Source organism: Elephas maximus, chromosome 3 (assembly GCF_024166365.1).
Source record: "Elephas maximus indicus isolate mEleMax1 chromosome 3, mEleMax1 primary haplotype, whole genome shotgun sequence".
Taxonomy (NCBI): domain Eukaryota; kingdom Metazoa; phylum Chordata; class Mammalia; order Proboscidea; family Elephantidae; genus Elephas; species Elephas maximus.
The window spans coordinates 11532164-11662017 of record NC_064821.1 but is presented as its reverse complement, the minus strand read 5'-3'; the positions used below and the strand labels follow the sequence as shown (position 1 = coordinate 11662017).

At 41.0% G+C, this 129854-nt stretch overlaps 1 protein-coding gene across 4 annotated transcripts; it reads right to left on the bottom strand.

Moving 5' to 3' along the window:
* Nucleotides 1-33649: 33649 nt before the first annotated feature.
* Nucleotides 33650-79134, bottom strand: LOC126072033 (zinc finger protein OZF-like). 4 transcript variants are annotated; one of them, XM_049876644.1, is made up of 5 exons: nucleotides 79087-79134; nucleotides 68982-69218; nucleotides 40758-40881; nucleotides 39389-39515; nucleotides 33650-39024 (listed from the first exon to the last, which is right to left on the bottom strand). In XM_049876644.1, the coding sequence occupies exons 2-5, from the start codon at nucleotides 68982-68984 to the stop codon at nucleotides 37482-37484; spliced, it is 1797 nt and encodes a 598-aa protein (XP_049732601.1). In that variant the 5' UTR covers nucleotides 68985-69218; nucleotides 79087-79134; the 3' UTR covers nucleotides 33650-37481. The 4 variants fall into 4 exon arrangements, with proteins under 4 accessions (XP_049732601.1, XP_049732600.1, XP_049732602.1 ...); XM_049876643.1 differs by having other exon boundaries at nucleotides 78682-79112; XM_049876645.1 differs by lacking the exon at nucleotides 79087-79134 and adding an exon at nucleotides 79047-79086.
* Nucleotides 79135-129854: the final 50720 nt, after the last annotated feature.

Below are 129854 nucleotides of genomic sequence, written 5' to 3'. Positions count from 1 at the left end.
TTGCCATCAGGGCCCCTGTTCAGACAGTAACCCAGTACTGTCGAGTCGATGCGTTGAGATAGTAGAATACGTTAAAAAAAAAAAAAAAACATTTCTTTAATCATTTCTCCAATCTCACACAGCCTCATAGAACAATATACAATAAAACTTGTGAAAGCTGGAATCTGTGTAAGGCAGAAACCTGTCAGAGAAGGAAAACTGAAAATATTTTCCACTAACAGTGATAGGAAAGTGGTAAGCTGCACCCCGTCTGAGGGGAAAACTTGAGAGAACTGGAAAAACAAAGCAATTCGTTGAGTTCTCACTCTTAAGCTTTCATCATAGCAGTATTTATGAGTTTTCGATTTTTCATGCATGTTTCATCTTCCTAATTTCTTCTAAAAATGGCACAAATATGCACATTTCTCTACAATTTGCTTACTCCCTCCCTTTGCCCAGAGACAAACACAATGACCATTTTCATGTGTATCCTTTCAGATAGGGTGTGTGTGTGTGTGCGTGCATATGTATATGTGTATGTACATAGGTTGTGTATACTGTAATTATTCATTTAACATACCAAGTCGCTATTTTAAGTACTGTGGGTAGGAACTGAACAACACAAACATCCTGCCCTCAGAGGACTTGCATTTTAGTTGTGGGGTAGGGAGGGGGAGTAAATAGATAATGACTGTGATAAACGAAATACACGGTGTGTTAGATGTTGATAGGTGCCCTGGTAGCACAGTGGTTAAGCCCTAGGCTGCTAACCAAAAGATCTGTAGTTCAAACGTACCAGCCATTCTTCGGGAGAAAAAATGTGACAGTCTGCTTCCATAAAGATTACAGCCTAGGAAACCCTGTGGGGCAGCTCTACTCTGTCCTATAGGGTCACTATCAGTCAGAATCAACTTGATGGTGAGGAGCTTGGTCTGGTATGTTAAATATTGATAAGTACAAGGAAAAAAATTAGGCACGCTAAGGGGCATCAGGGCTATAGTTCTGGTTGGTCTTCCCCTTGGCTGCTTCCTCTGTTCCTTGAGAAACCCAAAGCCTCTTAATTCTGGTTTCTTATAGCCAGTGAGGCCTTGTCACTGCCCTGGTCTACCGTTCTGTTGCCTGACAGCCAGCCAGCCACAGTGGTCATCCAGATTCTGGGGGGCCCATTCTGAGGTGGGGCTGTGGCAGCCCAGGGCATGGGGAGGTCTAGGGAGTCTCCAACAGCTGCAGGTGTGAGTGATGGCTTATCTTCAGACTGGGCAGCTGTTGGCTGTCTTAGACGCCATCAGAAGTTCAGGTGTGCCAGGAATGGAGGTCCAGATAGGGGTACAACTGCTGATTGGAACTGCATTGACTTTTAGACTCAATTTAGGGAGAATTGGTGTCCTTTTCAAGTTAATTCTTCCCATCTGTCTTAGTTATCTAGTGCTGCTATAACAGGAATACCACAAGTGGATGGCTTTAAAAACAGAAATTTGTTCTCTCACAGTTTAGGAGGCTACAAGTCCAAATTCAGGGCGCCAGCTCTAGGGAAGGCTTTCTCTCCCTGTCGGCTCTAGGGGAAGGTCTTTGTCTCCTTTCAACATATGTGGGTCAGCATTCCTTGGAGATCACCAAATGTCTCGGCATCAATCTTCTCCTGGGTCTAGGAGGTTCTCAGTGCAGGGACCGTGGGTCCAGAGGACATGCTCCACTCCTGGCTCTTCTTTCTTGGTGGTAGGAGGCTCCCTGATGTCTGCTTGCTTGTTTAGTCTCTTTTGTGTCAAAAGAGATAGACTCAAGATACAACCCAATCCTGTAGATTGTATCCTGCCTCATTAATATAACTGCCTTTAGTCCTGCCTCATTAACATCATAGAAGTTAGGATTTACATCAGATCACAAAATGGTGCATAATTACAAAATACTGAGAATCATGCCTAACCAGGTTGACACGTATTTTTGGGGGTACAATTTGATCCATAATACCATGTATTTTAGTTACCTAGTGCTACCAAAAACAGCAACAACAAAAAAACAAATCCATTGCTGTGGAGTCCAACTCATAGTGTCCCTATAGGACAGAGTAGAACTACCCATAGGGTTTCCAAGGAGCAACTGGTGGATTTGAACTGCCGACCTTTTGGTTAGCAGCTGAACACAACCACTGTGCCACCAGGGCCCCTACCTAGTGCTAGGGGTAATGAAAATACCACACATGGGAGCTTTAAAGAACAAAAATTTATTTTCTCACAGTTTTGGTGGCCAAAAGTCCAAATCAGGGCATTGGCTCTAGGGGAGGATCCCTCCTTGTTGGTAGCCGGTTCCTCGATGTCTCTCCCCACTCTGAGTGTGTGTGTATGTCTGTTTTCCTTTTCTATAAGACACCTTTCAGAAGGGATCAGGTTTAGGACTCACCCTAGTCCAGTATGACCTCATTAAGAAAACCCCAACTGCCAAACAAGGTCACGTGCACGGGTGAAAAGGGATTAGGATTTCAAGGTATGTTTTGGAGGGACACAATTTAAGCCATAATACCATCCTTGAAAGTGGCATAGCCCCTCACTGGTTCACTGCTTTCTTTAAGCCATTAGAATTTTAATTCTTATGAAGTATTATGCATTTTTGTTGTCTTTATTCCCAGGCATTGTATATACTTAGCTTTCTTTTTGGTTTTCCTTTTAAAAAATATATATATATTTTGGTAAGATTCAAATTTACAGAAAAGCTGCAAGAATAATACACCTTTGTGACTCAAATTCACCAAAAGTTAACATTCTGTCCTACTTGCTTTATCATTCATTCCACAGGTACATTTTTATTTTATTTTTTTGAACCATTTGAAGATAAGTTACAGACATGTCCACTGACCCCCAGATACTTCAGGGTGTATTTTCTAACGAGTGGAATATTTTCTTACAGAACCACCAAATCCATTGCTGTCAGGTTGATTCCAACTCGTAGCAACTTTATAGGACAGAGGAGAACTGTCCCATAGGGTTTCCAAAGCTGTAATCTTTACAGAAGCAGTCTGCCACGTCTTTTTCCTGTGGAGCGGTTGGTGGGTTCCAACCACTGACCTTTCGGTTAGCAGCCGAGCGCTTAACCACTGGACCAGTAGGGCTTCTTAATACAGAACCACTGTAGTGATAAAACCATGAATATTAACACTGCACGATGCTATTATCTAATAATCCATATTCAAGTTTTGCCAATTGTCTTAATAATGTCTTCTATAGCTTTGTTTTTTTTTTCAAATTCAAGGGACCAGCGAGGGACCATGCTTTGGAATTAGTTGTCCTATCTCTTTAAAAATTCCTTAGCCTTTCCTTGTTGGTCATGAACTTGACATTTTTCAAAAGTGAGTGCCAGTTATTTTGCAGACAGTCCCTCAAATTGAATTTGTCTGATATTTCCTCAGGATTAGATTCAGGTTCTGCCTTTTTTTTTTTTTTTTTTCTTTTTTACAGGAATACCATAGAAGTCATATGCGTTCTTTTCAGTGCATCATATCAAGAGGCAGGTGCTGTTGGTTTGTCCCATTTCTCAGTGATGTTAACTGTGACCACTTGGTTAAGGTATTATCTGGCAGTTTTGTTCACTGTAAGGAACCCTGGTGGCACAGTGGAGAAGCGCTTGGCTGCTAACAGAGAAGTTGGTTCAAACCCACTGACTGCTGCACGGGTCAGTAAAGGTTACAGTCTTGGAAACCCTGTGGGGCAGTTCTACTCTGTCAGAATCGACTTGACGACAGTAGGTTTGGTTTTTTTGGTTTTGGTCCACTGTAGAGGTACAGTTTTCTTCACAATTAATATGTAATTTGTAGAGAGATACTTTGAAACGATGTAGTTATCCTGTTCTTAGCAAATTGTCACCCACTCTTTTAGCACCAACCGATGCTTCTTGCCTTGATCAGTTATTACCCTGATGGTTGCAAAACGGTTATTTTGAAAGTGGCGGCGTCAGACCTCATTTAACTTGAGGAGGAGGAGGAGGAGAGTCATCAAGATCCGCCTCAGCTCAAGGCTGACTTCTGTGAGGCGGGGGTCAGACATACCTCCGCCCTCCACCCTTTGCCCATTCTGATACCAGCTGCCCCTCCCACAGCACTCTCTACTTCGCCGCCGGGTTGGACACTTTCTTGCAATGGCCACATAGAACTTATAGGCAATACTCACAATTATGGGGTTTATTAGGGAAGTAACAGGTTGAAGGTCAGGATTAGGATCAACTTGGAGTAACAGGAACAACTCAGCATACAGTTCTACGATCCGGACGGCTTCTTCTCGGCCGTGCCCGCAGATAGGCCTCTGCTGCTGGGCCCTGCTTGGGCCTGGCCTGTGTCCTGCTTGGCCAAGTGTTACAGCTCCTTAGCAACCCATAAGTGCCCGGAGGCACCCCACTCCACCCGGAAGCCTTCTGCCCGAAGGCGCTCGACTCTTTCATTCTGTGGGTTAGTGAACCCACTGCAGCCATCTGCCAGTCCCAAGCTGCTTCTGCTCCGTGCTGCTGCTGCCTCCCGTGTTACAGCTCTGTGTCTTAGTCATCCAGTGCTGCTGTAACAGAAATACCACAAGTGGGTGGCTTTAACAAAGAGAAATTTTTTTTTCTCACAGTCCAGTAGGCTAGAAATCTGAACTCAGGGCGTTAGTTCCAGGGGAAGGCTCTCTCTCTCTGTTGGCTCTGGAGGAAGGTCCTTGTGATACATCAGTCTTCCGTTGGCCTGGGAGCGTCTCAGTGCAGGAACCTCAGGTCCAAAGGACACGCTCTGCTCCTGGCACTGCTTTCTTCGTGGCATGAGGTCCTCACCTCTCTGCTTGCTTCCATTCCATTTTTATCTTTTGAGAGGTAAAAGGTGATGCACCTGCCACACCCCAGGGAAATTCCCTTTACATTGGATCAGGGAGGTGACCCGAGTAAGGGTGGTATTACAATCCCACCCTGATCCTCTCAACATAAAATTATAATCACAAAATGGAGGCCAACCACATGATCCTGGAAATCATGGCCTAACCAAATTGATACACACATTTTGGGGGGGACATAATTCAATCCATGACACTCTGTGTCCTGGGTCTAGGAGGTTCTCAGCTTAGGCACACTGGGTCCAAAGGATGTACTCTGCTCCTGGCTCCTCTTCTTGTTGGTAGTGAGGTCCCCCCTTGCTCTTTGGAGTTGTCTCTTTTTAAGCCAGTGGGATGGCAAAACTGACCAATCCCCTTGGTGGGCCACAGGTACCTTATTTGCATATCTCAGCCAATCCTGGCAAGAGTTTTACACACCTTATTTGCATAGTCCCACAGGAGTTTCAAGGCCATGGCCAGAAAGGCCACACAGAAAGAGAAACCCATTACCCTGTATAACTCCATCATTATTTCTGTACATAATAGTTTGCATTCTACTGTAAGGAAGAGTTTACCACCCGCCTCCATTTATTTTTTGCTATTTATTTATTTCAGTGTGGGCTCATGGAATCTTATTTTGTTCAGAGTTAAAATCCATTACTATCATTTATTATGGTATTCGAGCTGTCCCAAATTTGGCTGGGAGCCTTGTCTACCCTCTCCTGTGCCCTTTTGGCATGTCTCCATTTATTTTTTATAAGCATTTTTCAACTTTCTGGCACAATAAAATGTTCCAGATGCATCCTGTACTTTCCTTGTCTCAGCCCTGGAACAACCATTTCTTGCAGGAGCTGTAAATACTTTCATAATGGTGGATATAAATCAAGTCTGGTTTTAGGTACATTTTTTTATTACTACTGGGTGTCATTTCTTCTAGGCTTTTTCTCCTGACAGAGTAGGAAATATATCTGTGTTTTTGTAAGTTACCAGAGAGCTGAATCTGACTCATGGCGACCCCACGTGCGTCAGAGCAGAACTGTGCTCACAGGGTTTTCAGTAGCAGATTTTTCGGAGGTAGATTGGCAGATGGGCGGGAGGGAGAAAGGGAGACTCATTGCTTAGGGGAAACTGAGCTTCTGTTAAGGGTGATGGGAAAATTTGGAAGTGGCTAAAATGTGATGGCTGCACAACACGATGAACACAATGTCACTAATTGCACATGCGAAAATTGTTGAAATGGCAACTCTTTTGTTACATATATATTTACCATAAAATTTTTTTGCATGTTTAGATTTATACATAACTCTTTCTTGTTTTTGTATCAGGCAAATCTACTGCAAGAGACCTCTTTAAAGTGTTAAAAAGCAAAGATGTCACCTTGAGGACTAAGGTACACCTGATAGTGTTTTATATTGTCTCATATGCATGTGAAAACTGGACAATGAATAAGGAAGACCAAAGAAGAATTGACACCTTTGAATTATGGTGTTGGAGAAGAATATTGGACATACCACGGACTGCCAGAAAAACAAATCTGTCTTGGAAGAAGTACAGCCAGAGTCCTCATTAGAAGCAAGGATGGCGAGACTTTGTCTCACATACTTTGGACATGTTATCAGGAGGGCCCAGTTCCTGGAGAAAGACATCATGCTTGGTAAAGTAGAGGGTCAGCAAAAAAGAGGAAGACCCTCAATGAGATGGATTGACACAGTGGCTGCAATAATGGGCCCAAACGTAGCCACGGTAGTGAGGATGGGGCAGACCAGGCAATGTTTCGTTCTCTTGTACATAGTGTTGCTATGAGTTGGAAGCGACTCGACGGCACCTAACGACACTTCTTGTTTGTTGTTGCTCTGGTAAATAGTTTTTTGTTTTTAATTAAAAATTCCAATTTTTCATTGCTGGTATATAGGAAAGCAATTGACTTTTGTATATTTACCTTTTATCCTGCGACTGTTTTACTCACTTTCAATTTCACTGATTTCTGCTCTGATTTTTATAATTCCTCTTCCCATTTGCTTAAAGTTTAATTACTCTTCTTTCATTAGTTTTCTAAGGTGGAAACTTAGATTGAATCGAGATCTTTCTTTATTTCTAGTAGAGCATTTAATGGTATAAATTTCCCTCTAACACTGCTTTTGCTGTATCCCATAAATTTTGATAAATTCTATTTACATTTAGGTCAAAATAGTTTTAAATTTCCCTTGAGACTTTTCCTTTGACCCATGTGTTATTTAGTAGTGTGTTGTTTACTCTTGTAATATATTGAGGTTTTCCAGCTATCTTTCAGTTATAGATTTAACTTGGTTATAGATACTCCATTGCGAAAGGACACCAGACTTTGTTTGATTTCTTTTAAATTTATTCTGGTGTGATTCGTGGCACTGATTTGGGTCTGTGTTGGTAAATGTTCCGTGTGAGCTAGAGAAGAACTTGGACTCTTCCTTTGTTGGATGAAGTAGTCTGTAAATGTCAATTTGATCCAGTTGATTGATACTGCTATTCAGTTCAATTCTTTCTGTACTGATTTTTATCACTGCTCGGTCTGTAAGTTACTGAGAGAGATGCTGAAGTCTCCAACTATAAGAGTGGATTCGTCTATTCCCCCTTCAATTCTATCAGTTTTTTGCCTCACGTGTTTTGATGCACTGTTGTTAGAGGCTTATGCGTTAAGGAGCATTATGTCTGCTTGGAGAATCGACCCTTCTATTATTATTCACTTCTTTATCCCCGATAACTTTCCTTATTCTATAGTCAGCTTTGTCTGAGATTAATATAGCTACTCCAGCTTTCTTTTGATTAGTGTTAGCATGGTATATATTTCTCCACCCCGTCACTTCTAATCTATCTGTGTCTTTGAGGTTTCTTTTAGACAACATGTAGTTGGGTCTTTTTTCCCCCCTAATCTGTAGTCTCTGTCTTTTAATTGGCGTATTAGACCATTCACAGTAGGTATGGAGCCGTATGGAAGAGATTTTGATATATGATGCTATAATGACAATAAACCTTGAAAACATTGTGCTAAGTGATGTAAAACCCAAAACAAAAAACCAAACCCATTGATGTTGAGCTGATTCTGACTCATGGCAACCCTATAGAACAGAGTTGAACTGCCCGCACAGGGTTTCCAAGGCTGTAAATCTTTGCAGGAGCGGATTGCCACATCTTCCTCCCGCAGAGCAGTGGGTGGGTTTGAACTGCTGACCTTTCGTTAGCAGCCAAATGCTTTAGCCACTATGGCACCAGGGCTCCTTAATGAGATGAAACAGACCAAAAGATTAAATATTACATGAATGCGTTCATATGAAATATGCAGAATAAGTACATCTGTAGGAATAGAATGTGGATTGGTGGTTGTCAAGGGCTGGGAAAGGGAGAAATGGAGAGTAACGGCTTAATGGGTGTCTCGGTTATCCGTTGTTGTTAGATGCTGCTGAGTGGGTTCCGACTCATAGCGACCCTATGTACCACAGAATGAAACATTGCCTGGTCCTGCACCATCCTCACAATCGTTGTTATGCTTGAGCCCATTGTTATAGCCACTGTGTCAATCCATCTTGTTGAGGGTCTTCCTCTTTTCCGCTGACCCTGTACTTTACCAAGCATGATGTCCTTCTTCAGGGACTGATCCCTCCTGACCACATGTCCAAAGTATGTAAGACATAGTCTCACTGTCCTTGCTTCTAAGGAGCATTCTGGTTGTACTTCTTCTAAGGCACTTCAGTTTCTTCATCTTTGGCCTTAGTGGTTGGTGCGCAAATTTGAATAATAGCTGTAGTAACTGGTCTTCCTTGTGGGTATATGGATATTATCACTGAAAGCGTTGTACTTAAGGATAAATCTTGAAATGTTCTTTTTGACATTGAATGCAACACCATTCTTGTTCAAGCTGTCATTTCCAGCATAGTACACTATATGATTGTCCGATTCAAAATGGCCAATACCAGTCCATTTCAGCTCACTAATGCCTAGGATATTGATGTTTATGTGTTCCATTTCATTTTTGAATATTCCCAATTTTCCTAGATTCATATTTCGTACATTCCAGGTTCCAATTATTAATGGATATTTGCAGCTGTTTCTTCTCATTTTGAGTCGTGCCACATCAGCAAGTGAAGGTCTGGAAAGCTTTACTCCATACATGTCATTAAGATCAACTCTACTTTGAGGAGGCAGCTCTTCCCCAGTCATTTTTTGAGTGCCTTCCAACCTGGGGGGCTCACCTTCCGGCACTATATCAGACAATGTTCTGCTGCTATTCATAAGGTTTTCACTGGCTAATGCTTTTCAGAAGTAGACTGCTGGGTCCTTCTCTTAGTCTGGAAGCTCAGCCAAAACCTGTCCTCCAGGGTGACCCTGCTGATATCTGAATACCGGTGGCTTAGCTTCCAGCATCACAGCAACACAGTATGACAAACTGACAGAAACATGGGGGGTTGGTTATCTAGTGCTGCTATAACAGAAATGCTGCAAGTAGAAGCCTTCAACAAAGAGAAGTTTATTTCCTCACAGTAAAGCAGGCTAAAAGTCCAAATTCAGGATGTCAGCTCCAGGGGAAGGTTTTCTCTTTGTCGGCCTTCTCATCAATCTTCCCCCTGACTAGGAGATTCTCCACTGGGGACCCTGGGTCTGAAGGATGTGCTCTGCTGCTAGCACTTCTCTCTTGGTGGTATGAGGTCCCCACTCTCTGCTTGCTTCCCTTTTATCTCTTGTAAGATAAAAGGTGGTACAGGCCACACCCCAGGGAAACTCCCTTTACATTGGCTCAGGGATGTGACTTTAGTAAGGGTGTTACAATCCCACTCTAATCCTCTTTACCATGAAATAACAATCACAAAATGGAGGACAACCACACAATACTGGAAAATATGGCCTAACCAAGGTGACTACATATTTTAGGAGGACACAATTCAATCCATTACAGTGGGAAAGGGACAATTATTTTGGACTGAAGAAAATGTTGCAGAACTAAACAGGAGTGGTGATTGCAGAACATGGCAGATGTACTAGATGCCACTGATTGGTACCCTTTGTAATGGTTAATTTTTTGTCATGTAAATTTCACTTCAGTAAAAAAAATTCTCATGGTATTTGGGCACAAAATAAAAGCAACAAAACAAAAACACCTTAGACAATAAAAATAATTGTTAACCCCCACCCTCTTGTTACCAATTGCCAATCTGACACAAAGTGTCCTTGTCTTTTCCAGAGTAAGAATGCACGCGAAAGACAAACTTTATCTTCAGCAAGCTTTGTTTTGCTTGAGTCAAGCAAAAGGAGTCAGGGGGGGATCTAAGCCTCTACAAAAGACTGACTTGAAAAGGGAAGCAAAGTTAGGGCTTATATGGGTTCGGAGGAGACAACAGAGTAATGAATAGTGGGCTTCTTTCAAGGGGCAGGTACTTCTCAGAATAGTGGTGTATGTTAATTAGGTTGCTCACACATCTGGAATCTAAGATGGAACCTGCTGATATTCAAGATGGAGTCCTCTCAGCAGCTCTTGGCATCACTTATGGGATATAGCGCAAGCGCACTTGATCTTCGGCACTACATCACCATCTTCAGAGAGCTAAGGAAGGTCAAACAGCAGTCACACTCTGCTCCTCTGCGCATACAGAGCCTGCAAAGGAGGAGGGGACTAGAAAGACACTGAGAAGGAGATAGTAATTCACAGGCTGCCCCAATCCTATCTCATGTTGACAGGGTGGGTTCCTGTTTACCCAACTTTTAGATGATAATCTTTTAAACGCTCTTTTGTTCAGCCCACACACTTAACCCTATCTGTCTGTCTCACTCTAAAAAAAAAAAAAAAAAGCAGCAGCAAGAAAGTGATGGAAGAGATCATTGAAGCCAGAAACAGTTCCATGTATACATGAAAAACTTAGTATGTGTTAAAGACAGCATTGTAAAACAGTTGTACAATGATGATTTAATAAGAGGTTTACGGACAATAGACTATACTTTTGTAAAAAAATTAGGATGCCTAATTACCTCTTGCAAGTAGGAAAAAAACCCAAATATACAGCTAAAATTGAAATAAATTATTCTAAAGGAGTCAGAAGGAAACAGAAAAGAAAGCATGTGTAACAGGTATTTTATCCAAGTATGAATGTTTATAGTGTATTTAAGTAAAAGAAAATGTAGAAATTAATTTCGGGACAGGCATGTTTGTAGAAATTATTTTCAGGACTAGCATGGAAGCTGGACTATATGAAGAAGAACAGGGCATCAGGATTGGAGGAAGACTCATTAACAACCTGCGTTACGCAGATGAAACAACCTTACTTGCTGAAAGCGAAGAGGACTTGAAGCACTTACTAATGAAGATCAAAGACCACAGCCTTCAGTATGGATTACACCTCAACATAAACAAAAATCCTCACAACTGGACCAATGAGCAACATCATGATAAATGGAGAAAAGATTGAAGTTGTCAAGGATTTCATTTTACTTGGATCCACAATCAACAGCCATGGAAGCAGCAGCCAAGAAATCAAAAGACGCATTGCCTTGGGCAAATCTGCTGCAAAGGACCTCTTCAAAGTGTTGAAGAGCTAAGATGTCACCCTGAAGACTAAGGTGCGCGTGACCCAAGCCATGGTATTTTCAATCACGTCATACGCACGTGAAAGCTGGACAATGAATAAGGAAGATCGAAGAAGAGTTGACACCTTTGAATTGTGGTGTTGGCGAAGAATATTGAATATACTACGGACTGCCAAAAGAACGAACAAATCTGTCTTGGAAGAAGTGCGGCCAGAATGCTCCTTAGGAGCAAGGATGGCGAGACTGTGTCTTACATACTTTGGACATGTTGTCAGGAGGGATCAGTCCCTGGAGAAGGACATCATGCTTGGGAGAGTACACGGTCAGCGGAAAAGAGGAAGACCGTCAACGAGGTGGATGGACACAGTGGCTGCAGCAATGAGCTCAAGCATAACAATGATTGTGAAGATGGTGCAGGACCGGGCAGTGTTTCGTTCTGTTGTGCATAGGGTCGCTATGAGTCGGAACAGACTCGACAGCACCTAACAACAACAACAGCATGTTAATCTGAGACAGCATTCTTTTTTTTTTAGTTTTTTTTTTATCTTAAAACCCTTCACCGAAGTTATGACTTGTCTATTTAGTGTTCTTCCATCCCCACTCCTCCCCTCCCTGGTAACCATCAAAGATGTTTCTTTTTATGTGTGAACCTTTTCATGAGTTTTTACAGTAATGGTCTCATACTACATTTGCCGTTTTGTAATGGACTTATTTCACTCAGCATAATGCCCTCCAGATTCGTCCATGTTGTGAGATGCTTCCCAGACTCATCATTGTCCTTTATCTTTGTGTAATATTCTATTGTGTGTAGGTACCATAGTTTGTTTATCCATTCATCTGTTGATGGGTACCTAGGTTGTTTCCATCTTTCTGCTATTGTGAACAATGCTTCAATGGACATGGGTGTTCGTATGTCTATTCGTGTGACAACTCTTATTTCTCTAGGAGTGGAATTGCTGGATCATACGGTGTTTCTATTTGTAGCTTTCTAAGGAAGCGCTTATCATTTTCCAAAACGATTGTACCATTTTGCATTCTCACCAGAAGTGCATAAGAGTTGCAATCTCCCTGCAGCCTCTCGAACATTAGTTATTTTCTGTTTTTTTGATTCGTGCCAGTAATACTGGGCTGAGATGGCATCTCATTGTGGTTTTGATTTGCATTTCTGTAATGGCTACTGATCATGAGCATTTCCTTGTGTGTCTTTTAGCTGCTTGAATGTCTTCTTTGGTGAAGTGTCTGTTCATTTCCTTTGCCCACGTTTTTTTTTTTAATTAACTTTTATTGAGCTTCAAGTGAACGTTTACAAATCAAGTCAGTCTGTCACATATAAGTTTACATACATCTTACTCCGTACTCCCACTTGCTCTCCCCCTAATGAGTCAGCCCTTCCAGTCTCTCCTTTCGTGACAATTTTGCCAGCTTCCAACTCTCTCTATCCTCCCATCCCCGCCTCCAGACAGGAGATGCCAACACAATCTCGAGTGTCCACCTGATATAATTAGCTCACTCTTCATCAGCATCTCTCTCCCACCCACTGCCCAGTCCCTTTCATGTCTGATGAGTTGTCTTCGGGGATGGTTCCTGTCCTGTGCCAACAGAAGGTCTGGGGACCATGGCCGCCGGGATTCCTCTAGTCTCAGTCAGACCATTAAGTCTGGTCTTTTTATGAGAATTTGGGGTCTGCATCCCACTGATCTCCTGCTCCCTCAGGGGTTCTCTGTTGTGCTCCCTGTCAGGGCAGTCATCGATTGTGGCCGGGCACCAACTAGTTCTTCTGGTCTCAGGATGATGTAGGTCTCTGGTTCATGTGGCCCTTTCTGTCTCTTGGGCTCTTAGTTGTCATGTGACCTTGGTGTTCTTCATTCTCCTTTGCTCCAGGTGGGTTGAGACCAATTGATGCATCTTAGATGGCCGCTTGTTAGCATTTAAGACCCCAGACGCCACATTTCAAAGTGGGATGCAGAATGTTTTCAAAATAGAATTATTTTGCCAATTGACTTAGAAGTCCCCTTAAACCATGGTCCCCAAACCCCTGCCCTTGCTCTGCTGACCTTTGAAGCATTCATTTTATCCCGGAAACTTATTTGCTTTTGGTCCAGTCCAATTGAGCTGACCTTCCATGTATTGAGTGTTGTCCTTCCCTTCACCTAAAGCAGTTCTTATCTACTAATTAATCAATAAAAAACCCTCTCCCTCCCTCCCTCCCTCCCTCCCTGCCTCGTAACCACAAAAGTATGTGTTCTTCTCAGTTTATACTATTTCTCAAGATCTTATAATAGTGGTCTTATACAATATTTGTCCTTTTGCCTCTGACTAATTTCGCTCAGCATGCCTTCCAGGTTCCTCCATGTTATGAAATGTTTCAGAGATTCGTCACTGTTCTTTATCGATGCGTAGTATTCCATTGTGTGAATATACCACAATTTATTTACCCATTCATCCGTTGATGGACACCTTGGTTGCTTCCAGCTTTTTGCTATTGTAAACAGAGCTGCAATAAACATGGGTGTGCATATATCTGTTTGTGTGATGTCCTTTGCCCACTTTTTAATTGGATTATTTGTCTTTTTGTTGCAGAGGTGTTGGATTTTCCTGTAGATTTTAGAGATTAGACCTTTGTTAAGTTTATAATAGCCAATTTTTTTTCCCCAGTCTGTAGGTTCTCTTTTTACTGGTTTGGTGAAGTCTTTTGATGAGCGTTAAGTGTTTAATTTTTAGAAGATCCCAGTTATCTAGCTTATCTTCTGGGATTTGTGTGTTGTTAGTTATGGTTTGTATCTTGTTAATGCCATGTATTAGGGCCTCCAGCATTGATCCTATTTATTCTTCTATGATCTTTAGAGTTTTTGCCTTTAGGTCTTTGATCTATTTTGAATTAGTTTTTGTGTATGGTGTGAGGTATGGGTCTTTTTCATTTTTTGCAGGCGGACATCTAGTTTGCCAGCACCATTTGTTAAAAAGACTGTCTTTTTCCCATTTGATGGACTTTGGGGCCTTGTCGAAGATCAGGTGACCATAGGTGGATAGATTTACATATAGGTTTCAATTCTGTTCCATTGGTCAATGTATCTGTCATTGTAACAGTACCAGGCTGTTTTGACTACCATAGTTGTATAGTAGGTTCTGAGGTCAGGTAGCGCGAGTCCTCTTACTTTATTCTTCTCCTTCACACCTCAACATAAAGAAAACAAAAATCCTCACAACTGGACCAATAAGGAAGGTCATGATAAACGGAGAAAAGATTGAAGTTGTCAAGGATTTCATTTTACTTGGGTCCAAAATCAACCCCACAGAAGCAGCAGTCAAAAAATCAAAAGACACATTGCGTTGGGCAAATCTGCTGGAAGAGATCTCTTTAAAGTGTTGAAAAGCAAAGATGTCACCCTGAGGGCTAAGAAATGCCTAACCAAAGCCATGGTGTTTTCAGTCACTTCATATGCATGCAAAAGCTGAACAATGCATGAGGAATACTGAAGAATTGATGCCTTTGAATTGTGGTGTTGGAGAAGAATATTAAATATACCATGGACTGCCAAGAGATTGAACAAACCTGTCTTGGAAGAAGTACAACCAGAATGCTCCTTAGAAGCAAGAATGGCGAGACTATGTTTCACATACTTTGGACATGTTGTCAGGAGGGACCAGTCCCTGGAGAAGGACATCATGCTTGTTAAAGTGGAAGGTCAGTGAAAAAGAGGAAGACCCTCAATGAGATGGATTGACACAGTAGCTGCAACTATGGGTGTAAGGATAGCAACAATTGTGAGGATGGCTCAGGCCCAGGCAGTGTTTCATTCTGTTGTGCATAGGGTTGCTATAAGTCAGAGCCCACTCGATGGCACCTAACAATAAACAACAACAACATTAATGTTTTCAGTGTCTTCAAGTTAATAAAAGAAAATACAGAAGGCAGCATCAGTACTAGCATATTAACGTTAATCTGAGACAACACTCTTATTTGAGCCATGATGTCTGGGTGAGGGTAGCTGTACACAAGGACTCTTAAAAAAAAAATAAAGGAGAGAGAAATTGTTGATAAATAAAAGCAGTCTCAGTTATTTTATAAAATCTAAATACAATGTCTAAAATCTTCATAAAGACTTTTAAGAGAAATCCTTAGAAGTCCCATTTCCCCTGGAATATATTTTATCCCTTAGTCCTTTCAAAGTAGTTTTTTTTTTTTTTTAACTAATTTTTATTGTGCTTTAAGTGAAAGTTTACAGATCAGGTCAGTCTCTCATACAAAAATTTACATACACTTTGCTATATACTCCTAATTGCTCTCCCTCCAATGAGACAGCACAGTTCTTCCCTCCACTTTCTCTCCTCATGTCCATTTGGGTAGCCTCTGGCCCCCCTGTCCTCTCATCCCCCCTCCAGACAGGAGATGTCTCATGTGTCCACTTGATCCAAGAAGCTTGTTTTTCACCAGTATCATTTTCCATTCTCTATTTTTTTTTTTTATTCTAGTCCAATCCCTGTCTGAAGAGTTAGCTTTGGGAATGGTTCCTGTCCTGGGCTAATAGAAGGTCTGGGTTCCATGGCCTCTGGGGTCCCTCTAGTCTCAGTCTGACCATTAAGTCTGGCCTTTTTATGAGAATTTGGGGTCTGCATCCCACTGCTCTCCTGCTCCCTCCGGGGTTCTGTGTTGAGTTCCCTGTCAGCGCAGTCATTGGTTGTGGCTGGGCAACATCCAGTTCTTCTAGTTTCGGGCTGATGTAGTCTCTGGTTTATGTAGTACTTTCTGTCTCTTAGGCTCATAATTACCTTGTGTCTTTGGTATTCTTCATTCTTCCTTGCTCCAGGTGGGTTGAGACCAATTGATGTATCTTAGATGGCTGCTTGCTAGCATTTAAGACCCCAGATGCCACTCTCCAAAATGGGATGAAGAATGTTTTCTTAATAGATTTTACTATGCCAATTGACTTAGATGTCCCCTGAAACCATGGTCCTCAAACCCCCACCCCTGCTGTGCTGGACTTTTCATTCTGCTCTTGCATAACCTTCCTGGTCTTCCTGGTATTGCCAGAGACAGAATACAAAGATTAATTTACAGAACTCTTCAAGAGTTCAGGAAGGAGATCAGGCAAAATGCAGAACAAGCCAAGGAACACACAGATAAAGCAGTGGAGGAAATTGTGTTCCAATTCTTCCATATCCTTGCCAATATTTGTTGTTTTCCATTTTTTGAAATCTTAGCCATCCTAGCAGGAGTAAAGTGGTATCTCATTGTGGTTTTGGTTTGTGTCTCTTTAATAACTAACAACACTGACCACTTTTTCATGTGCTTGTTAGTCACTTGAATATCCTCTTTGGCAAAATATCCGTTTGAATCATTTGCCCATTTTTGATTGGGTTATTTATCTTTTACTGTTAAATTGTAGAAGTTTTACATATATATTTTTTGGATACTAGACTCTTATCGATATGGTTCCTGAAAATTTTCTCCCAATCTGTAGGTTGTCTATGTGTCTTTATTGTACCAATACTAGGCCATTTTGATTACTGTATCCATATTTTAAGTACATTTTTGAATCACAAAGTGTGAGTCATCCTATTTTGTTCTTCAAAATTGCTCTAAGTATTTGAGGCTTCTTGCCATTTCATTAAAAAAAAAAAGGTTTTTTTTTTTTTCCATTTCTGTAAAGTAGGCTGTTGGAATTCTGATCTGATTTCATTGAATCTGTAGATTGCTTTGGAAACCCTTTTGGCATAGTGGTTAAGAGCTACAGCTGCTATCCAAAATTTCAGCCATTTGAATCCACCAAGCATTCCTTGGAAACGCTATGGGGCAGTTCTACTCTGTCCTATAGGGTCGTTGTGAGTCGGAATCTACTTGATGGCAGTGGGTTTGGCTTCAGTAGTATTTACATCTTAACAATATTTAATCTTCCAGTCCATGAACATGTAATCTTTCCATTTATTAATCTTTAGTCTCTTTCATCAGTGTTTTATAATTTTCCTAGTATAAGTCTTTCACATCCCTGGTTAAATTTATTCCTAGGTATTTTTTTATTTCCTTTTTTCAGATGTTTTAGTAAATGGAGTTGTTTTCTTAATTTTATTTTCACATTGTTCATTGATGTTATATACAAACCCAAATGGTTTTTGTATATTGACCTTGTACACTGCAACTTGCTGAATTCCTCTATTAGCTCTAGAAGCTTTCTTGTGGATTCTTTGAGATTTTCTGTATGTAGGATTATGTCATCTGAGAACAGGGATATATTTACTTCTTCCTTCATGATTTGGATCCCTTTTACTTCTTTTGCTTTGGCTAGGATGTCCACTACAATGTGGAAAACCAATCGTGAGAGCATATATACTTGTCTTGTTTTTGATCTTAAGGGGAAATCTCTGGTTTTTGTCCACTGAATATGTTTGCTGTGGGTTTTTTCATAAATGCCCTTAATCATATCAATGAATTCCCCTTCTATTTCTAGCTTGTTCAGCACTTTTATAAATTAGTGGCATCATATTATTGGCCATGTATTAAGAGGAGTGTATGAGACACCATCATGGAACCACCACCAGCTGTGAGACTAATGGCATGATGAAATAGCCAAGGGCGGGGAGGGGGAGGGTCAAGGTAGTGGGTAAAAAGCTTAAAGCTATCACTGAATGGGGACCAAGGTTCTTTAATCTGTTTTTACATAGTACATTCACCTGCAGCCTTGTTTCGAATAATACTGACTCTTGAATATTGAAGGTGAGTTGTCTGGTAAAAATTTCATCATTTTGATGGTTGTTTTCCCATGAATTTGTTTCATTAGTTTGTCTACTATATTTCTTGTATCGTGGACATTGAGTATAGAGCAGTTCTTTCTAATATAAAAGTAAAGCAAGCCACAGATGTAATTAAAAAAAAAATTAGTAGCCATATGTGATGGATTGAGTTGTGTTACTCAAAAATATCTCTCAACTTAGCTGGGCCATGAGTCCATTGTTGTGTGATTGTCCACCATTTTGTCTTCTGGTGTGATTTTCGTGTGTGTTGTAAATCCTATCTCTATGATATTGATGAGATGGATTTTCAGCCATTATGTTGATGAGACCTACAAGGTTACATTCTATCTGAAGCCAATCTGTTTTGATATATAAAAGAAAGAAGTGAGCAGAGAGACATGGGGAACTCATACCACCTGAAATGAGCCAGAAGACCCTGTCCTTTGGACCCAGAGTCCCTGTGCTGAGAAGCTCCTAGACCAGGGGAAGATTGATGATAAGGACCTTCCTCCAAAGATGACAGAGAAAGCCTTCCTCTGGAACTGACACCCTGAATTTGGGCTTCTAGCCTACTAGATTGTGAGAGAATAAACTTCTGTTTCTTAAAGCCATCCACATGTGATATTTCTGTTATATAGCAGCACTAGATAACCAGGACACTATATTAGAAAATTAAAAGTGCAAAATGTGAAATTATTTTTAATGATATACCTTATTTAATAGAATATATGAGGTTTTTTTGTTTTTGTTTTTTGTTTTTTTTTTATGAGGTTACTGCAAACACCATGACTTGGGTTAGGCACAACTTAGTCTTCAAGGTGATATGAAATCTAAACAGTGATCAACAATTTCCAGTGAAAATTTTTCATCCAAATCAATATATAAATTTAATAAAATTAACAACTAAATTCATGTATATAAATTATTTATGAAATGTTTTACATCTCTTTCCTTTTGTACCAAATCTTCCAGAATCCAAAATTAGCAGATCTCAATGTGGATGAAAAATTTTCACTGGAAATTGTTGATCACTATTTAGATTTCATATCACCTTGAAGACTAAGTTGTGCCTAACCCAAGCTATGGTGTTTGGAGTAACCTCATATGCATGTGAAAGCTGGATGACGAATAAGGAAGACTAAAGAGTTGACACCTTTGAATTGTGGTGTTGGAGAGGAATACTGAATATACTATGCACTCCCAAAAGAATGAACAAATGTATCTTGGAAGAAGTACAACCAGAATGCTCCTTAGAAGCGAGGATGGCAAGGCTATATCTCACATACTTTGGACACATTGTCAGGAGGGATCAGTCTCTGGAGAAGGACATCATGCTTGGTAGAGGGTCCGTGAAAAAGAGGAAGACCCTCAATGAGATGGACTGACACAGTGGCTCAACAATGGGCTTAAGTATAACAATGATTGTGAGGATGGCACGGGACCAGGCAGTGTTTTGTTCTGTTGTACGTGGAGCCATTATGAGTTGGAACTGACTCGATGGCATCTAACAACAATTTAGATTTCATAATATTTCCTGTTGAAAAAGTCAGTTTACAAACTGAGGTTATGCCATACATACGTTTCCAATAATTGAATCATTTATTGTTAAACTAAAATTAATGAAAATTACAAAAAATTAAGAATCCAGTTGCACTAGCTATATTTCATGTTCTCAATAGCTGCACTGGGCTATTAGTTACCAAGTTAGGTTGTGCAAGTCTAGAGAATTGAAATTTTATATGTGATATTTACTTCATATTGTATCCCAGTAGGGTGCACACACTGCAGGTTGTAAAACTATCACTGATGCTAGGCATCTGGTCAAATTGGTGGCTGCTGACCACTTTTTCTGTAAAGTCACATTCTTCTTTGTAGCCATCTGTAGATAATACTTTGGCATGTTTCCCAACAGCCTTTCATGCAATTAACATCCTTTGTTGATCTTGGCCTGAGTCATTTTTTACACTGGAGTGGTTACCAAATGGTGGCTTTTTCGCTCATTCTTTCTTCATTCTTTAACTGGCAGTCTTCTAAAAACAAGAGCTTTGCTTCCCGCTGCCCTCTATACTTTTTTTTTTTTTCCTTCTCTTTGGAGTATCACAGTGTATTCTTGGAATTTTTTTTTTTCTTTCACTATAATTAATGGTTGTCATTTATTTTGATGCTTAAATTCTCCCAAATTTGGCCAAAGGTAGCCCTTTTAAGTTGCTTACTGTGTCTCTCTGACACAACCCTACTAGTCTTTGAATACAAAAGAAATCCCCAGATCACTTTGTTCCAGACCTAGAATTAACCATTTCTCAAAAACTTCCTGGTTCCTTTTATAAACCAAGGTCTGTGTGATACATGAGCTCAGTGCTACTGGAGCATAATTTAGTCTAGTTCTTTCAATGAACATCTAGAATGTACGCATATCTTACATACTTTGGACACATTGTCAGGAGGGATCAGTCTCTGGACATACTCCTGACACAAATTTAATGTTTTTTTCTCATGTTGAAGAAAATTGTGCTGGGCAATGTTAAACAGGCAAGATAGATGTTATTCAGATTACTGCTAGAGAGAGAGAGAGAGCTTAGCATAAGTCTGAGTTAAAATCCATACAGTGTGGTGAGAAGGGTTTTTTTATGAGTTGTAGGGGACGTGGGGCATTGGACATTTACTAACAGGAAGTTACAAAGCAAAAATAGGGCAGGAGTGTGTATTAGGCAAGGATTCTAATGGTTCTCAAAATGTTTGCTCAGGGCTCACTTCTCAGGTCAAAGAAACATTCATGGAGTAAGTGGGCAAATCTTTTCACTTTCTGTTATTTTATATTTGTATCTCTTATCTCTTTTAATAAAAACCTCGGTTTCTAGAAACATTAATGTATTATTTGCTTACCCTATGGAGTGTAGTAATTTCAAGATCATAATACTATTACCGTTAGGATTGAATTGTGTCCCCCAGAAATATATGTATCAACTTGGCAAGGCAGTGATTCCCAGTATTATGTGATTGTCCACCATTTTGTCATCTGGTGTGACTTTCCTGTGTGTTGTAAATACTATCTGTATGATACTGATGAGGCGGGATTAGGGGCAGCTTTGTTAATGAGGCAGGACTCATGCTACAAGATTAGATCTTGTCTTGAACCAATCTCTTTTGAGATATAAAAGAGAGAAGAAAGCAGAGAAATATGGGGACCTCATACCACCAAGGAACAGGAACCAGAAGAGTGTGTCCTTTGGACCTGGGGTCCCTGCACAGAGAAGCTCCTAGGCTGGGTAAGATTGATGACAAGAACCTTCTTCCAGAGCCAACAGAGAGAGAAAGCCTTCCCCTGGAGCTGACACCCTGAATTTGGACTTTTAGCCTACTAGGCTGTGAGAATAAATTTCCCATTGTTAAAGCCATCCACCTGTGGTATTTCTGTTATAGCAGCACTAGATGATTAAGGACAATTACCAATTGAATACTTAGTAAAGTACTACATTTTCTTGTCTTTTTTCAGTTATTATCAGTTATACATTTATATTAAGGAAGTAATCGTAACAGTACTGAGCTCAACAACTTGCTTGAACTCAAACTCTCTTCTCTTCATGGTTATGTGATCAGTTTGATACTGTTATTTGCTTTTGAGTGGGCCCTAACTCATAGCGACCCTACGTACAACAGAATGAAACACTGGTCCTGTGCCATCCTCACAATCGCTGTTATCTTGAGCCCATTGTTGCAGCCACTCTGTCAATCCATCTTGCTGAGGGGCTTTTACACTTCACCAAGCACGATGTCTTCCAGGGACTGATTTCTCCTGATAACATGTCCAAAGTACACGAGATGTAGTCTTGCCACCCTTGCTTCTAAGGAACATTCTGGTTGTACTTCTTCCAAGACAGATTTTGGCAGTCCATGCTATATTCAATGTTCTTCACCAAAACAATTCAAAGGTGACCTTAGGTATAATAAAATGAAATGTTTCCTGGTCCTGTGCCATCTTCATGATTGTTGTATGTTTGAGTAATGCCTTCCAACCTAGGGAGACTCATCTTCCAGCACTGTATCAGACAATGTTTCTGATCCATAAGGTTTTCATTAGCTGAATTTTTGAAGTAGATTGCCTGGTCTTTTTCTTTGTCTTAGTCTAGAAGTTCCAATGAAATCTGTCCACTAGCGGTGACCCTGCTGACATTTGAAATTCTGGTGATAGAGCCTCCAGCATCATTTGTGTTGTTGTTGCTGTTAGGTTCCATCAGTCACTTCCAACTCATAACAACCCTATGTACAACAACCAGAAGGAAACATTCCCTGATCCTGTGTCATCCTCACAATTGTTGTTATGCCTCAGACCATCATTGCAGCCACTGTGTCAATCCATCTCTTGAGGGTCTTCCTCTTTTTCACTGACCCTATATTTTTTTAATATTCTACCAGGCATGATGGACTGGTCCCTCCTGATAACATGTCCAAGGTATGTGAGCATTCTGGCTGCATTTCTTCCAAGACTGACTTGTTCGTTCTTCTGGCAGTCCATTGTATGTTCATTATTCAAATGAATCCGTTTTTATTTAGTCTTTCTTATTCATTGTCCAACTTTCACATGCATGAGGTGATGGAAAATATCATGGCTTGGGTCAGGAGCACTTTAGTCCTTAAAGTGATATCTTTGCTTTCCAACACTTTAAAGAGGTCTTTTTTAGCAGATGTGCCCAATGCAATACTGTCTGATTTCTTGACTGCTGCTTCCATGTGTGTTGATTGTGGATCCAAGTAAAATGAAATCCTTGACAACTTCAGTGTTTTCTCCGTTTATCATGATGTTGCTCGTTGGTTCAGTTGTGAGGATTTTTGTTTTCTTTAGGTTGAGGTGTAATCCATACTGAAGGCTGTAGTCTTTGATTTTCATCTGTAAGTATATCAAGTCTTCTTTGCTTTCAGCAAGCAAAGTTGTGTCATCTACATATCACATTGCTGAGTCTACCTCTAATCCTGAAGGCATGTTCTTCTTCATATAGCCCAGGTTTTTGGATTATTTGCTCAGCATACAGATTTAGTTAAGTATGGTGAAAGGATACAACCCTGACACACAACTTTCTGGGTTTTAAACCACGAAGTATCCCCTTGTTCTGTTTGAACAACTGCATCTTGGTCTTCGTCCAGGTTCTGCATGAGCACGATTAAGTGTTCTGGAATTCCCATTCTTCGCAATGTTATCCATAGTTTGTTATGATCTACACAGTCGAATGCTGTTGCACAATCAATAAAACACAGGCAAACATCTGTCATGGATTGAATTGTGCCCCCCAAAATATCTGCCAACTTGGCTAGATCAAGATTCCCAGTATTGTATGACTGTCTACCATTTTGTCATCTGATGTAATTTCCCTATGTGTTGTAAATCCTATCATTATGCTGTAATGAGATGAATAAGTGGCAGTGATATTGATGAGATCTACAAGATTAGTGCCTTAAGCCAATCTCTTTTGAGGTATAAAAGAGGCAAGCAGAGAGACATGGGGACCTCACACCACCAAGAAAGCAGCGCTGGGAGCAAAGCACCTCCTTTGGATCTGAGGTTCCTGCACTGAGGACCAAGTGAAGACTGATGAAAAGGACCTTCCTCCAGAGCTGACAGAGACAGAAAGCCTTCCTTTGCAGCCGGCTCCCTGAATTCAGACTTTTAGCCTACTGGACTGTGAGAAGGTGAACTTCTTTTTGTTGAGGTCATCCACTTGTGGTATTTCTGTTATAGCAGCACTAGATGACTAAGACAATATCTTCTTGGTGTTCTCTGCTTTCAGCCAAGATCCATCTGACCTCAGCAATGATATCCCTGGTTCCATGTCCTCTTCTGAATCCAGCTTGAGTTTCTGGAAATTCCCTGTCATTGTACCACTGCAACGATTTTTGGATTATCTTCAGCAAAATTTTACTTGCATGTGATATTAATGGTACTGTTTGATAATTTCCACATTCTGTTGGATCACATTTCTTTCCAATGGGCACAAATATGGATCTTCTCCAGTTGGTTGGCCAGGTAGTTGTCTTCCAAATTTCTGGACATAGATGAGTGAACACTTCCAGTGCTGCATCCATTTGTTGAAACATCTCAATTGGTATTCTGTCAATTCCCAGAGCCTTGTTTTTCACCAATGCCTTCAGTGCAGCTTGCAATTTTTCCTTCAACACCGTCGGTTCTTGATCATATGCTACCTTCTCGAATGACTGAATGTTGACCAATTCTTTTTAGTACAGTGACTCTGTGTATTCCAACATCATAAAAAACATGAAAGTCACCACAGTACAATAAGCTGGCCAACAGTTGGTGGTAGTTTTATATGCTATTACACTTATTTCTGTTTACATTTAAATTTGCTTCAATTTTTAGTTAACACTATAAAAAAATTAAAAACTATATAAAAAGGTGTATTCAGTAGTATATTCAAGGACTACAGCCTTCCGTATGGATTGCACCTCAACATAAAGAAAACAAAAATCCTCACAACTGGACCAATGAGCAACATCATGATAAATGGAGAAAAGATTGAAGTTGTCAAGGATTTCATCTTACTTGGATCCATAATCAACACACATGGAAGCAGCAGTCAAGAAATCAAAAGACGCATTGCATTGGGTAAATCTGCTGCAAAAGACCTCTTTGAAGTGTTGAAGAGCAAAGATGTCACCTTGAAGACTAAGGTGTGCCTGACCCAAGCCATGGTATTTTCAGTCGCATCATATGCATGCGAAAGCTGGACAATGAATAAAGAAGAGCAAAGAAGGATTGATGCCTTTCAATTGTGGTGTTGGTGAAGAATATTGAATATACCACGGACTGCCAAAAGAACGAACAAATCTGTCTTAGATGAACTACAACCAGAATGCTCCCTAGAAGGATGGTGAGACTGCATCTCACATACTTTGGACAAGTTGTCAGGAGGGCTCAATCCCTGGAGAAGGACATCGTGCTTGGGAAAGTACAGGGTCAGCGGAAAAGACGAAGACCGTCAACGAGGTGGATTGACACAGTGGCTGCAACAGTGAGCTCAAGCATATCAACGATTGTAAGGATGCTTCAGGACTGGGCAGTGTTTTTTTCTGTTGTGCATAGGGTCGCTATGAGTTGGAACCTAAGAACAACACGTTCAGTAGTCTGACTTCCTTTTTTATCACCTGTGCTCTGTTAATATCATTACCAGTTGCTAACCATTTCCATTTTAATACTGTCTTGTGTAACCCTGGTGGCATAGTGGTTAAGTGCTGGGGCTACTAACTGAAAGGTTGGCAGTTCGAATCCACCAGGCACTCCTTGGAAACTATGGGGCAGCTCTACTCTGTCCTTTAGAGACACGATGAGTCAGAATCAACTGGATGGCAACAGGTTTGGTTCTTGGGCTCTGATGTAACGTTTCAGTGTTTCTTGGAAATACCCCTGCCCCCAGAATAAGGAAATACATAAATATATGCTATTATCGTGTTATTTTCACATGAATATACTTTTTTTCACCACTTAATGATATATCCTAGAAATCAACCTGTATCTGTTCATAGTGATCTTCCTTATTCTTTTCTTCTGGCTACAGAGCCCTTCGTTAGTGGACATATGACAGTGTGTTCAACCAGTCTCCTCTGGATAGAAATTATGTTGTTACACCAGGAGAGAAATCTACTTTGACAAAATCATGTTTTGTTATCTCATTGCAATGAGGGAGACTGAATAACAGAGGAAAAACGAGTATGTCAATGAAAACAAAAGGTAGGGGTATTGGATTCTAAGGAAGTGTGGAGCTTACATGAAATTTTAACAAAGCAGTGTTTTGATATCAATGTTTTGTACTGTGTAACTGGGGTGACATCAGGTCTGGACTGCAAATGATCCTAGGTCCTGTTTCCTTGGAAACAATGATATTAAGCTAGATGTAGAATGTTTTGTATAAAAAACCAAACCCGTTGCGGTGGAGTTGATTCTGACTCATAGCGACCCTACAGGGCAGAGTAGAACTGCCTCATATGGTTTCCAAGGATTCCGTGCATTCGAACCTCTGACTTTTTGGTTAGCAGCCGTAACTCTTAACCACTATGCCACCAGGGTTTCCAAATGTTGTGTATAGAAACCCTTTATTTGAAGCTCAGCACCTGGGTTGTAAACCGAGGCTATGTCAAAAGTAGGATATTTCATTCTTCCTGTTCATTCTTCATTCCAAACAGCAAATTCCTCAAAGTCTCTGATTAGAGAACATTTCTCAGTAAGAAAATAGTAACTCAAAGAAGTGGTCATTAGAACTACTTTGTGCCTTTGGGAGAAATAACAGCTTCATGGTGGTAACTGTGTGACTGTCTTTTTCAGTGTTCATTATTTGTTTCAGGAATGGCTGGGCAGATTTTTACTTTTTCAGTGCAAGCCAAATTTTACTTTTTTTTGTTTTTTACTGTCTTTGTCTATTATAAGTTTGTAGTGAAAACCTTTACCATATGTGGTTTTATATTTTTAAATGTTTTTGTTTACATTAATTTGCATGCAAGAAAATAACACTGCTTTTGTATTTGGTTTGATGTTTTTTTGTTGTTTTTATGTGTACCATGTTTCCATCCAGTCTTCCCCACTGTAGACTATTTTACTCTTTGTAATTACTAAGTTTCTCATATGGAGATACTTATAAGACTGTGCAAATACTGTTTTTCATTGTACTTTTGCCTAATTTTAGTATCCATTGTTAATTATTACCTGTAATAATTACTACCGCAGTGTTTACCTAATGGTGATTTTCTGTTGCAATCAATCTTTCTGTATTTATTATTTAGAATCCTACTATAAGGAATAGCTTTCTCTTAGTCTCCCCCACCTTTATTTATTAAATTGTTCATAGTATAGGCTATATGCTTACTAAAAATGTCCCAGATTTGGTTATAAGAATCTCCATTACGTAGGTTCCTGTATTTCTTGACATGTCCTTATCATTTTTTCAACATTAATTTCTGGTAGTGTTTTAGGCTTATCAGGGTGGGCCCTTGATATCAGACTGACCTCTGGGAGGGGGGGGATGGGAGAGTGAAGAATTAGTTCAACCACATAGGCAGTCATTCAATCATGCCTATGTAATAAATGCTGTAGACATTAAAACTCAGGTGAGCTTCCCTGGCTAGCAATATGGCATATGTATGGTCACCATCAATTCAAAGAGGGTAATGCTGACCAAGGACAAAGGAAGCTGGTCATTTGAAACCCTCCCAGACTTTGTCCTATGGTTTGTTCTCTTCCTTCAGTTAATTTTGACCTTTATCCTTCCTCTCTAAGAAATCATAACCATCTCAGGGAACATCTAACTCAATTGGCATAACATAGCTTATAAAGAAAATGTTCTCTGTTCTACTTTGGCGAGTAGCATCTGGGGTCTTAAAAGCCTGTGAGTGGCCATCTAGGATACTCCATGGGTCTCACCCCTTCGGGAGCAAGGAAGAATGAAGAAAACTAAACATGCAAGGGAAAGATTAGTCCAAAGGACTAATGGATCACATCTACCATGGTCTTCACCAGACTGAGCCCAGTAAAACCATGGTGCCTGGCTACCATCACTGACTGCTGTAACAGGGATAACAATAGATGGTCCCAGACAGAGCTGGAGAAAAATGTAGAACAAAATTCTAACTCAAAAAGAAAGACCAGACTTGCTGGCCTGACTGAGACTGGGGAAACTCTGAGAGTATGGCCCCCAAACACACTTTCAGCTCAGTAATAAAGTTACTCCTGAGGTTCACCCTCCAGCCAGAGTGGACAGGCCCATAAAACAAAACAAGACTAAAGGGGCACACCAGCCCTGGGGCAAGGACTAGAAGGCAGGAGGGGACATGGAAGCTGGTAATAGGGAACCCAAGGTGAGGAGAGTGTTGACATGTCGTGGGGTTGTTAATCAATGTCATAAAACAATATGTGTACTGTTTAATGAGAAACTAGTTTCTTCCGTAAACCTTCACCTAAAGTAAAAGAAACCATAACCGTATCTTTCAGTGAGTTCTGTGAGTCTTTCTAGCAAATTACGAAAACTGTGAGTGATTTCCACAACCCCCAAACTTGCGGTTGGTGTCAGAAGTGAGGGCACTCTTCAGGACTATGCCGTCTTTATAGCTGGACTCTGTATCTTTTCAGTTGGTGTCAGAATTCTTGAGAAGATTGGCAGTGGGGAGAACTGTGGTGTTAAACCTCACAGCTTGGCTAACTCTGGGTAAAATGAAATTTACAAAATTGTAAGCAGGCTTTTCTTTATTTAATCCTACAGCCCATATATGTATATATATACACACACATAAATATATATACACACACATAAATATATATACACACACATAAATATATGTACACACATATATATATACATATACACACACACATTAAATAAGTTGGCGGGGAACAGACTTTTGGATAGGAGTTGCACACAAAGGGAACATGGTTCATTTTACCTTTCTGAGCTTCTGAAAAATCTCAGAATTTAGCCAAGAATCAGGTCCAAGATGACATTTAGTCATCCTTTTTTGCATGGTGTATGAGAAAGAATACTAGACGTTGTATCCCCAGATCTGATTTCAATTTCCAACTTTACCCTTTATTATTGATTTTGGAAATAATGTGTAATTTAAGTTTTCTCATAGGTACCATACTGGGATACTGTTAAGTAAGAAAATGTATGTTACAGACACTTCATACTTACTCAGTAGTTAATACATTTGTTTTCTATATTTTTATTCTTTTCAGGATGAGCACAAATGCTAAGTAAGCCACTTTTAGTCATGACTGATGGGGCTGGACATGACCAGAAAGTAATAGATTACGAAGAACTTTGAAAACTATGAAGTACGATACAAATGTATGGCATTAGTTATTTTGAAACATGTTCATAAATGTTTTCTGTCTCCAAAAGACTTCGAAGCGTTTTACACAAGCAATGCTTTTGGTTGTTTCAGATGTCTATGGTTTATTGACATCAGTCATGGAGCCGCAGGGCACATATTTTGAGATATTTGTCACTTGTGTGACTCAGAGAACAAGCCACAGCCAATTACAAGTTTTTCTGACACTCTCCATGTAGACCTGACACATATTCCCTCAACTGTGTATGTACCCAAAAAGCAATAAATCATCTGGTGGTGCAAAAATCTCAATGCTATTTTTACAGCAAACATTAAGCAGGTACTTACCATGAGCCAAGTATCAATGCCTTGGAGCCGGACCACTAGAAATGCACCCATAGTTGAACAAAGTGGGTTTATAATTCTTTAAAGGGAATGCACAAGAAGGGGAACAGTGGAGTGTCTTACTATGAAGGTGTTAGAAAAGAACCTATTCTAGGATTTTGGGTTGTGTTAGGTGATTGTGTGAAAGGTTTCAGCTGCTAATCAGTTCGAATCCACCAGCCTCTCCTTGGAAACCCTATGGGGCAGTTCTAGTCTGTCCTATATGGACATCATGAGTCAGAATCTACTCAACAGCAATGGGTTATGGAAGTTTTGTTTTGGATTGGATGTTATCAGGAAGTGGGGGTATCACAATAAACCCTGTCTACGGAGAGGCCAGACTAGACTGTAAAGGCTAAGGTTGTAATTGGCAAAGAGGCTGCAGTCAGTCACATTAATCAGAAGAGGGAGCATTTATTATGCCGTGTCTTGGATAATATTCATACTTTGTGTTCAGACATGATTGCGAGTCACCTAATTTTTGTCTTGATCCACTGGAGTCACAGAGTGGACTTGTCTGATGTTGACATCCTGTGAAATTGTTTATGTTCAAGAGATGAATGTAGCTGTGAGAATCTAGTTGCCAGGCCAGTTTGCAGCAACACCAAGACCTAGCTGACAGTCCCAGGAGGTACATGTGGATGCAATCTAAGTCCTTCAGCAACAGTTTGTTTATAAAATTAATTCATTTACTCCTTCAAACACAATTTTATTGTCTACTACATACCAGGTGTACCAGGCATGGAGATAAAAAGATACCTGAGATCCAGTTGTGCCCCTGAAGAGACCAGGGGCGGTGGTGGAGACAGGAGCCAATTCAATGTGATAAGTTCTTTAACAGAGATGTGAGAAAAGTATCACAGGATGGTCTAACTACCTAAGAAAAATATGGGATGTTTTACAGAGAAAATGGCATCAGAGTTGGTTCTTGAAGGGTGAGATTGCCATGAGGATTGGACTGCTGGAGGGGCATCCTAAGTGAAAGGAAGAGAGTGACAAGGTCAGGGAGTGCTGACAGTAGTGCGGTCTGGGTAGGATTGCAGATGTAGTAAATTAAACATGAATGCTTTGTTAAATTTAAATTTCTGATAAACAACAAATAGTTATTAGTATAAGCCTATCCCATTGTCATAGAAAACTTAGATACTGGTTTAGAGTAAAACCAAGAGGTTTATTACGGATTTAAAGATTGATTTGAATTGGGAACTATGCTGACTATCAAAATAAAACCATGGAATTTGAGGTACAGTAATTACACATTTTATAGGGCTCAGACAAAGAACAGGGCTTACAGTATTTTGATTAGTTAGTCTTTGGTTGAGGTCACAAGAATGGGTTAGGAGATGGGAAATGGGCTTCTATTGGATAATTGGGTACGGAGGCTTACAGTGATTGATTTCAGAGACTAATTATAGAGGTTTTCTATCATAGTTAACCATCCTTCAGGAGGGGTCATAAAAACATCACTGGTTGATGTTAAACAGCTCTAACCAGATGTCTCAGGGTTTTTGATAACTATTTGGTACCAGTACTTCATTTCCCAGAAACAGCTTGTTAAAACAAAACTCTTAAGTTGTCTGGGAAACTAGATAAAGCTAGCTCCAGGGCCCTTTCAAAACAATTCATTACATCCTTGTCATAAAGAAATATTTCTTAGGCCCACTTTACACAAAAAGACACCTGTGTCAAGATTCCCTTCCTTAGAGTGTATTTCTTTTATATCCTGCCATGACTGCAGAGTGAAATTCCCTCAGTTCCCATGGCTACTAGCAATTAAGGAGCTGAACTGCAGGAACCTGTGAAAAGTCTGGGTTGACCCTACTGAGAGTAGCTAGGCAAATAAAGAGTCCCAGGCAGGATGTAAAAAGACCAGTTTAATTCAGCAAAAACTGAGTTTAACTCAATCATTTAGTCTGGTCAAAAAGGCATCATGAACTTCTTTACAATTCCCTCCTTTTAATCAGGGACTTCACTAAGCATCCTCTGATCAATTCGAGCAAATTCTTTTGCATGGATTTAGTTTTAATTGCCATTAGTTATGCTGTTCCTGATGGCTGCCTGAACCAGCAAGCATTTAAATCTTACCTTCCTATAGGGGAGTTCTCATCTTCAAGGCAAGCTGGTCTCATGTCACCCACAAAGGAGTAACTCATCTTCTGCAAGGTGTTTCTAGCTGTTAGGTAGCTTTGGTTTTTCTTCTTCATGCTATTGTAAAGCACTTAAGGTGCTTAGGAGGCTACTCAGTGGCTCAGAGAGCCTAGTGAAATTACCATATGGGTGAACTAAACCCCAGATTCATCCAATTCATTACAGGTGGTCATTGTTTCCACATACATGGGCATTAGGTTGTTTCTCTGGGTCAAGGCATTGGTGGTTACTTTTAGACAACATTTAATAGCATTAATTACAATGACTGTTAACATTAAACACATGGTACTGGAAAACAGGATGAATCTAACCCAGGCACCCACTTCATTGGGCAGCCAGCTGAACATATTAGAGAAGGAAAAACCAAAACTTGGTTTGTTCGGGAATGTGTAAATAGGTGACTTTTTGGTGCATTTTTGCAATTTTACATTCTATTTCCTCTGAAGTATTAATCCAGGTATGGCATGAAGTAATAGCTATAGTATAGGCTTCTCTTTGTTGACTTAACAAGAAATCTAGAAAAATTCTATTTTTCAAGACAACTTTATCCAGCAAATTTAATTTTTTTTCTTTGAACAGTTATAGTATCAGCCATACTAGCAGCTATTTGTTTTACTGTGTCTGAGATATTTCTAAAAGCAAGTTTCAAATCTGTAACACTTCACAATGGAATGAATGCTTTAAAAAGGAAAACTTAGCTTCTGGGTTTTCTGTAACTGGGTTATATCTATAGCTTTGGCCCCTCTTGTCTCTTTACAACAAATTTAGAGAGTTAGTCTAATGTAGACTTTTATTATAAGAATGGATGTCTAAAGGTACTGCTACGTGGCTTGAAGTACATCGGCACGTTATATTCTAGCCATCCAAACAGGACAGAGTCCAGGTATGGTACTTATTATCTGGGTTTGAATTGGCAATGCTGGGGTATCCTGATCCTCCATTAAAAAATACGTATCCACAGGGGGCACATACTATGTTGGTCCCAGTATTTTACCTGGGAGAAGGATGGTTGGACTTATTTGTTCAAGCCAATTGTCAGGGAGTTGTCACAAATAGACAGTTGTCTTAACTTTAGCTAATTTCACATTTGAACATAGAGAGGTTTTTTTTTTTTTTTTTTTTCTTCCTGTAGGCATATTGTTAAACTTTCTGAAAAAGCCATGTTTTAAAATCTGGGCGGGGCAGTATACAAAATTAAGCGTTCACTGGAGAAGTTAGCTGTTCTTAAATAGGCCTACTGCCAGCAAGAGGTTTATACTGGGGGAAAGAAAATACACAATCTACCACAAATATTATCCTTTTAAAGAGTAACTGTTAAATTCTAAACTTTCACCTTAAAATCTATTAAATAATGAATTATTTTAGACCTTAAAAGTTAGTCATCTTAAAAGTAATGACCTATAAAAGTTACTTAAGGAGTTAGCTCTGTTTCTAGAGAAATAGAGTTATATGTGACAAATAATGTTAATTTTTATCCTTTTGAGGAAAAATATTTGGTTTCCTTACAAAGTATGACATTCCCTGTATTAAGAAAAATATAACTAAATATGATAAAATAGTACTTCTGTATGGATGTGAAACTCGTAGCAAAATGAAATAGCCAAGAACAATTTCCTGTGTAGATATTATAGCATCTTTGCAAAATAATCTATTATTGAAAGATCTGAGTAATGTTAAAACCAGATGACTTACAAAAAAATCTAGCTTTAATTATTTATTTGCCTTTTAGGAACATTACATTTAAATGCAATACCTGTTGGCCTTGTTGATTCTGACTCATAGCAACTCTATATTGCATTAGACTTTAGTTTTGTTTGGAAACCCTGGTGGCGTAGTAGTTAAGTGCTACAGCTGCTAACCAAAGGGTCGGCAGTTTGAATCCGCCAGACCCTTCTTGGAAACTCTATGGGGCAGTTCTCCTCTGTCCTATAGGGTCACTATGAGTCGGAATCGACTCGGTGGCACTGGGTTTGGTTTTTGGTTTTAGTTTTCTTTAGTACCTATGATTAAAAAAAATATGTTAATAGCTTATATTTACTTAAGAAAAGCTTCATAATGTAAAAGTATTAATTAAAAATAATATAATAAGGCAACTTCAAAGGCTATAAGCGTTAGGCAGGGGGTAACAACATCTAGCAAAGACATTAAAAAATTAACAATGTAAAGGGAAATTTCTTGACTTAGAGAAAAGGGAATTTAAATGCAATCCTGTAAGAATTACCTATACCAGTAGGAACAGGAACCCAAAGACTTTAATAGCCTGCATATGCATGGCAAAGAAAGTACTGGACATAAATCAGAAAGCAACACATGGCAAAGTACTAATTTACTAATTCCAGTTGAAAAAATAATGTTATTTTAAAATCTCTAAGTATCAGACAAAGAGCAGCTACTTCAGGGATTTCCACAGACTATACCTTACTAAGGAAGAATTTCAACTTGTGGAAGAATAATCAAGATAAATAAGAAAGTAAAGATTATAAAGCGTAGTCCAAAAAATCTCATTTGCCTGCACGAAATCTCATTCCATGGTCTTGGGTAGAGCTGTCTGCTTCTGTCATGGTAGTCTCCTTCAGTTTATTAGGGTAGGTGAATTTATGTTTGAGTCATTTTGTTGGCTGGACAATCCAAACAGGAACTACAGTCTTCTTTAAGTGGGAGGGGTATATGCAAGTCTTAACTCCCTGTAATTTAGCAGCACAAAGATTCGTAAGGAAAACTATGTACAGTCTTTTCCAATGAGACTCTAGGGAATCTTTTAGCTAATGTCCTTTTTTAGTATACATAGTCCTCTGGAAAAATATCAGACAGATTTTGGGTTTTTGACTTTGGTTGTTAGGCTTCTTCAACATGTGAAAGTATTCCTTAGAGTGCTGGATTAAGGACTGACAATATTTAACAATATTAAAGTCGGTATGAGCAACATAAAAGAGGGTCATGTGGTTTAGAAGAATTACTTTTTATCAGGGTCATTTCAGTATTATTTCCTGGAGTTCATAGGTGGCATTATCTAAACCATTATAGCATCTTTTAATCTATATTCTGTAACCAGCATAATAAGACTAGTTATTGAAATAACTGATTTTTACACTAAAATAGGGAAAGGGAAATAATTTTTTTTAATGTTTAAAAATTAGAACATTGAACATCAGTAATATTCTCATAAAAACCTATGGTAATTCTTTTAGTTTACTCAGTCTCATGTACCTAATCTTGGTTCCATGTTATCCTAGGTTAGCAGCAACCTGAAGAACATAAGTTTCTACACGACTCCTAAAAATCCCTCTTCAGTCCAATAGCATCCATGTCTGAAATACTATAGTCCTTTTTATAAGTTTATATAGTCTATTTTACGTTGAACCATCATGTTCAAATGTTCTCAGCAAGTCAGCAAAGTAAAACTTATCCATAGATGACAAAACTTAACAAGGCCACAATTATAATACCACTTCTTAAAAGCTATAGATACAAACAGAAAGTAGTCTAACAACGTAACCTCCCGACCATGGCTGATTATTGGCAATTATGGGAGACTGATGTGGTTAACATCAGTAGCTGGCATGCGATACGACACCGCTGAGGTAGGCACATCAGGTGGAGCGGCAGTCGCCAGTCTAGTTCAGCCCAGTAATTAATCGCAGCCTCAGCTCCTGGCACTCCCGGAACTAGAGGATTACCAAAAGTAGGATTCTGTCTCAAAATGCAGGCTCTGGGCCTGTGCTGGACAGAAGTTTCATTACTGCTAGGTCATGCTGTGGGTCCATGAGGAGCCCTCCTTTCGTGCAAACCCTGCTTTTCACAGCACCTCTTATGTGGGGCATTTTTGTGAGATGGTGAGAATTTGGGTTAAAACTTCCTGAGCAGTTTTCTCATCAATAAACCAGGGACCATAACAACTGTGGAGGACAAATGACAGAAGTAATGAAAAAAAACCTCAGTATAGCACTACACATACAATATAATTGATATTCTCTAAATAAACTCTGGAAACCCTGGTGGCATAATGGTTAAGAGGTTGGCTGCTAACCAAAAGGCCCGGAGTTCAAATCCACCAGGCACTCCCTGGAAACTCTATGGGGCAGTTCTACTCAGTCCTATAGCGTTGCTATGAGTGTGAATCAACTCAAAGGCAATGGGTTTGGTTTTTCAAGCAAACACAGCTTTGCATACAAAGAAGACTAAAAGGAATTACCCAAAACAGCATAAGTAGTGGGATATTGAGTGATTTTTCAGTTTTCCTTATAATTTCCCACTGAAATCAAATATTCTACAAAGAGAACATACTGCATTATAATGTGAAAAACTATAAAAACTTTAGAAATATAGTTGATAAAAAGAAAACACATTTCAAGGCAGCAAAGGGTGATGAAATTTTATAATAATCTGTATGTAAGAGAACCAAAATAACATTTTGATACTCATCCAAAGTCATGTGATACCACCAAAAGGTCACTTGGCTTACAGTCAGAGTCTCTGCATGTGAGGTCTCATAGGGGTCCTAACAGAAGAGACAGTGAAAAATTCCCTCATCTTTTACATTCATAGAATCAATCCACAGTTTAATATCTCACATGTTTTCTAAGAATTCCAAAACATTTGTAGATGTTTCCATATTCTTTACATATACATGATTTTTCAGAAGTTTTTCTCACATATTTCTCGGTGTTGTTAGGTGCCATCGAGTCGGTTCCAACTTATAGTGACCCTATGTACAACAGAACAAAACACTGCCTAGTCCTGTACCATCCTCACAATTGTTGTTATGCTTGAGCCCACTGTTTCAGCCACTGAGTCAATCCATCTCATTGAGGGTCTCCCTCTTTTTTGCTCACCCTCTACTTTACCTAGCATGATGTCCATCTCCAGGTATTGGCCCCTCCTAATAACATGTCCAAAGGAAGTGAGAGGAAGTCTAGACATCCTTTCTTCTAATGAGCATTCTGGCTGTACTTCTTCCAACACAGATTTGTTTATTCTTCTAGCAGCCGATAGCAAATTCAATACTCTTTGTCAACACCATAGTTCGAAGGCGTCAATTCTTCTTCCGTCTTCCTTACTCACTGTCCATCTTTCGCATACATATGAGACGACTGAAAACACCATGGCTCGGGTCAGGTGAACCTTAGTCCTTAAAATGACATCTTTGCTTTTCAACACTTTAAAGAGATCTTCTGCTGATTTGCCCAATGCAATGCGTCATTTGATTTCTTGATTGCTGCTTCATGAGTGCTGACTGTAGATACAAGTAAAATGAAATCCTTGACAACTCACATTTTTAGCAGAAGTAATTAGTGAATACTTTTCCATATGCATGAATCCTCACAGCTTGGAGAGTACAAGGGGAAAAGCAAAAAAACTTTTCCATATCACATTCTTTACACTACATGGTTTTTCTCCCATGTGTCCTCCTTCAAGTTTTTTAAAGGCATTACCAAAACCTTTCCAACCTTACTTATACATATATTGTTTCTGAAAACCCTGGTGGCGTAGTGGTTAAGTGCTATGGCTGCTAACCAAAGGGTCGGCAGTTCGAATCTGCCAGGGGCTCCTTGGAAACTCTATGGGGCAGTTCCACTCTGTCCCACAGGGTTGCTATGAGTTGGAATCGACTCGATGGCACTGGGTTTGGTTTTTGGTATATTGTTTCTAGGGTACCTTCTCACGTTATCAAAAGGGTGAACGAAAACCGAAGAGTTCCCCTCATTCTTTAAGTACATAAGGCCTTTCTCCACTACGAGTTCTTACAATTTTACTGAGGAATGAGGAATAACTAAAGGCTTTCTCACACTCCTTACATTCATAACGCTTCTATCCACTGTGAGCCCTGTTTAGTGAAGCATGAGGAATAACTAGATTTTACACATTCTTTACATACATAAATTTCTTGCCATTAAGACTTCTTTTGAAATTCTTGAGGTAAGAAGAAATAACAAAGACTTTCCCACATTCCTTACATTCATAAGGCTTCTCTCCCCTGTTAACTATTCTTATATGGTTAGTGAGATATGAGGACTAAGGCGTTCTGTAATTCTTTATACCGATAAGGCCTCTCTATACCATGAACTCATCTATGCTTAGTGAGCGATGAGGACCAACTAAAGGCTTTCCCATATTCCTATCATAAAGCCTATTTCCATTGTGAGTTCTAGCATGTTTATGGAGGGATGAGGAAGAACTAAAGGCTTTCCCACATGCCTGACATTCATAAGGTCTCTCTCCACTGTGAGTTCTTCTATGTCTAGTGAGGGATGAGTAATCACTAAAGGATTTCCCACATTCCTTACATGCATAAGGCCTGTCTCCACTGTGCGTTCTTATATGGCTAGTGAGATGTGAAGACTGACTAAAGGTTTTCCCACATTCCTTACATTTATATGGCCTGTCTCCATTGTGCGTTCTTATATGGCTAGTGAGGTGTGAAGACTGACTAAAGGTTTTCCCACATTCCTTACATTCATAAGGTCTGTCTCCACTGTGAGTTCTGATATGGCTAATGAGGTGTGAGGACTGACTAAAAGCTTTCCCACATATCTTACATTCATAAGGCCGGTCTCCACTGTGAGCTCTTTGATGTCTAGTGAGTTGTGAACACTGACTAAAGGCTTTCCCACATTCCTTACATTCATAAGGCTTCTCTCCACTGTGAGAACTTATGTGTCTACTGAGGTATGAAACCTGACTAAAGGTTTTCCCACATTCTTTACATTCGTAAGGCCTCTCTCCACTGTGAGTTCTTATATGTTTACGGAAGGATGAGGAAGAACTAAATGCTTTCCCACATTCTTTACATTCATAAGGCCTCTCTCCACTGTGAGTTCGTATATGTGTTGCGAGGAATGAGGAACGAGTAAAGGCTTTCCCACATTCCTTACATTCATAAGGCCTCTCTCCACTGTGAGTTCGTATATGTGTAGCAAGGAATGAGGAACGACTAAAGGCTTTCCCACATTCCTTACATTCATAAGGCCTCTCTCCACTGTGAGTTCTTATATGTCTAGTGAGGTTTGAGAGATAGCTAAAAGCTTTCCTACAGTCCTTACACTCATAAGGCTTCTCTCCACTGTGAACTCTTATGTGTCTAGTGAGATCTGAAACCTGACTAAATGCTTTCCCACACTCCTTACATTCGTAAGGCCTCTCGCCACTGTGAGCTCTGACATGTTTATTGAAGGATGAGGAAGAACTAAAGGCTTTCCCACATTCCTTACATTCATAAGGCTTCTCTCCATTGAGAGTTCTTATATGTTCAGTGAGGAGTGAGGAACAACTACAGGGTTTCCCATAATCCTTACATTTACAAGGTTTCTCTCTTACGAAAGGTTTTAGGTAAGAGGGACAACTGCAGTCTTCTTCACGTTCATTACAATGATAAGGTTTGTATCCAGTGTGAGATCCAATGTGATGCTCAAACGATGAATGATCCATGATAACTTTTCCACACTCAAGGCACTCAGAAGGACTTAGTCCAGCATGAGTTCTTTTGAGGCTAGCAAGATTTCCAATCCAGCTGGAAGTTGTTCTACACTGATTTACTTCTCTACTTTTCTTTACTCTACCTTCTTTACTTTCATGGAGGTTCTCTACTGTAATTATTCTGTAAAAAACAGGAAACGTTGTTAGAATTAAATTTGTTACCATTTCACAATGACCATACAGAGTGAATATATGTTTTCTGCCATGTGTTGTCTCATATTGTTGTATAGGCTGAATCATCTCACAGAGGGGGTTAACATTATTGTCATAATATTTCTAAACAGAGCTTTCTGATAATTATGTACAACTGAAATATGTTCCAAATACTCAATTATCTGATTCACATTTATGGAAATACTGTGTTGTGAAAATTACGTGAACACACCATTTTAGAGCTATTTTTATACATACACATGTACACACACACAAATGTCACGACACCTTAAGACGTCCTAAGGCACTGCTCACTGAGATGTAATACTCACCTCACATTCTCTCCCTGGTTGTTGTGCTGACATTCAATGCCATGGAATACACAGATTTCTCCTAATATGGAGAACCAGGAGTCATCCGTCATGGATAACTTTTGTTCGTTATTATCCTGTTGAAAAACTGACCCAGTGATTTTTAGTGGAGTTCCACAATAGGAAAAAAAACAGCAAGGACATTTTGGAGGAACAAAGTATGTGTGAAGAAAGAAAGACTTTGAGGCATTTGGCTGTTACACAGCTTTGGCAATGGTCAAAAGGGTACGGAATTTACTAAGAAATAATTGAGAGTGATGATAACATAAACCCAGTGCCGTCGAGTCGATTCTGACTCATAGCGACCCTATAGGACAGAGTAGATGGTAACATAAGTAAGGGGTAATTAACATAAGTAAGGAGTAATTAGGAGAGCAAAATAAAAAAGTATTGCAAACAATGCGTGTGTGGAAAGGTAATATTAAAAGACGAAATGGGGAGGTCTTTTTCCATAAATATAGAAGGCATGAAAGAGCACTGATGAAAAATCAAGTAAGCTCGAGTACATGTGTAATTTCTGCCTCCTAAAGCCAAAAGAAATTATTTCAAGTTGATGTCTTCAAATGTAATTCCATCCTCACAGGGCTTCAGAGGATTCTTGCTTTCTTGGTGCTCCACAACACTACAGCCAGGATAAGTTATCTGACCACTCTCTTAAGGCCTTTCCCTTGCTTCTCAGTGAGAAAATTTAGTGTAGTTCATACGGGGCTCATAGAGATAGATCATGAGGGAGGACAGGCAAGCATGTTTCCCTGACACTGCATCAATACTTTTGTCTCCATGATTTCTATAGATGAACAGGTGTGAGTTTATCTACAGCAAAATCATCAAGTCTGTAATAAACATGGTAAAATGCTAACAAGATACTAAACCACAAATCTCTTTGCCTCAAAGTGATCCCTGAAGTCAATGCTCACACACAACACTTAAAGAGCCTCAAGGGATTTTAACCACAAGAAAAATAGTTATTTTAATACATGGAGGTTTAGTGGCTCAGTGGTTAAGAGCTCAGCTGTTAACCAAAAGGTCAGCAGTTCATATCCACCAGCCACTCCTTGGAAACCCTAATGAGGTAGTTCTACTCTGTCCTGTAGGGCTGCTAAGAGTCAGAATCGGCTCAGTGACAATGGGTTTGGTTGGTTTTTTTAATACATAGATTTTTACTTTCATGGGGAAACCACTAGAGTCCATGTCCCATGACGGCAGTGAAAACACCTGTCACGTTTGCCAATGTCTTCCAATTCTTCAACCCAAATCCTATACAAAGGTCAAAGAGTACAATATATTTATTCATAAAAGATGTAAATAAGAAAAATGAAGCCAAGCTTACCTGAGTCCAGGTGCCTGAAGGTTTCCATCATCACATCTCTGTAGAGTTTCCTCTGAGAAATATCCAGCAAAGCCCACTCTTCCTGGGTAAAGTCCACGGCCACATCCTCAAAGACCACTGAGTTCTAAAAGATCACACATATTCTGGATCAGCAAGGTACCATCTTTCCCAATGTGTGCAAAAGGATGGCTGAGGCTGACAGTCCTGGGGAACTGAGATTTCACAGGGAGGTCACACAAGGTTTTGTGTTTTACTATAAACTTTGCCAATCAGCCTCATCCCTTTGCTGTCTACATTTACCTCCTGACTGGTGTCATTCTATCTCATAGGTTTAACAATATTTGTAACACAGTGAGCTTATCTCTGCACAGTTTGACTATGACCATTTCCAGTCTTATTCCTCTTTATATTTATGGTTCAGAACAGCCAGAACATGTAACAAATAAAAGGTTTATTTCCACAATCAGACCATCATTTCTTTGTGGAGGAAAAAAAAAAATTTCGCCTCCTTCCATAACACCCGCCAGAACACACAATAAAACATAAAGCACTGGTGAAACAAGGCTGAGATATTAATAACTAGAAAATGCCAAAGATCTGGCAGCTTTTCCCATTGATTGAATAGATAAAGTAAGCATCAGAACCAGACTCAGATATGGCAGAGATTTTGGAATTACCAGACTGGGAATTTAAAGCAATAAACAACACCTAACAACAAAATGACTCCTATAAAAAGACTTCCAATGTGAAAAGTAAACTATATGCGAGAACAGATGGGTAATGTGAGCAGAGAGATGGAAACTCTTTAGGGATCACCAATAAGTTGAACACAGGCAAGGAAAAAATCTGTGAGCTTTAAGATAGGTCAAATAGAAACCTGCAATTGAAATACAAAGAAAAAAGAATGAAGAAACAAAGAAAAGAATATTCAAGAATTGTGAACCAAAAAATGTAACATATGTGCAACGACAATACCAGGAGAAGAGAGGACTATTTGAATAATGGCTGAGAATTTTACAAAATTAATGACAGACTCCAAGCCACAGATGCAGAAGTTCAGAGAATCATAATTGCTCTAAACTTTTAACTGGTTCCAAAGTTGGTTCTGCCATTTTCTGCTTTTTTTTTTTTCTTTTGGTGTTTTCTGGCAGACAAAGCATGTCTGACCTCTGTCTCTTTTCTCTCCATATCTTTAGTTTTAAGATTTCTGTCTTTATGTATAAAATGGATTTCTTGTAGATCAAATATTTTGTGTTTTAATTGTTTTATTTAGATAGTGATCAGTGACATATAGTTGTATTAACTGACTATATTTGTTACTCTTCATTTCTTTTTTGTCTTCCACTCTTTTCTGCCTTCTCTTGTTTTAACTGAGCATCTTATGTGATTCTATTTTCTCTCCACATTTAGCATATGTGAACACAAAGGAGCCCTGGTGGTGCAGTGGTTAAGCGGTTGGCTGTAACTGAAAGAAATGTCAGCAGTTCAAACCCACAGCTGTTCTGTGGGAGAAAGAGGTGGTAGCCTGCTGCCATAAAGGTTACAGCCTTGGAAACTTTACGGGGCAGTTCTACCATGTCCTAAAGTGTTGCTATGAGTCTGAATCGTCTCGATAGCACAAAACAACAACAACATGCAAACAGAGAGCTAAGAAAAAGGTGACTTCGAAATGGTAGGACAGCTTTATGGAATGTTCTACTTGCCCATGCCTCAGCTGCTCCCTGGTTAGGTGGTAGTTTTATATTGGTAGCAACCTGCAGTCCCAGAGAAGGCTAGAGAGAGTGAGGGAAATGAAAACATGGACAAAGAACTAAAGAAAAACCACGTATTAACAAAACGAGGGGTCCCTGGATGGCAAAAAGGTTAAGCACTCAACTGCTCACTGAAAGGCTGGCAGTTCAAACCCAGCCAGAGGCACCTCGAAAAGCAGGTCTGGCAATCTGCTTCCAAAAGCCCACGGCACTGAAAACCCTGTAGCACAGTTCTACTGCACATGCAGGATCAACATTAGTTGAAATCAACTTGACAGCAACAAACAAGAAAATAAGAATATCAGCAGAGATATGAATTATGAAAAAGAGCAAATTTTAGAACTGTAAACTACAATACTTAAAATGAAAATCCACTAGAGGAGTTGAATAACATATCTCAGTAGAAGGAAGGAAGAATCATTGAATGTATATACGGGACAATTGAAATTATTGTATGAAGAGCCAAAAGAAAAAAGAAATGAAGAAAAGTGAACAGAGCCAGAGGGATGTGTGGGACATCAAGTAGGCCAACACATCCATTACAGGTGTACCCAAAGGAAAAGCACAAGAGAAAGGGGCAAAAGAATATTTGTAGAAATAATGGCTGGAATGGTCCCAAACTTGAAGACATGAATCTGCATATCCAAAAGCTCAATTAATTTCAAGAAGGAATAACTCAAAGACAACAACACTGAGAGAAATTATAATCAAACTGTCAAAAGACAAAGAGAGAATCTTGAAAAAAGCAAAAGCGACCCACAAGGAATCCTCAATCAAATTAATAGAAATCATGCAGATCAGAAGGCAGCAGAATGACATATTTACAATGCTGAAAACAAAAACAAAACTATTAACCAAGAATTTTATATCTGCCAAAATTGTTCTTCATGAATGAGGGTGAAATTAAAACATATCTAGATAAACAAAAGCTGAGGGAGTCAGTTACCACTAGAATAGACTTGTCTTTCAAGAAATGCTAAAGGGAGCCCTTCAGGCTGAAAGTTAAAAACAAACAAAAACCACTGAATAGTACTGCAAAGCTGTATAATGAAATAAATATCTTCAGTAAAGGCAATTTAAATGTACAAATATAAAAGGCAGTAATATTGTATTTTAGATTGGTATCTACTTTCTATGTCATACCCAGTAAAAACCCAGTGCCGTCGAGTCGATTCCAACTCACAGCGAATATGATTTAAATGAACAATGCACAAAAGTGTTTATAAATTTGTGTTATTGGGGACACAATGAATAAAGATGTAATTTGTGAAAACAAAACTTAAGGCTGGGAGAAAGAGCTATGTAGAACCAAAGTTTTTGTATGCTATTAAAGCTAAAAGGGTAACAATTTAATTTCAATTGTTATAAATCCAGGATGTTAAAGGTAATCCCCATGGTAAGCATAAACAAAATAACAAAAGAAAAACATATTCAAGAGGAAATGAGAAGGGAAACAAAACAAACAATGACAGAACTGAATGGGGAAATATGGTTCTACATTCAGAGCTTACACAAAAATCCTCACAACTAGACCAATGAGCAACATCATGATAAATGGAGAAAAGATTGAAGTTGTCAAGGACTTCATTTTTCTTGGATCCACAATCAACACCCATGGAAGCAGCAGTCAGGAAATCAAATGAAGTATTGCAATGGGCAAATCTACTGCAAAGGACCTCTTTAAAGTGTTAAAAAGCAAGGATGTCACCCTGAAGACTAAGGTATACCTGACTTGAGCCATGGTGTTTTCAATTGCCTCATATGCATGCAAAAGCTGGACACTGAATAATGAAGATGGAAGAAAAAATGATTCATTTGAATTACAGTGTCGGTGACGAGTACTGGATACACCATGGACGGCCAAAAGAACGAACAAATCTGTATTAGAAGAAGTGCAACCAGAATGCTCCTTAGAAGCAAGGATGGCGAGACTAAGTTGCACATACCTTGGACATGTTATCAGGATAAGTCAGTCCCTGGAGAAGGACATCATGCTTGGTAAAGTAGAGGATGTGTGAAAAAGGGGAAGACCCTCAACGAGATGGACTGACACAGTGGCTGCAACAATGGGCTCAAGCATAACAATGATTTTGAGAATGGTGCAGGACTGGGCAGTCTTTCGTGCTATTGTATGTAGAGTCACCATGAGTCAGAACCAACTCAATGGCACCTACAACATTCAGAGTTAGAGACATTTAATAATGGGCAGAGTATCTAGATATAAGATCAAAAAGAAAATATGAGGATTTGAATAAAAGTGTACATCAGATTTCATGGCCATATATAGAACACTCTACCCTGCAACAGCAGCATATACATTCTTCTCTAGTGTACCTGGATCATTCTTCAAGATAGAACATGTGTTAGGTACAGAAACAAGTCTCAATACACTAAAAAAAAGATTGAAATAATAAACTATATTTTCTCTGACCATAATGAAATGAAAAAATCAGTAACAGAACAAATTTCACAAATATGTGAAAATTGAACAACACATTATTAAGTAACCAATGGGTGATAAAAGAAATCACAAAAGATATTAGAAAATACTTAGAGACAAAAACAAAAGCAAAACTTTGGGGATGAAGTGAAGACAGTGCTCAAAGGAAAATTAATCTATAGAACTAAATATCTATGTTATGGATTGAATTGTGTCCCCCCAAAATGTGTGTCAACTTGGCTAGGCCATGATTCCCAGTGCTGTGTGACTGTCTACTGGTGTGGTTTTTCTAAGTGTTGTAAATCCTAACCTCTATGATGTTAATGAAGCAGGATTGGAGGCAGTTATGTTAATGAGGCAGAACTCAATCTACAAGATTAGCTGTATATTTAGTCTATTTTTTTCGAGATAGAGAAGCAAGCAGAGAGACAGGGGAATCTCATGCCACCAAGAATAAAGTTCCAGGAGGGGAGCATGTCCTTTGGGCCTGAGGTTCCTGCACTGAGAAGCTTCTAGATCAGGGGAAGATTGATTACAAGGGCCTTCCCCCAGAGCCTACTGAGAGAGAAAGCCTTCCCCTGGAGCTGGCGCCCTGGATTTGGACTTCCAGCCTCCTAGACTCTGAGAGAATAAAATTTCTCTTTGTTAAAGCCATCTACTTGTGGTATTTCTTTCACAGCAGCACTAGGTAACTAAAACAACCTACATTACAAAACAGAGCTCTCAACTCAAAAACATAACATCACACCTTGAAGAAATAAAAAAGAAGAGTACACTAAGCCCAAAGCTACCAGGACAGAAATAATAAAGACTACAGTATAGCTAAATGAAATACAGATTAGAGAAACAATCGAGAGGCTCAGTGAAATGAAAACTTGTTTTTTTGAAAAGATCAATAAAATTGACAAATTTTAGACTGCTAGTTTTTTAGCCTGACCAGAGAAGTAGCAAATAACTGAAATAAAGTTATTATAGACACATTTTTTTTATAGACACATTACTATCAATTATACAGAAATAAAAAAAGTTACAAGAGAACACAATGAATAGTTGTACACCAACGAATTAGATAATCTAGATGAAATGGTAGATTAGATTCCTAGAAACTCACAAATTACCTAAATTGACTCAAGAAGAAATAGAAAATTTCAATAGTATAACAAGAGAGTGAATCAGTAATTCACATCATACCAACAATGAAAAGACCAGGACCTGACGGCTTTAATGCTAAATTCCACCAAACATTTAAAGAATTTACATCAAGCCTTCTCAAACTCCTCCAAAAATAGGAGGGAACTATTCCTAACTCATTCTATGAGGTGAACATTACTTTGATAGTAAAGCTAGATACAGGCGTGACCAGAAAAAAAAAAAAAATCTCCCCCATGAATACAAATGCAAAAATACTCAACAAACTATTAGAAAACCAAACCCAACAGCATATTAAATGAATTATGCACCATGACCAAGTGGTGTTTATTACAGAATGCAAGGATAGTTAAACATTAGAAAATCAATGTAATACACAAAGAAAAACCACATGATCATCTCAGTTGATAAAGTATTTCACAAAATCTTATATGCTTCGTTGATTAAAAAACACTCAACATACTGGGAATCAAACGGACATTCCTTGACATGATTAAGAAGCATTCATGAAAAACCCACAGCTAGCATCCTATTCCATAATGAAAAAATGAAAGCTTTCTGCCCTAAGATTAAGAAAAAGACAAGAGTTCCTGTTTTCACCACCACTGCTACTATTCAACATCGTACTTGGACATCACAGCCGGAAAATTAGGCAGAAAAAAAAAAAATTAAAGGAATCCAAATTTGATAGGAAATAAAACGCTCTCTATTTACAGAAAACAATCATGTAGACAGAAGAGCCTTCCCCCCCAAAAAAGAAAATCCAAAAGAAAGCTACTATGCCTAAAAAAAGATTTCAACAAATTTGCAGGGCAGAATACTAACACATAAAAATCAGTTGTGCTTCTGTACAACATTAATCAACAAACTGAAAAGAAAATTAAGAAAATAATTCCATTTAAAATAATACATAAAAAAATAAAATATCCAGGAATAAACTTAACAGAGGAGATGAAAGACTTGTACACTGAAAACTAGAAAACATTTAAAAAAAAAGACCCGACTGAGGGTGAAGCGTCCACAGTTTGACCAAGGTAAATGATGTTACGAAGATGTACACTTAAGAAAAAAGGACCTTTTGGTAATCGCTATGACATACATAACTTTACAACAACAGCAATAACTGGAAAACATACGTGCATGTATATATGTATGTAGGCACACATGTGTATAGGCATGTAAATGTATATGTGTATATACAGGGGTAATGGTTACAGATACAGGTTTCCCTGCTTTCTAAAAGTAGAGCGCTCCTAAGAAACCTCTTGGAAGCCGAAATGGCAAGAAGCGAAGAAACAATTACCGATAATTTATATGGGAAAAAATTTTGAGCATTCACAGACCAGAAAAACAACCTACCAAATCATGCCAAATAATACTAACATCATAAAAGCAGGAAAGATACGATAAATACACAGCCTATATAAAGTGGAAATAATACATGTACACCTACCAATCTGCTCAAGCAATAGACTTGCCATTTTATCCATTGCTGGATACTAACTAAAACAGACCACTTTGCTACTAGCACAACCAATAATAACTTTGGCAGCTTTCAACATTCTTTCTCTCTGAGGATAAACAATACAAATGGTGGACACAGGCAAGTTCAGTGCACGCACAATGTCTGTCTTAATTAACCATCCAGCGCTGTTGTAACAGAAATACCACAAGCGGATGGCTTTAACAAAGAAAAGTTTATTTCCTCACACTAAAGTAGGGTAAAAGTCCAAATTCAGGGCGTCAGCTCCAGGGGCAGGCTTTCTCTCTCTGTTGGCCTTCTCATCAATCTCCTGGACTAGGAGCTTCTCTGCGCAGGGGCCCCAGGTCCCAAGGATGAGCTCTGCTCCTGACACTACTTTCTTGGTGGTATGAGGTGCTTTTGTCTCTCTGCTCACGTCTTTTATATCCCAAGAGATTACCTCAAGACACAATCCAGTCTTGTAGATTGAGTCCTGCCTCACAAACACAACTTGCCGCCCATCCCCCCTCATAAACATCATAAAGGCAGGATTTAAAACATATAGGAAAATCACACAATACCAGGAATCCTGGCCCAGCCAAACTGATACACACATTTTTGGGGGGACGTAATTCAATCCATGACAATGTCTTTATCTCATTTATCATGACTGAAACAATTATGTCCACTTTTACACTAGGCATAATACCCTTACAGCTCTTTTAGGCTTTTCTGATACCTTAGGACACATCTTGCTAACGTATGCATGAGATAAATCGAGATAAAGCACAGATGCGCACAGACACGGTTCAAAGCTACGGTGGCCTGGTGTTGACTGTAGTTCCTGGGGAAGGAGCTTGGCGATGCCACTCTTGCCACTTGGGATGCACACAGCCTCTTTAACGACATGCTGCAAATCAAACACTGAAAGCTATTTTTGTTTTTTAACTTTTTAATCAAAAGCAAAAATCCTCTTTGCATTTCTTTCTGTTAGAAAAAATAGGTACTAATGTAGGTCTTTTCTTAAAAGCAAAATGGAGTAAAAGTGAACTTTTCGAAAAGTGGGAGATACCTGTACTTCTTAGACATAACCAGCCCGATCCCAAACCAAAACCAAACGTGTTGTTGCTGCAGGGTTGATTCCAACTCATAGCAACCAAATACCTCATGAAATTAGTTTTCTGGGTTTGACGGCTTGGGACCACAGTCTTGTGGAGCAACTCAGTTAATTGGCATAATATAGTTCATGAAATTTATGTTCTACATGCTAGTTTGTGAGTAGTGTCTGGGGTTTTAAAAACTCGCGAGTGGCCATCTAAGTTATATCTAAGATATAATTATTGGTCTCTACTCATCTGGAGCAAAAGAGAAAGAAGTAAACCAAAGTATCAAAGAAAAAACTAGTTTATAGGACTAAAAGTCTACACAAAACACAACCTCATCAACTCTGAGACTAGAACTAGATGGTGCCTGACTACTACAAAAGACCATTTTAATCAGGGCCACAATAGATGAATCCTGACAGAATGCAGAAAAATATGGAACAGAGCCTCAAATTCTTAAAAAATCTGGGCTTAGTGTGCCTTTTGAGACTGGAGGACTGCCTGAGACTATTGCCCTGACATACTCTTTAAACCCTGAACCAAAATGAGCTCTAGCTCACCTTGTAGCTAAATAACAGACTGGCTCACAAAATAAAGAATATCAACTGTGAGTAATGTACTGCTTAAAAAAATCATCTATATGAGACCAAACAGTCAGCAATTACTTTAAAACAAAGATGAGAAGGTAAAGGGGCAGGGAAACTAGATTAATGGAAACAGAACAGAACAGAAAAAATGAGAATGTTCATGCATTATGAAGAATGTAGCCTATGCCACTGAACAATTTGTAGAAGCTGTCGAATGGGAACCTAAACTGCTGTGTAAACCTTCACCAAAAATATAATGAAGTATTATTAAAAAAAAAAAAAAATGAACGAAGACCTAAATAAATTCAAAGACATTCTGTCTTCATAGATTGGAAGACTTAGTATTGTTAAGATGTTAGTACAACTCCAAGCAGTTCAACACAAACCCCATTAAAATATCATTGGCCTTTTTGCAAAAATGGATTAGACGACCCTCAAATTACATGGGATTGCAAAGCTTCCCAAATTGCTAAAACGATCCTGAAAAAGAACAAAGTAAAAAACTCACATTTCCTGATTTCAAAACTTACTACAAAGCTACACTAATCAAAGCAGCATTACACTGGTATAAGGATATACACACAAACTACTGCAGGAGGACTGACAGTCCAGAAATAAACCCAACCTAGAGCCAAGTAATTTTCATTTAGGGTACCAACATCATTAAATGGGGAAAGAATAGTCTCCTCAACAAAGGTGCTGAGACAACTGGACTTCCCCATGTACAAGAATGAAGCTGGACACTACCTCACACCATATGAAAGAAAAGAACAACCAGTTACAGCCAAGCCAGTTCCAATTTATGGCGACTTCGTGTGTGTCAGAGTAGAAGTGTGCTCTGTAGGGTTTTCAGTGGCTGTGCTCTTTTGGGATTAGATTGCTTGGTCTTTCTTCTGAGGTGCTCCTAGGTGGATTCCAATGGCCAACGTCTTGATTAGTAGCTGACCACGTAACCACCTGCACCACCCGAGGACTTCGCCGTATACAAAAATTATCTCAAAATAGATCAATGATTTAAATACTTAATTTGGCAGTGGATTCTTTGATATGACACTGAAAGGACAAGCAACCAAGTAAAATATGGACAAATTGCACCTCTTCAAAATTTAAAATTTTGTGCACTAAGGGCCATTATGAGTGACAAGACAACCTTCACAGTGGGAGGAAATATTTGCAAATCAGATCTGAAGGGTTTTAATATCCAGAGTATATAAAGAATTCCTACAACTCAACAACAAAAAGACAACCCATTTAAAAAATGGGCAAATAGCTTAAACAGACATTTACTCAGTGAAGATATATAAATGACCAAAAGGCACAAGAAAAGATGCTCGGCCTCATTAGTCAGTAGGGAAATAGAGGTAAAAACCACAATAAGAAACCACTTCACACCTACTAGAATGGCTATTATAAAAACAAAAACACAAGTATGGTTCCGAATGGGGAGAAACTAGAACCCTCATCCATTGCTAATGGAATGTAAAAGAGTGTATCCACTGGCGAAAACTATTTGGCAATTTCCAAAAAGTTAAGCACTGACCTAGGGATGTGAAGGGAAGTGCCTAGGTGGTAAAAACAATCAAGGTCTCAGCTAATAATCAAAAGGCTGAACCTCAGGAGAAAAGCCTTGTGATCTACTCATAAAACGTAACAGCCACTGAAAACCTCATGGAGCGCAGTTCTACTCTGAACCCACATGGCGGCACTGTCATGGATTAAATTGAGTCCCCCCCAGATGTGTGTCAACTTGGCTAGTCCATGAGTCCCAGGATTGTGTGACTATCCACCATTTTGTCATCTGATGTGATTTTCCTATGTGTTGTATATCTACCCCTACGATGTTAATAAAGGGGGGCTTAGTGGCAGTTATGTTAATGAGGCAGGACTCAATCTACAAGATGAGGTTGTGTCTTAAATCAATCTCTTTTGAGATATAAAAAAGAGAAGCAAGCAGAGAAACAGGGGGCCTCACACCACCAAGAAAGCAGCTCCAAGAGCAGAGCACGTTCTTTGGACCCAGGGTCCCTGCGCTGAGAAGCTCCTAGAGAGTTGGAATAGACTGGAGGGCAAATGGTTTAACTGGTTAGGGATGTGAAGGAGTTATCCAAGGGGATATTTGACAAGGGGTTGTTCCAGAAAGAGAAAACAGGTGAGAAGGTGACAGTGTACCCTGCATGTTGTAGGTACTGGGGCTGCGAACTGAAACAGAACCAAAAACAGAAACCAAAAAAAACAAAACCCAAAATTTTTGCCAGAGTGAAACCACAACCTGAATAGAAAAAAAAAACATGTTTTTCTGAACCTAGACCGAAATAGAAAACCGTTATTTAATTTGTTCTGCTATTTCCGGCTCAACAATAATTTTTCAGTTGTAAACAAGACCATTGGACCGTTTATGTTTGATTTGCGTCTGGAGCCCGTGCGTGCCAACTTTTCTGGCACATGGCTGGTGAGTGCACGGTTCACTGCTTTGGCAAGTGATGTCTCGCAGCCACAGATAAAGATGACGACTGCTGTCACGAGAGACCTTCCCAGGTCAGTTCAGAGTTCGCTATTTCCGCTCCGTGCTTGAGCCCTCTCACGGTAACGCTGGCTGTGCCTACCCAGGGCGTGAGAAATGCTCAGGAGCCGAGAACACTCGTAGTCAGAAACCTGAAAGAGCTGCTTAAACTGCATCGAGCTCTCAACAGTTTTATGTGAAGTGAAATATGTCGGGTGAGTGCAAACATTTTAAACGTCCATTACTCACATTCTTTAAGTGCGGTATTTAAATTCAAGAAATAGAAAATAGTGTATAATTTTTTGACAATTCCATTTTTGTATTCAATCTGAATTTTTTCCTGGTTATCACACATTGCACTTATGTTTAAATTTTGGTATTTATCTCACAAATCAAAATGTTAACAAACATCAGCAACTAGCAAGAAGAAAATGTTTCAATTGTGATACACCATTGTTTCACTGAAAACAATTTGATAGCATCACTGTGAAGTGAGATTTTTCTTCAAAAGGTACTGGATGAATGTACATAAATGTTGTAAAGTAGGGCTTCAAATGAAAGAAATCGGCAAACCCAGTGAATGAAAAACTGAAGTTATTCTGTTTTTTTTCTGAAATACAAGGCTTAAAGCATTTTAATACGTTCTGGTTCTAATTCAGTTCACAAACGTCTTTATGTAGTCTATTCTCTTTATGCTACCAAAATCTAAGCCTTGTTTTTAATGTAATATAATATGGTAGCTGTAAATATGCCCAATGTTAATATTATTTCTTATCCCTTGACTTCTAATATGGGATGAACAAAAGAAAACCCATGTTGAGAATCTTTCAAGTATGAAAAGACTGAAAATAAAAGCACGTGTAAAACTGGCAACACAGATATGGTTGAAGACCATGCAGCGAATTCAGAAAAGGTACCTGAAGGATCACCATACAGACGAATACAATGCAAAGCAGGGTAACAAAGAAGATTGAAGAAAGTGTCAGAAGTGTTCCGAATAAGCAACGAAAAACATTACATGCTGTGCAGGCACGGACCAGTAAAGTGAAATTTACCTCCAAAAATAGAGGGGGCCAAGAGACCGAAGAAAGAGGTGGGAGCTCCAGCGTGGCAGCAAAGGAGTATGTTAGGGAGACTTACATACAAGGTGACTCCTGGGCAGCGGCAGGACCAAAGGAGATAGATCCAAGTGCCCCACAGTGCGAGGGGTGGGATTTTATACGGGTAGCAGACAAAAGTGGCTACGTGGCAGGGACTTACATAGGATGACTTAGCAAACTGTAGTGAACTAGCAGACCACAACCCACCCACAGGAGGCTGCTATTGTTTGGCCTTGCAAAGCCTGTTTTCCCCTCAGTCCAACCCTCGAGGCCAGCTCTTACAAACCTGGCACGTTCCCCCCTTCTTGTGCCACAGTGCGAGACTCATTTTCTCTGTGCAGGAAGAGATATAGAAGTGGGGTTGGCTAGGTGCCATATGGTTCTCGTGGCATGTGCAAGAGACAGAAAGTTACTTTGTGCCCAGAACAGGGGGAAGCTCTGCTGATAAGGAGAAGAAACTGGGCGAGAGAAGGCAACCCAATTCTTATCAGACAATGCTCTAGACCCAAAGCCTTTCCTTAGGCAGCCTGGATGAAAGGCATAAAAGCAGACCATTCCTCTAACAGTACGGCCCTCAACTCCCAGTGGGGCACCAAAAAGAGACCCACAGCAGTACCAAGTCCTGGTATGCCCGTCACCCATTTTGTACATTGAGGTACACGTACATGGTTTGATGCATAACCCTGGTGGGTGTTCTATCTGTGCATCATTTGAGGCAGAATTTAATGAGAATTACCAGTAGGACTGTAGGGTCGCTGTGAGTCGGAATCGACTTGACAGCACTGGGTTTGGTTTTTTTTGGTACCAGTAGGACTGTCCCCAGCAGGCTGATCACGCCTGCTTGGAGGAGAGATTCCAACCAGACAGTCTCGTTGTCATTGTTAAGGTGCCATTGAGCCGGCTCTGGCTCTGACTGCCACGGAACAAAACGCTGCCTGGTCCTGCACCATCCTCATAATCGTTACGCTTGAGCCCACTGTTGTAGCCACTGTGTCAATCCATCTCTTTGAAGGGTCTTCTCCTTTTTCGCTGACCTCTACTTTACCAAGCACGATGTCCTTCTCCAGGGACTGGGCCCTTCTGATAACATGTCCAACGTATGTGAGACGAAGTCTAGCCATCCTTGCTTCTAATGAGCATTCTGGCTGTACGTTTTCCAAGACAGATTCGTTTGTTCATCTAGCAGTACATCGTATATTCAATGTTCTTCACCAGCACCATAACTCAAAGGCATCAATTCTTCTTCAGTCTTCCTTATTCATTGTCCACCTTTCACACACGTATGAGGTAAATGATAATATCATGACCACGGCTGCTACTGCTCTCCTAGCTTGCTTTTCACACTTCTGAAAATACATGTCTGCCCACAACTGGGCTATTCCGCTTGGTGTATTCAGGGCATCTCTGTACTCCGGCCAACTGGGATTTTCCCAGCAGAAGGGCACATGAGCCAGACCTCCCCTCGTGGAGATGCCTCATCCCCACTTGCCATTTCTTCACTCTCCTGGCTTGCTCACCAATTGTTCAGGCATGGATCAGTAATGAGAAATCTGCCTCCAAAAGTGGAGGGTGCTGAGAGAACAAAGAAAAAGGCAGCCAAATTCAGTGTGGCGGCAAAGGAGTATATTAGGGAGAATTACATAAGACATGAATCCTACGTGGCTACAGGACCAAAGCAGATTTCCACACCCTGCAGGGGGAGGGAGGGCAGAGGTTTTACAGGGCTAGTGGACAATAATAGTTACATTCCAGAGACTTATGTAAGGATGACTTAGCATACTATAGCGAACTAGCAGACCACACGAGGCTGCTCATGTTCAGCCCCACAAAGCCTGTTTCCCCTTCAGACAAGTTTGTCATTGAAGGAGGCCTTAGACAAACAAATAAGTATCAATAACACGTGTTGTATTACTCTTTACGGATGGTCGTTTGAGTTAATTGAATATTCAGGATCCCAATAAAATTTTTAATCCAATTATTGCTTTAAGTGGTCAAAAATTTTCAATCAACTCAGAGAATATTAGTGAAATACCTCACTTGTCCTTAAAATTCAGCTCCAAAATTAGCTGTTGTTGTTAGATGCCATTGAGTTGGTTCCAACTCATAGCGACCCTGTGCGTGACAGGACAAAACACTACCCAGTCCTGTAACATCCTCACAATCATTGCTATGCTTAAGCCCATCAGTGCAGTCACTGTGTTGTCAATCCATCTTGTTGAGGGTTTTCCTCTTTTTCCCTGATGCGCTGCTTTACCAAGCATGGCGTCCTTCTTCAAGGACTGATCCCTCTTGCGAACTTGTCCAAGGTATGTGAGACATAATCTTGCCATCCTTGCTTCCAAGGAACTTCCTGGTTGTACTTCTTCCATGACAGATTTGTTCATTCTTTTGGCAGCCCGTGGTAGATTCAATACTCTTTGCTAACACCACAATTCAAAGGTGTCAATTCTTCTTCGGTCTTCTTTATTCATCGTCCAGTTTTCCCATGCATATGAGGTGACTGAAAACACCAAAATTAGTAGTAATCTAGAAAAACAAGTATTTTCTTTGAAAGTGGATGCTGCCAGTAGATTGGGTCAATTCTAGAAATTAAAGCTTAGTTCCTACAAGACGATACATCTGTTGACACTGGGAATGAAAATTAAAATAAAGACACACAGGTATGTATAGAAACACTGTGTATCAAATTTTAGAGAAGTACAACATTGATTTACAATAGATTTATTCTGTAACCACAGATAATGGCTCTAGTATGATTAAATTTGATGATTTGTTCAGAAATGATAGTGCAATAGAATGGCAAATGTCAGAGCAAAATGAGGATTCTGAAGACTCTGACATAGCGTATTCTGACTTTCAGAAATAAATCATCACAGCATGCGGTGAAAGCAACAAGGTTTATAATAAAAAAATTGACCAGTATAAAGTGTGCTGCATGCATACTTCAATTAGTTATTAAAAACTCAATAAAGGATGCTGAACTGGAGCTTTTAGGAGAATGCTGTGAACTCATTCAAATACTTTGTATTCCAACGCTGTCTATCAAGTTTTTGGAAAATAATATAAGGAAACCTGTACTGGATTGCCCAACAAGATTGAACAGTCTGCAGTAGCCTCCAGAACCAGGGAGAAGCGGAGCTGAATCTACAAAAGTTGAGTACAAGCGTTTAATCTACTGTGCTGGGTCAAAAAAACCTCCCCCCCCACCCCAGGAAGTACGTCTGTCCCATTTACTCACCCCTGCCCCACAATGCTCTGATCCCGATACAGCTTCAGCAACTGCCATGCCCCCGGGGCCAGCTTTGGAGAGTGAACAGATTAACAAACAGGAAAAAATGATCTGCTAGCTGCCCTAAGCCAGGAACTCAAAGGAGGCACAGCCCCTTTCATTAGGCACAGGCACAAGGGGTTCACGGACTCTGAATGCCTTTCACCCTTGCCTAGACCGGTGTGGTCCCATTTCAACAGTGTAGGCCCACATTAGCACAGCACAACAGGGTATATACCTGAAGCCTATTTTCAACTGCAACAGCTAAGGGGGAGTGGCGGATTCGTGACATTCGACACCACCCTGCCCACTAAGCTGGGTTCTCACCTACCCACACCAGGGTGAACTGGTGGCTCCATCCAGTCCACCTAGCCACCCACAACAGGGGTCTGACAATAAGTGGTGTCTCCCAGTGATTACAACCAACAGCATTGAGTGCTCAAAGTCTAGTTGCAAAACCCACCCACGTACACGCTCTAGGGAACAGGGACATGCCTTACAACCAGGCCCTCCGGGGCAGCTGTCAGCCCCCTACCTCGCTCAGCACATAATCCCTGCTGCAGCCAGATACCTGAGGCTATTCCAAAAACCCCTACGTAGCCCTGCCTGTCTAGGACTGTAGGTGAGACCCTGCACCACACACTCTGCGACCAACAACTTGGACATCTGAGCTGATTCCACACAAGAAAAGTAAATGGACTCCTGGGCTCACATACCTAGTAACAGCTCTAACCACGTAGTGACAGGACATGAGAGCTTCAAAGACACCAATAATCAAAGTAGCACACACGACCAGCTTATCTGGACATATCAAACAAAACAAGAAGCTAGGACACAGTAAGCAAACATAATATAAATATAATAACTTATGGATGGCTCGGATACGAAAGCTAATAGCAAATCACATAAAGAGGCAGACCATGATGGCTTCTGCAAGCAACCAAAACAAAGACCCAAGAAACCTCCGAAAGAAAAATAAATCCTTGGAATTACCGGAGGTAGAATTCAAAAGATTAACATACAGAGCTCTTCAAGAAATCAGGAAGGATATTAGGCAAAATACAGAACAAGCCAAGGAACACACAAAGAAAAAGAGGAATTTAAGAAGTTTGTACAAGAAAATAATGATAAATTTAACAGGATTTAAGAATCCATAGAGACAACAAACAAATCCAGAAGATTAACAATAAAACTTCAGGATTAGACAATTTCATAGAGAGTCACAGGTGCAGAATTGAGGCAATGGAAGTCAGAATTGGTAAGGTTGAAAATAAAGAACTTGACATCAATTTACTTGAGGAAAAATCAGATGAAATGATTAAAAAAAATGAAGAAACCCTAAGAATTATGTAGGACTCTAACAAGAGGAATAACCTACTGGAGTACCAGAACGGGGCGGGGGGATAACAGAAAATACAGAGAGAATTGTTGAAGATTTGTTGGCAGAAAACTTCCCTGATATTGTGAAAGACGAGAAGATATCTACCCAAGAAGCTCATCGAATCCCACACAGAATAGATCCCAAAAGAAAGTCACCAAGACATATTATAATCAAACTTGTCAAAATAAAGATAAAGGGAGAATTTTAAGAGCAGTTAGGGATAAACAAAGAGTCATCTACAAGGGAGAATAATTATAAAACAAAGCTTGGACTACGCAGCAGAAACCATGCAGGCAAGAAGGCAATGGGATGACATACATAAAGCCCTGGAGGAAAAAGAAACTGCCAACCAAGAATTATATATCCAGCAAAACTGTCTCTCAAATATGATGGCGTAGTTAGGGCATGGAAACCCTGGTGGTGTAGTGGTTAAGTACTACAGCTGCTAACCAAGAGGTTGGCAGTTCAAGTCCGCCAGGCGCTCCTTGGAAACTCTATGGGGCAGTTCTACTCTGACCTATAGGGTCGCTATGAGTCAGAATTGACTCGATGGCAGTGGGTTTTTAATTAGGCATTTCCAGATAAACAGAAGTTACAGGAATCTGTAAAAGCCAAAACAAAATTACAAGAAATACTAAAGGAAGTCCTCTGGTTAGAAAATCGGTAACATCAGATAACAACCCAAGACTAGAAGACAGGACTGAACAACCAGATATAAACCCAGATAGGGTAGAAACAAAAATAAATCAAAACAAAAACACTGAAAATAGGGAAACTGAGACGTCAATATGTAAAAGATGACAACACTAAAAAGAGGGACTAAAAAATGTAGTCATAGATCTTTCATAGGAAAGGAAGTCAAGGCGACATCAAAAAATAAAAGATTAGTTTAAATTTAGAAAAACAAAGGTAAACATGAAAGTAAACACAAAGGAAACTAACAATCCTACACATCAAAGTAAAAAATAAGAAATACATAGACTCACCAACTACAAAATACCAAAAGAAAAATAACTCAGCACAGAAAATTAAGTGGAACAAAAAACTGTCAACAACACACAAAACACAACAAAATGACAGCACTAAACTCATACCTATCAATAATCATGTTGAATGTAAATTACCTAAATGAACCAATAAAGAGACAGAGAGTGGCAGAATGGATTAAAAAAAAAAAAAAAACGGTGCATCAATATGCTGCCTACAAGAGACATACCTTAGATTAAAAGACATGAACTAAAACTCAAAGGATGGAAAAGAATATATCAAAAAAGAGCAGGAGTGGCAAAATTAATCTCTTACAAAATAGACTTTAAAGCAAAGTCTACCACAAATGAGAAGGAAGGACGCTATAAAATGATTAAGGGGTCAATAAACCAGGAGGACATAATCATAATAAAAATCTATGCACCCAACGACAGGGCTCCAAAATACATGAAACCAATTCTAACAGCACTGAAAAGATAGACACCTTCACAGTAATAGTAGACTTCAACGTACCACTTTTAGTGAAGGACAGGACATCCAGAAAGAAGCTCAATAAAGACACCGAAGATCTAAATGCCACAACCAACTAACTTGATCTCAAAGACATCTTACAGAACATTCCACCCAAGAGCAGCCAGGTATACTTTCTTTTCCAATGCACATGGAACATATTCCAGTAATAGGCCACACATTAGGCCACAAAGCAAGCCTTAATAGAATCTAAAACATTGAAAATATTACAAAGCATCTTTTCTGACCACAGAGCCATAAAAGTAGAAATCAATAATAGAAAAAAATGAAGAAAACAAATCAAATACACAGAAACTGAACAATACTTTGGTCAAAAACTACTGGGTCATAGAAGAAATCAAGGACAGAATGAAGAAATTCACAGAATGAAATGAGAATGAAAACACATCCTACCAGAACTTTTGAGACAACAGCTAAACCAGTGCTCAGAAGTCAATTCATAGCAATAAATGCACACATCCGAAAAGAAAGGGCCAAAATCGAAACATTGCCTGTAAAACACAAACAAATAGAAGAAGGGCAGCAAAGAAGGCCATGGGCACCAGAACAAAGGAAATAACAAAAATTAGAACAGAAATCAAAGAAATAGACAATAGAAAAACTGAAAGAGTCAACAAGACCAAAGCTGATTCTTTGAAAACATCAACAAAATCGATAAACCACTGGCCATTCATCGTCAAAAAGAACATTTCAAAATCTATCCTGAAGTACAATGCTGTCAGTGATAGGATAATATCCATACACCTACAAGGAAGATCAGTTAATATGACTATTATTCAAATATACACACCAACCACTAGGGCCAAAGATGAAGAAATAGAAGATTCTTACCAGCTGCTGCAGTCTGAAATTGATCGAACATGCAATCAAGGTGCATTGATAATTACTGGCGATTGGAATGCAAAAGTTGGAAACAAAGAAGAAGGACCAGTAATTGGAAATATGGCCTTGGTGACAGAAACAATGCCGGAGATCAAATGATAGAATTTTGCAAGACCAACGACTTCTTCATTGCAAATACCTTCTTTCACCAACATAAGCGGTGACTATATACATGGACCTCACCAGATGGAACACACAGAAATCAAATTGACTACATCTGTGGAAAGAGATGATGGAAAAGCTCAATATCATCAGTCAGAACAAGGCCAGGGGCCGAATGTGGAACAGACCATCAATTGCTCATATGCAAGTTCAAACTGAAACTGAAGAAAATCACAGCAAGTTCACGAGAGCCAAAATATGACCTTGAGTATATCCCACCTGAATTTAGAGACCATCTCAAGAATAGATTTGACGTATTGAACACTGGTGACCGAAGATCAGATGAGTTGTGGAATCACATCAAGGACATCATACATGAAGAAAGCAAGAGGTCACTGAAAAGACAGAAAAGAAAGAAAAGACCAAGATGGATGTCAGAGGAGACTCTGAAACTTGCTCTCAAACATTGAGCAGCTAAAGCAAAAGGAAGAATTGATGAAGTAAAAGAACTGAACAGAAGGTTGCAAAGGGCAACTCGAGAAGACAAAGTAAAGTATTATAATGACACGTGCAAAGAGCTGGAAATGGAAAACCAAAAGGGAAGAACACGCTCGGCGTTTCTCAAGCTGAAAGAACTGAAGAAAAAATTCAAGCCTTGAGTTGCAATAGTGAAGGATTCTATGGGGAAAATATTAAACGATGCAGGAAGCATCAAAAGAGATGGAAGGAACACACAGAGTCATTATACCAAAAAGAATTAGTCATTGTTCAACCATTTCAAGAGGTGGCATATGATCAGGAACCAATGGTACTGAAGGAAGAAGCCCAAGCTGCACTGAAGGCATTGGCGAAAAACAAGGCTCCAGGAATTGATGGAATATCAATTGAGATGGTTCAACAAACACATGCAGCACTGCAGGTGTTCACTCGTCTATGCCAAGAAATATGGAAGACAGCTTCCTGGCCAACTGACTGGAAGAGATCCATATTTATGCCTACTTCCAAGGAAGGTGATTGAACCGAATGCGGAAATTATAAAACAATATCATTAATATCACACGCAAGCAAAATTTTGCTGAATATCATTCAAAAATGGCTGCAGCAGTATATCGACAGGGAACTGCCAGAAATTCAGGCCAGTTTCAGAAGAGGATGTGGTACCAGGGATATCACTGCTGATGTCAGATGGATCCTGGCTGAAAGCAGAGAATACCAGAAGGAATACACAGGCATTCAGCTGTGTGGATCATAACAAATTATGGGTAACATTGCGAAGAATGGGAATTCCAGAACACTTAATTGTGATCACGAGGAACCTTTACACAGATCAAGAGGCAGTTGTCCGGACATAACAAGGGGATACTGATTGGTTTAAAGTCAAGAAAGGTGTGCGTCAGAGTTGTATCCTTTCACCGCACCTATTCAATGTGTATGCTGAGCAAATAATCTGAGAAGCTGGAGTATATGAAGAAGAACGGGGCATCAGGATTGGAGGAAGACTCGTTAACAACCTGCGTTATGTAGATGACACAACCTTGCTTGCTGAAAGTGAAGAGGACTTGAAGCACTTACTAAGTGCTAAGATCAAAGACCACAGCCTTCAGTATGGATTACACCTCAACATAAACAAAAATCCTCACAACTGGACCAATAAGCAACATCATGATAAACGGAGAAAAGATCGAAGTTGTCAAGGATTTCATTTTACTTGGATCCACAATCAACACACACGGAAGCAGCAGTCAAGAAATCAAAAGACGAATTGCATTGGGTAAATCTGCTGCAAAGGACCTCTTTCAAGTGTTGAAGAGCAAAGATGTCACCTTGAAGACTAAGGTGTGCCTGACCCAAGCCATGGTATTTACAGTGGCATCATATGTATGTGAAAGCTGGAGAATGAATAAGGAAGACCGAAGAAGAGTTGACACTTTTGAATTGTGGTGCTGGCGAAGAATATTGAATATACCATGGTCTGCCAGAAGAATGAACAAATCTGTCTTGGAAGAAGTACAACCAGAATGCTCCTTAGAAGCAAGGATGGCGAGGCTGCGTCTTACATACTTTGGACATGCTGTCAGAAGGGATCAGTCTCTGGAGAAGGATATCATGTTTGGCAAAGTACAGGGTCAGCGGAAAAGAGAAAGACCCTCAACGAGGTGGGCTAAGGCAGTGGCTTCAACAATGGGCTCAAGCATAACAACTATTGTAAGGATGGCGCAGAATCAGGCAGTGCTTCGTTCTGTTGTGCGTAGGGTTGCTATGAGTTGGATTCGGCTCGACGGCACCTAACAACAACAGAAAACCCTGAAGAATCCAGAAGAAAACTACTAGAACTAACAGATGATTTCAGCAAAGTATCAGGATACAAGATAGACATACAAAAATCATGTGGATTCTACTACACTAACAAAGAGAATTTCGAAGAGGAAATCACCAAATCAATACCATTTACAATAGCCCCCAGGAAGATTAAATACTTAGGAAGAAATGTAACCAGAGACGTAAAAGACCTATACAAAAAAAACTACAAGACGCTACTGCAAGAAACCAAAAGAGACCTACATAAATGGAAAAACATACCTTGGTTATGGATAGGAAGACTCAACATTATGAAAATGTCAATTCTACTCAAAGCAATCTCCAGATACAATGCAGTCCTGATCCAAATTCTAGTGGCACTTTTTAATGAGAAGGAGAAACAAATCACCAACTTCATATGGAAAGGGAAGAGGCCCTGGATAAGTAAAGCATTACTGAAGAAGAAGAACAAAGTGGGAGGTGTCACACTTCCTGATTTTAGAACCTATTATACTGCCATGGTACTCAGGACAGCCTGGTACTGGTATAACAACAAATATATAGACCAATGAAACAGAATTAAGAATAAAGACATAAATTCATCCATCTATGAGCAGCTGATACATGACAAAGGCCCGAAGTCCAAGAAATGCAGAAAAGACAGTTTCTTTAACAAATGTCCTGGTATAACTGGATATTCATCTCTAAAAAAATAAACAAGACCGATACGTTCAAAACCTAACTCTAAATGGATCAAAGACCTAAATATAAAATCTAAAATGATAAAGATCATGGAAGAAAAAATAGAGACAACACTAGGAGCCCTAGCACATGACATAAAGAGAATATAAAATAACTAACAAAGAATAAACCCCAGAAGAGAAACTAGATAATTAGGAAAATAATTAGGAGCTCCTAAAAATCAAATCCCCATGTTTATCAAAAGACTTTACAAAAAAAGTAAAAAGACAACCTACAGACTGGGAAAAAATTTTGGTTATGACTTATCTGATCAGTGTCTGATCTTTGAAATCTACAAGATACTACAAAATCTCAACAACAAAAATAACCCAATTAAAAAATGGGCAAAGGATATGAACAGGCACTTCACCAAAGAAGACACTCGAGCAGCTAATAGCTAAATGAGGAAGTGCTCACGATCACTAGCGATTAGAGAAATGCAGATTTAAAACTACAATGAGATCCCATCTCACCCCAACAAGGCTGGCATTAATCCAAAAAACCAAAATAATCAATGTTGAAGAGCTTGTGGAGACACTGGGACACTTATACACTGCTGGTGGGACTGTAAGATGGTACAACCACTATGGAAATTGATTTGGCACTTCCTTAAAAAGCTAGAAATAGAACTACCATACGATGCAGGAATCCCACTCTCTGGAATACAGTCTAGAGAAATAAGAGCTCTCACATTAATAGATATATGCACACCCATGTTCACTGCAGCACTGTTCACAATAGCAAAAAGATGGAAACAACCTAGGTGCTCATCAACCAATGAATGGATAAACAAATTATAATATACTCACACAATGTAATACTACACAACGATAAAGAACAACGATGAATCCGTGAAACATCCCTTAACATGAATGAATCTGGAAGGCATTATTCTGAGTGAAATTAGTTAGTTGCAAAACGACAAATATTGTATCAGACTACTATTATAATAACTCAAGAAAATGTTTAAACACAGAAGAAAATATTCTTTGATGCTTATGAGGGTGGGAAAGGAGGGACAGGGGAATTCACAAACCAGAGAGTAGAGAATTATTTTAGGTGAAGTGAAGGACAACACACAATATAGGGGAAGGTAGCACAGCTGGACTAAACCAAAAGCTAAGAAGTTTCCAGAACACAACTAAGCACTTTGAGGGACAGAGTAGCAGGAGCAGGGGACTGGGGACCATGGTCTTGGTCAACTGGAATAACAAAGTTTATTAAGAAAATGTTCCAAATCCCACTTTGGTGAGTCACATCTAAGGTCTTAAAAGCTTGCGAGTGGCCACCTAAGATGCATCAACTGGTCCCAACGCACCTGGAGCAAAGGAGATTGAAGAACACCAAAGACACAAGGAAAATACGAGCCCAAGAGACAAAGAGACCACATAAGCCAGAGACTCTATCAGCCTGAGACCAGGAAGAACTAGATGGTGACTGGCTACCTACCAATGACCACTCTGACAGGGAACACAACAGACAGTCCCTGATGGAGCAGGAGAAAAGTGGGGTGCAGAACTCAAATTCTAGTAAAAAGACCAGACTGAATGGTCTGACTGAGACTAGAAGAACCTCAGAAGACATGGCCCCCAGACTCTCCATTAACTCAGAACTAAAACCATTCTGAAGCCCATTCTTCAGACAAAGATTAGACTGGAGTATAAAACAAAATAATGCTGGTGAAGAGTACGCTTCTTGAAAGTAGCAGATCCTGTCCAGAGGTGGGATGAGAAAGCAAAAAGGGATAGGAGCTGGTTGAATGGACAAGGAAAACCCACAGTGGAAAGTGGGAGTGTGCTGGCACATTATAGGAACTGCAAATAGTGTCACACAATAATATGTGTATAAATATTTGTATGAGAAAATAATTGGACCTGTAAACTTTCACCTAAAGCACAAGAAAAACAAACAAAAACACCCACTGCCACTGAGTCGATTTCCACTCATAGCAAACCTATGTAGGACAGAGCAGAACTACCCCATAAAGTTTCCAAGGCTATAAATCTTTAAGGAAGAGGCTGGTGGAGAGGCTGGCAGATTCAAACCAAGACCTTTCGGTAAGCAGCTGAGCGCTTAACCATTGTGTCACGAAGAGTCCTAATGAAAAGATACAGCATGCTTTTAGAACACCGTTCTACCCAAATAGATCTTATTCACAAAAAACTCCAAACAATTTTACTTTTCTTTCAACTTCACAGAAAATTCTTGAAAATTTTATATGAAAGTACAAATGTCCACAAATAACCAAGATGTTCTAAGGAATACTGCACGGGGACTTGTCTAAACACACACACACCCACACATCCAACTTTGTGTGTGTGGGGGTGGGTGCATGTGTGTGTGTATAGGTATAATAAGTTAGACAGCATAGTTTCAGTATAAGACTATACAGATAGATCGGAGAAAAATAAATAGTCCTGGCACAGGCCCACCTACCAATATGGAAAGTGGTGCCATGACAGAGGAAGCACTGCAGGGCACTGCCAGAAACCACACACACTTTAATATGTGGGGTGTAGTCAACTAATTATCTAATCGGGATAATTAAAGCATTCCTACCTACTCCATGTACAAAAATCAATTCCAAATAGTTAGGTTTTAAATGTGAGAATGAAAATCATAACACTCAGAAGTTATAATAAACAAATAATTCTATGACATCAGGCCAGAGAAAAAATTCTGAAATAAGGGAAGTCATAAGGCAAGAGATTGACAAACTCAGCTATATAAAAACCCAAAACTATTCATCAACGGGCAGCAAAAAGTAAATGAGTACACAAGCTACATACTAGGAAAAAATTTTCAATATATACAAATAAAAAATGTATTTCCAAACTCTATAAAGAAGCCCTGAAAAGTCACAAAAAGATGAACTAACAGTGAGAAAATATACACAGCCTTGTCAGTACTGGAGCAGTTAACTGCAGAATAAAATTGAAGTACAATACCATTTCATACTCACTACAAAGTAAAAATTAATTCAATAAACCCATGTTGCCAAGCAAATGAAGTAAATTAAATACACAGACACACTACATCAGCATGTCCTTGTAAATTTACACTTGGCAACTTGTAAAATTACACTTGCAACTTGGCAGTTTCCCCTCACTGGGTTACTGGGCAAGAGCACTTGGAGCCTGGAAAGAGACTGAACGTAACAGCACCAGTCACAAGAGGGAAAACTGAACTAGAAACAACTGAAATTTCATAAGCTGCTGTGGTGTGATGGATCACTTTCGTGTGGCCTTTCCCGCCATGGTCTTGTAATTTCTGCCCAAGTGATTGGGCAGGACTGTGTGATAGGGTAATTGTGGCCCAAGAAAGGGATTGGTCAGTTTTACCATCCCCCTGGGCTTGAAATGAGCCACCCCAGAGGTGGGAAAGAGAAGACCCCCACCACCACCAAAGAAGAACAGCTAGGAGCCAGCACGTCCTTAGGACCCGGGATCCCTGCGCTGAGAAGCTCCTGGAACCAGAAGGCAGAGAGAGAGCGGGTTGTAACAGTGAAGACAGAGAGACCTGGGAGCAGAGACCAGGCAGTACAGACCCAGTGTGGTAGGCTTCTGACCCACTGGGAGAGAAGCTGAGTGCCTCTGGGCAGAGGCTGAGGGCCAGGGAGAGGCATGCCTGCGAGCATGGCTGGGTGGCTGTCCTGATGGAAGAACTATATCCTGAGTGTTTTTCAACCTGAATTGTAAACTGTTACTTCCCTAATAAACCCCATAATTGTGAGTATTGTCTGTGAGTTCTGTGTGCCCACTGCCATGAATTATTGAACCCAGAAGAGATGTAGAGAGTACCGTGGCAGGGATGGTTGGTATCAGACTTGGTTAAGACGGTGGAGAGCAGAGGCATGTCTGGCCTCCGCCTCTTAGGAATCAGCCTTGGGCTGTTGATCTTGATTTTCCTTCCCAGTTGTGAAGCTAGATGAGGTCAGATACTACCCCCATGCGGTTTTTACAGCTGTACAATGGGTACGTAAATTGTAGCCCATTCATAAAATGGAACACATACATATACAGAAACATGGGTAGACTAGAGCTACAGACACCAACACATGAAGCTCAAAAATATCATGAGGAAAACAAGTCACTAAAGAACCCGTACAGAGTAATTGCATTTATAGAAAGCTCAAAAGATGCAAAGCTCAACAATATATAGCTTAAGAGTTAAGACTTGTGTGGTAAAGCTGTAATAATAGCAATAACAACAATAACAAACTTGGAATATACAGAGAGGGGTTGCCTCCAGGTTAATGAGATCAGGGCAGGACACACCAGGAAGCTCGAAGAACTCCCCAAGTCTCATTTGTAATCAGGTGCTTAGGGTTATTAAACTTTAATGAAAAGTTTCATAAATTCTATGTTTATAATCTGCTTTACAGTAGAGGGAGACCTGGTGGCACAGCGGTTAAACACTCGGCTGCGAACCAAAAGGTCCACAGTTCAAATCCACCAGCTGCTCCTTGGAAACCCTATGGGGCAGTTCTACTCTGTCCTACAGGGTCACTATGAGCAGGAATCCACTAGATAGCAATGGGTTTGGATATTTTTAGTTTTACAGTAGAAAGCTTAAAACACTACTAAAACGGGCAAAAAAAATGTAATTTTCATATATTAATCCCAACAAGTAATCTGATAGCCCCTTCGTTTTAACTTGTCTTAGGTCAGGAAGGCTTTTATACTTCAACTTTTCATACCTGGATGGTAGAAATTTACATTCACGTTCACTAGAGGCTAAAGTGTTACAAAAAAGTTTAACACATTTGTGCAAATCATAAAAATGTACATTAGAGCTCTGCGTTTAGATCCAATGACCAGGGGTATCAGTCTGTATATCCGTTTTCTCTCAGTTAGGAGAATATTTCCAAAACGGCGAAAAGATGTAAAACATCAGGGGTTCTGGTATAATACAGTAAATGTAGTAGAAGTCTTTAAGACCCTTCTCAAGATTCAAGTAAGCTTTAGGGCACCTTTTGCATCCGTTAAAATAGGCATTCTCCTGTGTTTCAGAAGTTTTCTATCCATTAAAGTAAAAAATTCTCAGTAGAAACATAACAAACTGATCCTGAAATTTGCTTCCTGTGGAAACTGACCCTAAGAACTTAAACACACCAATCTCATATTCTGAGCTGCTTCAGCAAAAAAGGACACTTTAACTTTAGATTCTAATCCACAACTGTGGGGAATGGTCAAGTTTTTTAGAAATGTAATACCAGCTCTAGGCACAGAGAGCCTGGGAGGACAGGGACCCGGACTGGGTTACTGTGCTTCACGCACACCTGAAAGACACAAGTAAAACTATTCCCCACTAGAACAGAAATGGTTTTACAGACCCCAGACATGATCCAGCAGGACTCACACTCCTGCATCATGCCTGTGGTGAGGTCAGGAGAGTGCCAAGCCCCACACAGGACCCCACAGAGTCAGGGTTCTTCCCCGAATAACCCTCTCTCCCGTTCTTTACCCCATCACACCGCGTGAGGGGTGGAGCTGCAGTGTTAGGACTGCACAGAAAAGACTCCAGTGCCTGGGGGGAAGCCAAGAACACCGTTAAGAGTGACAGGACCAGAAGGCTCTGGAGGGCCTGGGCTCACCTCCTCAGTCAGAGCTGCTCCATCTTCAGGCTTTGGTCAGGAGAGTCATTCAAAACAGAGCACCAAGGCCCAGGGTGGGGAGGTTAATACCCCATGGTGTCAGCTCTGGGAGTCGCATACAGAAGGTGACCCCAGGTATCCAAGGCTTGAGAAACCATATATGTGTAGAGGAAGGGCCCAGTGAAGACTAGGGACTTAGGATGCCCCTTAGGATTGCGTCCTCTTCTGCCAACTTTTACCTCGTGAAAGAAACACCAAGCACGGAGAAGACAGCTGGTCCCCTACCAAATCATATTTAGCCTTACCCCCTTATACTAAGAATTAGCCAGTTCTCTATGGTACTCACCATTTCCAGGCTACAGCTTCTGGAAGTCTAACTGAATGTTCTCTTGGAGCCTAAGAAGCCACTTCAGAAAGAGGGATGGAAGTAGAAGCAGAGCCACCGGGCAGTCCGGAGACAGATGAAGATGTCTGGTGCGCCCAGGTGATATCCTTACTTACGATTGCGTGGATGTGCAAGCTGGTCATCCTAGGTCCCCAGATGCCTGGACTGGGCTAGTTCTCCCTGTACCACACCTGGGACCTGAAATGGAAGAAGATGGGGAAGAGGCAGTGTTGAGTAAGGAGGCAGCGACAGGTCCTTGGCCCGGGAGGGCTTTCGTTCAGGATCGAGGCAGTGCTGCACCCTAAGAGCGTTTGTTATTCCAGGCAGATCAGCCTCTATCCTTCCAGAGCATACACTTGGATTCTTCTGGCAAAAAGATCACAGACAGAGGAATCTACTCATGAGAAGCATCCAGGTGAGGACAGGCTGGAAACGTTCAACCTGGTTTCCTCCCGGGAGGCAGGGGTCCAAGGCTGAGGCTGTGGGTTCACCTGCGTAACTCTACCCCCTGTAGGTCAACACGCGTACTGCTATTTCATATCAACGTGGGTGCATTTTCAGGGAGAACGTATTTTTCACGGTTGGTCAGTGCATTCATCATGCTTCACTGATTTTTAATTATGTGCAGTTAAACCCTTCTGTTGAGTTTTTTAAATTTTCATTTCATATACACCACTGTAATACATGATCAGCATTTTTCCTGCTGATCTTGCAATGAACATTTCTTTATTCCCCTTCAGTTGTTCTCCTCCCCTTCCTCCCTCCTCCCCCCACCCCCTTACTCTCAGACCACGATATAACCGGTCCCCAAGCTTTCAAGAAATCAGGAGGATTCCTCAACACTTTCTCTCTCAACTTTATAATGAATCGATCAACCAATAAATCAGAGAATCATGAAGTTTTCTCTAAGGAGCCCTCTCCCACCTCTGTTCCTGTTTCTTTCCACCCAGCTTTCCCATCCAACAGATTGCTACTCTGTTATTTCTTGGTCTCGGGGTGAATGTTCTCTCTCTTGCATGATCATTATACCAGTGTCTCCCCCATTTAAGTACAATCTTTCCTTTTATCATTTTCTCTAATAAACCAAACCACAAGCCCGCTGCTATCAAGTCAATTCCAACTCATAGCGACCCTATAGGACAGAGTAGAACTGCCCCACAGGGTTTCCAAGGAGCAGGTGGTGGACTGAAACTGCCGGCCTTTTGGTTAGCGGCTGAATACTTCACCACCACGCCACCAGGGCTCCATTTTCTCTAATAGCACTGTCTAAGTTTAATTCACATCTTTATTTCTATGCTTATTATTTTCAGCATAAATGAGGAGCCTGTTAGTTATGTAGACTCTCAAGCCCCATCCCAGAACTGCTGAATCAAAATCTGCATTTTAACAACATCCCTAAGTTGTTCACTTCAACATCCAAGGCTGAGAAGCATTCCCTGCTCCATAGTCTGGAACTCAAGGAACAAGCATCTATCAACTGATGCCCTCTGGACCACCTACATCTATATCACCCACTACCGTCCTAACCCATAAACAATCTCCATGTCTAGGCCACCTCACAGGCTTCCTTATCTTGTTCACTACGAGCTCCTGCTTGACATCATTCATTCATGGTTGTCTTTCCCAAAATTGATCTGCGGCATAGGAACTGGACTGTTATGTTTTAAATCACAAATATATTCACACCCATCCCTGTTTAATGCCCATCGGTGGCTGTCCACTACCCTTCAAAAAGCCCAGAGTGGCCAGCATGGTTCTAAAGGACCTGCTGCCATTGCTTCCTCCAGTCTGGCTCATACAAATTCCTACCCCCTACCTCCGCCCCCCCCCCCCCCCAAATCCACCCTTCGTTTTCTCTGCTTCAATCACCTCTGACTTTCATCAAGGAATGGATGATACTGGGTTCTCTGCTCCCTCAGGTCCTTAAACACTCATTTTTCCCAACTGAAATACTCTTTCCATCCCCACTCCTCCTGCTATCAACCCTGCATGTAGCTAAAGCCAACAAATTTTATTAACCTTCAATTACATAATTATCCCTTTCAATTAGTCTAACCAATCCCACTGCTGCTGAGTCAACTCTGACAGGTAGTGACACTACAGGTCCTTTTATTACAGGTTTCAGCTGTCCCTGGTTTTTCATTACGTGTTTTAAAATGCCTCCCACGCTACAGCGTAAATCTATGGGCAGACCCTCGGTATTTTTTTTTTCCTGTTCTGGCTTATGACATTAATAAGGGAGGTCACACACAGAATAAATCACATACATGGACTATCACCCACTGTATATACTCTTGAGGGGCACTATCCAGTGAAATTCTCTTTGAGGATAGACATGTTCTGTAGTGGTAGCCACTAGCTGGTGGCACAGTGGTTAAAGAGCTTGGCTGCTAATCAAAAGGTCAGCAGTTCAAGTCCACCAGCTGCTCCCTGGAAACCCTATGGGGCAGTTATACTCTGTCCTATAGGGTAGCTCTGAGTCTGAATCGACTGGAAAGTTAAAGGTTTTAGCCTGGACTAAACCAACAGCTAGGAAGCTTCCTGAATACACCAAACACTTTGAGGGACAGAGTAGCAAGGGCAGGGGTCTGGGGACCATGGTTTCAGGTTTCAGGGGACATCGAGGTCAATTGGCATAACAAAGTTTATTGAGAACATGTACTGCATCCCACTTTGGTGAGTGGCGTCTCGGGTCTTAAAAGCTAGCAAGCGGCCATCAAAGATGCATCAATTGGTCTCAACCCACCTGGAGCAAAGGAGAATGAAAGACACAAAGACACAAGGAAAATACAAGCCCAAGAGACAGAAAGGGCCACGTAAACCAGAGGATCCATCAACCTGAGACCGGAAGAACGAGATGGTGCCTGGCTACCATCAATGACCACCCCAACAGGGTACACAACAGAGAGTCCCTGATGGAGCAGGAGAAACGTGGGGTGCAAAACTCAAATCTGAGTAAAAAGACCAGACTTAACGGTCTGACTGAAACTGGAGGGACCCTAGAAGACACCACCCCCAGAATCTCTGCTAGCCCAAAACTGACACCATTCCTGAAGCCAGCTCTTCAGACAAAGATTAGACTGGACTATAAGACATAAGGAAACCCTGGTGATGTAGTGGTTAAGTGCTATGGCTGCTAAGCAAGAGGTCAGCAGTTCGAATCTGCCAGGCGCTCCTTGGAAACTCTGTGGGGCAGTTCTACTCTGTTCTATAGGGTCGCTATGAGTTGGAATCGACTTGACAGCAGTAGGTTTGGTTTTTTTGGTTTATAAGACATAAAATGGTACTGGTGAGGCGTGTGCTTCTTAGCTGAAGTAGACACACGAGACTAAATGGGCAGCTCCCGTCTGGAGGTGAGATGAGAAGGCAGAGGGGGTCAGGAACTGACTGAATGGACACACGAAATACAGGGTAGAGAGGAGGAGTGCGCTGCCACATTGTAGGGAGAGCTACTAGGGTCCCGTAACAATGTGTGTTTAAGTTTTTGTATGAGAAACTGACTTGAAGTGTAAACTTTCACTTAAACACATTAAAAAAAAAAATCGGATTTCTATGGTTCAAAAGTTGGCCTCTCATCAGAGGAAACTCCTGGTGCAAAGGCAGGGAAAATCTTAACGTCTTTGAAAAAAAATTTTTTTTTTTTTTTAAACTGTGGTAAAAGATTATCTAACATGAGGGTGAATGTTATAAATTCAAGTCAGAAAGCCATATACAAGCAGTCCCCAGATTACAACTGAGTTCTGTTCCTAAATCTGTCTTTAATCAAATTTGTATGTAAATACGGACATGTAGGTAAGGTTGTAGTCAAAATGTTTATCTTACTGTGTAGTATATAGTGTACCTCTCTATGCACAAATAATATTAGAAAAAAAAAACTTCCAGATACACTGAAACATTTTTAACATAATAATTCGATAACAGTGTTTTGATGGGCATGGAAAAGTAGCACCCATTTCCTATTACAAACCATTGTATGTACCTTCTCCACAGTTGAACAGATATCTACAGGGCGTTACCCAAAATAGAAGATTCTGTTCTATAAAACCTCCGACACCAATTAGATACTTTCTTGTAGACTCTGAACTAAAAAATCTACATTGTGCCACCAAGCAATTTTTGCTGGGTTTTCAACCCTCCTCAGCAGAGGTAGGTAGGGTTGTGGGCGTGGGTAGGATGGTGCTGGGGCCAGAGGGATCATTCCCCAGTCACCTCTTCACCAGGCCTGTCAACCCCACAAACTATGAGGCCCCCGCCTCAGAGTACAAGGAAAAAAGTGCCTCTCAGGATGTGCTCAGAGAAAGCCCAGGCCCAAAGGTTGGAAAGAGGATGCTTAGGGAAACCCAATTGCCAAGTTCTCCAAGGACCCTTGGAAACCATATGGACGTACAGAGGTCAGGAATGTAAGGCTGCCCTCCCCACCCAGTCACCAAAAGGTCAAGAACTGCTGCGATAGTGAAATCCTGCACGTGTTAAGTAGGGGAAACAGAAGCCCAGAGAGGTGCTGCGATGGCTCTGGGCAGTACAGCATGGAGGGCCCGCGGGACGAGGTAGGACGGAGCTGGGTAAGGGAGTGCCACGCAAGCCCAGCTATGTGCCCAGTGTGTGCAGTGAAGGGTGTACTCGGAGAACACAGCAGAACACGGCGCCTTGTCCCGGCTGCCAGCCACCACCACCTGCAGGCCCACTTGGACGGTGGGGCTAGCCCTTTCAGAGCTCCAAGGGAGGTTGGTACATGTGGGTTCTCTGTTGCAAGCCAAGGCTGAATTCACCACGTCCCGGGGGCCTGGCCGCCGAAGGATGCCCTGTGGCACCTGCACACGCAGGGGAAGTGTGGCCCAGGGACTGGGATGGCAAGTCAGTTTCTTCCTGATATGCTTTAGGGGTGTTGGTTTGTAACTGGGTTTTACATTAAGTCCTAAGCTGGACACTTGTAACCCATGGACTGCCTGTACATAAGCCTGACCACACAGGATCCTGTTGGGCAATGTAAAATATATGGCATTTATTCTACATGTGATTGATGGCTTACTTGGTTTACAATTTTGATATCCCTCTTGCTGCTAGATGGACTATACCTCCTTGTGACAAGACAAAGAGTAGGAGAAGGTTCAGAAGCTGTTTTCCTATGGGGCATCTCTCACAGTAGCTTGGACTAGGATTGCAGCCATGAAGATGGTCGGTATATTTGGGTTCTAAACCAACAAGACTTGGTGCTTTCCTGAAGGTGGAAGATGAGAAAAAAAGAGGATAGAGGTGGACTGAGCATATCTCCCAATCTAGTGAATGGATGCTGGTGCCATTTACTGATATGGGAAAGCCAGGTGAGAAACAGATTTGCTGGGGTGAGATTGGAGAGCTCTGTATTAGACATGGTAGGTTTCGGAGCCATATAGCCCACAGTGCCCCAGTAGACTATGGGAAGGTTTGATCTCTGAGTCCATTGGTACTCAAGAGCCTGTACCTCAGTCCAGAGGTTGCTGCCTCCTGAAAACAAAACAAAAAAAATTAAACCATGACCTCTGACACAGGCTCATTCCCACTTGTGGAGCTTCAAGCTGGAGGGAGGCAAGAGCACAATTCTGGCATGTATTAGGCCTTCGGGAAATATAAGTTGATATTGTGGAGTTATCTGAGGAGCAAGTCTTAAGAGTCTGAACTAGGAAAATTCAGTCGTTTTGAATTTGACATGAAGTGACTACACTACCAGTCAAGTCTCCAAGGGGAACTGCAGCACACCCAGGGTACTTCTAGGTTATCAGTCTCTAAGGATGGAAAGAGAAAAATAAACACACCACATTTGTCTACAGACATTGAGATTTCAAGTGGCATTTAATGATCATTTTTCCTCTAAGCATTTTTGAAATTTTTGAAACATGCAGGGTTTTCACAATTTAAAAAAATAAGAACATTTATTTCTCCACAGACTAGTTTTTGACAATGGATTCTTAGATATGATACCAAAAGTATGAGCAACAAAAGACAAAGTACATAAACTGAACTTCATTAAATAAAAATATGGAGCATCAAATGATTTTATCAACAAATTGAAGAGACAACCTACAGAATGGGAGAAAATATTTGGGAATCACATACCTGATAAGAGTTTAATAACCAGGATATATAAAGAACTCCTACCCCTCAACAACAAATCTAAACATGGATTTTTAAAGTGGGCAAAAAATTTAAATAGACATTTTACGAAAGAAAATAAATGCATGAAAATATGTTTGATACCACTAGTCACTAGGAAAATGTACATCAAAGCCACAATGATACCACCTTGGCCCAACTAGGATGGCTACCATCAGAAAAACGGAAAACAACAAGAACTGGAGAGAGTGTGGAGAAATTGTTGGTGGGACTGTAAAATGGTGCAGCCTGTGCAAAACAGTTTGGTGGTTCTTCGAAAAGTTGAACATACAATTACCACCTAACCCAGAAATTTCCATTCCTAGGTATATACCCAAAAGGCTTGAAAGCAGGGACGAAGCAGGTATTTTACACTAATGTTCACTTCAGCACTATTCGTAACAGCCAAAAAGTGGAAACCACCTAAATGCCCATCAACAGATAGATGGAAAAAACAAAATGTAGCAAATCCATACAATGGAATATTATTCACTCATAAAAATAAATGATGTTCTCATAAATGCTATGACATGGATGAACCTTGAAAACATTATGCTAAGTGAAATAAGTCAAACACAAAAGTACAAATATTGTGTGAACCCATTTACATGAAATATCCAGAACAGGCAATATATACAGACCAAAGTTTATTAGTAGCTACAAGGGGCAGATAGGAGGCGGAAGGGGAAGTTAGTGCTTAAGGGGCACTAGTTTCTGCTGATGTCGGAAACCCGGATGGCATAGTGGTTAAGAGCCACGGCTGCTAACCAAAACATCGGCTGTTCAAATCCACCAGGCACTCCTTGGAAACTCTATAGGGTAGTTCTACTCTGCCCTGTAGGGTTGCTGAGTCAAACTCGGCTCGACAGCAGCAGGGTCAGGTTTCTGCTAAGGGTGATGCAAAAACTTGGAGGCTGATAGTGATGATGGTTGTACACATACCCGTTGCCATCGAGTCAGTTCCAACTCATAGCGACCCTATAGGACAGAGCAGAACTGCCCCATAGAGTTTCCAAGGAGCGCCTGGTGGATTTGAACTGCTGACCTTTTGGTTAGTAGCTATAGCTGTTAACCACTATGCCACCAGGGTTTCCGGTTGAACACATAGTGAACATAACTAATGTTACAGAATCTTTCATGTGAAAATAGTTGCAAGAGCAAATGTTTTGTTATACACCCACTCCTCACTTACTGACATGGTTAGGTTCCAAAGACCAGGTCGTTATGTGAAAATGGGCATTATGCCAAACTTGGAGGATGCCCACATTAGATCACAAAATGGAGGATGACTACATCATTACATAGCTGCCAAATGACAACACTGCATAATTGCTAAGCAGCTGAGAATCACAGCCCAGCGAAGTTGACACCTTAACTACCACAGCCAGCACTACTCCTGCCTTGCACCTCCGTGTTCATTACTGTCAGACGTATGTCATCAATGCAGAAAATAGTTGGGTACATTTTTTACCACTGTTGTAAATGCAAAATGTCGAACAAGGCAGTAAGTGAGGAGTGGGTATACATTTATTTTTGCAAAATACTAGCTGTCTCATAATCTGGCATTTTTGTTTTCAGGTACAAAACCCTTCAGATTAAAATTTACCAATAAATTCAGTGTCTCCATCTATGAAATGAGTGATAACTGCGCCACCCTGTAATCTGTTTCCGTAAAGATTACAGCCAAGAAAACCTGTGCAACAGTTCAACTCTGTAACACATAGGGTCGCCATGAGTGGAATGGACTCAGTGGCAATGGGTTTAGTTGTTTTTTTTTATAAGATTATGGTGAGGATTAAATTGGTGCACATGAAAGTGCTTAGAACAGTGCCTGGGGCATAGTAAGTGTGCAACCATTAGCTAGTATTATCATCCTCATTATTATTAATATAATGAGGATTTATGTGTGCAAAGATAAAAAGAGAAGGAAAATAACTTAAGAGGGCCTACTACATGCCAGATACTTTCATGGCTTCCTCATCTGATCTCTGAATTAGATATCATTATTATTTATTACCTTTTAACCAACAAAGAAACTAAAATTCAAGGAGAGAAAATCACATTTGAGGAACCACAGTGTGTAAAGAATGAATTTTTTAAGGTAAATCGATCTGGATCGCTTGATTATTAATAAGAAAACAACACAAAACAAAAACAAGACAACTTGCTAACAAAAATTCTGATGAACTATAGTTCTAAATAGAAAAATTGATTACGCTAATGACACTGGAGTTAGCAATGATTTCCGAAACAGGACACTTAAACTGAGACACTTTACATTTTTGAAATGATATCTGTAGCTGCTGGTTCACTCTTTAGTGTCTACATACTATTCCTCTTTTCTATGTAAAATGGTGTCATTTTGTTGCTCTTGCAATAGGTTTGACACACACATACTATCTTCATTCTACTGTATTACATTTGGCTTAAAAAAAAATTTCTAGCCATATTACAGATGCCATTGAATTTACTCATCAATTTAAGTTTTACTTTTTCATGTTCAAAACTACTTACTGTAAATCATGACTTTCTAATAATTATACATCTCATTTATTTAAGGAGAGTGGCTTGTAAAATAATTACCACAAAGGCTGAGATACTTTTTCTAACACTGTAGTGTGCTGGCCCTCTAGAACCTGCTCAAGTATTTTGATTACTTTGATTACACGCTGCCCGTGATCCCCTCCTTCCCAACATTTACTGCTCTGACACTGGGAATAAGCCCAGGTTTTGCTGCAAGAAGCCTGACGTCTTCAGCCTATGAAGAAATGTGGCTTGCTGACAGCAGAAATTGTGGCTGGATCACCAGCACCCAAGCCCGCAGTCATCTCTTTAAATCGCTCAGGGCCCATATTAACCTTGTTCAGCCACATCACGGTTTACATCCGGTCAACGAGGTTTGGCCACACTGTTCCTCAGACATTCAGGTTAAAAATCCCTGCCTTACAGCCAAAGGAATTCCTCAAAATGTGCCTCCTACTAAATATTTTCCTCCTGAAATTGGGATAAATAGGGTCTTAAATGCACGTCCTAGTTCCAATCATCTACCATAAACACGTTCATCTACCTTAAACACCTATAACTGTTAAAGAAAGGGAGGGAGAAGATACTCCTCATCATATAAACTTACTTTTTGTCTGACTGGTAATACTTGAGGAAAAAACAAAACACCAAACCCGATGCTGTAGATTCCGACTCACAGCCACCCGACAGGACAGAGCAGAACTGCCCCGCTGGGTTTCCAAGCAGCGACTAGTGGACTTGAACTCTGGACCTTTTCTGGTTAGGCGCCAGGCTCTTAACCGCTGCGCCACCAGGGCTCCAAGGCTTCATCAAAGTCCTGCCTTAATGAAGCACAGGAATCAAGGGGAGCCCGGCGGAGGCGGCGGCGAGCAGGGCACGGAGACTCCGGCTGACCACCCCGGGCTCCGACGAGGCCCGTGACTCTGCATTTCTCACACACGCCCAGGTGCAGCTGGCGCGGCTGCTCTGGGAGCCACTCGTTTGCTAGCGAGGACGGGGACGGTTTTACCTGTCAGCGCGCCCGGGGACAAGGTGCAGCCCACCTAGCCGGCCATCTCACCCAGGCCGGGGAGGAGACAGCCGCGGCCCAGGCGAGCGCGGCGGGGTGGGCCGGGCTCCCAGCGGTGCTGGCGGCGGCAGGAAGGCGGCGACGGTGGCGGCGGCGGCGGGAAACCAGGGAAGCGGGGAGGCGACGGCGGCGGCGCTGGCAGAAAAGCAGGAAGGTGGCGGCGGCGGCGGCGGGAGGCCCCGGGCACAGCCCGGCTACGTGAAGCCCCGCGGCTCCGGAGCAGCTCACCGAGGGCGAGAGGCCGGGACTGCGCAGGAGAGCGGGGACAGCACCCTTAGACCCCAGCGGGGGTCCCCAGGCCCCACCTGGTACTGGAGCCGCCCAGACGCGAACCGACAAACCCACCTCACACAGCAGACCGAGCGCGTCCAAATTTGGCTGCCGGCAGTCAAGGCGCACTTCCGCTTCCGGGTTTTTGGATTCTGGCTGCGGGAGGAAAGTGTCCTGAAAGTCGGAAAAAAACATTTTTTACATGTATTTTGTCTAAAATTAATCTACCCGTTTCCAAATTTATTGATTTTATTACTCGTCTCTTACTTTTTCTCCATGTTTGTATTTTCAACTCTGTTTATTTTAGATTGGATTAAAAAAAAAAATCCCAACCTGAAAATAAGCTTTTTTTTAAGGTTATTTTTCTTAACTTCTTATACTTTTATATTTGCATCTCTTGTCTCCTACTCCGAAAATCTTGTTTCCTAAATGTACTTAATAAATCGACCTCTTTATCTTTTTTTATTGTGTTTAAGTGAAAGTTTACAATTCAATTCAGTTTCTCAAACAAAAACTTAAACATACATTGTTATGTGGCCCCAGTTGCTCTCCCCCTTTTGCCTTCTCACCTGGCTCTAGACAGAAGCTGCCCGTTTAGTCTCTTGGGCCAATAAGTACACTCCTCACTAGTATCATTTTATGTCTTACAGTCCAGTCTAATCTTTGTCTGAAGAGTTGGCTTCAGGAACGGCTTTAGTTTCAAGCTAACAGAGTCCTGAGGCCATGTCTTCTGGAGTCCCTCCACTCGAAGTGAGATGATCAAGTCTAGTCTTTTTATGTGAATTTGAGTTCTGCACCCCACTTTTCCCCAGCTCCATCGAGTACTTTCTGTTGTGTTCCCTGTCAGGGCAGTCATTGATGGTAACCCGGCATCATCTAGGTCTTCTGGTCTGAGGCTAACGGAGTCTCTGGATTATGGGGCCCTTTATGTCTCTTGGGCTCATATTTTCCTTGTGTCTTTGGTGTTCTTCATTCTCCTTTGCTCCAGGTGTATCTTAGATGTATCTTAGATGGCTGCTTCCTAGCTTTTAAGACCCCTGACACCACTCACCAAAGCGGGATGCAGAACATTTTCTTAATAAACTTTGTTATGCCAACTGACCCAGTTGTCCCCAGAAACCATGGTCTCCAGACACCCGCCCTTGCAACTTGAAGTGTTTAGTTGTATTCAGGAAGCTTCTTAGGTTTTGGTTTAGTCCTGTTGTGCTGACTCCCCCTGTATTGTGTGTTGTCCTTCCCTTCACCTAAAATAACTCTTGTCTACTAGCTGTTCAGTGAATACCCGTCTCCCTCCCCACCCTCGTAACCATCAAAGACTGTTTTTTTCTGTGTTTAAACTGTTTATTGAGTTCTTATGACAGTGGTCTCATATGATATTTGTCCTTTTGCAACTGACTAATTTCACTCAGCATGCCTTCCAGATTCATTCATGTTATGAGATGTTTCTTTGATATATCATTCTTTATCGTTGCGTAGTATTCCATTGTGTGAATATACCATAATTTGTTTATCCATTCATTCGTTAATGGGAACCTAGATTGTTTTCACCTTTTTGCCATTGTGAACAGTGGTGAAATGAACATAAGTGTGCATATATCTATTCCTGTGAGGGCTGCTATTTCTTTAGAATATATTCCAAGTGGTAGAATTATTGGATCATACGGTACTTCTATTTCTAGCCTTTTAAGGAAGCGCCAGATCGATTTCCAAAGTGGTTGTACCATTTTACATTCCCACCAGCAGTGTATAAGTGTTCCAGTCTCTCCACAACCTCTCCAACATTTATTATTTTATTTTTATTAATATCAGCCTTGCTGGAGTGAGGTGGTATTTCATGGTTCTTTTGGTTTGCACTTCTCTAATGGCTAATGATTGTGAGCATTTCCTCATGTATCTGTTAGCTGCCTGAATGTCTTTGGTGAAGTGCTTGTTTATATTTTTTGCTCATTTTTTAATTGGGTTATTTATCTTTTTGTGTTTGAGGTTTTGCAGTATATTGTAGATTTTAGAGATTAGACACTGCTCAGATTTGCCACAGCCAAAAAATTTTTCCCAGGCTGTAGGTTGTCTTCATACTCTTGGTGAAGTCTTTGGATGAGCAAAAGTGTTTATTTTTAGGAGCTCACAGCACCCAATGCTGTTGACTTGTAAGGACTGGGAGGTACCACTTATTCTTGGACCCCTGTTGCGGTGGCTAGGTGTCGTGGGTGGAGCCGCTAGTGCTCAGGCCACTGATGTAAGTAGGTGAGGACGCTTCTTAACAGGCAGAGCAGTGTCAAATGTCATGAACCTGCCTCTCCACCATGTATCTGAGGCAGTTGAAGTTAGGCTTCAGGCACATACCCTGCTGTACTATGCTAATAAGGGCCTATGCTGTTGACAGGGGCCCACACAGGTCTATGCATGGGTGAAAGGCATTCAAAGTCCATGGACCCCTTATACCTATGCCTAGGCAAAGGAGCTGTTTCTGCCCTGAGTGCCCAGCTTAAGGGAACTGACAGATTGTTTTTTCCCTGTTTGTTAATTTGTTCCCTCTGTAAGACTGGGAGAATGGCTCAGGGCAAGTGCAGGGTCCTTATTCTGGGCCAGGGTATGCAGCCGGCTGGCACCCAGTGCAGAGCAGGAAGGGAGCAGGTAAGTGGGTGAGAGGTTTTTCCCAAAGGGGTTAAATGCAGATACTTATTCTTTGTCAATTGAGGGCCGCTTCTCAGTTGTTCTGGAGGGTTAAGCAGACTCTATGCCATTCGGCCTCTCCCCATGTAGAAATCACTTCCCAAACACCATGGTTTGTCTAACCGTGTTTGTGGCAGTGGATATGGCCTGCGAGGTGTAGGTTCCCTCTAGTCAGGTCTGGCAACTCCTGCCTGGTTCTGAGCTGTTTCTCCCTCCCCTGCCACTCAATCTGGTTCCTTAATTCCTCAACTTTGCCATTGATGTTCAGAGTTCCTAGCTTATCATATACAAGTGATTCACTTGTTTACTGAGGTCTTTGTTGTAAGAGGAAACCACAGGAAGCATCTTACTACTCCACCATCTTTGTCCCACCTTGCAAATACATTTTTTTACCAGCATAAACGGCAACTATACACATGGACCTTGGCAGATGGAATACACAGGAATCAAATCAACTACATCTGTGGAAAGCGGCAATGGAGAAGCTCAATATTATCAGTCAGAACAAGACCAGGGGCTGACTATGGATCAAACCATCAATCATATGCAATTTCAAGTTAAAACTGAAAAAAATCAGAACAAGTCAGCAAGAGACAAAGTATGATCTTGAGTATAACCCACCTGAATTTAGAGAACATCTCAAGAATAGATTTGATGCATCAAGCACTAATGACCAAAGACCAGATGAATTTTGGAATGACATTAATGGCATCATACATGAAGAAAGAAAGAGATCATTAAAAAGCAGGAGAGAAAGAAAAGACCTAAATGGGATGTCAGAAGAGACTCTGAAACTTCCTCTTGAACATCAAATACCTAAAGCAAAAGAAAAAAATGGTGAAGTAAAAGAGCTGAACAGAAGGTTTCAAAGGGCGGCTCAAGAAGACAAAATAAAGTATTGTGATAACATGTGTAACAAAGACCTGGAAATAGAAAACAAAAAGGGAAGAACATGCTCAGCATTTCTCAAGCTGAAAGAACTGAAGAAAATTCAAACCTGGAGTTGTAATATTCAAGGATTCTATGAGGAACTATTAAACGATGCAGGAAGCATCAAAAGAAGATAGAAGGAATATACGGAGTTGCTATACAAAAAGAACTGGTCGACATTCAGCCATTTCAAGTGCTAGCATATGATCAGGAACTGATGGTACTGAAGGAAGAAGTCCAAACTGCACTGAAGGCACTGTTGAAAAATAAGGCTTTGGGAATTTATGGAATACCAATTGAGAGGTTTCAACAAATGGATGCAGTGTTTGAAATGAGCGCTCATCTATGACAAGAAACTTGGACAACAGCTACCTGGCCAACTGACTGAAAAAGATCCATATTTATGCCTACTCCCAAGAAAAGTGATCCAACTGAATTTGGAAATTATCGAACAATATCATTAATATATGGAGGCAAAGTTTTGCTGAAGATCATTCGAAAGCAGCTGCAGCAGTCTATCGACAGGGAACTGCCAGAAATTCAAGTCTGATTTATAAGAGGACCTGGAATGAGGGATATCATTGATCATGTCACATGAATCCTAGGTGAAAGCAGAGAATATCAGAAAGATGTTTACCTGTGTTTTATTGACTATGCAAAGGCATTCGACTGTGTGGATCATAAGAAATTGTGGATAACATCGTGGAGAATGGAATTTCCAGAACACGCAATTGTGCTCATGAGGAATCTGTACATGGATCAAGAGGCCTTCGTTCGAACAGAACAAGGGGATACTGTGTGGTTTAAAGTCAGGAAATGTGTGTGTCAGCGTTAAATCCTTTCACCATACTTATTCAATCTGTATGCTGATCAAATAATCTGAGAAACTGTACTATATGAAGAAGAACAGGGCATCAGGATTGGGGAAAGACTCATCAACAGCTTGCATTATGAATATGATACAACTTTGCTTGCTGAAATTGAAGAGGACTTGAAGCATTTACTGATGAAGATCAAAGACCACAGCCTTCTATATGAATTACAGCTCAGCATAAAGAAAACAAAAATCCTCACAACTGGACCAATAAGCAACATCATGATAAATGGAGGAAAGATTGAGGTTGTCAAGGATTTCATTTTACTTGGATCCACAATCAACAGCCATGGAAGCAGCAGTCAAGAAATCAAAAGACACATTGCATTGGGCAAATCAGCTGCAAGAGATCTCTTTAAACTGTTAAAAAGCAAAGATGTCACCCTGAGAACTAAAGTGTTCCTAACCTAGGCCATGCTGTTTTCAGTGACCTCATATGAATGCAAAAGCTGGACGATGAACAGTGAAGACCGAAGAAGAACTGATGCCTTTGAATTGGGGTTTTGGAAAAGAATACTGAACATACTACGGACTGCCAAAAGAATGAACAAATCTGTCTTAGAAGAAGTACAACCAGAATGCTCCTTGGAAGTGAGGATGGCAAGACTGCATCTCACATAGTTTGGACATGTTGTCAGGAGGGATCAGTTCCCGAGAAGGACATCATGCTTGGTAAAGTAGAGGGTCAGTGAAAAAGAGGAAGACCCTCAAAGAGATGGATTGACACAGTGACTGTAAAAATGGTCTCAACCATAACAACAATTGTGAGGATGGTGCAGGACCAGGTGGTGTTTCTTTCTGATGTGTACAGGGTTGCTATGAGTCAGAGCCAGCTGTATAGCGCCTAACAACAACAGCAATGATCTTATATACAGAAAATCTCAAAGAATCCACAAGAAAACCACTGGAATTAATAGATTTCAGCAAAGTATCACGATACAAGATAAACATACAAAAATCAGTTGAATTCCTCTACACCAGCAAAGAGAACTTTGAAGAGGAAATCGCCAAGTTGATACCGTTTACAATAACCCCTATGAAGATAAAATACTTAGGAATAAATCTAACCAGAGATGTAGAAGACCTATACAAAGAAAAAAATGGAAGCCCTGGTGGCGTAATGGTTAAGTGCTATGGCTGCTAACCAAAGGGTTGGCAGTTCGAATCCGCCAGGCGCTCCTTGGAAACTCTACGGGGCAGTTCTACTCCGTCCTATAGGGTCACTATGAGTACTGGGTTATACAAAGAAAACTACACAACACTACTGCAAGAAACCAGAAGAGACCTACATAAGTGGAGAAAAACATACCTTGCTCACGGATGGGAAGACTCAACATTGTGAAAATGTCAATTCTACCCAAAGTGATCTACAGATACTGTGCAATCCTGATTGAAATTCCAATGATATTGTTTGAGATGGGAAAGAAATCAGCAACTTCATATGGAAAGGGAAGAGACCCCAGGTAAGTTAAACATTACTGTAGAAGAAGAAAGTGGGAGGCCTTACATTACCTGATTTTAGAGCCTATTATACCATACCACCATGGTAGTCACAACGGCCTGGCTCTGACTGGGTAAGAAGTTTTTCCCAAAGGGGTATTTTTGGATCTCGGTAGGTTAAACTCAGGTACTTATTGTTTGCCAGTTGTGGGCCTGTTCTCTCTTGTTCTGGAGGGTGGAGCAGACTCTCTGCCATTCTGCCTCCATGGATGTGGAAAATGGGTCCCGAATGACTCTGCTTGCCTCACAGCGCTCAAAGCAGCTGTGGAATTGGCCTGTGGAGTGCTAGTTCTGCCAGGTCAGGTCTGGCAATTCCTCGCTGCTTCTGAGCTCTTTCTGCCTCCCTTTACCACTCTGTCCGATTCCTCAACTTTGCTTTTGGTGTCCAAGGCTCCTTGGTTGTCATAAATAATGGATTCACTTGTTTTTTCAGGACTTTTTTGTAAGAGGGACCACAGGAAGCATCTGACTTCTCTGGCATCTTGGCCCCACACCCCAAAGGGGTGTTTTTGATCCACAAGGTAGGTTAGATGCATATAATATACTTCTATTTTGCCAATTGAGTGCTACTTTTCACTGATTCTGGAGGTGTGAGTGGACTCTCTGCCCATCGGTCTCTCCCTACGTGGAAAACGTGTCCCAAGCTTCACTGCTTGCTTCATGGAGCTTGAGCAAGCGGGATCTGGCCTGCAGTGTGCCAGTTTCCACTGGGTGGAGTCTGGCGACTCCTTGATGTATCTGAACCGTCTCTCCCTTCCCCTGCTGCTTGGTTTGATTCTTCAACTTTAGCCTTTGATGTTCAGGGTTACTAGATTGTCATGTATAATTGATTCACTTTTTGGGGGGGCCTTTGTTACAAGAAGGACCACAGGAAGGGTATCACTGCTCTGCCATCTAGGCCCCGCCTCCCTGAAAATAAGTTTGAGCTCCAAATTCAATCTAATCATAATTCTCCTGGTTACTTTTGTGATTTCTACTTATCATTTTTGAAAAGTCTGTAATAGTTGGGAATAAAGTATATATAAAGAAAATTGAATGAAAATGCACGTGTTCTTATTAAACAATATAGTGAACACCTGTTTACCCACCACACTTTCCAAGAAACATAAGATTACCTTGCCAAAGAAAACCCTGCGGTATCCCTTCTGTACTTCCTTGTCCTCATTCTCTCTGAAAAGAAACTACTTCTGCGCCCTTCTCCTGAGTGGTTGCAAAATGGATCTGACTCTGGTTTTAATTCCTTTCATTCCTGTGTTTTGCTGAGTAGCTTTCCGTGATGTGGAAGCAGCACACTACATTCATCCATTCACAAGTTGATGGTCATCTGGGTTGTTTACTCGTTTTGGTGAAGCTGCTCTGAACATTTGTGCGCGCGTTGTTTGGATGACACGTGTTTTCATTTCTCTTGTGTAATTACCTTGGAAAGAAATTGCTGGGTCATAGGGAAGCTGTGTGTTTAGCTTTATAAGAAACAGCCAGATGACTTTCCAAAGTGGTTGCACCTTCTTCCCCTCCTCCCACCCCCCGCCCCAGCAACATGTGGGTTCCCAAGTGCTCAGCTAAGGCTCCCTCCTCTGTGCACCTGCACCCAGACAAGGTCCCAGCCTGCAGAGGGGAGCCCTCCATGTTCTCTGCCCATCCATGAAGGCTCCTTTCTCTCTGGAACTCAGTTCTTCAAGGTTTTCTTTCAACTGCTGCTCTCCTCTAAAAAAAAAAATGGAAACAAAAACTGTTCTTTTTGAGTTAGTCGTGACTTATGGTGATCCCATGTGTTACGGAGTAGAATTGTGCTCCATAGGGCTACTAACCAAAGAGTCAGCAGTTCAAATCCACTAGACGCTCCTTGGAAACTCTATGGGGCCATTCTACCCTGTCCTATAGGGTTGCAATGAGTCAGAATTGACAGCAACACTTTGTTTTGTTTTTTAATCTTTATGGAATCAGATTGCCAGGCCTTTATTCAGTGATGACACTGGGGCGGGGGGGTTGAAATGCCAACATATAGGTTAGTAAACCCATTGCTACCAAGTCGATTCCAACACATAGTTCCTAAACACTGCACTACCAGAGGTCCCTTTGTGCCATTCAGGGACCTCTGCTCTTCTCTAGTCCCATAGAAAAGAATAATTTCCATTTTGTCCAGATGTTTCTTGTTGTTACCACAGAGTGAAAATGTTTTTCCTTCTACTTCCTTACTAGAAGTGGAAGTCCAAGGCTATTATTGTTTGAATTTGAAACATTCCTATAGAACAGTGATCCGTCTTCAGAGCATCCCGGTGCTAAGCATACTGAAACACAAGGGTGTTGTGGATGTTGCCAGCAGAGGCCAGAGTCACAGGCAGCTTGGGGAGGAGATGAAGGCAGGGTGTTTCAGGCAGGTGAGTCTGAAGAGGGGATTGACCAGGATGGGCCAGAGCCTTGGGTGTCCCTGCTCATAGGTCTGGGTGTTCTGCAGGTCAGGCTGGAACCTACTGTGGGTGACTAGTCACCAGGAGTCCCCATGTCCCCCTCCTGGGTGGGACGAGCAGAGGGCTGAGGGTGGAGACTTGGTGGGCCTGGAGCTGTCTCTATTCATACAGAATCATGGAGGGGTGGACAGGGAGTCCATAGGAAGTATAGAGCTCACCCCAGCAATGAAGGCTCCTGGGATGAATTCCTGACCCTGTCCTGGAGGACCCTGGGGAGGAAAGGCTCCCTGGACCGGGATGACACCCCTTCTGTGTCTCCCTGTCACCCTCAGGTTTTCCTTCCCTGTTCATTGTTGGATGGTGAATGCTCCAGTGTGGAGTAGGCCACCTTGTCTATCCTTGCTGTCCCTGTGATCCCCCCACTTCGGGCTCAGTCACCTGTCCTTGACAAGTGTGGTCACTTGAACAGGACAGAGTGGGTGGGAAGAGGGTAGAGCCAGAGCTGATCATGTATAGCTGCTGTGGAGCCCAGTGCTGAGGAAGGGGTGGCATTCTGGGAGGGCAGCAGAACCCAGCCAGAGGTCATGGACACAGGAAGGTCCAGCCACTGAGATGGACTAGAGTCGCATTGTCTAAAGCTCCAGGGGCCCTAGGGCTTGGATGGGCAGAGGCCAGCCCAGAGGAGGGGGACACGGGGGGCTGCAGTGACTCTGGTGAGTGGGGCAAGAGCTGCAGGAAGCTGCTGCATTGAAGTTAGAGGGGAGGAGACAGAGTCACAATGATGCACACGGAGGCTCTGTGGAGTTTGGCATTTTCTCATGTGCTGGACTTGCCCCACCCCCAGGAACAGTGTGCCCCCTCCTCACTGGCTTAGTCATGCGCCATGTCATGTGTCTGGAGGGGGGCCCAGGGACATGAGATGGGGGCATGGGGACATGATAAAGACGGCCTGAGGAAATGCAGAGTCCAGGGACGGGGGGACCCTTGAACATTGGAGGCCCCGGGAATATTAGGAGGGAGCTTTAGATATAGCGAGGTAGCCAAGGGATGTGAAAGGGGGTCAGAGACAAGGGTGGGGAATGAAGGGACATGAAATTGGTCCCAGGGACATGGGGAGAAAACATGGGGACATGGAGGTACCCAAAGATGGGGAGGGTATTCAGAAACATGAAGTGGACAGAAAAACTTGGAGTGCTGAAGGACATGAGGGCCCTTAGGGACATGTGGAGGGACCCTAGAAACATAGGGAGTGGCCCCAGAGACATGGGAGTGGACACAAGGACATGGAATGGGTATGAGGACATGCAGATATGGTGACAGGACCAGAGGACATTGGGAAGGGGCCCAGTGACACAGGGAGTGGACCTAGAAACAGGGAGGGAACCCAGGAGGTACTATGAGGAAGCCCAGAGACATAAGAAGGGCTCCCAGGGACTTTGGGAATGTCATGGATTGACTCGTGTCCTCTAAAACTGTGTGTTAACTTGGCTAGGCCATGATTCCCAGCATTGTGTGGTTGTCCACCATATTGTCCTCTGCTGTGATTATCCTATGTATAGCAAATCCTACCTGTATGATGTTAATGAGGCAGGATTAGAGGCAATTATGTGAATGAAGCAGGACTCAATCTACAATATTAGGTTGTATCTTAAACCAATCTCTTTTGATATATAAGAGACAGAAGGGGGCAGAGAGGTATGAGGATTTCCTACCACTAAGAAGTGAGCAGAGAGATTTGAGAATCTCCTACCACTAAGAATGAAGCACCGGGATCAAAGCATGTCCTTTGGACTCAGGACCCCTGCGCTGAGAAGCTCCTAGACCAGGGGAAGATGGATGTCAAGGACCTTCACCCAGAGCCAACAGAGAAAGGCTTCCCCTGCAGCTGATGCCCTATAATTCGGACTTCTAGCCCCCTAGACTGTAAGAGAATTTCTCTTTATTAAAGAGATTCACTTGTAGTATCTGTTACAGAAGCATTAGATGACTAAGACAGGAGGGAACCCAGAACATGGGAAGATCAGTGACATGGTGGTGTGTCCCCAGGATATAGGAATTGTACATGGGGACATAGGGAGGGAGCCCAGGTACATGGTGAGAGGGGTGAAGGGATATGGGAAGGGTCCTTCGTGATGTGGGGAGGGAATCCAGGGACATGGAAAAGGGATATGGGGGTACATGGGAAGGGGACCTGTGGACATGAAAATTAGGACTATTTAAATGGGTAGGGGTTCAAGCATCATGAGGTTGGTCTCAGAAAGATGAGGAGTGGCATGGAGACAGAGGAGGGGACCAAGGGAAGGGGGTCACGTATATAGGGAGGGGGTGTGGGGACGTGGAGACCCCAGTGACAAGGAAATGGGACATGGGATGGGTGCCCAGGGACATGGGGCAAAAGCCCAGTGACACAGGGAGGTGCACCTGGGACATGGAGAGAGGCCAAGCAAAGTGGAAAGAGGGCCAAGGGACGTGAGGAAGCCCAGTGACATGGAGGGGTCCCAAGTACACGGGAAGGGGTCATAGGGAAATGGGGAGGGGGCTCAGAGATAGGGAAGGGACTGGACTATAGCGGGCGAGGGCCCGGGAATAAGGAGCAGGGGTGAGGCTCAGTGGCATGAGCTGGGGTCTAACAACATGGAAAGGGGGTATGAGGACATACGGAGGGGTCCCAGGGACATTAAGAGAGTGCTCAGGTACATGGAAGTGGCCCCAGAGAAATGGGGAATGGGCATAAGAACACAGGGAGGTGACCCATTTAAACAGGCAGGGAGAGTCCTATGGACATAGTGGCTGTGTTCTGGGACAACCCTCACAGGAACACCTTGGGAAGGTCACTGCATCTGTGCAGCAGGATCAGAAGGCCTTTTAATTACACCCACTCCACTCCCAGTTTGAGTCTGGGCCCCGCTGTTTCATTCACACTGTCCTCAGGCGGCCCCGACTCCAGGTTATGTACCTGGGACTCCAGACCTTCAGAACTTGCCCTGGAAGTTGCATTCAGGCCCTTCACTTTCCAGATGGGGAAACTGAGACCCTCCAGAGATGCTCCTCCTTCCCAGCGATGTTTGACCCTCAACAAACTCCTGTGTCAGCATTTTTTTCACCCACCCCCTTTCCCACTTTCCCTCCCACCCACTGGGCTGCATCTTGGCCTCCTCCCCTTGGTCCCCTTCTTGTGGCCCTTCCTAACTTGAGATCCTAAGACGTGAAATTGAAATGACCACTGTTCCTGTGGGGATTCTGACTTATTGCAGCCAGAAAACAGGACTGCAACCTGTGGTTTGGCTGTGTGGAGGGGATAGTGCAGGATCCGAAACATTAACACAACATGGAGATTAGAAATGTGGGGTCACTAGAGGTTCTGGGCTCCTGTAATGTCAGCACGGGAGATGGGCTTGGAGGGTGGGATGACGGTGACTGGAGGGTTCTAGCAAAGCCTGCCTGAGGCAGCTGTAGGATCAGGCCCTCTGGCAGAGAGGAGGGGGAAGAATGTCCTCAGGGTCTACAGGAACATGGCTGCAGGGTCTGCGGCTGTTTCTGCATTTCTGGTGCAGGTGTTCTCCGAGAAAGCTCTGCACATGGACTGTTCCCTTTTGCAGATGAAGGAATTGAGCCTCACTCAGACTGCCAGAAGCTAGTTCAAAATCCAAATTCTATGAGCTCTTTAAGGATAGGACTTTATCTTTTTCATTTCTGTTCCCACCATCTATCCCTGGCTCTTGATTTTTTTCCCTGAATCATGTTACTCTTCTGCCCACAGAGCCCACCAGGCCTGCTCTGTCCACGTCTCCATGCCTGCTTACTCAGGGTCATCATTTCATGAACTCCATCTCCCTGGACACCCCGGCAACCTCCCCCTGGCCTCCTTGCCCCCACAAATGCAGCCTCTAGTCCATGCTCATCACTGACCTCTTCCCTCCCTCTCTGCTCATTTCTCTCCCCTAGCATGAGGTCTGCCTTTCCTAGGGGTCTCCACAGCCTTCTGTGACCCACTCCATACAGTTCTTCCCAGCCTGTTCCTGTGGCCATGTCTTCTACTGGTCTCCTGGGTGATCACAGTATGAACTGGATATCCCTCCGCACCTCTGTATCTGTGAAAACCCCACTCATCCTTTCAGGCTCAGGTCCAGGGTCTCCATCATTTCCTTCTCAGAGCCCCCATGGCCTCTGCTTGTTCCTGGTGTCATCATGATTCCCAAATTTGTGAAGCCCCCTTCCTCTATGCAAATTTCCTGGAAGAGGGAAGAGGAGTATGGCCATGGCTGTGTGCACAATGCTTTATTTAATCTCAGTGACTATGGAGTGTGCTTCTTCCTGTGGGTTCCATGTGACAGATGAGGACACTAGTGCTCAGTGAGGTCATTCAGCCCTATGTGGTCATCCTGGGAGTGTCTGGTCGCAAATTCCTTGCTCCTTGTCCTCTTCTACCACTGCACCCTGGAGTCGAATCCACTCCACCATGTGGGAAAGGAGCATTGGCTGATTCCATGAAAGTGCAGCTCCTCCCAGATGCTTCTGGGCACCTGTCTGCATTTAAGCTCCCATATTTGGCACAGCAGGAGTTCTCTATCTCTCAGCTGAGATTTTCTACTGGGAGCTCCTCAGAGGTCTCAGCAGAAGTCAGAAAGGATTTGCACCCATAGGAGTGTTATACTGATGGTGCCCTGCTCTGTGACATGGCTCTGTACAGAGAGGGCATGTGATGGTTAAGGTTGTGTACCAATTTGACTGCATCAAGACTCTCAGTGGTTTGGCAGTTATGTAGCTTGGCAGTTATGTAATGATGCAATCACTTCCATGATGAGATGTGATATAACATAATCACTTCCATGATGAAATCTGCTAGGAGTAGCCAATCAGCTGAAATGCAGTTTCCTTGGGGCTGTGGCCTGCATCTAATATAAGTGGATTTTCTGGCAAAGCTTGCTGGTCCTGTCTCCTGCTTGCCATCGTCTGATCTCCCGTCCTTGGGACTTGAGCCAGCAACCTGCTGATCTTGAATTTGTCAGCCACTGCAGCCACATGAGTCAGGAGAATACTCCAGTCTAATGACTGACGCGTGGACGTGGGTCTTCCCAGCCTTTACAACCATATGAGCCATTTCCTTGATGTAAATCTCTCTCTCTGTATATATAACCCATACCATTTAACCAATATCTGTATACACACACACACACACACACACACACACACACACGTATAAACATTCTTCACAGGTTTTGCTTCTCTAGAGAACACACACACACACACATATAAACATTCTTCAAAGGTTTTGCTTCTCTAGAATGGGTCTAGAGAAAAAAAAATTGTAAGGGTGAGTTTTCTAAATTGGTACTCAAGTATGGTTAGTATTAAAGATGTTGATAATTCTGCTTTCAGTAGCAAAGAAGCCACTGTTAATTGATGGCATGAAGTGGCAATAGAAATAGGCAAAACATCACCAACAGTAGATCAAGTACCGGTGAAAGGTGTGGCTGTGGGTGATCAAATGTTTGATACTTTTCTACAATTTCATCAAAATGAGAAGTGTAAGGAAGGTGGTTGGTTGATCCTGCTTCACTACACAGAGTAATGAAAGAAAGAGAAGAGCTCAGAGCTTTAGAGGCAAAGGTCAAGCACCGCACAAAAGACCTCAAAGTTCCTACCTGTGCCGTGAAGAAAAGCCTTATTTCTTGTAGTAACAGAGTTGATAATGCTGAAAACCAAACCCAGTCTTATTGAAAGAGTGGTTAAATTACTAATGAATAATTGAATTCCTAACCTTGAAAGGTGTCTGAAGTTAAAGTGAGGGCATTGAGTAAGAAGAAATGGCATTCTGAAACTTGGGATGGAGACATGGGGAGATAATCAGGATGCTGGAGACAAAAAAAAGAAAAGGGACCATAAATTCCTCTGAATTGCTCCTGCCAACAAAACCATTAGTCCCTTCACACCCATCTGAAGAGAATAACTCAGCTCTGTCTGAAGAGCCCTTGTCTGAGATATTGCCTGGGGCGGCATCTGAGTTGGGGTATTGCCACAGGCAGATGCCTTACAACACTTCACCATCAGTCTCCAGCAGACTGAGTCCTGCACAACTAGATGGTGCCTGGCTACCACCACTGACTGCTCTGACAGGGATGACAATAGGGGAGTCCCAGACAGAGCTGTAGAAAAATGTAGAACAAAATTCTAGATCACAGGAAAAAAAAACCCCAAAACAGACTTACTTGTCTGACAGAGACTGGAGAAACCTCAAGAAAATGGCCCCCAGACTCCCTTTTAACTCAGTACTAACGTCACTCCTGACGTTCACTTCTCTTTAAATGGGCACACCAGCCAGGGGTAAGGATGAGAAAGCAGAAGAGGACATAAAAGCTAGTAAAGGGGAAACCAAGTTCAAGAAGGGGAGAGTATTGACATGTTGTGGGGGTGTCAATGTCACAAACTACATGTTTTTAATGAGAAACTAATTTGCTCTGTAAACCCTCATCTAAAATGCAATTAAAAAAAATCTTTTTTTGCTTCTAGACTTAAAATTACATTTAAGTCCCAGAGAGCCCAAAAGGTGAAGTACAAGTTGTACAAAGGAGGAGGTGAGCTACATTCCAGAAGAAAGACTTGACTTTTCTAATACGTACAAACAGAAACCTTGGAAACATGTGTGGGAATGGCCATTAGTGGAGTGGGATAATGGTGGAAGGAACATAAAGTTGGATTGGTCTGAGTTTATTGATATGGGCCCACTAAAGCACAGATTCTTCATTCAACGTTTCAGCTTCAGAGGTTAGGGAAAGATCTAATATTTTATTTGGCCAAGTCGCTGAAGCGTGGATTATGTGGTGGCCTACACTAAACCACGTTGAAGTACCAGATTTGCTTTGGTATACTGTAGAAGGTATCCAAAGGTTTAGGAAAACTGGCATGTTCGAGTGGATTTATCAGCTTAGATGCGCACAGGCCCACACGTGGGGTGCCCAAAGGACACACCCTTTACAAAACAGTGAGGACCAAATTTGTGAAGGGAACCCCAGCATCCTTGAAGGCTGCTGTGATTGCTATTTAAGTCAGATTTGACAGTGGGAGCTGCCTTAACTGAATTAAGTCACCTAACTACAATGGAGTTGATTGGACTCCATGGTAGTAGAGGCCAAGTGGTGGCACTCAATCAACAAAGATGAGGTGGGTGTGGTTACTGTAATGGAAAACAGTGAAAAGCAGTAATCAGAATAGTCTGACTGGAATGGACTCATGGCGTTGGCTACTTAGTCATGGCGTCCCTAGCAGTGAAACAGATAGGAAACCTACTAAATATTTACTTGATCTGTACAAATGGATGAATTCTAGGTCAGGTGAACAGCAGTCTAACTCAAACTGCCAAAGTAGAGCGTCACGGTCCTTCAATCAATTCCCAGACTTGATTAAGTTTAAAGACCCACAATGCCTCGAATGAAGGGGAGGCTGGGTCCCCTTGAGAAAGGACTCCAATACACTGCCAAAAACTTATACACCACATTGCATCTGATCAAAGGACTCACTTTGCAGCAAATGAAGTGCAGCAATGGGCCTATGATCATGGAATTCACAGGTCTTACAGTGTTCCCCATCATCCTGAAGCAGGTGGCTTGACAGAACAATGGAAAGGCCTTCTAACGACATAATTATTGCATCATGTAGGTGGCAATACCTTGCAGGTTTGGGGCAATGTTTTCCAGGAGGCTGTGTGTGCTCTAAAGCAGCATTCAATATGTAGTGCTGTTTCTACCTTAGCCAGGATTCACAGGTCCAGGAATCAAGGGGCGTAAATGTGAGTGGCACCACTCACTATTATCCCTAGTGATCTGCTCACAGAATTTTTGCTTCCTGTTGTCATGACCCTATGATCTCAGGGCTGAGAGGTCTTAGGGCCAAATGGAGGGATGCTCCCGCCAGGATATACAACACCAGCAGGCCGCCCTCCAATTGGCCTTTTTCTTTCTTTCTGAGGGCTAGAGCTGCAGCTTTTACTTTTTTTTTTTAATTTTTTTTCTTTGAGATATAATATACAAACATTGAAATTCACAGTTCTGAAATCTACCATTTGATGAGTTTTGGCAATTTCATATACCCAGCTAACTTCCAAACCAATGAAGATACAGAACACTGTCATCACCTCAGACAATTCTCTTGTGCATCTCTCCAATCAGTCCTCCATCAGAGCAACCAGTCTTCTGATTTCTGTCCCATTAGATCGCTTCTGCTGGTTCTTAAGCTTCAGGAAAATGGAATCACACAGTACAGTCTTTTTGTCCAACTCCATGATTCCACATAATACTTGTGAGGTTTGTCCATGTGCTATCAGTCATTTGTTCCTGTGTTTCGCTGAGTAGCATTCCAACGTGTGGATGCAAAGAGAAGAAAGAAAGAAAGGCCAAAATGGATGTCAGAGAAGGCTCTGAAACTTGCTCTTAAATATCAAGTAGCTAAAGCAATGGAAGAAATGATGAAGTAAAAGAGCTGAACAGAGATTCAAAGGGTGGCTTGAGAAGATGAAGTAAGGTATTATAATGAAATGTGCAAAGACTTGGAATTAGAAAACCAAAAGGGAACAACATGCTTGGCACTTCTCAAGTTCAAAGAACTGAAGGAAAAATTCAAGCCTCAGGTTGAAATGTTAAAGGATTTTATGGACAAAATATTGAATGACACAAGAAGCATCAAAAGAAGATGGAAGGAATACATAGTCATTGTACCAAAACAAGTTGGTTGATGTTCAGTCATTTCAGGAGTTATCATATGATTAACAAATGATTTTTTCCAAGGAAGAAGTTCAAGCTGCACTGAAGGCATTAGTGAAAAACAAAGCTCCAGGAAATGATGGAATACCAATCAAGATGTTTCAACAAACATATGCAATGCTGGAAGTACTCATTCCTCAATGCCAAGAAATTTGAAAGACAGCTACCTGGCCAACTGACTGGAAGACATCCATAGTTCTGTTCAACCCAAAGAATGGTGATCCAACAGAATGAAGAAATTATTGAACAATATCACTGACATCACACCACATAAAATTTTATTGAAGGTAATTCAAAAAAGGTTGCAGGAGAACATTGACAGGAAACTGCCAGAAATTCAAGCTAGATCCAGAAGAGGACGTGGAACGAGGGATATCATTGCTGATGTCAGATGGATCATGGCTGAAACCAGAGAATACCAGAACAATGTTTACCTGCGTTTTATTGACTACCAAAGGCATTCAACTGTGTAGATTAGTACAAATTATGGATAACACTGCAAACAATGAGAATTCCAGAAAACTGAATTGTGCTTACATGGAACCTGTACATAGACAAAAAGGCAGCTGTTCAATCAGAAAAAGGGGATATTGCATGGTTTAAAATCAGGAAAGGCATGTGTCAGGGTTGTACTCTTTCACTATACTTATTCAGTCTGTATGCTGAACAAATAATCTGAGAAGCTGAACTATATGAAGAAGAATGCAGCATTGGATTGGAGGAAGACTAACAACCTAGGATATGCAGATGCCATAACCTCGATTGCTGAAAGTGAAGAGGACTTGAAGCACCTACTGATGAAAATCAAAGACTACAGCCTTCCATATGGATTGAACATCAACACAGAGAAATGAAAATTTTCAAAACTGGACCAATATGCAAAACCATGATAAACGGAGAAAAGATTGAAGTTTTCAATAATTTCATTTTACTTGAATCCAAAATCAACACCGATGGAAGTAGCAGTCAAGAAATCGAAAGATGTATTGCACTGGGCAAATCTGTGAGAACTTAGAGTTAAAAAGCAAATATGTCACTTTGAGGAGTGAGGTGCGCCTGACCTAAGCCATCGTATTTTTAATCACCTCATATGTATGAGAAAGCTGAACAATGAATAAGGCAAACCAAAGAATTGATGCCTTTGAATTGTGGTGTTGGTGAAGAACATTGAATATAACACGGACTGCCAAAAGAACAAACAAATCTGTCTTGGAAGAAGTACAGCCAGAATGCTCCTTAGAGGCAAGGATGGTGAGACTGCATCTTACATACTTTGGACACGTTGTCAGGAGGGATCAGTCCCTGGAGAAGGATATCATGCTTGGCAGAGCACGGGGTCAGCGGAAAGAGGAAGACACTCAACAAGGTAGATTGATACAGTGGCTGCAACGATGAGCTCAAGCATAGCAACGATTGTAAGGATGGCTCAGGACCAGGCAGTGTTGTGCATAGGGTTGCTGGGAGTCAGAACCGACTTGACGGCACCTAACAACAACAACAGTGAGGTAGTAGGAACGACTAAAGGTTTTCCCGTATTACTTACATTCATAAGGCCTCTTTCCTGGCAAAGCCCTGTATCTGGGAAAGACTGCTTGTCTTCAGGCCCTTGTCTATGGCCCTTACCTCTGGCACCTTTATATTAAAAATGATTTAGGTAATATTGACATAAAGCCTACTTTATATGGACAAAATAGAAAAAGCAGTGTACAAAACAGAAACATTTCTGGCTTCCAGCTAAAAACTACATGGCATACTAATGACAGAAAGCACAGCTTGAAGAGAAAACGCAAGCATCAGAACCAGTCTAAGATACTGCAGAGATGTGGGAATAATTAGATCATAAATTCAAAACAACAATGAGTAACATACTAGTGGATCTAATACATAAAGTATACAACATGTATCAACAGATACGTAAGGCAAACAGACAGATGAAAAAATGTCAGAAACCATCCAAAGCAAACGGTAAGGGGGGAAAAAAAACCCACCATAACAGAATGGAAAATTTGGCAATTATGGGTAATGCTTGGGCAACACGATATCACTAAATTGTACACCACAAAAATGTTGAAATGGTAAATGTTTTACGAATTGGGAATTCTAAAAAAGCTCTTCAGAGGGAAGGAAAATGCTATGGATGAGAAACCCAGATCTACACGAGAAAAGGAAGAGCACTTGGGAATGAATAAATGAAGGTTAAAATAAAATATTTTATCTTTCATAGTCTTAACCGATCTAACAGTTAAACGGTTTGTTCAAAATAATAACAGCCACAATGTATTCTGTTATAGAGACCCCATGTAACAGTAAAACTGCCCTAAGGTTTTCTTGGCTGTATTTACGGAAGGAAACCATCAGGTCTTTCTCCTGTAGTTTCTGCGTGGTTTTCAATCACCAACCTTTCAGTTACAGTTGAGCACTTAACCGTTGTGTCCCCAGGACTCCTTAACAACTTGAAAAGCTAGATGAAATGCACTAATTCCTTGGAAAACAAAATCTTACCGAAACGTGTACAAGCAGAAACAGATCATCTGAAAATGCGTATATCTGCTAAGTAATGACATCAATAAGCAAAATTTCACGGAACAGAAAGCACAGGGCACAGATTTCAGTGTTGAATTCTACCATACCAAACATTTAAAGAAGAAAGTATACAAATTACCTCTTCCAGAAAATAAAATCAGAGGGAATTCTTCCAAGCCAATTTTACGAGGCCAACATCACTCAATGCCAAAAAAGTTGAAGTCATTACAAGAAAGAAAAGCTATAGACCAACACTTCTCACAAATGTAGGTGCAAATCTCATCAAAATATTGGGAAATTGAATCCAACAATGTATAATGACTGGACTAAACCAAAAGCTAAGAAGTTTCCTGAACACAACCAAACACTTCAAGGGACAGAGTAGCTAGGGCTAGGGTCTGGGGACCATGGTTTTGGGGGACATCTAGGTCAACTGGCATAACAAAGTTTATTAAGAAAATGTTTTGCATTCCACTTTGGTGAGTGGCATCTGGGGTCTTAAAAGCTTGCAAACAGCCATCTAAGATGCATCAATTGGTCCCAACCCACTTAGAGCAAAAGAGAATGAAGAATGCCAAAGAAGTAAGGAAAATATTGGCCAAGAGACAAAAGGGTCACGTAAACCAGAGACTTCATCAGCCTGAGACCAGAATAACTAGATGGTGCCTAGTTACCACCAATGACCACCCTGACAAGGAACACAATAGAAAGTCTTGACCGTGTGGGAGAAAAGTGTGTGGAACTGAAATCAAATTCACATAAAAAGACCAAATTTAATGGTCTGACTGAGACTGGAGGAACCCCCGAAGCCGTGGCCCCCAGATGATCTGTTAGCTCAGAACTAAAACCATTCTCGTAGAACACTCTTCAGAAAAAGATTAGACTGGACTATAACACATAAAATAATATTCTCGAAGACTGTGCTTCTTAGATCAAGCAGATACATGAGACCAAATGGGGGGCTCCTGTCTGGAGGCAAGATGAGAAGATAGGAAAGGACAGGAGCTGGTTGGATGGACACGGGAAACCTGGGGTGGAAAGAGGGTATGTGCTGTCACATTATAGGGACTGCAACAAGTATCACATGACAATATATGTATAAAATTTTGCATGAGAGATTAACTTGAGCTGTAAACTTTCACCTAACGTACAAGGAAAAAAATGAATTATACACTGTAACCAGGTAAGCAAAGCTGGTTCAACATTAGAAAAATTAATATAATCCATCATATCAACAGGCTAGAGAAGAAAAACATATACGTTCAATATATGCAGAGAGAATCCAATACTGACACATGACAAAATTTTTAAGCGGACTGGGAAGAAACGTTCTCAGTTGATAAGAAACATCTACAAAAAACTTACAGCTGACATCAAAATTATAAGTGAAAAAGTAGATCCTTTCCTGCTAAAACTGGCAGCAAGGCAACAATGTCCCCACTCACCACCCTGGTTTCACACTGTACTAGAAGTCCTAAGTAATGCATTGAGATAAAAAAAAAAAAAAAATGTATACATATACAGGTAAAGCAAAAATAAAACTTTGTTCAAAGATGATATGATTGTCTATGTACAAAATTCCAAAGAATCAAAAACAAAACAAAACAAAACTAATAATCAAAACAAAGTTGTAGGATAAAAGATTAATATCCAAAAGTCAATTGCTTCCCTATATACCAATGAAAAACAATTGGAATTTGAAATTAAAAACAAAATACCATCTCTACTAGCAACAACAAGAAAAAGTGTGAGTATAGACCTAACAAAATATGTAAAATAATCTGTATGAGGAAAACTGCAAAATCTGATGAAAGAAATCAAAGATGTAAATCAATAAGAGATATTCCATGTTCCTGGATAGGAAAGCTCAAAATTGATAAGATGCAAGTTAACCAGCAAGTTATTTTCTGGGTATCAACAAAATTTTTCTAATGTTAATATGAAAAAAGCAAAGCCTCAGAAGAGTCAACACAGGTTTAAAGGAGAACCGAGTGAGAAGTCTGACACTACACCACTTCAAGATTTACTCTAAAGCTATAGTAATCAAGAAAGTGTGGTAGTGGCAAAAGAAAGACAATTACACCAATGGAACAGAAGAGAGAGCTCAGAAACAGACACACACAAATACAGTCATATCATCTTTGAGAAAGGACAAAATGGAACTCAGTGGAGAAAGTATAGCGTTTTCAATAAATGGTGCTGCAACAACTGTACATTCACCTGGAAAATAAAAAAAGAATCTAGATGCAAACCTTACACCTTACACAAACAACTCAAAATAGATCAAATACCTAATGTCAATGAAAAATTTTAAGACCCAGGAAACAACATAGGAGAAAACCTGCACAACACCTGGAGTTTGATGATGACTTTTAAGATACCAATTTTTGTTTTTTTAAGTTACGAGATTAAAAGCATGATCCGTAGCAGAAAAAATGGATAATATGGAACCAAATGAGTTGAAAACTTATGTCAACACAAAACCTGCACATACATGTTTATACCAGCTTTATTTACAATTGCCAAATACTGGAAGCAACCAAAATGCAATTCAATAGGTGAATGGATAAGCGAACTGTGGTGATTCCAGTCACTGGAACATTATTCACCAGTAAAAAGAAATGACCTATCAAGTCATGAAAAGACGTTGCTGTTGTTAGGTGCCGTCGAGTCAGTTCCTACTCATGACGACCCTATGTACAGAATGAAATACTGCCCGGTCCTGTGCCATTCTCACAATCGTTACTATGTTTGAGTCAATTGTTGCAGTCATTTTGTCAATCCATTATTTTGAGGGTCTTCCTCTTTTCCGGTGATCATCTTCTTCACCAAGCACTATGTCCTTTTTCAGGGACTGGTTCCTTCCTGATAACATGTCCAAAGTACGTGAGACCAAATTTCAGCATCTTTGTTTCTTATGGAGACCTTTGGCTGTACTTCTTCCAACAGATCTGTTCGCTCTTCTGGAAGTCCATGGTATAGTCAATATTCTTCACCAACACTGTCATTCAAAGGCATCACTTCTTCTTCAGTCTTCCTTATTCATTGTCCCGTTTTTGCATGCTTATGAGGCAATTGAAAATGCCATGGCTTGGGTCAGGGGCACCTTCATCCTCAAGGTCACATCTTTGCTTTTCCAACACTAAAAAGAGGTCTTTCATGCCAGATTTGCCCAAAGCAATGCATCGTTTAATTTCCTGACTGCTGCTTCCATTGGTGTTGATTATGTACACAAGTAAAATGAATTCCTTGACAACTGCAATCTTTTCTCGGTTTATCATGACACTGCTTATTGGTCCAGTTGTGACGATTTTTGTTTTCTTTAGGTTGAAATGTAATCCATACGGAAAGCTATAGTCTTTGATCTTCATCAGTAAGTGCTTCAAGTTCTCTTCACTTTCAGCAATGTTATGTCATCTGCATATTGCAAGTTGTTCATGCAACCTTCTCCAATTCTGACGCCATGTTCTTTTTCACATAGTCTAGCTTCCGAAATTATTTGCTCAGCATACAGATTGTGTAAGTACGGCAAAAAGAAACAACTCTGAAGCACAACTTTACTGATTTTAAACCATGCAGTTTCCCCTTGTTCTATTCTAACAACTCCCTCTTGGTCTATGTACAAGTTTTGGATAAGCATAATTAAGTGTTCTGGAATTCCCATTCTTCACAAAGTTATCCATAACTTGTTATGATCCACACAGTAGAATGCCTTTGCATAGTCAATAAGACGCAGGTAAGCATCTTTCTGGTATTCTCTGCTTTCAGCCAAGATGCAGCTCGCATTAGCAATGATATCCCTTGTTCCATGTCCTCTCCCTAATCTGGCTTGAATTTCTGCGAGTTCCCTACTGAAGTACTTCTGCAACTGTTTTTGAATTATCTTTAGCAATATTTTGCATTAACTTTACAAACTCATGTGAATACTGTCTTTTGATTTAACTTCTCTTAGTTTACAAAAATTTTTATACCTAAACTTTGGATACCTGTAACTTAGCAATTTACATTTACATACACTAGATAGATGAAGAAGAATTGATGCCTTTGAGTTGTGGTGTTGGTGAGGAATATTGAATATACCATGGACTGCCAAAAGAACGAATAAATCTGTCTTAGAAGAAGTACAACCAGAATGCTCCTTAGAAGCAAGGATGGCGAGACTGCATCCTACATACTTTGGACATGCTGTCAGAAGGGATCAGTCTCTGGAGAAGGATACCATGTTTGGCACAGTACAGGGTCAGTGGAAAAGAGGAAGGCCCTCAATGAGGTGGATTGACACAGTGGGTGCAACAATGAGCTCAAGCATAACAACGATTGTAAGGATGGCTCAGGACCAGGCAGTGTTTTGTTCTGTTGTGAATAGGGTAATTATGAGTCAGAACCGACTCGATGGCACCTAACAAAAAACAACAACAGATCAGGTTTTGTAAAAGCAAAATATTGGAAACAATCTAAGCGCTCCTTCATGACAATAAGGCTGAAAACAACAACAAAACTAAGATGAACTATATGGAATTATAGAGTTTTATACAAATTTAGATTTAGGGGCAGGGGCCAAGGTGAAGAAGTAGTCAGATGCTTCTTGTGGTCCTTCTTACAACAAAGACCCCCCAAAACAAGTGACTTATTTATATATGACAAGCTAGGATCACTGAAAATCAAAGGCAAAGTTGAGGAATCAGAATGAGTGGGAGAGGAGGGAGAAATGGTTCAGAAGCAGCAAGGAGTTGCCAGACCTGACTCTGGAACCAGCACTCTGCAAGCTGATTCTGCTGGCACGAGTGCGGTGAATCAAGCAGTGCCATTTGGGACACGTTTTCCACATCTGGAGAGAAAGGGTCATGGACAGTCTGCTCAACCCTCCAGAACAAGCAAGAAGTGGATCCCAATTGGAAAGCGGTAAGTATCTACATTTGAACCATATCACAGATCCAAAAACACTCCTTTGGGAAAAACCTGTCTCCCGAGTACCCGCTGTCTTACTGCTCTTCACTGAGTCCCAGCTGGCTGCGTCCCCTGGCTTGGGAGAAGGGCCCTGCGTACATCAGGCACCATTCTCCTGGCCTTGGAGAGAGAACAAATGAACAAACAGAGAAAAAGTAATATGCTGGCTCACCTAAGCTGGGAACTCAGGACAGACACAGACAGCTTCTTTGCCCAGTCACATGCATAAAGGATCCACGGGCTCTGAATGCCTTTCACCCCTGCATAGTTCTGTCGGGGCCCATTTCATCAGCATAGACCCTCATTAGCAAAGTACAAGGTATATACCTGAAGTCTAACTTCAACTGTTTCAGCTACATGATGGAGAGACGGGTTTGTGATATTTAAAGCCACTCTATTAAGCAGGGTCATCACCTACCCACATCAAGGGCCTGAAGACTGGTGGCTCCACCCCCAACACCAAACCATCCAAAACAGGGATCCAAGAATAAGTGGTGCCTCCCAACCTTACAACCAACAGCCTTAGGTGTCCATTGTCTGGCTGCAAAACCCAACCACATATGTGCTCTAGGGAACAGGGACACCCTTTCCTCACAGACACTCAGAGGCAGTTGTCAGCCCTGTGCCTTGCACAGCATGTGACCCCCTACTGCAGCCAAACACCTGTGCCTACACCAGTCACCCCTGCTCATCTACGACTGTAGGTGAGAGACTGTACCATACACTTGGTGACCGACTACATGGACTCCTGAGCTGAATCCATACAAGGAAAGCAAAAGGAATCTGGAGCTCACATACCTAGTAACAGCTCCAACCAACTGGTGACAGGACATTAGAGCTTCAAAGGTGTGAATAATTGAACTATCTCAATTAAGCAGCCTATCTGGACATATTAAAACAAAGCAAAACAAGAAGTTAGGACACAGTAAGCAAGCATAAAGTAAATAAATACAATAACTTCTTGATGGCTCAGAAACAACGGTCAATACCGAATCACATAAACAGGCAGGCAGCAATTGCTTCAGCAAGCTCCCTAAACAAAGAATCAAGAAATCTTCAGGATGAAGAGAACTTCCTGGAATTACCAGAGGTAGAATACAAAATATTAATACACAGAACTCTTCAAGAGATCAGGAAGGAAATAAGGCAAAATGCTGAACAAGCCAAACACCACACAAAGCTTTAGAGGACTTAAGCAGATTAGACAAGAGCATAATGACAAACTTAACAGGCTGCAAGAATCCATAGAGAGACAGCAAATAGAAATTCTGAAGATTAACAATAAAACTTCAGAATTAGATAATTCAATAGAAAGTCGTAAGAGCAGAACTGAGGCAAAAGAAATCAGAATTACTGAGATTGAAGATAAAGCACTTAACAACAACATATTTGAGGAAAAATCAGATTACAGAATTAAAAAAAAAAAAGCCTTAAGAGTTATGTGGGACCCTATAAAGAAGAATAACCTACAAGTGACTGGAGTACCAGAACAGGGAGAGATAACAGAAAATACAGAGGGAACTTTTGAAGATTTGTTGGCAGAAAACTTTCCTCATTTCATGAAAGACGAGAAGCTATCTCTCCAATATGCTCGTCCAACCCCATACAAGGTATATCCCAAAAGAAAGTCACGAAGACACGTTGTAATCAAACTTCGCAAAACCGAAGATAAAGAGAGAATTTTAAGAGCAGCTAGGGATAAACGAAAAGTCACCTACAAAGGAGAGTCAACAAGGCTAAGCTCATACTACTCAGCAACAACCACATAGGCAAGAAGGCAATAGGAGGACATAGCAAGCAAAACTCTCTCACAAATATGATGGTGAAATTAGGACGTTTCCAGACAAACAGAAGTTTAGGGAATTTGCTAAAACCAAACCAAAATTAGAAAAAGTATTAAAGGGAGTCCTCCAGTTAGAAAGTCAGTAACATCAGGTAACAACCCAAAACTAAAACATAGGACAGAGCTACCAGATATCAACCAAGACAAGGAAATCACAAAAATAAATCAAAGCTAAAATGCTCAAAACAGGAAAACGGAGACCTCATTAAGTAAAAGATGACAACATTAAAACAAAAAAGAGGGACTAAAAATGTAGTCAGAGATCTTTCATATGGAGAGGAAGTCAACGCGATATACAGAAATAAAAGATTGGTTTAAACTTATAAAAATAGTGGTAATAATTAAGGTAACCACAAAGGAAACTAACAATCCTACACATCAAAATAAAAAACAAGAAAAACATAAAGAGTCAACAAATACAAAAGCAACAACAATGAAAAACAGGAAAAGAAAATAAAGAAAAATGACTCTGCACAGAAAATTAAGTGGAACGAAGAAACTGTCAACACAGAAAAAAAAGACATCATAATCACAGCACTAAGCTCATACCTATAAACAATTATGCTGAATGTAACTGGACTAAATGCACCAATAAAGAGACAGAGAGTGACAGAGTAGATAAAAAAACACAATCCCTCTATATGTTGCCTACAAGAGACACACCTTAGAGACACAAACAAAACAAAACAAAAACTCAAAAGATGGGGAAAAAATACATCTTACAAGTAAAAAACAATCAAAAAAGAGCAAAAATGGCAATATTAACTTCTGACAAAATAGACTTTAAAGTAAAATCCACCACAAATGATAAGGAAGGAAACTATGTAATAATTAAAGGATCAATGCACCAGGAGGACATAACAATAATAAATATTTATGCACCCAAAGACAGCCTCCAAAACACGTAAAACAAACTCTAAAAGCATTGAAAAGAGAAACAGCTCTACAATAATAGTAGGAGACGTCAACACACAACTTTCAGTGAGGGACAGAACACCTAAAAAGAAGTTCAGTAAAGACACAAAAGATCTAAATGCCACAGTCAACCAACATGACCTCATAGACATATACAGAACACTCCAACCAACAGTAGCCAAGTATACTTTCTTTTCCAACGCATGTGGAACGTTCTCCAGAAAAGACCACGTATTAGGCCATAAAGAAAGCCTTAACAGAATCCAAACACAGAAATATTGCAAACCATCTTTTATGACCATAAAGCCATAAAAGTAGAAATCAATAACAGAAAAAGCAAGGAAAAAAAAGTCAAACACAAAGAAACTGAACAACACCTTGCTCAAAAACTATTGGGTTAAAGAAGAAATCAAGGACGAAATAAAGAAATCCACAGAATCAAATGAGAATGAAAACACATCCTACCAGATCCTCTTGGACACAACAAAAGCAGTGCTTAGAGGTCAATTTATGGCAAAAAATACGCACATCTGAAAAGACAAAAGGGCCAAAATCAAAGAATTAACCTTACAACTCAAACAGAGAGAAAGAGAACAGCAACAGAAGCCCTTGGGCACCAGAAGAAAGCAAATAATAAAAATTAGAGCAGAAGTAGATGAAATAAAGAACAGAAAAACAATTGAAAGAACAAGACCAAAAGCTGGTTCTTTGAAAAGATGAACAAAATTGATAAACCATTGGCCAAACTAACAAAAGAAAAACAGGAGAGGAAGCAAATAACCCAAATAAGAAATGCAATGGGCAATATCACGACAGACCAAAATGAAATTAAAAGAATCATAACAGGATGCCGTAAAAAACACTACTCTAAAAAATTTGAAAACGTAGAGGAAATGGAGGAATTTCTAGAAACACATTACCTACCTAAACTAACACAAATAGAAATAGAACAACTAAATAAACCTATAATGAAAGAAGAAAGTAAAAAGGTAATTAAAAAAACTATCAAAAAAAAAAAAAAAAGAAGAAAGCCCTGGCCCTGATGGCTTCACTGAAGGGTTCTACCAAACTTTCAAAAAAGGGTTAACACCACTATTACTTAAGGTATTTCAGAGCTTAGAAAAGAATGGTGTACTCCCAAACTCATTCTATGAAGCCAGTGTAACGCTGATACCAAAACCAGGTAAAGACACCACAAAAAAAGAAAATTACAGACCAACATTCCTCATGAACTTAGACACAAAAATCCTCAACAAAATTCTAACCAATAGAATTCAACAACCTATAAAAAAAATAATTCACCATGACCAACTGGGATTCATACCAGGTATACAGGAATGGTTCAAGATTAGAAAAATGATTAATGTTATCCACCACATAAATAAAACAAAAGACAAGAACCACATGATCTTATCAATTGATGCAGAAAAGGCATTTGACAAAGTCCAACACCCACTCATGATAAAAAAAAAAAAAACTCTGAGCAAAATAGGAATAGAAGGAAATTTCCTCAACATAATAAATGGCGTTTATACAAAGCGAACACCCAACATCATCCTAAATGGAGACAGTCTGAAAGCATTCCCCTTGAGAATGGGAACCAGGCATGGATGCCCTTTATCACCACTCTTATTCAAAATTGTGCTGGAGGTCTTAGCCCGAGCAAATAGGCAAGAAAAAGAAATAAAGGACATTCAAATTGTTAAGGAAGAAGTAAATGTATCTCTATTTACAGATGTTATGATTTATACACAGAAAACCCTAAAGAATCCACAAGAAAACTACTGGAACTAATAGAAGATTTCAGCGAAGTATCAGGGTGCAAGATAAACATACAAAAATCCAGTTGGATTCCCCTACGCCAACAAACAGAACTTGAAAGAGGAAATCACCAAATCAATACCATTTACAATAACCCCCAAGAAGATAAAATAACTTAGGAATAAATCTAACCAGAGACATAAAAGACCTGTACAAAGGAAACTACAATACATTACTGCAAGAAACCAAGAGTACTACATGAGTGGAAAACTATACCTTGCTCATGGATAGGAAGACTCAACATTGTGGAAATGTCTGTTCTACCCAAAGTGATGTACAGATACAATGCAATCCCAGTCCAAATTCCAATGGCATTTTTTAATGAGATGGAGAAGCACATCACCAACTTCATATGGAAAGGGAAGTGGCCCCAGATAAGCAAAGCATTACTGAAAAAGAGGAACAAAGTGAGAGGCCTCACACTACCTGATTTTAGAAACTATTATACCGCCCCTGTAGTCAAAGCAGCCTGGTACTGGTACAAGATACACAGACCAATGGAACACAATTGAGACTCCAGACATAACTTTATCCACCTATGAGCAGCTGATATTTGACAAAGGCCCAAAATCCTTTAAATTGGGAAAAGACAGTCTCTTTAACAAATGGTGCTGGCATAACTGGATATCCATCAGCAAAAAAATGAAGCAAGACCCATACCTCCTGTCACCCACAAAAAGTTACTCAAAACAGATCAAAGACCTAAATATAAAATCTAAAACGATAAAGATCATGGAAGAAAAGATAGGGACAATGCTAGGAGCCCTAGTATATGGCATAAACAGTATATGAAACGTTATTAACAATGCGCAAACACCAGAAGAGAAACTAGATAACTGGGAGATCCTAAAAATCAAACACCCATGCTCGTCCAAAGAATTCACCAACAGTGTAAAAAGATTACCTACAGACCGGGAAAAAGTTTTTAGCTCTGACATTTCCGATCAGCGTCTGATCTCTAAAATCTACAAGATACTGTAAAACCTCAACAAAAAAAGACAAACAACCCAATTAAAAAATGTGCAAAGGATATGAACAGGTACTTCACAACAGAAGACATTCAGGCAGCTGAAAGATACATGAGGAAACACGATCATTAGCCATTAGAGAAATGCAAATCAAAACTACAATGAGATACCATCTCACTCCAACGAGGCTGGCATTAATCCAAAAAACACGGAATAACAAATGTTGGAGAGGTCATGGAGAGACTGGAACACTTATAAACAGCTGGTGGGAATGTAAAATAGTACAACCACTTTGGAAACGGACTTGGCACTTCCTTAGAAAGCTAGAAATAGAACTACCATATGATCCAGCAATCCCACTCCTCGGAAAATATCCTAGAGAAATAAGAGCCTTCATATGAATAGACATACACCCATGTTCATTGCAGCGGTGTTTATAATAGCAAAAAGATAGAAACAACCAAGGTGACCATCAAGGGATGAATGGATAAATTTTGAATAGGCTAGCAGCTAATAACATGGAGGAATCTGGAAGGCGTTATGCTCAGTGAAATTATTCAGCCGCAAAAGGACAAATATCGTATGACGCCATTATTAGAACTCAAGATAAGGTTTAAAAATAGAAGAAAACATTCTTTGATGGTTACAAGGGTGGGTGGGGTGGGACAAAGGCAGAGGGGTATGCACTAACTAGATAGTAGAGAAGAAGTATTTTAGGTGGAGGGAAGGGCAGCATACAAATTTCCACATTTCCTGTTTTTTACACAAAAACCTCCAATATAAAAGCAAATAGATTCCTTCAGCACAGTCCTAATCGGCCTACTGTCTTTCTCCTTCTCTCCTCTTCCTGTTGTTGTTAGTTGGCTGTGGAGTCGATTCTGACTCATGGCGACTCCATTTGTGCAGAGTATTATGGATCAAAAAAAAAAATTTTTTTTTTTGTTATGGATCCATGGGGCTTTCAAAGCTGTGACCCTTCAGAAGTGGATCACCAGGCCTTTTTTCTATGGTGCCTCTGGGTGGATTTGAACTACCACCCTATTGGCTAGTAATCCAGTGCTTAACCGTTTACCCCACCCAGGAAACCTTTCTCTCCTCCTACTTCTCCCTACTAATCTTGGGTTCCATGGACCATCGTTTCAGTCATCCCCATCTTCTGCTCCCAGATCCTTTACTCCTGGTGTTATCTGCCCTGTAAGAATCCCCCTTGGCCTCTCCCCAAAACATATACTGTGTTGTGATTACAAATGCATTGAGGATCAACAACAATGAAAAGGCATACATGCAGCCTGTTGTCACCCCAAACACCAGCTGCCATCAACTCCAACTCAAGTCAACCCTATGTGTGTCAGAGTAAAACTGTGCTCTACGGGGTTTTCAATGGCTGATTTTTTAGAAGTAAATCAATAAAACATTTTCTGAGGCACCTCTGGGTGGACTCGAACCTCCAGCCTTTTGGTTAGTAGGGGAGTGTGTTTACCGTTTACACCATCCAGTGGCTCCATATTGTTCACATGATCCACAAGGAATAGACATCAACCCATGGGCCACCTACGTCTGCCGCATTCACTCTTTAACTCTTCCTTGATGTTCCATAAATCCTTTTCTCCTGACTGACTTCTTACTTCAAAGAGCATATATGTGTTCCCGTAGAAAGTGTTCAGATATGCTTACTGAAAGAATAAATAAATTATTCCAACTCTCAAAAGCTAGTTTCTAAAATATTTCAAATAAGTCCACTTAATTACAGTTATGGTGGTACGGTGCATTAAATTGTCGATGGTCGCCAAGATTACGAAACCTTTCTTCTGCAATCCAATCATAAGACCCTAGTTGAAATCATCTGCTTAACCAAAAATCTCATCAGTTCACCTTTTCTTCATTTTTGAAGGGAAAGCCTTCTTTATTTCCTTCAGCAGATATTTATAGAAGGGGATATCATATGTACCACTTTATTCCTGCTCCATATTTTAGCAGGATCCCTGAAGGCATAGTGGTTAAGTGCTTGGCTGCTAACTGAAAGGTTGGTGGTTTGAACCCACGAGCCACTCCTAGGGAGAAAGACGTGGCAATCTGCTTCTGTAAAGATTTGTACCCAATATAGCCTTAAAAAAGACAGACTAGGCTTGCTGGCGTGACAAGAGCCTGGAGAAGCCCTGAGAGAATGGCCCCCGGACACCCTTTCAGCTCAGTAATGAAGTCACCCCTGAGGTTCACCCTTCAGCCGAAGAGCGGACAGGCCTATAAAACAAAACGAGACCAAAGGGGCACACCAGCCCTGGGGCAAGGACTGGAAGGCAGGAGGGGACAGGAGAGCTGGTAATAGGGAACCCAAGTTTCAGAAGGGAGAGTGTTGGACATGTCGTGACCTTGTTAACCAATGTCATAAAAAAAAAATATGTGTACTATTTAATGAGAAACTAGTTTGTTCTGGAAGCCTTCACCTACCAAAAAAAAAAAAAAAAAAACAAACCCAGTGCCGTCGAGTCGATTCCGACTCATAGCGACCCTATAGGACAGAGTAGAACTGCCCCACATAGTTTCCGAGGAGCGCCGGGCGGATTTGAACTGCCGGCCCTTTGGTTAGCAGCCCTAGCACTTAACCACTACGCCAGCAGGGTGTCCAGCCTTCACCTAAAGTACAAAAAAAAAAAAAAAATTACAGCCTTAGAAATCGTATGGGGGAAGCTCTACTCTGTCGTATGGGGTCATTAGGAGTTGGAATCTACTTGATGGCAATGGGTTTGGTTAATTTTTGGTACGTTTAAAATATAAAAAACAAATAAAATATTAAAATACCGCTCAGAACGTGTACCGGCTTCTCTTGTTGTTGTTAGTTGCCATTGAGTCTGTCCTGCGCCATTTCCGTGATCATTGTTACCCTTGAGTCCATGGTTGTGGTTGTCATTTACTGCCTTACACCTGAGGGGCTCATCTCCCACCACTGTATCTGACAATATTCTGTTGTGATCCCTACGGTTTTCATTGGCTGATTTCCGGAATTAATCTCCAGGCTTTTCTTCCTAATCCGGCATCGTTAAGAATGAAAATTTTGAAAATCAGCCTAAAAGATGCCATTAGCCACTGGCTTGATTAGCTTACTGGAGACCCTCCCCCCCAAAAAACAAAACCAAACCCGTTGCCTTCCAGCGCATTCCCACTCATAGCGACCCTAAAGGACAGGGTAGAATTACCCCATAGGGTTTCCAAGGAGCACCTGGTGGGTTTGAACTGCCGACCTTTTGGTTAGCAGCCATAGCTCTTAACCACTAGGCCACCAGCTTCTATTAAAACAACACAGACAACTTTTGCTACAATAAGTTCACTAAAACCCACGTATGTAAATACATAGTCTATTTAGTGTTCCAGGAAGACAAGTAGGTAGAATAAAACACAAAATTTGTGATTTACACTGAGTCTTTCCACTTCATTTGTTCCCTTTCAAAATTTAATTAGGATTTTTTTTTTCGCCTGTAAAATTTTTCTCCACCACTTGTCTGTCATCTTGTTGTACTGTGGTGGGTGTGAGTTGCTATGATGCTGCAGACTATGCCACCGTATTTCAAATAATAGGATCACCTGTGAGAGACAAGTTTCAACAGATCGTCAGAGGTAAGACAGGCTAGGAGGAACGAATTAGCGATCTCCTTCCAAAGCCAGCCAGTGAAAACCTTATGGATCACAACAGAACAATGTCTGATATGGTGCTGGGAGATGAGCCCCCTAGGCTGGAAGGTCCTGAAAATACAAACTTCTAATTTCTCTTTAACCAAACCAAGGTTATATGAAAATTTATGTACATAGAAATTTCTGCTCCTTTTTACAAAGAATATTTTCAAAGATATTGAAATGGTGTGACTAAAAGGAAACGTATGTCATATGTGGATAAAGGCAAACACCAGAGCAGTTGCTGTCTTGAGTTGACCCTGACTCATGTTGGCCCCATGTGTGGCAGGGTAGAGCGGCACTCCCCAGGGTTTTCAGTGGCTGGTTTTTTGCAAATAGATTGTCAGGCATGTCTTTCAAAGTGCCTGTGGGTGGACTCAAATTGCCAACTTTTCAGTAAGCTGCTGAGCACTTAACCAGTTTCGCCCCCCCAAGGATAATGTATTGGTAGAAATTGCAAGTGCCTGCCCCCTCCCTCCTGACTCATAGCCAAAATGTCCTAAAGTTTCTGTCTCCATCAGTGGTAACTGACGGGGTCAGTAAACCCACATTTGCATGTTTCTTTGTAAAGATATAGGATTTGCTCAAATCCCATCAACGTGAAGAGGAATGTGGCCGGATATGGACTGATTGCTTTACCGACTCTGACTCCATAAAAGGGGAGTAGGGTAGGGAAATCACTGCATTTTCCAACAAGAGACGGGCTCTCCGAATCCCAGGAGTTCAGCCAGAGGACATCTCTGAGACCATGAGTGAACCTCCATCAACCTCTTTTCTGAGCTGGCCTTTTCTGGTGAGTACGGAATCCATGTTGGCAGCAAGAGTGTCCATTTGTATATTTTCTTTTTGGTGAAACCTCTCTTGGGTACCAGACAGTTTTTCTTAAATGAGACAATCTCTTCTGGAAAGTTATTTCCTAGATGTTGGTATGAATTCCCTGCATGGCGTAAATGGTCAAGCACTCAACTACTAATCGAAAGCTTGGTGCCTCAGACCCCTGTAGCGGTGCCATGGAGGAAAGGCCTGGTGATCTGCTTCTGAAAGGCCACAACCTTGAAAACCCTATGGAGCAGTTCTACCCTGCACATATCGGGTTGTCACCAGTAGGAATCGACTTGATGGCGACTAACAACAAAGCGTTGATGTATGTTAGGTGATATTCAAGGTATTGCACATTTTTTGTATACGAAGTAATTTTCTCATGGTTTGGGAGCAGTTCTTTTTTTTTTTTTTTTATCACCATCATTTCTACGAGGAGGAAGCAGCGTTTGGCCCCGTGTTGTTTGTTCACGTCATCCCTCTCTTTGGGGGATTCTTTACCCAGAATGTTGCTTGGCCTTTTACGGTATTCAGTTCTCTACTTGAATATTATGGCATCAGTGAGTCCTTCCCTAATATCCTTACTGTTAATTGTAGGTCTTTTCTCTTTCTCATGCTCTCTTTCTCTCTCCCTTTGCCTTATTGTTCATTGTTGTTGTTGTTATTAGATGCCATTGAGTCAATTTCAACTCATAGTGATCCCATGTGACAGAGTAGATCTGCCCCATAGGATTTTTTTAATCTTTGTGGAAACAGATGATCCAGCCTTTCTCACCTGGAGCTGCTGGTGGGTTTGAACCTCTGATCTTTCAGTTAGCAGCCGAGCGCTTAACCACTGTGCCACCAGGGTTTCATTATCGTTCATTACAGCACTTATTTCTCCCTAACATTATATTGGAGTCCCTGCGTGGTGCAGATGGTAAACGGTCTAGGTTGCTAATCAGAAGGTTGGAGGTTTGAGTCCGCTCAGAGGTTCCTCAGAAGAAGGGCCTGAAGGTCCACTTCCAAAAAACCAGCCATTGCAACCCTGTGGAGCACAGTTCTACCGGGCCACATCTGAGACATCTTGGGGTATAATAGGGACAGTTATGTTAGGACAACTGGAATAAACTGGGACGTGTGGTCCCCTTTCTATAAATATCTTCTGAAGACAAAGGAAGGAATTTAAGGGTCAGGCGATTAGACTCACATTTTAAACAGGTTATTTTGATAAACACTCTGAGACTGGATTTCGGGGGAAAAAGCTTTGAAATCGAGACAGTCATCAAAGATGCAGAATCGTAGTTGAGTGGATTATCTGAAATTTTTGAGAAAGCAAATTCTTAGGGTTTTAATCATTTATTTATTCTTTAGTTATCTTTTAAATCTGTGTGCCAAGCCTTATGTGAGCACCACTGTGTGAAACATTTGAAAAACCCACAGTCATTTCATCTGCATGGAGTATCCAATTTAGTGAGAAAGAACAATGTGAAAGAAGTAGGTAATAATGCATTGCTTTGCTTTCCAGTCCATTCTCACTCATAGCGACCCCTCGTGTTACAGAGTAAAACTGCCCCATAGGGTGTTCTTGACTATAATCTGCGTGGAAGCATATTGCCAGGTCTTTCCCTTGTGGAGTTGCTGGTGGGTTTGAACTGTTGATCTATCTGTTAGCAGCTGAGGGCTTAATTGTTGTGCCACCAGGGCTCCTTTAATAATGCATAGATAAATAAAAATAGAAAAAAAGATAGTTTGACTCATTGGCATGCTCTGTTGCAGCCACTGTGTATTTTGAGAGCCTTTCAACCTAGGGTCTCATCTTCCCGCACTATATCGGGCAACCTTCTATTGTGATCCGTGGGGTTTTCATTGACTAGTTTTCAGAAGTAGATTGCCAGGTCTTTTTTCCTAGCTGCATGTGGTATATATCCATCCAACTCATGATGACACCATGTGTGTAAGGTAGAAATGTGCTCCATAGTCGTTTCAAGGCTATGACCTTTGGAAGTAGATCACCAGGCCATTTTTCCTAGGTGCCTCTGAGTGGAGTTTAACTTCTAACCTTTTCAGGAGCGGCCAAGGGTTAACCATTTATACCACCAAGGGTCTCTCTCTGTCTGTCTCTATGTATATATATGCAAACATTTTCCATGTTAATCATTTTTAAGTGTGCAGTTCAGTAAATTAACTACATTCTCCATGTTGTGCAACCGTCGCCACTATCCGTTTCCACGTGACTTTCATCTCCCTTAACAGAAAGTCAGTTCCCCTTTAGTAATAACTCCCCATTTTCCCTCCCCCAGTCCCTGGTAACCACTAATAAACTTTAATCTTTATGCACGTGCCTAATCTAGATATCTCGTATTAGTGAGACTCACACAATATTCCTCCTTTTAGTAGAATTAAAGACATTTCATCCAAGAGAGGGGGAAGGTGGAAGATACAACTGAAAAAAAGAAAGAGAATTCTTCGTCATGATTAATTTCACATTTTGTTTTACTTTTAAAGGGGAGACTCGAAAGAAATATGATGGCCCAGCCTTCACAGAAGAAACAACGAGAACGCGTGTCAAAGGCCAAGCCCAAACCTGGGTTAGGCTCTGACCTCCCTCGGAGGATGACCAGCTGTATATTCCCGAGGCCTGTTACTAGAGTCACATCCCACCCAGGCAATGAGGTCAGGCGCAGACCTTGGGAGGAGAAGCTGGAGAAGCCCCAGCAAGTGTGTGCGTACAGGAGGCTGCAGGGGCTCCAGGCATGCAACAGTGTAGGGGAAATCTTAAATACTTTGGATTTTGAAAATGTATTAAAAACAATTGCACTGGGTGATCCAGTGGAGTCCCTGGGCTGTGCTGGGGCTGAGGGTCCACGCACCTGCCCTGAGTCCACCCCTGTCCAGTCTTCGAATATGGCAGAGATCATCCCAGGGGTGGGTCTTCGTCTCTCACCTCCCCTCCACGAACAACAGGTAACTTACGCAGATATTAGGAGACAGACTCGGAAAGTGAAGAAAGCAAGAAAGAGACTGGCTATGGCCTTGAGGGCAGACAGGCTGGTCAGGGAAGCAGAGAAAGCCAGGAGACAAGAAGGACGTCCTGAAAGCTAGATGACAATAGAATGGAGTGCTGAAGAAGCCGACTGCTGTGGCCCTTGAGGAGTCCTCGCCAAGAAACAGCCCTGAGGTTTACTGGCATCTGTCTTCAGTATCGACCCTGTTTCCTTGTTCTGAACTATGATAGTTTGTGTTCTGCCCAAACCGTTCTTTATTAAACCCTTTTGAGAAACACATAGTGTGCAGAGTAGCTTGTTCTTTGGGGTAGAGATGGGGTATCATGTGATGATGAAGGAGATCGTATTTTTTAATTGTGCTCAATATCTATAGCCATGATCTCTATTCGATTTTAGGAGTCTCTGGATGGCACGAAGTGTTAAGCATTGGGCTACTAACTGAAAGGTTGGCCGTTTGAGTCCACCCAGAGGTCCCTCTGAAGAAAGGCCTGGTGATCCAGCTCCAAAAAAGCAGCCCTTGAAAATCCCATGGAGCACAGTTCTTTTCTGACACATATGGGGTCGCCATGAGTTGGAATGGACTTGACAGCAACTTTTTTTTTTTAATTCATTTTTGTATTGAAATCCACAGGGGTAATCTAGACTGATTATCTACTGTTTTGTACTTATAATTTTGTCTGGTACTTACACTCAAGGAATAGCTGATACCTATCTAAAGAGATTTATTATTCTTTTAGTGTTTTATCTGATTCCATAAACTAGTATTTTCTCAAGGTTGGTTTTACATCTGACATCTGTTTGTCTTTTCTTTGTCTCATGTTAATGCCAACATAGGAAGTTTCTATATAAGAAATTACGAGCACTTCTCTGCTACCTAGGAGTCTCTAGGCGGCATGAATGGTTAACACACTCAGCTGCTTACCCAAAGGTCGGCGATTCTAATCTACATGGGGCACCTCAGAAGAAAGGCCTGAGAATCTACTTCGGAAATATCATACAACCATTGAAAACTCTGTGGAGCACAGTTCTACTCTGACACACATAGGGGCACCACGAGAGGAAGTAGAGTCGACGGCAACTTTTTTTTTTTTTTTTGGTCTGTTACCTAGGTGAGCTGGTATGGGCTTGGCTTTAGACTCTTAACAATGAGAATACCCCTTGGGTACTGTTGTGGATTGAATTGTATCCCCCCAAAATGTATGTCAACTTGGCTAGGCCATCGTTCCCTGTATTATGTGGTTGTCCACCATTTTGTGAACCGATGTGATTATCCTATGTGTTGCAAATACTAACCTCTGTGATGTTAATGCTGAAGCCCTGGCGCTGCAGTGGTTAAGAGCTATGGCAGTTATCCAAAAGGTTGGCAGTTTGAATCCACCAGCTGGTCCTTGGAAACCCTGAGTGGCGGTTCTACTCTGGCTTATAACGTTGCTAGGAGTGGGGATCAACTGGACAGCAATGGGTTCTGTTTTTTTGATGTTCATGAAGCAGGATTTGAGGCATTTTTGTTAATAAGGCAGTACTCAATCTACAGTAATAGGTTGTATCTTGAGTCAATCTCTTTTTTTTTTTATTAACTTTTATTGAGCTTCAAGTGAACGTTTACAAATCAAGTCAGACTGTCACATATAAGTGAACGTTTACAAATCAAGTCAGACTGTCACATATAAGTGAACGTTTACAATCAAGTCAGACTGTCACATATAAGTTTATACACAACTTACTCCGTACTCCCACTTGCTCTCCCCCTAGTGAGTCAGCCCTTCCAGTCTCTCCTTTCGTGACAATTTTGCCAGCTTCCAACTCTCTCTATCCTCCCATCCCCCCTCCAGACAGGAGATGCCAACACAGTCTCAAGTGACCACTTGATATAATTAGCTCACTCTTCATCAGCATCTCTCACCCACCCACTGTCCAGTCCCTTTCATGTCTGATGAGTTGTCTTCGGGGATGGTTCCTGTCCTGTGCCAACAGGTTTGGGGACCATGGCCGCCGGGATTCCTCTAGTCTCAGTTAGACCATTAGGTCTGGTCTTTTTATGAGAATTTGGGGTCTGCATCCCACTGATCTCCTGCTCCCTCAGGGGTTCTCTGTTGTGCTCCCTGTCAGGGCAGTCATCGGTTGTGGCCGGGCACCATCTAGTTCTTCTGGTCTCAGGATGATGTAGGTCTCTGGTTCATGTGGCCCTTTCTGTCTCTTGGGCTCTTAGTTGTCGTGTGACCTTGATGTTCTTCATTCTCCTTTGCTCCAGGTGGGTTGAGACCAATTGATGCATCTTAGATGGCCGCTTGTTAGCATTTAAGACCCCAGACGCCACATTTCAAAGTGGGATGCAGAATGTTTTCGTAATAGAATTATTTTGCCAATTGACTTACAAGTCCCCTTAAACCATGGTCTCCAAACCCCCGCCCTTGCTTCGTTGGCCTTTGAAGCATTCAAAGGCCAACGAAGTATCCCGGAAACTTCTTTGCTTTTGGTCCAGTCCAGTTGAGCTGACCTTCAGTGTATTGAGTATTGTCCTTCCCTTCACCTAAAGCAGTTCTTATCTACTAATTAATCAGTAAAAAACCCTCTCCCACCCTCCCTCCCCCCCTCGTAACCACAAAAGTATGTGTTCTTCTCAGTTTATACTATTTCTCAAGATCTTTTAATAGTGGTCTTATACAATATTTGTTCTTTTGCCTCTGACTAATTTCACTCAGCATAAATGCCTTCCAGGTTCCTCCATGTTATGAAATGCTTCACAGATTCGTCACTGTTCTTTATCGATGCGTAGTATTCCATTGTGTGAATATACCACAATCTATTTAACCATTCATCCGTTGATGGACACCTTGGTTGCTTCCAGCTTTTTGCTATTGTAAACAGAGCTGCAATAAACATGGGTGTGCATATATCTGTTTGTGTGAAGGCTCTTATTTCTCTAGGGTATATTCCGAGGAGTGGGATTTCTGGGTTGTATGGTAGTTCTATTTCTAACTGTTTAAGATAATGCCAGATAGATTTCCAAAGTGGTTGTACCATTTTACATTCCCACCAGCAGTGTATAAGAGTTCCAATCTCTCCGCAGCCTCTCCAACATTTATTATTTTGTGTTTTTTGGATTAATGCCAGCCTTGTTGGAGTGAGATGGAATCTCATCCTGGTTTTAATTTGCATTTCTCTAATGGCTAATGATCGAGAGCATCTTCTCATGTATCTGTTAGCTGCCTGAATATCTTCTTCAGTGAAGTGTGTGTTCATATCCTTTGCCCACTTCTTGATTGGGTTGTTTGTCTTTTTGTGGTTGAGTTTTGACAGAATCATGTAGATTTTAGAGATCAGGCGCTGGTCTGAGATGTCATAGCTGAAAGTTCTTTCCCAGTCTGTAGGTGGACTTTTTACTCTTTTGGTGAAGTCTTTAGATGAGCTTTGGGTGTTTGATTTTTAGGAGCTCCCAGGTATCGGGTTTCTCTTCGTCATTTTTGGTAATGTTTTGTATTCTGTTTATGCCTTGTATTAGGGCTCCTAAGGTTGTCCCTATTTTTTCTTCCATGATCTTTATCATTTTAGTCTTTATGTTTAGGTCTTTGATCCACTTGGTGTTACTTTTTGTGCTTGGTGTGAGGTATGGGTCCTGTTTCATTTTTTTGCAAATGGATATCCAGTTATGCCAGCACCATTTGTTAAAAAGACTATCTTTTCCCCAATTAACTGACTCTGAGCCTTTGTCACATATCAGCTTCTCATATGTGGATGGATTTGTATCTGGGTTCTCAATTCTGTTCCACTGGTCTGTGTGCCTGTTGTACCAATACCAGGCTGTTTTGACTACTGTGGCTGTATAATAGGTTCTGAAATCAGGTAGAGTGAGGCCTCCCACTTTCTTCTTCTTTTTCAGTAATGCTTTACTTATCCGAGGCTTCTTTCCCTTCCATATGAAGTTGGTGATTTGTTTCTCTATCACCTTAAAAAATGACATTGGAATTCGGATCGGAAATGCATTGTATGTATAGATGGCTTTTGGTAGAATCGACATTTTTACTATGTTAAGTCTTCCTATCCATGAGCAGGGTATGTTTTTCCACTTAAGTATGTCCTTTTGAATTTCTTGTAGTAGAGCTTTGTAGTTTTCTTTGTATAGGTCTTTTACATCCTTGGTAAGATTTATTCCTAAGTATCTTATCTTCTTGGGGGCTACTGTGAATGGTATTGATTTGGTTATTTCCTCTTCGATGTTCTTTTTGTTGATGTAGAGGAATCCAAGTGATTTTTGTATGTTTATCTTATAACCGGAGACTCTGCCAAACTCTTCTATTAGTTTCAGTAGTTTTCTGGAGGATTCCTTAGCGTTTTCTGTGTATAAGATCATGTCATCTGCAAATAGAGATAATTTTACTTCCTCTTTGCCGATCCGGATGCCCTTTATTTCTTTGTCTAGCCTAATTGCTCTGGGTAGGACCTCCAGCACGATGTTGAATAAGAGCGGTGATAAAGGGCATCCTTGTCTGGTTCCCGTTCTCAAGGGAAATGCTTTCAGGTTCTCTCATTTAGAGTGATGTTGGCTTTTGGCTTTGTATAAAAGGCTTTGTATAGATGCCCTTTCTTATGTTGAGGAATTTTCCTTCAAATTCCTATTTTGGTGAGAGTTTTTATCATAAATGGGTGTTGGACTTTGTCAAATGCCTTTTCTGCATCAATTGATAAGATCATGTGGTTTTTGTCTTTTGTTTTATTTATGTGGTGGATTACATTAATGGTTTTTCTAATATTAAACCAGCCTTGCATGAGGAAAGAATCATACCTGGTATAAATCCCACTTGGTCGTGGTGAATTATTTTTTTGATATGTTGTTGAATTCTATTGGCTAGAATTTTGTTGAGGATTTTTGCATCTATGTTCATGAGGGATATAGGTCTATAATTTTCTTTTTTTGTAATGTCTTTACCTGGTTTTGGTATCAGGGAGATGGTGGCTTCATAGAATGAGTTGGGTAGTATTCCATCATTTTCTATGCTTTGAAGTACCTTTAGTAGTAGTGGTGTTAACTCTTCTCTGAAAGTTTGGTAGAACTCTGCAGTGAAGCCATCCGGGCCAGGGCTTTTTTTTGTTGGAAGTTTTTTGATTACCGTTTCAATCTCTTTTTTTGTTATGGGTCTATTTAGTTGTTCTACTTCTGAATGTGTTAGTTTAGGTAGGTAGTGTTTTTCCAGGAATTCATCCATTTCTTCTAGGTTTTCAAATTTGTTAGAGTACAATTTTTCGTAATAATCTGATATGATTCTTTTAATTTCAGTTGGGTCTGTTGTGATGTGGCCTTTCTCGTTTCTTTTTTTTAATTAATTTTTATTAAGCTTCAAGTGAACATTTACCATTCCAATCAGTCTGTCACATGTAAGTTTACATACATCTTACTCCCTTCCCCCACTTGCTCTGCCCCTATTGAGTCAGCCCTTTCAGTCTCTCGTTTCGTGCCAATTTTGCCGTCTTCCCTCTTTCTCTATCTTCCCATCCCCCCTCCAGTCAAGAGTTGCCAACACACTCTCCAGTGTCCACCTGATTTAATTAGCTCACTCTTCATCAGCATCTCTCTCCCCCCCGCTGACCAGTCCTTTTCATGCCTGATGAGTTGTCTTCGGGGATGGTTCCTGTCCTGTGCCATCAGAAGGTCTGGGGAGCATTGTCTCTGGGATTCCTCTAGTCGCAGTCAGACCATTAAATTTGGTCTTTTTATGAGAATTTGGGGTCTGTATCCCATTGGTCTCCTGCTCCCTCAGGAGTTGTCTGTTGTGCTCCCTGACAGGGCAGACATCGATTGTGGCCAGGCACCAACTAGTTCTTCTGGTCTCAGGATAATGTAGGTCTCTGGTTCATGTGGCCCTTTCTGTCTCTTGGGTTCTTAGTTCTCGTGTGACCTTGGTGTTCTTCCTTTGCCTTTGCTCCAGGTGGGTTGAGACCAATTGATGTATCTTAGATGGCCGCTTGTTGGCATTTAGGACCCCAGACGCCACATTTCAAAGTGGGATGCAGAATGTTTTCATAATAGAATTGTTTTGCCCATTGACTTAGAAGTCCCCTCAAACCATGTTCCCCAGATCCCAGCCCCTGCTCCGCTGACCTTTGAAGCTTTCATTTTATTCTGGAAAGCTCTTTGCTTTTAGTCCAGTCCAATTAGACTGACCTTCCTTGTATTGAGTGTTGTCTTTCCCTTCACCCAAAGCAGTTCTTATCTACTGATTGATCAATAAAAAACCCTCTCCCTCCCTCCCTCCCTCCCCCCCTCGTAACCACAAAAGTATGTGTTCTTCTCCGTTTTTCCTATTTCTCAAGTTCTTATAATAGAGGTCTTATACAATATTTGTCCTTTAGCCTCTGACTCACTTCGCTCAGCATAATGCCTTCCAGATTCCTCCATGTTATGAAATGTTTCACAGATTTGTCACTGTTCTTTATTGATGCGTAGTATTCCATTGTGTGAATATACCACAATTTATTTACGCATTCATCCGTTGACGGACACCTTGGTTGCTTCCAGCTTTTTGCTATTGTAAACAGAGCTGCAATAAACATGGGTGTGCATATATCTGTTTGTGTGAAGGCTCTTGTATCTCTAGGGTATATTCCGAGGAGTGGGATTTCTGGGTTGTATGGTAGTTCTATTTCTAACTGTTTAAGATAACGCCAGATGGATTTCCAAAGTGGTTGTACCATTTTACAATCCCACCAGCAGTGTATGAGAGTTCCAATCTCTCCGCAGCCTCTCCAACATTCATTATTTTGTGTTTTTTGGATTAATGTCAGTCTAGTTGGTGTGAGATGGAATCTCATCGTAGTTTTAATTTGCATTTCTCTAATGGCTAATGATCGGGAGCATTTTCTCATGTGTCTGTTGGCTGCCTGAATATCTTCTTTAGTGAAATGTGTGTTCATATCCTTTGCCCACTTCTTGATTGGGTTGTTTGTCTTTTTGTGGTTGAGTTTTGACAGAATCATGTAGATTTTAGAGATCAGGCGCTGGTCTGAGATGTCATAGCTGAAAGTTCTTTCCCAGTCTGTAGGTGGTCTTTTTACTCTTTTGGTGAAGTCTTTAGATGAGCATAGGTGTTTGATTTTTAGGAGCTCCCAGTTATCTGGTTTCTCTTCATCATTTTTGGTAATGTCTTGTATTCTGTTTATGCCCTGTATTAGGGCTCCTAAGGTTGTCCCTATTTTTTCTTCCATGATCTTTATCGTTTTAGTCTTTATGTTTAAGTCTTTGATCCACTTGGAGTTAGTTTTTGTGCATGGTGTGAGGTATGGGTCCTGTTTCATTCTTTTGCAAATGGATATCCAGTTATGCCAGCACCATTTGTTAAAAAGGCTATCATTTCCCCAATTAACTGACACTGGTCCTTTGTCAAATATCAGCTGCTCATACATGGATGGATTTATATCTGGGTTCTCAATTCTGTTCCACTGGTCTATGTGCCTGTTGTTGTACCAGTACCAGGCTGTTTTGACTACTGTAGCTGTATAATAGGTTCTGAAATCAGGTAGAGTGAGGCCTCCCACTTTCTTCTTCTTTTTCAGTAATGCTTTACTTATCCGGGGGTTCTTTCCCTTCCATATGAAATTAGTGATTTGTTTCTCTATCCCCTTAAAATATGACATTGGTATTTGGATTGGAAGTGCGTTATATGTATAGATGGCTTTTGGTAGAATCGACATTTTTACTATGTTAAGTCTTCCTATCCATGAGCAGGGTATGTTTTTCCACTTAAGCATGTCCTTTTGAATTTCTTGTAGCAGAGTTTTATAGTTTTCTTTGTATAGGTCTTTTACATCCTTGGTAAGATTTATTCCTAAGTATTTTATCTTCTTGGGGGCTACTGTGAATGGTATTGATTTGGTTATTTCCTCTTCGATGTTCTTTTTGTTGATGTAGAGGAATCCAAGTGATTTTTGTATGTTTATTTTATAACCTGAGACTCTTCCAAACTCTTCTATTAGTTTCAGTAGTTTTCTGGAGGATTCCTTAGGGTTTTCCATGTATACGATCATGTCATCTGCAAATAGTGATAGCTTTACTTCCTCCTTGCCAATCTGGATACCCTTTATTTCTTTGTCTAGCCTAATTGCCCTGGCTAGGACTTCAAGTACGATGTTGAATAAGAGCGGTGATAAAGGGCATCCTTGTCTGGTTCCCGTTCTCAAGGGGAATGCTTTCAGGTTCTCTCCATTTAGAGTGATATTGGCTGTTGGCTTTGCATAGATGCCCTTTCTTATGTTGAGGAATTTTCCTTCAATTCCTATTTTGGTAAGAGTTTTTATCATAAATGGGTGTTGAACTTTGTCAAATGCCTTTTCTGCATCTATTGATAAGATCATGTGGTTTTTATCTTTTGTTTTATTTTTGTGATGGATTACATTAATGGTTTTTCTGATATTAAACCAGCCTTGCATACCTGGTATAAATCCCACTTGATCAGGGTGAATTATTTTTTTGATGTGTTGTTGGATTCTATTTTGTTGAGGATTTTTGCATCTATGTTCATGAGGGATATAGGTCTATAATTTTCTTTTTTTGTAATGTCTTTACCTGGTTTTGGTATCAGGGAGATGGTAGCTTCATAGAATGAGTTGGGTAGTATTCCGTCTTTTTCTATGCTTTGAAATACCTTCAGTAGCAGAGGTGTTAAGTCTTCTCTGAAAGTTTGGTAGAACTCTGCAGTGAAGTCGTCTGGGCCAGGACTTTTTTTTTGTTGGAAGTTTTTTGATTACCGTTTCAATCTCTTTTTTTGTTATGGGTCTATTTAGTTGTTCTACTTCTGAATGTGTTAGTTTAGGTAGGTAGTATTTTTCCAAGAATTTATCCATTTCTTCTAGGTTTTCAAATTTGTTAGAGTACAATTTTTCGTAGAAATCTGAAATGATTCTTTTAATTTCATTTGGCTCTGTTGTGATGTGGTCCTTCTCGTTTCTTATTCGGGTTATTTGTTTCCTTTCCTGTTTTTCTTTAGTCAGTCTAGCCAATGGTTTATCAATTTTGTTAATTTTTTCAAAGAAGCAGCTTTTGGCTTTGTTAATTCTTTCAATTGTTTTTCTGTTCTCTAATTCATTTAGTTCAGCTCTAATTTTTATTATTTGTTTTCTTCTGGTGGCTGATGGGTTCTTTTGTTGCTCAGTTTCTATTTGTTCAAGTTGTCAGGACAGTTCTCTGATTTTGGCTCTTTCTTCTTTTTGTATGTGTGCATTTATCGATATAAATTGGCCTCTGAGCACTGCTTTTGCTGTGTCCCAGAGGTTTTGATAGGAAGTATTTTCATTCTCATTGCATTCTATGAATTTCCTTATTCCCTCCTTGATGTCTTCTATAACCCAATCTTTTTTCAGGAGGGTATTGTTCATTTTCCAAGTATTTGATTTCTTTTCCCTAGTTTTTCTGTTATTGATTTCTAGTTTTATTGCCTTGTGGTCTGAGAAGATACTTTGTAATATTTTGATGTTTTGGATTCTGCAGAAGTTTGTTTTATGACCCAATATGTGGTCTATTCTAGAGAATGTTCCGTGTGTGCTAGAAAAAAAGTACACTTTGCAGCAGTTGGGTGGAGAGTTCTGTATAAGTCAATGAGGTCAAGTTGGTTGATTGTTGTAAGTAGGTCTTCCGTGTCTCTATTGAGCTTCTTACTGGATGTCCTGTCCTTCTCCGAAAGTGGTGTGTTGAAGTCTCCTACTATAATTGTGGAAGTGTCTATCTCACTCTTCAGTTCTGTTAAAATTTGATTTATGTATCTTGCAGCCCTGTCATTGGGTGCATAAATATTTAATATGGTTATATCTTCCTGATCAATTGTCCCTTTTATCATTATGTAGTGTCCTTCTTTATCCTTTGTGGCGGATTAAGTCTAAAGTCTATTTTGTCAGAAATTAATATTGCTACTCCTCTTCTTTTTTGCTTATTGTTTGCTTGATATATTTTTTTCCATCCTTTGAGTTTTAGTTTGTTTGTGTCTCTAAGTCTAAGGTGTGTCTCTTGTAGGCAGCATATAGACGGATCGTGTTTCTTTATCCAGTCCGAGACTCTCTGTTTGTTTATTGGTGCATTTAGTCCATTTACATTCAGCGTAATTATAGATAAATAAGTGTTTAGTGTTGTCATTTTGATGCCTTTTTATGTGTGTTGTTGACAATTTCATTTTTCCACATACTTTTTTGTGCTGAGACGTTTTGAGTAAATTGTGAGATCCTCATTTTCATAGTGTTTGACTTTATGTTTGTTGAGTCGTTACGTTTTTCTTGGCTTTTATCTTGAGTTATGGAGTTGTTATACCTCTTTGTGGTTACCTTAATATTTACCCCTATTTTTCTAAGTAAAAACCTAACTTGTATTGTCCTATATCACCTTGTATCACTCTCCATATGGCAGTTCTATGCCACCTGTATTTAGTCCCTCTTTTTGATTACTGTGATCTTTTACATATTGACTTCAATGATTCCCTGTTATGAGCATTTTTTTTTAATTAATCTTAATTTGCTTTTGTGATTTCCCAATTTGAGTTGATATCAGGATGTTCTGTTTTGTGACCTTGTGTTGTGCTGGTATCTGATATTATTGGTTTTCTGACCAATTTCCTTTAGTATTTCTTGTAGCTTTGGTTTGGTTTTTGCAAATTCTCTAAGCTTGTGTTTATCTGTAAATATCTTAATTTCGCCTTCATATTTCAGAGTTTTGCTGGATATATGATCCTTGGCTGGCAGTTTTTCTCCTTCAGTGTTCTGTATATGTCATCCCATTGCCTTCTTGCCTGCATGGTTTCTGCTGAGTAGTCTGAACTTATTGATTCTCCCTTGAAGGTGACCTTTCTTTTCTCCCTGGCTGCTTTTAAAATTTTCTTTTTATCTTTGGTTTTGGCAAGTTTGATGATAATATGTCTTGGAGTTTTTCTTTTTGGATCAATCGTAAATGGGGTTCGATGAGCATCTTGGATAGATATCCTTTCTTCATTCATGACGTCAGGGAAGTTTTCTGTCAGCAGATCTTCAACTATTTTCTCTGTGTTTTCTGTCCTCCCTCCCTGTTCTGGGACTCCAATCACATGCAAGTTATCTTTCTTGATAGAGTCCCACATGATTCTTAGGATTTCTTCATTTTTTAAAATTCTTTTATCTGATTTTTTTTCAGCTATGTTGGTGTTAATTCCCTGGTCCTCCAGATTTCCCAGTCTACATTCTAATTGGTCGAGTCTGCTCCTCTGACTTCCTATTGCGTTGTCTAATTCTGTAATTTTATTGTTAATCTTTTGATTTCTACATGTTGTCTCTCTATGGATTCTTGCAACTTATTAATTTTTCCACTATGTTCTTGAATAATCTTTTTGAGTTCTTCAACTGTTTTATCAGTGTGTTCCTTGGCTTTTTCTGCAGTTTGCCTTGTTTTGTTTCTGAGGTCATCCCTGATGTCTTGAAGCATTCTGTAAATTAGTTTTTTATATTCTGTATCTGATAATTCCAGGATTGTATCTTCATTTGGGAAAGATTTTGATTCTTTTGTTTGGGGGGGTTGTAGAAGCTGTCATGGTCTGCTTCTTTATGTGGTTTGATATCGACTGCTGTCTCCCAGCCATCAATAAGATATAGTATTGGTTTTTTCTATAATTGCTCACTGAGTCTTATCTTGTTTTGTTTTCTTTCAATATACATGGACGGGCTACTAGATTGTGCTGTCTTGTTTGTTGTAGCCCTTGACTTCCTTATGACCTATTACCAGCTGGTTTGGGTTGTTGCCAGATATATATGCCTGAGTCTATTCACTATTCTTGAGTAGAATCTGATTTTGGGTCATCAAGTGTGTGCTGCACCCTAACACCTATCCACCTCGAGAAGTAGTGGTGATAGTTGTGTGCACCAGATTCTATTAGCAGCTGGGGTTCACACTCCAGGGGGGGCAGGATGCTGACAGGCTTCCCCCAAGTGTCAGTGAGGTAGGTGTGTCTCTATTCCTATAGCACCTTGGTGGGAGGGCACTGCAGCTGTACCTTAGGCCCCAATGCAAGTACCTCTACTGATTGGTAGGTGTCACCCTCCTTAGACCCCTAAGGCAAGAGGCTAGGTGGTCTGGGGGGAGCTTCAGCCCTCAGTTCCCTGTTGTGGGTCAGTTAGGGCTCTGTTGAATAAGCAGAGATATCAGGCCTGGGAAACTTGTTTTTCCAGAAAATCCGCTAAAAAAAAAATGCAGTCAGATCCCTATCAGAACTGCCTTTGGATTATAACCGCCACCTTGTTCCCTGTAAGGATGAAAGTCCGAGATTTGGATCATATATGCTTGGCTGTAGCTGGTTCTGTGTTTTTAGTCCAATTAGGGATGCATTTTTGGTCCCTGGGTTTTTTGTGCTTCCTTCTCTCAGGCCGGAAGAATGGGTTAGGAAAAGACTAAAAAAAAAAGAAAAAAAAAGGCAAATGCAAAGCCGCCGTGGATCTGGAGCCGTTCTCCCTCTGGCTCAGGAAATTCCAATGTTAATGAAGCCACCTGGGAAGGGTGTGGGAGGGTTCAGAGAAACAGGAGAGTAGCACCCCAGAATGTAGCCAAAGTTGCTTATCTTGCTTGGAATGACTATTTTATCTGAGATTCCTGAGGGGCGTGTCACCTATGTGTGCTGGCTGTGTGGAGATTGTCCCCAAGGGTCTGGCCCACTGAAGCCGCGGTCAGATCCTCCGCTGCCAGTCCAAAGCCCAGCGTCAAGCTTCCCCTGCTGGGACGCTGCACTCCCGGCTCCAAAATCAGTCGCTGCCTCCCGGGGACTTCTCGTCCCGCCAGCCGCGTCGCTGCATTGCCACCGCGGACCGGCTGGGCCCCCTCCCGGTGTTAGTTCAGGGGAGTAGGGCTGCGCCCCGTGCTTGCGCTGTGACAGCTCCCAGTCAAAAGCCCGGCGCCAAGGTTCCCCGGCTGGGACGCTGCATTCCCGGCTCTAAAACCAGTCACTGCCTCCCGGGGACTTCTCCCACCAGCCGCGTCGCCACGCCGCCCGCACGGATGGCTGGGCCCCCTCCTGGGGTCAGTTCAGGGGGGTAGGGCTGCGCCCCTTGTTTGCGCCGTCACAAGATTTTGTGTTCTGCTCCCCTGGGCCCAGACCTAAGCTTGGCGCCAAGGTTACCTGACTGGGACACTGGCTCCAGGCTCCAAAAACAGTCTCTGCTTCCCCGTATTTGTTTGCTCTCCATCTCTAAATCTGTGTTTGTTGTTCAGAGTTCGTAGATT

What these genes read in the sequence shown, in the direction of transcription:
- LOC126072033 (XM_049876644.1), bottom strand. An exon ending in CTTCAGGCACCTGGACTCAG is followed by an intron (nt 39,516 to 40,757) that starts GTAAGCTTGGCT and finishes TCACTGGGTCAG; the next exon opens with TTTTTCAACAGGATAATAAC. An exon ending in AACCAGGGAGAGAATGTGAG is followed by an intron (nt 39,025 to 39,388) that starts GTGAGTATTACA and finishes TGTTTTTTACAG; the next exon opens with AATAATTACAGTAGAGAACC.